Below are 144,179 nucleotides of genomic sequence, written 5' to 3' on the forward strand. Positions count from 1 at the left end.
ACTGGGAACCTAAAGTGGCCTTGGAAATAACACTAAAAGTGGCCCCATTTTGTGGGAAGGTCCAAACTGACAGAAGGTGGGGCAGCATTAGTAGTCAAGGACAACAGAAGTAGGCAGGGCCTCAAATACTATAGTGCTGCAAAAAATACTGTCCCAGCAGAACCAATAGCGCAATGCATCACAAAATACATCTTCAGCAGAAGGAAATACCACAGTGCTGGTTCAGGAGGGCACCTGCTGGCCAGGTCCATAAATGCTTGATGCTCCTAGCATTAATTAATTCTTAGAGTATCAGATTGTTATGTAACCGGCTGGCAGCCGTGAAGAGCCTTCAGGTGGCCTTTTGGGCATTGGCCCACTGGAAAATTTCCCTGTAAGGTCCATGGCCAATGCACAGCTGAGCTAATCATAGGATGTCCCACTTTACAACAAATAAAAGCATTGCATACAGGGTTGTACTGGCCTACCAGAGTACTAGAGGATCCTCCAGTGTACCAGAGGATCCTCCTTTATAGATGATGCAGAGCTTGGGCCCTTAGAATAATTTCCTCTGGCAGGCCAAAGCAAACCTAGTCCGATACTGATTGCAAATTACTCATTGAAATGAATGGACTATCTACAGTATGTAATGCAGATGCTCCAGGATGAAAGATCCTCTGTATATATATGATTGCCTAGATGACTGCCTAGGGTATTTGAAATTTCGATTTCTTATCAAGATATTTGATTACCAAAAAAAAAGATTATTGTTGGTGATCAATGCTGGGAAAAAGAAGACCAGTGGTCAACACTTGGGAAAAACAACATGAATCATATATATTGACTAACATAATTGTATGTCTATAGCCATCTAGTGCATTATTAAAAATGTTTTCATGTGCAAGAAACGTCAGCATGTCTTTCTTGTGTTCAATGTTCCTCCTCCCTGCTCAGTCACTAACAGTCTCTCTGTCTCCTCTTTGTCTTTTCTTATCTCTTATCTCTCTCTCTATGTCCTAACTCCAAAGCACTTTCTCCCTTTGTGCCCCCTCCTCCAAGCATCCTCACATCTCCTGCCTGTTTTTTCTCCTAAGCTAACTTTCAAATTGTAATTTCTGGTAATTCACATCAATCATTTCTAGCAAAGAAGCTCTAGTTCATGTAACTATATGTGTGCGGTCACATTCCTCCTCTGTGTTCTAGGCACATGGATCTGGATGCAAGCATTATGTTGCATCAGAATAAGTGCAGCTTGTGGCTCTCAGCATCAGGTAGACCTTTTTTAATATACATACCATACTGTAAACACATGTATGTGCTTTACTGTGTGCATATCTAGGGTACATTTCAGAAGGAATTTTGATTAGCAAGGATTAGTGAATCATTGAGACATTACACTGACCTCATTCATTCATTATAATTTTTGCCCTTTATTGTATTTACTGAAATTAGAATTGTGTCTTCTTGCATACTATATACTTACTTGCATACTATATCATTTTTCTGGAACTGTGTAACAGAATGTACATAAGTTACCATTATACCATTATTGCGGAGAGACATAAATTTGTACGGTTTGTAAATCTGTAGTCATTGACCCCTGAGCCACACATGCATGGTTATAGAGAGTTTGGGACAGATAAGGTGTTCAGCCTACAACTGTCTCATGTAAATGGCTGACTGTAGAACAACTTAACGTACCGTTTATGGTTGACCATAGGCTCTGGTACAGAATTTGTATCCCCAGCTCCCAACGACCCCTGAGCTCTAGCAGCTGTTGCACAGTTTAAGAGCTATACTTTGTAATCATATGTATAGTCAGATAGCTGTGCCTCGTGTGGTAACATCATCTATAGTGTCATGTATCCAAAAACTCATCAGTCAGAGGACAAAAACTAAAGGCAACTGAAGAGCAGTGCATAGTCCATCTAGTCATTGATGTGTATGAAGGTGGACCCTCCAGACATGTTCGGGACTCTTGCTATGTTTATTTAATTATAGCAGAAGCTATTGCATTTCCTCAGCTATTCTCAGGTTTGCAGGCCACTGCTATTGCTTTAATGTATATTGACAATTTATATCTTTATTATTTTTTTTTAACTTAAGTTTTTTTTATTATTAATTCCAACTTAAACTTACAACTGTAACATCACATGAAATTGGCATTATAATATTTACGATTCACACAGGAATCCAACAATTCACATGGTTTATGTTGCAAACTCGAAGTCTTGCCAAAGACCCAACAAAAATCAGGACATTCTATTAGAGAAAGAAATAACAATAGAACTATAAAGAGAAAGGTACATATCTTTGAGCGATTTGCAGTAGCTTAAAATGGCGGGCTGCTCGTCAGGGGGATAGGGTGGAACATTTCATAAAACTATCTAACCTGGATTGGAAAATTGAATCCATAGTTTCCATTTAACTCAGACCAATTATGAGAAGGGAGGGCATAAAGTTTTTCCATTTCAAAGTTCGCCTGCACAGAGGAGACCAGTTCGCGAGTGGTCAATGGAGAGCTAGATTTCCATGTTTTAGCAATCATCGCTCTTGCTGCTAAAATGATTTGACGAAAGACTGTTCTGATATGTACCGGTAAATCTGCTAACCCCACAAAGCACAAGACTAGAGACGCTGATTTAAGAATCCGCCAACCCACAACACGTTTGAGAGAGAGAAAACAGCTTCCCAGAAAGTAGATACAATAGGGCACTCCCACCAGATGTGTTTATAGGTACCTACTTGACCACAATTCCTCCAGCAATTTGTAGGGTATGAGTGATTAATTTTATGGATGTGAGCAGATGTAGGGTACCATCTTAATCATTTTTTTAATGCGGTCTCCCAATGAGAAGCGCTCTTGGATACTTGTTTCACTATAGGAAAAGCAGAAAACCATTCCTCCGCTGCATGTGTAACCCCTAGCTCTTCTTCCCCTTTAAGTACAAATGGAGGTTTTATTGTTGTCGTAGACATTATAAAGGTGTTGTAAAATAGGGTGATTCCTTTTATGGAAGGCCTAATGGAAGAAAGGAACTCTTGTATTTGCTTGGGACATTCTAATAAATAATTTTGAGAATCAGTTAAAGCATGTCTAACCCTCAAGTATTTATAGAAATCTCCTTTTGAGTGTCATGGAACCATGAACCAGACGTACAACAAGAGATAAGTGGAATTAAGAAGGCTTTATTGAAAATCAAGCTGTAAGCAAAAGTCCAAACGGATGGCTAAACCGAAGCAGGGTCTTGCGTAGACAGAGGTCAGGAACCAGAAGGGTAGTCAGACAAAGCCTGGATCAGGAACCAGCAGGATAGTCAGACGAAGCCAGGATCAGGAACCAACGGGGTAGTCAGACGAAGCCAGGATCAGGAACCAACGGGGTAGTCAGACGAGGCCAGGATCAGGAACCAGAAGCAGCAGCAGTCTTAGAAGCATGTGAACACAGGAGGACCAAGCAAGGAACTGAAGCCACAGACCTCCTATATATATGAGCTAGGCATCCAGCTCCTCCCAGTGGGAAGGAGAAGCCGCAGGGTGGGAGGCTACAAGAAACCCAGAAACCAAGATGACCGCCAGCACATCTCAAACGAAGGAGAACAGTAAGAAGGTAAGACCATGACAGTACCTCCCCCTCAAGGGCCCCTCCTCCGTGGAGTAAGGAACGGTTTCTGAGGGAAGCGTGCGTGGAAGGCTCGGAGCAAAGCAGGAGCATGGACATCTGCGGAGGGAACCCAGGAACGCTCCTCTGGACCATAACCACGCCAATGGACCAAAAACTGCAACCGACCGCGGACCAGGCGTGAGTCCAGGATATTGCTCACCTCATATTCCTCACGATTGCCCACTTGGACCGGACGGGGCCGAGGAACCGAGGAAGTGAAACGATTACACACCAATGGCTTCAACAGGGAGACATGAAACACGTTGGAGATCCGCATGCCAGGAGGAAGCGCAAGGGCATAGGCTACCGGGTTTACCCTGCGAAGCACTCGGAAGGGACCAACAAAGCGAGGCGCCAGCTTGGGAGTGGGCACTCGAAGGTTGAGGTTGCGGGTGGACAACCATACACGGTCTCCGACCTGGTAGGAAGGAGCGGGCGCTCGTCTGCGATCAGCCTGGAGTCTCTGGCGCTGCGCAGAGACCTCAAGGGACCTCTGGATCTGTACCCAAGAAGCACGTAGGACGGAAAGGTGATCCTCCACAGCCGGAATATCCTGGGGAGAGAATACCTCCGGTAACACGGCAGGTTGGAACCCATAATTGGCCATGAAGGGAGACGTCCCAGAGGAAGAGTTCACCGCCGTGTTCCTGGCAAACTCAGCCCAAGGCAGGAGGTCAACCCAATTGTCTTGGTGATCGGAGACATAGCAACGAAGGAATTGCTCCAAGGCCTGATTGGATCGTTCTGCGGCCCCATTGGACTGAGGGTGGTAGGCCGAGGAGAAAGAGAGATGAATCCCCAACTGGGAGCAAAAGGCGCGCCAGAACCTGGACACAAACTGACTCCCCCGATCCGACACAATCTCCTTGGGCAAACCGTGCAACCGGAAGACCTCCCTGGCGAAAATCGTGGCCAACTCTTGTGCAGAGGGTAACTTCTTGAGAGGAACACAGTGGCACATTTTGGAAAACCGATCCACAATCATGAGAATGACCGTATGGCCTCGGTATGCAGGGAGGTCCACAATGAAATCCATCCCCAGGTGTGACCATGGGTGCTCCCCGGTGGCTATGGGTTGCAAAAGGCCCAACGGAAGGTGCCGAGGGGACTTACTCTGGGCACAAACGGAGCATGCCGCTACATATGCGGCGATGTCGGAACGTAGAGAAGGCCACCAGAACAGACGTGAAACAGCCCAGGACAGCTGATTCTTTCCAGGATGCCCCGCGGCCTTGGAGTTATGGTAGGTTCGCAACAACCGAGTGCGCAACTCCTCAGGCACAAAACACCTGCCGTTGGGTCTCCCAGAGGGAGCACCAGATTGAGCCGCCAAAATCTGCTCACCCAGGGGAGAGGTCAGGCTGGTGCGAATGGCGGCCAGGATCTGATTCGGAGGTATGACCGAAGTCGGAATCGACTCCTCCCCGGACAGCTCGGAGTACTGCCGTGATAAGGCATCCGCTCTGATGTTCTTGGAACCGGGTAGGTAGGAGACCATGTAATTAAAACGTGACAAGAACAGAGCCCATCTGGCCTGACGTGGTGTCAATCTCTTGGCCTCAGAAAGGTAGGTCAGATTCTTGTGGTCCGTCAGGATGAGAACCGGAACCACCGAACCCTCGAGCAAGTGCCTCCATTCTTTAAGGGCCTGCACGATGGCCAATAACTCCCTGTCACCAATCTGATAGTTGCACTCCGCGGAAGACAGTTTCCGGGAGTAAAACCCACAAGGAAGCAGAGGACCCTCTGGTGTTCTACGCTGAGACAGAAGGGCGCCTACTCCCGTCTCAGACGCGTCCACCTCGAGGACAAAGGGCAACCCAGGGTTGGGATGCGACAGAATCGGAGCCGACACAAAGGCGGACTTTAGAGCCTCAAAATCTCGGATGGCCTCGAGCGGCCAGACCTGGAAATTACTGCCCTTCCTGGTCAGATCCGTGAGAGGCTTGGCTAGCATGGAAAAGTCCCTGATGAACTTCCGATAATAATTGGCGAAGCCCAAAAAGCGCTGCAGGGCACGGAGACCACTGGGCTGGGGCCACTGTAAGACAGCCGAAACCTTCTCAGGATCCATGGAGAACCCCTCAGCGGAAATGATGTAACCTAAGAAGGTTACCTGGGATCGGTGAAATTCGCATTTCTCAAGCTTACCGAATAGCCTGTTCTCTCGTAACCGTTGCAACACTCGTCTGACATCCATAATGTGGGCCTCCATGGATTCAGAATATACCAAGATGTCATCCAAATAGACCACCACACACTGCTGCAACAGGTAACGGAAAACATCGTTGATGAATTCCTAGAAGACTGCGGGCGCATTGCACAACCCAAAGGGCATAACCAAGGATTCATAATGACCGGTCCTGGTGTTAAACGCGGTCTTCCACTCATCGCCCGCCTTGATCCTTACCAGGTTATATGCCGCCCTCAGGTCGAGTTTGGTAAAGACCGTGGCCCCTTTGAGGCGATCGAACAGCTCGGAAATCAAGGGTATCGGGTAAGCGTTCTTGATCGTGATGCGATTGAGACACCTGTAATCGATGCAAGGCCTCAACTCACCGCCCTTCTTTTTCACAAAGAAAAATCCAGCCCCTGCCGGGGACGAGGATTTGCGAATGTGTCCGCGTGAAAGCGCCTCCCTCACGTACTCCTCCATGGCCTCATTCTCCGCTACCGACAGTGGATAGACTTTGCCACGAGGAGGAACGGCGCCAGATTGTAACTCTATGGCACAATCGTATGGGCGGTGCGGAGGTAGGGCAACCGCGCGCACCTTATCGAATACATCCCGGTACTCTTCGTATTCAGGAGGCAACAGAGAGTCCGAGGAAGTACACAGCAACTTGACAGGCCCATGGATGCAACTAGCCCCACACTGCGGTGACCACGAGAGGATCTCGGCCGATCTCCAATCGAAAGTCGGATTATGCTTCTGGAGCCAGGGGTACCCCAAGACCACCGAGTAGTGTGGAGACGAAATCACCTGGAGACAGACCAACTCTCTGTGAACGGCACCAATGGCTATCCCCACTGGAAGGGTCTCATGAGTCACATGTGGCGGCAGAAGGGGTCTGCCGTCTATCGCCTCAAGAGCCAGTGGGGAACCTCGAGGCTGCAGAGGAATGGAATTGGCGGCAGCGAACACACTATCAATGAACAAACCACCAGCACCAGAGTCCACCAACGCCTGGGTCGTCACCGAGCCCCCGACCCAGGAGAGGACAACAGTGATCAGTGGTTTGTCAACACGGGAAACCGGGGACGAGGAGACTCCACCCAAGATCTGCCCCCGACAGGATCTCAGGTGCGAGCGTTTCCCGGACGGTTCGGACATGCCAACCGAAAATGCCCACCGAGACCACAGTACATGCATCGGCCCTCGCGTCTCCGGAGTACCCTCTCCCCCTCGGACAGGCGAGCAAACCCCAGCTGCATGGGTTCACCCCCAGACAAGTCATCCCCAGGAGGCGTGGGAGGAGAGGGAGGCACGGGTGGGACAGCAAACGTAGGCGCCAATCTGTTAGAAGACCTCCGCAGGCTCTCCTTAAAGGAAGGTCTCTCCCTGAGTCTGGTGTCAATCAAAATCAGGAAAGAAATAAGAGACTCGAGCTCCACTGGTAGGTCCTTAGCTGCAACCTCATCCTTCAAGGCATCCGAGAGACCATGAGAGAAAGCAGCGACCAGAGCCTCATTATTCCAGCCCACCTCTGCTGCCAGGGTACGAAACTCAATGGCGTATTCAGCTACGGATCGTGAACCCTGTCTGATGGACATAAGGAGCTTCGCAGCAGAGGCAGCACGAGCCGGCACATCGAATACCTTCCGAAGAGAAGCAACAAAACCGGAAAACTCGGCAACCACCGGATTGTTGTTCTCCCATAAAGGGCTGGCCCAGGCCAAGGCCTTGTCCGAGAGCAGCGAGATCAAGAAGCCCACTTTTGATCTCTCAGTAGGAAAGGCATGTGGCAGCAACTCAAAATAAATGCCCACCTGGTTAAGGAAACCTCGGCACTGAGTTGGCTCTCCCCCAAAGCGCTGTGGAAGGGGGGCAGAACCGGTCATACCCCGAGACACCGCAGGCGCAGCAACAGGTGTCGGGGTAGACTCTGGCGCAACAACCGGAGCGGCATTCGGAGCGGGCCCAGGAGCGACAACCGACCCATCGGCAACGGAAGCTAAATGAGCCGTGCGTTCAAGCAGGGTTTGCAACGCCACAGCGAACCGACCCAACAGGTGATCCTGCTGATCAAGTCTGGCAACCAGCGTAGGTAGCGAGGATGGCCCTGTACCGTCAGAATTCATGGCTTGGTCCTAATGTCATGGAACCATGAACCAGACGTACAACAAGAGATAAGTGGAATTAAGAAGGCTTTATTGAAAATCAAGCTGTAAGCAAAAGTCCAAACGGATGGCTAAACCGAAGCAGGGTCTTGCGTAGACAGAGGTCAGGAACCAGAAGGGTAGTCAGACGAAGCCTGGATCAGGAACCAGCAGGGTAGTCAGACGAAGCCAGGATCAGGAACCAACGGGGTAGTCAGACGAGGCCAGGATCAGGAACCAGAAGCAGCAGCAGTCTTAGAAGCATGTGAACACAGGAGGACCAAGCAAGGAACTGAAGCCACAGACCTCCTATATATATGAGCTAGGCATCCAGCTCCTCCCAGTGGGAAGGAGAAGCCGCAGGGTGGGAGGCTACAAGAAACCCAGAAACCAAGATGGCCGCCAGCACATGTCAAACGAAGGAGAACAGTAAGAAGGTAAGACCATGACATTGAGATGTTATATCGAACACAACTGTGCCCTTGAAAAGATGTTGGTTTGTAGAGATGCCAACCGTCAGCCAGTTATCCAATTTAATATCAGGGATCCATACATTCAAATAATGCAACGGAAGGTTCCTTACTGACGATTTGGCCAGTGAACCCATAAGTGGCAGTGGGTTTTTCCAAGCTATACCTGATGCTTTTATACTAAGGAGGGGTTGTTGGTCTCTGGGAAGTTTTTAAGGGTGAAAATTGAATAGAGATAAGAGGTGTAGAGGACGCAGACCTTTCCAATTCCACCCATCTCTTATCACTATCTCTCTCCCACCAATCTTTTGATTGAGCGAGTATACATGCCCAGTAGTATTTCCTAAGGTCTGGAATACTTATCCCATGGTTTAGTCATTGTAGAAAATTTTATCCTGGGTTTTCTACCAGCCCAGACAAAATCAGTTAGCAAGTTTGGAAGGGACTTGAAAAAAGATACTGGTACGGGGACCAGTACCGTGCGGAAACATACAATATGACTGGCAACATCATCATCTTGACAATTGCCACTCTACTTGCCCAGGACAACAGTGGCAAGGAGAATCTACTAATTATATTAGACATCTTCGAAAGCAGCGGGGTGTAATTTGCTGAGTACAAGTCTTTGCTAGAATTGGTCAATGTGATCCCCAGGTAAATAAAGCCTTTGTCTTTGAATTGAAAGGATATCCGGAGGGGAGTTCCGACCGTAGCGAAGGGTCCACACCAACCGTAAAGGCCTAGATCTTTGTTCAGTTAAGCTTATAATATGAGACATTCTAGAACATGTTGATGATCACACCTGGGAATGATCTCTCCGGATGGGACAATGACAAAATGATGTCGTCCGCATATAATTCTAGAGTATGCAAGGTGCCCTTATTTAAAATGCCTGAAATATCGGGGTATGCCTGATCCTTTCTGCCAAGGGTTCCATGAGTAGGGCGAAAATTATGGGGGACAATGGGCATCCTTGTCTCGTTCCATTAGAGATAGTGAAACGATCTGACAAGAATCCTGAAGTGAATACTTTAGCCGAAGGGGAGGAGTACAAAGCTAGTATTGCAAATTTAATGAATCCCTGAAAGCCAAACTTATCTAGTGTGGCAGGGAGATATCCCCAGTATACTCAGTTGAACGTCTTCTCTGCATCCAGCGCCAGAAACAGAGAAGGCGTCCGAGTGCGCTCAGCCAACTGAACCAAATTGATGAACCTTCTCGTTCCGTCAGAGGCCTGTCTTCCTGCTACAAATCCCTCTTGACCTGGATGAATCAGGAGTGGAATGTATTTCAGGAGGTGAGTTGCGAGTATTTTTGCATAGATTTCAACGTCTGAATTCAATAGGGAAATGGGGCAGAAATTTGCAGGAGTAGTGGGGTCTTTGCCCGGTTTAGGAAGGGTAACTACATGGGCCATAAGCATCTCCTCCGAAAATTTACTATCTACTATTTGTTAAAAGCCTTCACTAAGTGTGGTGCTATTATGAGGGAGAAATGTTTATAATAGGCATTGGTAAACCCACCCCGTCCTGGAGCTTTAGTTAATGGTAAGGATTTGATTGCTGATTGTATTTCTTCACTTGTGATAGGAGACTACTTGAAGTAGGGATTTTTTATTCACTAGAAAAAAGTCGATCTGCGAATATGAATGATGGGGAGAAGAAAAAAAGGTAAAGTCCCTTTCACTACCATGATGACAATGCTACACTTCATAAAAACCCTCTTCTGTTACAGACTTTGCAAGTGAGGAGAGATGCCTCCCAGCAGCAGTAGTATCCAATTGATTACCCAAAATTTTGTTAAAATCCCCTCCCACCACTAAAATCCATTTTGCTCACTGACTCTGTCCTGGACAGGAGAGACCCCCAGAATCTTGATTGGTGTCTGTTGGGAAAATACACATTAAAAAGGGTATATTTAACATTATTTATATCACAGATTACCCCTATATAACGACCATGTGGATCCACTATTGTGTCATGTAGCGAAAAGGCTACAGTATTTTTAATCGTTATGGCTACCCCCTTACGCTTGGCAAGGCAGAAAGCCATGAAGATATGAGGGAACCTCCTGTTCGTGAAATTGTGTGTCTTCCTTTTATGGAAGTGAGTTTCTTGTAGGAATAATATCTCACATCAAAGATTTCTGGCTTCCTTTCAGATCATACTCTGTTCAAAGGGACTATTAATACCCTTCACATTCAAATAGGCAATAGTTATTACCATATTAGAAGCATATAGTATGCTGCCTTTGTTTCCCTCCCGCGAGCAGCCACGCCAGCCCATATCACTTCCAAAAAGAGAAATGCATAGCTAGATGTACCTAGTAACGGAAAAACAAAAAAACAGAAAATAATAACTAGTAACATAAACTATTACTGAGACCCATCTTGCATAGCTCGCCAGTCTCTGGAATAAACTAAGACCAAATCTAAGCATCTAGGAGGGGAGAATATCAGTCCCACAGAATACTTGGTGAAATGGTAATTAGAGACCTAAAGAGAAAAAAGAAAGAAAGAAAGAAAGAACACAAGTTTGTGTTCGTATCATCATAGACCCGGGCCTTGGGTCCCCTCGGATTCATTTTTTCACCCCAGCTTTTGATTGACAGGAACTGTGGACCATTTGGCCTCTATTGTGGGCGCCGGATGATGACGATAGCGTTGGGGTGATGTTCTTCCATCTTGCAGGTGCCACTTCTTCACAACTTTCATGCCGTCTGCTGCTGAAGAGATAATGTTTTTTTTTTTCCTTTCCCCGAAACCAGAAGCTTAATTGGGAATCCCCAACTATACTTGATATTATGTTCCCTGAGCAACTTAGTAACCGGGAGGAACTCTCTGCGAGCTTCCAACTTGGCCGCTGATAAATCCGGAAACAAGGAAAGGTTAGTGTAAGGCGGTGGAAATGAGCCATATTTGCGTGCCTCAAATAAAATAAGGTCCTTAACATGGTAAAAATGTACTTTCACCAATGTGTCTCGTAGAGCTTTTTAGATTTGGGGATCCTATGCGCTCTATCCAGAGTGAGATCCATAGCGGTCAGATTGGGCACTAAGGTTTGGAAAAGGCGTTTAAGATAGTCCATAAGTTCAGGAGTAGAGATTTCCTCTGGAATACCCCTAATTTTAATGCTGTTACGTCTGGACCTATCTTCTGCATCTGTAGCTTTGGTTTTGAGCCATTTGACATTTTCTTCTAAGGCGTTGTGCGCATCCACCAGCTCATTGTGTACGTTAGAAAATTCTGCCATTTTACGTTCCAGGTGGTCAATGCGTTCACCTATGGTGGAGACAATGACTTGAAGTTTCCAGATGAGGGACGAAACACATGTATTAATTCCATTTTGCAATAGAATGAGCATATCTTTGTGTCCAATGTAACTGGACTGGAGCTGAGGACACTAGAAATTGAGAGATATTATATTGAGGCAATACTGTAGAGATTATTTCCTCATCACTTTGCACATAGCTCTTTTTAGAAATCAGGCTTTTGCTGTTAAGAGACAAAGATGGCGAAGTTGCAGATCTCCTTTTCCCACTTTCTTAACCCACTCCCCTCTTGATGAGGAGATTGTCCTGTGTCAGAGAGGAGAAGGTGTCATCTCCTGGGTGGACTATGTTTGATAAAGTAGGGCTCGTGGGACTCGGTGAGGATGGTGCTCATTCATTTTGTTCTACTCCGGGAGGGTCAGCAGAATCAAAGAAGTCCGGTAGCTTACTTGGAGCAGAGGCTTTAGTCGCCTTTTTTTTAGTTGATATAGAGCCTCTATTCATTTTTCCAGCCCCCTTGTTTTCATGAAAGCCCTTAAAATAGCAGAGGGATTTGGAATGCAGCTCCACTGGCCTAATATTATGGTCCTCTGCCATATCTGAGGTGATGCATATGTCCAAGATGGTCGCTAAGACGGGGATTGATATTATATGTTTGCCCGCGATGCCTCTGTGCTTGAAAACCGCTCTTGCGGGTATTAGGGAGTGGAATTAACAGCAGCGGATCACGCTTCCTAATGCTGCTCTGACCCCCTCACCTTAACCAACGTTACTCTGTGTCTCCTCTGCATGATGAGCCACCTGGATGCGAGCACTGACATGGCAGTGCTGCCTCCAGTAAGCTAAAGTGCTCCACGTGGTCAAAATGTCTGCTGCGACAGGGGCTGTCGCTCCCAGCCTGCCCGCAGAAGTACCGTTCTGTAGTTGGTAAGGAGTGGGAGTGTCAGCGCTGGGTCCTGCTGCTTAATGCTGCGCCTTCCTCCTCACCTCGAGCAGTGCAGCACCAGAACCCCCTTGCGTGCTGAGCCTGCTGTGTGCAGGTGGCGATGTGGACGTGATGCCTCAGGTGCACGCCCGATACAGGAAGGATCTCCAAAGATGTCCCCCGACTCAGGATGAGGTAACTTCCCACTTTGAGGATCTTTACCCCGGTTTCTTGTGCTGTGAGCCGCTGTATTCTATCTGTGGCTGGAAGAGCTGAGGACTAGGCAGCCATCTTCCTCAGCAGCCCGGCTCTACCCCATATCTTTATTATTCTAGTAGCACTCCTAGATTCTCAGAATAAATAAAAGAAACCTAGTGAAGCCAATTAAAGTTAATGGGATCTGACAGGGGACATTGGTATCCTGCATTTGCCAAATCTAACACTGAGGTTTTCCTGTATCTATACCTGAACAGAGAAACTGAACAGTGCCATAGACACCAACAGTACCACAGATGTACCACAGACCGAAGCTAGATTCACATTAAGGGCAGGCTGCTCCAGCAGAAAACAGCGTGTCTGCATTGCCATATTCAATAGATCACTGCCGGATCACATTATAGCCAATAGGTATCCGGCGGCGATCTGTTTATCGGGCCACTTTCCAACATAAATGTTGGGTTTCGGCCGACCAAATACCACTGCAGACATGTTTTTGTCCGGCCTACAGGCGGCATTTATGCTGGATATGGCTGCCGGATCATCTCTAACAGACATGTGAACGCAGCCTTAGATTGCTTCTTGCCAGGCTTAGACAGCAGTGAAGAAGTACAGTCCTGAGTGCCATGATTGCTTGGGATTAAAATGGTAGATGGGTCCAGTAGAGAATTCAGAGGAGTTTGAATTTGTATTGCACCACTTACTGATGAAAATAGAGTATATGGCAAAGTGAGTCAGTGCCTGAGTGTAAAATCCAGGTTGTAAGAGAGAAATGTTGGCCAAACTAGCAAAAGACCACTGAAACTAGACCAGGCAGGCAAAAAATGGAGCAGATTTATCACAGGAGCATATGCTGTGTGATAATATCTAGCTAGACTTTTGGCTCTTTTTCTCTTCCTTCTGCTGCCTGTTGGTTACTGTAAGTCAATATTTGACACCAAAATTCCTCAATTTTGATACAATATGGTGCATTTTAAGCCCGCTCCTTAGTGACTTTCCCCTTTCTATACACTTTCAAAACTGTCTAGTAAGGCTCAAAAAGTATGACAAATATGGCAAAGGCATACACGCCAGTTTAGTGTTCAAACTGAACCAGAGTCAAGGCATATTAAGCCTAGTAAATCTTCACAAATTTATCTTAAAAGTTCTTGTTGGTCATAAAGGTCCACAGACAGGTGGAATGCCTTAATTGCATATAGAGCACTTTGCATTTGGTCCTATCCATCTTCAGGGGGTCTATTTAATAGGCACAATTGTACCTTTAATCTTTCTAAGAACATACAGATACATTATATTCAAAAGGGTTTGTGCTTTATATATTCATATTATAAAAAAAAAAGGCTTGACTGGGGCTAAACTACAGCCCGCACATTTACTGCAATCTAGCATTCACATAATATTCTGACCATAGTTATAGTGATAGTTGTGGTCCATATGTTGTTCAAAGCAGGCCTTGAAGACTGACTGTAGCCAAGTTGCCATTATAACTTTTCTGGAAACGCTTACTAAAAGTGGACCTTTCATCTGTTTAGCCCTAGTCTAATTAGGGTCTTACCTTACAGGGTGTCCCCCACTGATGTCATTGCACTTTTATTTTTTCAAAGTTTGTCCGCTGTTGTCCCCGTTGATTTTGGCGCCTTATATTCTAATTAGCCGACTTGGTTATACTAGGTCGGAGACTGGAGCGGTTCTCTTCTCCCTGGCTGTGAGCGCATCCAATCAGAGCACATCACTCATAGCCAGGGAGGAGCTTATTCTAAATGTATCCATCTACTCAGATTTACATCCCTTTCGCAAAAAGTTCCACGTTATACTTTTAATGCATCCATGACTCCAGTGAGTCATTTAGCTTCTGGAACTAATGTAGCATATAAGAAAACTGTATATGAACCTTTAACTCTAATAGTTTCTTCATGGTTCTCCAATACAGGACATACAGTCAGGTCCATAAATATTGGGACATCAACACAATTCTAATATTTTTGGCTCTATACACCACCACAATGGATTTGCAGTGAAACGAACAAGATGTGCTTTTACTGCAGACTGTCAGCTTTACTTTGAGGGTATTTACATCCTAATCAGGTGAACGGTGTAGGAATTACAACAGTTTGCATATGGGACAATTGGCTTCTCAGCTGTTACATGGCCAGGTGTGTGTTATTCCCTCATTATCCTAATTACAATGAGCGGATAAAAGGTCCAGAGTTCATTTCAAGTGTGCTATTTGCATTTGGAATTTGTTGCTGTCACGTCTCAAGATGAGATCCAAAGAGCTGTCACTATCAGTGAAACAAGCCATCATTAGGCTGAAAAAACAAAACAACCCCATCAGAGATATAGCAAAAACATTAGGAGCGGCCAAAACAACTGTTTGGAACATTCAACATTCTTAAAAAGAAGGAACGCACCGGTGAGCTCAGCAACACCAAAAGACCCGGAAGACCACGGAAAACAACTCTGGTGGATGACCGAAGAATTATTTCCCTGGTGAAGAAAACACCCTTCACAACAGTTGGCCAGATCAAGAACACTCTCCAGGAGGTAGGTGTATATGTGTGTCAAAGTTAACAATCAAGAGAAGACTTCACCAGAGTGAATACAGAGGGTTCACCACAAGATGTAAACCATTGGTGAGCCTCAAAAACAGGAAGGCCAGATTAGAGTTTGCCAAATGACATCTAAAAAAGCCTTTACAGTTCTGGAACAACATTCTATGGACATATGAGACTAAAATCAACTTGTGCCAGAGTGATGGGAAGATAAGAGTATGGACAAGGAAAGGAACTGCTCATGATCCTAAGCGTACCACCTCATCAGTGAAGCATGGTGGTGGTAGTGTCATGGCTGGGCATGTATGGCTGCCATTGGAACTGGTTTTCTTGTATTTATTAATGATGTGAGTGCTGACAAAAGCAGCAGGATGAATTCTGAAATATTATCTTCTCATATTCAGCCAAATGCTTCAGAACTCATTGGACGGCGCTTCACAGTGCAGATGGACAATGACCCAAAGTATACTGCAAATGGCCAAGTCAATCACCTGACCTGAATCCGATTGAGCATGAATTTCACTTGCTGAAGACAAAACTGAAGGGAAAATGCCCCAAGAACAAGCAGGAACTGAAGACAGTTGCAGTAGAGGCCTGGCAGAGCATCACCAGGGATGAAACGCAGCGTCTGGTGATGTCAATGCGTTCCAGACTTCGGGCTGTAATTGACTGCAAAGGATTTGCAGCCAAGTATTAAAAAGTAAAAGTTTGATTTATGATTATTATTATGTTCCATTACTTTTGGGTCCTTAACAAGTGGGAGGCACATATGCAAACTGTTGTAATTCCTACACCGTTCACCTGATTTGGATGTAAATACCCTCAAATTAAAGCTGACAGTCTGCAGGTAAAGCACATCTTGTTAGTTTCATTTCAAATCCAATTTGGGTGTGTATAGAGCCAAAAATGTTAGAATTGTGTCGATGTCTCAATATTTATGAACCTGACTGTACTAGTATGTCCTTCATCTCTAATCAATTTTATACTTTTAGCAATTTTTAAGACGATGTGTCCCTCGCTCTAGTGGACTCAGCCCAACTATGTATCATACAGTTGCCTATTTATTGTAGTTTACCCCAGATACAGTATATTAGCTAAGGGTAAACTATAATAGTATTTTAGAAACCTGACCCAATGCCCCTAAACTACACGAGATGGTATATGCTATAATTTTCATTATTTGGCCATACTGTATGCATTTATAAATAATTTGTTATAGCTGCTATGCTACTTTGTGCCATAATTGTATGGGGATACTTGTGACTGGCCAGGTGTGTTCTTGACTGTATGGGTTATTTTTCTATTGTCCTTGGACTATTATTTCTCATTTGAGATGTTTGCACAATTTCCAGTCAGCAAGGGTTATATTTGAAGAAAAGATTGTTGGATTTAGAAAAAATATTCCTGTTTGATATACTTACGGCATATTGGTAGTTAATATGATTATTGGATTATAGATGATCGAATATGTAATAATGGTATTATCCCGCCCTTTCTCTCTATAATTTAAGGATAAGGATATCTGTTGTGACACATTGTGCCATAATTGCAACAGGGTTTTTTCTGATTCTATGGGCTTATTCCATTATACCCCTTGTACTGCTATATCTCATTTATTTTATTCTGATTTTGGATGTAATGTATGACCAATAAAGTTTAGGACTTTTGTATGATTTTGTGGATTCTTTTTTCAGTCTTTTTGACCTCTGCTCCTGGTTGCCTGCCTGGCTAAAGAATATTATAGCTGCTCTGTGATTATTATTTATGGAAAATATGCATTCTACCAATGACACATTTCAGCATGTCCTCTTTTACTGTAGCACCTGAGAAAAATAATTTATAAATGGTTCTTATCGACCGGTTATAGACACGCTACAGTGTCTGGGTTCGGAGCATTTCCACCCGTTTAGGCCACTTTTTTCAGTGAGTTTTTGTCTTTTCGATCTTGGAAATTTCGTGTATAATGAGAATGCTTACCCATGCACCATTTCTGAGACAAATACAGAGGTGTAACTTAAACCTCTTAGGCTCCTGTGTAAAAGGTATAACTGTCACGGTCATATTGGTGTTTGACTGTGACGCGGTGGCCATACAGACTGGTTGCCAGGGGCAACGTGTAGTTTGTGGTTTGCACGTGCACTTCCCCTTTAAGGTGTGCCTCCCTGCTGTTTGGTGAGCAAGGGGTTAATCTTCTGGCTAACGGGGATTAAGGTGTTTCCTGGGTGTGGCCGGAAGCTTGATATAAACCTGTGGCTTGCTGGCTGGGTGCAGTTGTACTACAGCCATGCTTGGTGTTGGAGCTTTGCTCCTTGCCTGGGTGTTTCTGCCCAGTCCTTGAGGGCCACCTTATGGAACATAAATTGTCCTCCCTTTTGTACCCTCCTTGTACCTTTACCCTCACTTGTTGTATGTGTGGTGTGGGTTTATGTTCTGGGTGTGTTAAGCGTTTTGTTGGTTGTTACATGTCTGGGCTTTTGTTGGTGTTGGTCCCTGCATGTATGCTATACGTCACCCGGTAGGTTGATACCTCCGTGGGTGGGCTGGTTTCTCGCAGGGGTTAACCATTAGTCTGTATGCAGTGCTGCCTGGGGCTGCCGTGCTCCTTGCGGCATGGGGTCCAGGCAGTATCAGGAGTGCTGGATACCTGTGTGTGTGTGTTGTCTGTACGGTGTCCTATTTGGTGTGTGGGCATCTGTACTTATGCTCAGGTTCCAGTCGTGGTGCACGTGCAAACCACAAACTACATGTTGCCCCTGGCAACCAGTCTGCATGGCAACCGCGTCACGGTCAAACACCAATATGACCGTGACAATAACAGAACCACCACCTACCATGCATCATTTTTAATACTTCTTACGTAGCAGATTAACCACTTTAGCCCCCTCAGACATCAATGCTCAGGTGTGTCTGTGACCTTTGCACCACCTATAGCTACATACCTGAGCAGGACATTGAAATTATGATAAACGTTAGGGGTTTTCTATTGCAAACAACTTTTACTTTTTTTTTTTTCTAGGGCCACTTTTAGTTACCAGTCCGCCCCTGGCAGCCAAGGATCAAAGCAAAGAAAACTGTGTTCATGGTATGTTATCAACATCTATTCATTACATCGGATTTTCATGTTCATTGGACTTCAGTCAAGTTCAGTTCAGATGCTTAAGTACAACCATCAAAAAATCTAAACCTGGCAACGGGAGAATTAGGCAAAAGCTGTGGCCACAAAACAAAGTGAACCTGCTATCTGTTTATCTTGGCTCAAACCAGTAGAGCAGTTAAATCATTCTTATCTGTGCTGGGCTGTACTGGTAATTACAAGTGGTGTGAAATTGCCCAATGTCTGCAAAGTACTCTCTTTTTATGACTTTACGAGCAGGTTCAGTGCTTTACTAGCAGGCAAACTAATAGGAGATCTCCCAATTTATGAGGAGATACTGATTTAAGGTGCACATCTCATCCAATAAGCAGAACCAAAGGTCTGATTTTCCTTATACTGCACCAAAATAATTTTAAGGCTCACATTGGTGTTTTGAAATTTTGCAGTCTTTAATGTTTTTTTATTATTATTCTAAAAGTAAAAAATAACAAACCAATGGAAATACTATCTCAATTTTCCAAAATTATAGCATTCTGCATTTTTATGAATCAGCCATATTGTGCCATATTCTGTCAGGGATTTTAGGGTTCTGAATAATTTATTTTGTACTGTTTTTCCTCATATATAAACATTTTAACTACTATAGATGCATAAAAAGATATATTACCGTATCATAGAAGATAATATGGCTTAAACAATTAAATTTAATTATATGGCGCTTTCTTGAAATTCTCACTAAAGTAGAAATGCTAAGATTCCGTATTAGATAACATTTTCCATGTAAACAAATTCTATTTCATAATTAATTTAGGGAGAAAATCAGAAATATACATCCAACTAAGTTTCCCATCACAGATGGTATATCTAGCCCTTCCATCATGATTCCCTTTGGCATAGTACTAAAATGCTATCTCTTGGTCTAATAAAGTAAGAAATACTAAGATTGCAGTGGATCTGTCCTATTCTTTTCCAGTTGAGTTCAGCATGCTGGTTGGGAGAGATAGCTAGTGCCTGAACAAGTTAACCTTCATCTATCTAATTTAAATCTAATGTAATAAATCTAATGCAATGTTCATTAAATACATTTTGAAAAACAATGCCAAGTGAAACATGAAACATATCACATGGATCCAAAGTACAGTGTCTCTATATTCCATTTGTACCATTGTAATGGTGAACACTTGTGAAGTCAACATTTAAAAAATGCCCAAGTGTAGTCTTCATTATTAGAATTTGTTAAAGCCCTTATTACTTAAAAAGGGTGCAGGCAAATTACTGATGTCCGCATATTTGTCCTAAGCCTAACATTAATACAAAATAATCCTTGTTCAAGTCCAAATTCCAGAAAGTCAAGCATGGTCTATAACATCTGAAACAAGGAACATTTCAGTTTGCCAGAGTGAAACATGCCCTATACCACTCACTCTCCTGATTAAATGAAACAACACTAAACCCTAACCCTTCCTCCCTTCACCTCCTCCTTTTCATTGATCCTATTTTGTCTCATATTATAGTTAAAACTAAGAAATGTAGAAAGCAATATTTTGTCTGTGTCCCAGGATATCAACCATGTCCCTCCTCCTCATCCACACTGTCCGGCGAGAAATTGTAAGACAACTGGCTGGAGCAAGAGCCTCCCTGCTTTGTCCTGTCTGCAGTAGGACAAAAAAAGTGCTAAGCCTCACCTCCTTTGCTAAGCATCCCCTAGGTCAGTCTCCATCTAAAGATAAAAGAGATCGGCAGATTAACCCTTGTGTTCTCCACAGGAATTCTACAAAATTATTTGTGTCAGAATCATATTGAAAGCGCTGCAGACGGACCAACAGAGAGGCAACTATATTTCTTCATTTTTACCATTCCCTTTAGGTTGAAGTTGGCCATACACATTCAATGGCTGTCAGCCAACAGCTATTTCTCCAGGCTCACTCCCAACTCCACCATACACATACACTTTCTGTTAAGACGAGAATGTATTTGTTGTCAGTGGGGAGAGAGGAGAAAGCCACTGCAAGATGACAGACATTTCTGGTAGGGACTAGTTTCCAGGGAGACTAAAAAGACTGGGCAAAAAAGTTCAGTGTACCTGAGCCTTCTCTCCACCAACATCATCTGTCAGAGGAGCATAGAGAGCTCCCCATGCACATTAGACTGTTGGCTGAATCCACTGTTCGACCAACAATACACTAATGGGGAAGAAGGATTTTAGTGTATTTGTTTAAGATGAGCAATACCATATAATTCCTATATATAATTTTTTGATCTAAAATAACTTTTCTATCAATGCATGACAATATCCTGGTGGCCTTAGAAGCAGCTGATTGACATTGTATGCTGTAATTTAATCTACTATCCACAAGGACACCCAAATCTTTCTCTATAAGTGACTCTCCCAGTGCTACATCACCTAGGACATATGAAGCACAGAGATTATTACTACTAAGATGCATAACTCTACATTTATCCACATTGAACCTCATTTGCCAAGTTGATGCCCAATCACTCAGAGTGTTTAAGTCAGCTTGTAGTTTATGGACTTCTTCCATAGACTGTACAGTTCTACATAGCTTAGTGTCATCTGCAAAAATAGATATGGTGCTATTAATTCTGTCCTCATTATCATTAATAAATAAATAAAATAATAATGGGCTCAGCACTGAACCTTGGGGTACACCACTTATAACCCGGGACCATCCTGAATAGGAATGATTGACCACAACTCTCTGGACACGGTCCTTCAGCCAGTTTTCAATCGAATTACAAACTATACTTTCCAAGCCTATAGACCTTACTTTACCTATTAAATGTCTATGATGGACAGTATCAAAAGTCTTTGCAAAATCCAGAAACACTACATCCACAGCCGCCCCTCTGTCTAGGCTACTACTCACCTCCTCATAAAAACAAATCAGGTTAGTCTGACAACTTCTGTCCTTGGTAAACCCATGCTGGTTATCACTTATAATATTATTTACAGTCACATACTCCTGTATATAGTCCCTTAAGAGTCCTTCAAACATTTCCCACAACAGAAGTTAAACTAACTGGTCTATAATTACCTGTGGAGGACCTAGATTCTTTTTTTTTATATGGGCACCACGTTTGTCCTTGCGCCAATCACTTGGCACTGTACGAGTACCTAGAGAATCTTTAAAAACTGAAATAATATCTGAAGCATAAACAGCGAGCAATTTGACCAGTGGAGCAGGAGTCCATCATCCAGATGCAAATTAATTTAGTGTCATAGATCTAATGATAATCATTAAAGGGATTGTGCCAAGTTTAGAAGTTATCACCTATCTACAGGATAGAGTATACCTAACCGCTCGCAGGGGATCCAACCGCTGGCATGCGCTCTGCCACTCCATTCAGTCTCTAAGGGACCTCCAGAAATAGCCAAGCACTGTACTCAGCTACTGTATATCCAGTGGTCCCATACAGAATGAATGGAGTGGCATGTTACATGCCTGACCTGCCCACTCCATCAGATTAGGGGAAAAGTATCCTCGTTCTCGCGATCGGTGGGGTTCCCAGCAGTCGGACCCCCAGTGATCAGTTATTACATGAGGAATAATACTGGCCATTATATGACTTGTAATCTGATTTTATCAGCAGTTCTCACCTCTACAGGTTCCATTTCTAATTCTTAGTTTTCATTAGCTAGTGGATGATGACTAGCTGCTATGATGTCTCCCATACACACCACACAGAAGAAGAGATCTTCCTTGGTTATCCCTCTGTAGGACAGAATCAGCAGCAGCATGGAGGATATTATACAGCAGTACTAGGCAGAGTAGCTGTGTAGCAGTGGGGGAAACAGAAATAGAAAACTCACTAGATCCACCAGCAACATCTCTGGGTGCCTATCTCTCACTCTGCAACTGCTCCTTCCTTCTCATCCCTTTCCCCTTTCCATATATTTCTATAGCAGCAGCCTAAGGCTACTTTCACACCTGCGCTTTCCCTTTCCGCTATTGAGATCCGTCATAGGATCTTAATAGCGGGGGAAACGCATCTGTTTTGTCCCCATTCATTGTCAAGAGGGACAAAACTGAATGAAACGGAAAGCACCAGTACGCATTCTGTTCCGTTGGGTTGCGTCCCCATCACGGACAGAATAACGCTGCAAGCAGTGTTTTTCTGTCCGCGATGTGGGGCCGAGCAAGACGGATCCATCCTGACACACAATGTAAGTCAATGGGGACACATCCGTTTTCTCTGACACAATAGAAAACAGATCCATCCCTCATTGACTTTCAATGGTGTTCATGACGTATCCAATACCAGACAAAACCTATGGGCATGAGTGGTCCTGTTTCTAGAAGAAAGTCAATTTTATCTAATCTTGGACAACTTTGTATTTTTTTTACATAATAATTATTCACTGGTCCTTCTATGACTCAACTTTAAGAACTATATAAAAAGGCAATATGATGTATTATGAGCTTTAGTCTTTTTTGGTTAAAAGCATGTCCTGATTTTTATTCGTTGTAATTCTTGCAGAATAGTTTCATACATGTTCCTAGAAGAATAATCACTCCACGTGTTCAATGGATTTAAATGTGATCTTGCTTCCTCTCCTCTCCCTCTTATCTTTTCTCGCTCAATTTCTCTCTTTAAACTGGAGGTCTGACACACTCTTTGAATTGATCTGATTCATGGATAGTTAGCAGTAATAGGTCAGAAGCCCTATCAATCCCCCTTAAATATGAAAACCGAACTTGTCCTTTAAACTTAAATAGGACAATTCTTGATAAACATTTTAGTAATGTATTGAACTGAAGGAATTGCCTTTTATGATTTTGGAATATATATTACACTTCCACTTCAGTGTCCCTATTATAAAAGGAAACTGTGTAATAGAATTCAAGACTCTGACCATTTGCAGCATACAAGCACTAGGCGTCACTCATAGTGCATACCACATTAATGTATTCTGATGCATGCATGTATTCTCTTATGTCAATATTAAGGACAACTATTCATACAGGTGAAACTCAAAAAATTTAAATATCGTGCAAAAGTCCATTTATTTCAGTAATGCAAATTAAAAGATATTGCATTAATGCAGCTTAAAATTAGGATTTTGTGAAAAGGTTAAATATTCTAGGCTCAAAGTGTCACACTCTAGTCAGCTAATTAATCCATAGCCCCTGAGCAAATGGTACCTCAAAATTTTGACTTTGGGGTTTCATAAGCTGTAAGCCATAATCATCCAAATTATAACAAATAAAGGCTTGAAATATCTCGCTTTGCATGTAATGAGTCTATCTCATATGTTAGTTTCACCTTTTAAGTTGCAAACCTGAAATAAATGGACTTTTGCACGATATTCTAATTTTTTGAGTTTCACATATATATATATATATTCATTTCAAGTTGATATTCGAGTCATGCCAAATGCATATAGCTGCAAATATCTTTTTTGGACAATTTTATCAGAATAACCATGTTGGTTAGTAATGAGGCCATCTACCATTAACTTGTCCACAAGTGATGCCATTTTTAAACTTTTGACTTGCATGGGGCTCTCTTTCTCTACTAAGCTAGGCCTGCAAAACTATTGATAGAATGGAGAAGTGCATGACTCTAAACAAAAATCATACCCCTTTCTCTTGGAGATTTCCAGAACTTTGAGCTATTTTGATGGACGATAGCTCCATTCACTTCAATACACATGTACTTATATGTATGGAGTGTCTTAATATTTTATATATAAATCCCCTAAGGATCTCTTCACATAGGTCTGGTGATCTGGCTCAGTTTCCCTCTGGCATGGTGAAGAAAATGCCAAAAGGAAACTGAATCCAGAACTGACCCAATAGCTTTGTAAGGGATCATTCACATACATCTGGTTTATCACTTATGATGCCAGATCCCAAAGCGCGCTGGACCTGTGCATTAAGTGCACATAAACAGCTATCGCTTGTGTCTGGCTCCACAAAAAAAAAAAATGGCTGGACACAAGTGATGTATGCGTACCCATCCTGAAAGGAAATCTGACTTGTTGCTTGCTTTCTAGTGTGCAAGCATGCTCAAACACACCACACAGCCTCATCTTCTCCCTGGGCACTTCATGCACCTGAATATGTTTAGATAGTTATGCCACATGAAGTAAATGGGCTTGATTTACAAACATGCAAAAATAGCTAATGGCTCTGAATAGTTTAGGTCACTGATATAGTAAATTCAACTTTTTCAAAGCGGGCAGTGAAAATACGAGTAATAAAACAGCAAAATACCTTTCCAAACTAAATTACAATCTAAGACACAACATGCATTCTGCGTAGAAATCACTCTGTCTCGCTACCGAGGAATTACTGTATCTCACTAATCTTCACAAAATATGTACTTTTGCCGTGTATAGTGCGACTGCCTTAAATTAAAACAAATAACTATATGTCGTTCACGTGGATTATGTAACCAGATCTAATCGTGCTTCCAGCGGGTAGCCAGTAATGTATTAGATTCATTCATTTCTATCTTTATTGTCTGTCATTTAGTAAGAACATATTCCATGGCGCAGTACACAGAATGCTTAGTTGATTAGAGGTAATTGCTCAGCTACATTAACCTTCTCCAGATCACTTTAAATTTGGCTATATACATCAGATAAGGTTGCTCGGATAATGATTTATTTTACGCACTTTTATAGCACTGCTATATTCCGCAGCATTTTACCGACATAAGCATCAAGCTGTCCCCAATGGGACGCACAATCTAAGTTCCCTATCATTATGTCTTTGGAGTTTCAGCAGGATTGGCAGATGATCTAAGGCCCTCTTCACATATATCAGTTGTGCCAAGCCAGCTACTTCAGGCCGGGAGTCGGATGCAACTGAAATATGTATACTGCACTTTAGCGCACAGATCCGGCATCTATACACTGATAGCACCGTCTTATGGATTTGATTATTTTCCGTTATAACCATGTTATAACGGAAAGCCATAATAGAATCCAGAACGCAGATGTGAACCCACCCTAACTGAAAGGGGTTGTCTCACTTCAGAAAATGGTATTTATCATGTAGAGAGCGTTAATACAAGACACTTACTAATGCATTGTGATTGTCCATATTGCTTCCTTTGCTGAGTGGATTCATTTTTCCATCGCATTATACACTGCTCATTTCCAGCGGTTACGACCACCCTACAATCATGCAGCGGAGGTCGTGCTTGCACACTATAGGAAAAAGCACCAGCCTATGAGCACTCTCGCAGTCCCGATGCCTTTTGTCTATAATTTACAAGCATGGCCACCGCTGCTATATTACAGGGTGGTCATAACCATGGAAACAAGCAGTGTATAATGTGATGGAAAAATGAATCCAGCCATCAAAGGAAGCAATATGGACAATCACAATACATTAGAAAGTGTCTTGCAATAACTTTCCCTACATGATAAAATGTAATTTGCTGAAGTGAGACAATCCCTTTAATATCTACTTGTGGTGCAACCCCTTTAACTTAGTTTTGTACAATGCAAAACTGATGCCAAATGTGCCAGTTGGATTCATTCGGTGACAATCTATTGCCTTACAGCCTCCAAAGAACACCGCATGGCTCTGTCCACACTAATATGACTGTGTCTATTTTCATATTTTTGGGTTAAAGAAAACGTATTCATTTGACTACACATTTCTTTGTTAAACTTTGCTGACAAAGTACAAAAGTCATGAAAACAGAAACATTGCCCTGGTAGTATCCCTAGATAGATACACAGAAAGACAACTAGATAGATACATATTTAGTTGTGTTCAGTGAGCATGCTCAGCTGAACACCAGTTCGGCTCTAGCATCGCGATGCTCAGTGAAATACGTTGTGTGCTCAAGTCAATGTATTTAAATCCAATTTAGCCTCTATTTCTGAAAATTTTCTGCAGGGATTTGATCTCACAAGGCAAGGACTTTAACCACTCTGCTATAAAGCTGAATGATAAACTGTGTCAGTAGTTTGTCATGTAGTAAGTATTCCTATACAGCAGAAGTATCATTTCATGTTTTACTGTAGGTTAACATGTAGCTGTATAGCATAGAGGTCAAGCTTCTTGGCTTTAATGTAGAAGGTTGGGAGTTCAAATCCCAACTGAAACTCTCAAAAAATAGAGGCTAAATTTAATTTATATATATATACATTCTTAGCCATTATATATTTATAATATATAATAATATATGTAAATATATTATGGCTAAAAACATCAGTAGTAGTTTCCCACATATTATGCATTCATATATATCAGAAGTATGATTTCATATATCTATATCTATATATATATATTTTTTTTTTTTGTTATTACACATTTATTTTGTGCCATACATTTTTTACAATTACTAAAAAAATATATATATATAAATTTAATCTCTATGTCTGAAAAGTTTCTGCCAGATTTTGAACTCACAACGTTCAACATGAGAGCTAAGAACTTTAACCACTACGCTATACAGCTACATGTTAACCTGCATTGAAATATGAAACTATACTTCTGCTATATAGGAATACTTACTATATGAGAAACTACTATGAGGTCTTTCTGACATCGTTTATCATTCAGCTTTATATCTGAGTAGTTAAAATCCTTGCCTCTAATGTAGAAGGTTGTGAGTTCAAATCCTGACAGAAACTTTTAAGAAATAGAGACTTGATCAGATTTAAATACACTGGGTGGCCCTATGGTTATAAGGGAAAATAATAGCATTCTTAAAACAGAATGCTTATTAAAATGTTGATTGAGGGTTCAAAAAATTTACTCACCTAATCCACTTGATTGCTCAGCCAGCTTCTTCTTCTTTCAGGACCTGCAAAAGGACCTAATGTGATGTCAGCGCAGGTCCTGCTGAATGAAGATAGAAGATCCTTCATTCATATATTGTAGATAGAGTAGCCCAGATTCACTCCATTGCTCCAGTTTTAAAAACTCACTGTAGACTTTTGCTTAAGTCCAAGGAAAGGCAGCACTTATGGTGTGGTTCTACCACAGATCAACCTATTTCTCCTCTGAATGGCACTCTCTAAATGATTTGCCATATCTTTTTAAGCTTTTAATTACAACCACAACATTGTTTTTGCATGTCACATAAAGCCAAAGTTGACTTGTGTTAAACAGGGATAAGTTCTGTTATTGAGGCACAAGCTATTCCTGAAAAAGGCCTACAGATATCACTAATGAGGGTCTCGGGGTCAGGAGCTAGGCAGACAGAGAATATATCATAGGGGGAAAATAAGCCACCTCTGATCTTAAATAGACCTTTTGTGGAGTAGGTAGATGGAGAATAACTGTAGAAGAGTGGAGGTGAGGAGAGAGGTGGAGAGGAGGGAGACACCAGCACAAGGAGGAGATGATGGTAAGAGACCTGATGGCAGAGGTGGAGATGGAGAGGTAGACATCTGGGTGAGGAAGGGATGAGATCAGCCCTGATCAGAGCTTTATTCAATGTATTCTCTTCCTGCCCTGCTCCCTCCGCTTTCATAGTGTTAATGGGCATTTTATAATAATGTCCTCCACAACTTCCAAACTCTAGTCGTAAAATAATTTTTAAAAGACTGAGAGCAAATCCAAGCCGGTTGGCATCATTCACCGGTGCTGAGGATTGTGCCATTCATTTACTGTCTCTCCAATTCAGAAAGAATGAACTGATATATAGATTTTACTATGCAAATCCAACCTTTTACAGGGAGGGAGAGCGGCCAGAAAGGGCTTCCATTTCTGACCAGCATTTCAATGAATTCTATGTGTGTATATGTTAACACTTCATTCACCTGGCATGGTTGCTGTTCTTCATATGGTATGAAATAAAATAATATGAATAATATAAACACAATTTATATTTACGAGAACACCCCAAGAGTCAAATTGTTTAAAGGTGAGGACCAAAAAAAATATTTCCAGAAGGCATAATGTGATTGTGAATGTCCTTGTCTATATCTGGACAGCAGGGAAAGTCCAGCGAATTCCGGACACATACAGTTCAAGCAATATTCAGTAGTGTGCAATGGTTGGTGCAACGTAAGGAAACTGTACATAGGTGGTGTACTGTACTGCAGAGTATATGTGCACTGGTGTGTAGCATGCACAATGTCTGGGATGGAACATGTATGTATTCTAAACACATACAAAGTACCTCCAAAGTGAGATGAAACGAGAAAAAAATAAATAAAATGTATATATATATATATATATATATATATATATATATATACATATGTGTGTTAGATATATTTATTTATGTGTATGTATGTGTCACATCCATAGGCAGAAATTAGAATTATATTATATTTAGATATATAATATATTAATATACAGAAAAAATGTGGGATACTTATTAATCTTTCCTCGGATTTATCTATCTAGATAATACACACACACACATATATCTAATATTAATACATTTATATATCTGTCCTATATGTAGCTGCATATAGGACACATATATATATATATATATATATATATATATATATATATATAAAATTTATATACATACACATATGTAAAATATATATACATTTATATGTATTTATATTTACCTTTAGATTTATCTAAAGTGCATTATTACTTTACATTGGAATAATGTGTTCTGTCAAGTGAGTAAATAAATGCAAGTAAAATAAATTCTAATCTGTCTGACGAGGGAGTAAAAAGCGAACCGTTTCGGGACTGTCTGAATGACAATGTGACCCTCAGAATACCGCAGGTAATAGCGGTTCTGTGCCGACTTTCGGGCGTTATGTCCGCGAGAGAATGCCTTGATGGACTTCTCTTACATTTTGGAATTATGTGAAAAATGAAAACAGCAGCAAAAGCACAAGTAAAAACAAGTATCTACTGAAATATAGTCAAGAACTGCTGCTGTACTTGCCTCATGATATAAAAGAATATAAACTATGAAGAGTCGTTCTGTATTCATGACATAAATGCAAAATCTGAATGTGTACCCAGACATCAATGCTTCTGCAACAGGATGTGTAGGCAGTGTCCTGCGATTTACTGCACTATAACTGTTCTAAAGACCAAGCGTTGTATCTGCTGACTTGTACAGTAATATTATGACACATGTCACAGCTAGCAGAGGGTTAAAGATAATGACGTTTCGGCAGCTCGCCTTCAGACATTCCTCATTGCCTTCCAGTGCACAGCTAGGAAATGATGGCACAGTCAGCTCTGACTCAGGTCTCAGCACCTTTATCTATAGGGAGAGAAAAGGATCAGATAGAGAGATAGGTAGATAGGTAGATAGATAGATAGATAGATAGATAGATAGATAGATAGATAGATAGATATGAGATAGATATTAAATAGACAGATATGAGATAGATGGATAGATAGATAGATAGATATGAGATAGAAATTAAATAGATAGATAGATAGATAGATAGATAGATAGATAGATAGATAGATAGCAGCTGCTGCTACTCCTGTATTATAACACCAGGCAAAGAAAAACCTTCGCCTCCATTTCCTTATTCTTATATATCCATTTTCACTGGAAGATTTCATTACACACTGGCTGCACCAGATTATCTACACTACAAGTAATTTATATGAATGGGCAAACTGAGAGCAGAAATAGATAGGACCCTACTTGGGGAAAAGGGTCCAGCACCCACTCACCATTTTTGGAGTGCTGACTCGTTTTTTTTTTTTATTTTATAGATAGATGAGATAGATAGATAGATAGATTGATATGAGATAGATAGATATATAGATAGATAGATAGATAGATAGATAGATAGACAGACAGATATGAGATAGACAGACAGATATGAGATAGATAGATAGATAGATAGATAGATAGATAGATATGAGATAGATAGATAGATAGATAGATAGATAGATAGATAGATAGACAGACAGACAGACTATGCAGGTATGAGCTGTAGAATGTTTTACCCAAATGGTAGTTAAGGAACTGATAATTGAGGCAGATCAACAAGATCTATCACCCTAGTCTCCATAGCTCCTGGCCCTTGGGCTTTTTTTTTTCTTGCAGGGCTTGGAGCGGGTTAAGGGCCAAATGAAAATAAAAACCATAAGACCCAGTGATATATCTGATTTTGTGCCTCCATTTCCTGCTAAAACCCATAAAAAGCCTCTTTTTCATTTGATTTACAACACATCTAGGAACCTGCTCAGAGGAACATGTGTTCGGTCTTGTAGAAGTGAACCATAAAAAGCAAATTGCTGCAGACTGGAACCCACCAAACCTACCTTCTTTTTATTGGGACTTAATGGGAGAAGCCGGACTGGACTGGGCACTGCACCCTCATTGTGAGGAGGATCAAAGCAGTCCGCGGGGCTGTGGGGCTCTGTACAGGAAACTTGGGTGATGGACAATAAAAGTGGAGGCAGGAGCTGTGCCCAAATCCTGGAGGGATGAATGGATTCTGTATGAAACTATGATATATATATATATATATATATATATATATATATATATATCACAAATAAATATAACATCTTAGCATTATTGTATAGGGATTGTAGTCGTGTCTGCCTCTACCTACTTCGCCCTCCTTGGCACACAAGCAGTGGTGATTTACAGGCCTGCACCAGTCTTTTCAGTGTGGGGGTGAGTGTATGAGCATACAGAATACAGGCCATTCAATGCAGGCCCCCCTAATGAGCTGAATCGGTGTAATAACCTCAATCACATGTAAAGCAGAATGCACTTATTATGGAGGATTAAGGAAAAACCTAGACTTCATGAACTACATCCCCACTGCATTTCCCCCAAACATACCTAATATATTCCATAACCTATGACAAGCATCCATTTATTTCCTATTCCGACTGCTGGCTATCAACTTGGATTTCAGTTTAACCAGAAAAACAACTTTTTTTCTCTCTGGTAAACCATTTTAATTAAGTGTAGCAGAGGGCTTTTCTGCCCTGGACTAAGGGGACATGGGATCTCAGTGAATTAACTCGTTGGGAGAAGTTCCATTTAGAAGCAGAACAGAGCTATAACCTGGTATAATGTGAGCAATAACCAGGAGGGGAGGGATTGTAGGAATGTAGAATAGATTACAGCCTATGCCTCAGAGGGAGAAATGTCCTCTACCTATAGATATATATTGTGTGTATGTGCAGAGAATGTGACAGATATGAGGAGGGAGAGAGGTGTGTATGTGTGCTTAAATCACCCACCTGGGCTCTCACTTCTCCTGCTTACAATGTGAAGATCTCGTTTTTGTTTTACATTAACAGTCTAAAATCTTAATCCAGGTGTTGACTAAGTGTTTATCCACTCAGCCCCATGGGAGAAGGAGTGGAGGCCAGGAAATCCAGCTCAGAGCCTGCCCTAGAGCAGACTGCATTCACAGGCAGCGAGTTAAGAAGCCAACTGTCTAAAATTACATATATATATATATATATATATATATATAGTGCCTGCTACAGTGTGAAAGACCAATTATTGCTCATTACTCCTTTATATGGAATTGATTTCACTCATAGCTAAATGATATATCACCATAACTTCCACAAATGTGAGGATTGAGAACTGTTCATTAGCTGATAGGAGGTATTCCCATACCATTATGCCATAGTGTACCACTTTCTATAAAAGTATGCCAAACTGTGCCACTTTCTATAAAAGTATGCCAAAGTAGGCCACTTTCTATAAAAGTATGTCAAAGTATGCCAAAATATGCCACTTTATATAAAAGTATGTCAAAGTAGGCCACTTTATAAAAAAAACTATGCCAAAGTATGCCACTTTCTATAAAAGTTTGTCAAAGTATGCCAAAATATACCACTTTATATAAGAGTATGCCAAAATATGCCACTTTATATAAAAGTATGCTACTTTATATAGAACTATGCCAAAGTAAGCTAATTTAGAAAAAAAAACTATGCCAAATGATGCCACTTTATATAAAAGTATGCCATAGTAAGACACTTTATATAAAAGTATGCCATGGTAAGACACTTTATGTAAGAGTATGCCATAGTATGCCACTTTATATAAAAATATGCCAAAATATTCCACTATATAAAAGTATGCCAAAGTATGCGACTTTATATAAGAGTATGCCATATTAAGCCACGTTATAGGGGCGATTTCAGCACTTTTATCTGAGCTTTGAAGAAAATTATAAACCTGCATCTATTCACCTGAATGAATAATATATATTCCAGAGAAAAACAAAAATGAAAATAAATAAATAAACACACCCACACCCACCCACTACTGTATATGGTAATATAACGATTTCTGCATTCATACCTTTTGTCAAAAGTCAAGTAATATCAATCCATACCATAGAACTATCGTGTCATAAAGAATATGGTATATATATATATATATATATATATATATATGTATACATATGATAAATAGTAGCTGTGAACAGAGAAGCATTCGAGATGCCAGTAATGGATATAGTGCAGTAAATGAAGGAAATGCCTTCCCATTCTCCCCTCACATGATTTCATGGCTACATGTGCTCCATCATTTCTGTGTAAAGACCAATCAGTAAATCTTAAGCCTGGTGACTCCTCTCTCATACTGCAGACAATCTGGCAGCCCAAGTCAAGTTAATGTCAGAATTACAACAACTAATGTCTTGACATTCCCAATGTTGCCAACTGGAATATCAAAGCAGAATGGAGAGCGTAGGGGTTAGGGGGCAAACAAATAGGGACAAGAATAGCTGGATATTAAGATAGGGTGTCTGACCAGAGATAGGTGATGGAGGGAAAGACAGAAAATTGGAGAGCTGATTCATACCCAATTCCATGAGGATCCCGTTTATATGAACGCTACTCTGCGGAAGGACTCGAAATGACATACAAGCCAGCAACAGTCAGGCTATTGTGCTTTTTTTAGGAGGTGGATAATGGAGTTTGGACTGAATTGTATTAATGGTCGCAGCCAAATTTTTATAATAATAACGATAATAATAATAACAACATGTGTTTTTGTTACATAAAAACTGCTATGCATGACTGCTGCCACTCATGACAGCAATGCAAGATGAAATCATATATATATATATATATATATATATAAACACGTACATGGATTTTTCTATCTATTCCCTTTTCTGTCCATACCAAAAACAGCATGCATCGGATAACACATCAGTCACACTAGAGAAAACAGAGATAAGAGCTAAAGGCTAAATGTGCTTGACTGTTGTGGGCTAGGGATGCGCTGTGGCTCACCAGGGGTTAATGCAGAGTTTATCTAGGCAGAAGCAAAGGACGAATCTTTATCATAGAAAATAATTAGTCAGTGGAAGAGAAAAGGTTCAGGCAGGTTATCACTGGCTATATATAGCAGTGGCATGGTAGGTGTCAGTCTGTTCATGTGACGTCCTATTATATGCAAGGAGTGAAAATGAAAATAAATAAATAAATATATAAAATAAAATAAATAAACAAGCATAAGTACCCATCAGGCTGTCTTTCCGCCTTCTCCCTCTTCTATATTAAAGCATCCTGATATAATCTAACGTATGAAAACCCCTCTTCATTGTCACCGAGAAAAAGCTAGCTGGCATAGGGTGCAGGCTGGCAGACCACTGCACATCTCTGCAGGTGATGACGTCACCGAGCCCTGGAGCTGCACTGTCTGCCCCTCACACAGACCTTCTGTATGCTCTGCTTTCACCAACCATAAGCTACAAGATTTCTTTTTTTTTTCTACAGGCATCTGAAAGTCGTCCTAACTTTTCCTCAGGATTTCATAGCTACTAGCTCTATCCAGAAGCCAGGACCCCCAGGGTATTAGTACTGCCACTACCGTGCCACTCATCTGGATAATTTGCGCCACTTTATCAACGGTAAGAGCCAAGAAGTCGCAAAAAACTGCTGTTAGAGTTTGAGTATTGTGTGTACTGGCCTGAATGTCACCTAAGTCTTGAGACGTTACTATCTATCTATCTATCTTATCTATCTTGCAACTTGTAATATATATATATATATATATATATATATATATATATATATACACACACACACAACAGATATGTATTATACACATAGTGTAGTGTATTGTGTGCATGTATATGTGTATATAATATACATACACTTGTGAGATTTGTCTATATGTGGGTGATCATAGAATGTACATTACTGCAGTACAGAGAATGGTACATCTAGCACTGTCAGCAGCCCGCATACTGGTTGGGGAGATGCCATCTGTGCCAGTCACAGCAGAGAGGCCTGTGGGGCTTATTACTGGGGTGAGCTGTACTCCACTGCTGTCAGGGTGAGGGATGGGGGGGGGGAAGTGTTCACCTGAAACCCCCACAATAAGTAAATAGCGCACCCGCCATGTCAATCCATCATGTCCAGTGCTGCACACCAGCAAGGCTATCCTATCTTCTTATGATCGTCGATGGCCATCTAATAAATAAAAATGTCAGATGGTAATATATGGGCAGTAGTGGGAGAAAAACCTAATAAATGTATTTGCACAATTATAGTCTTGACACAGTATGTTAGAATGGCGGTGATATTGGGATGGACTACTGGGTTTACTGGCGTACATGGAAAGCGGCTTGGGATTATGAATTCAAACTATAGAGTGCTTATAGAGTATATATATAGAGTGGTAGAGTGGAAAAGAAAAAGAAGGAAAGAGAGGGAGGGAGAAAGAAAGAAAGAAAGAAAGAAAGAAAGAAAGAAAGAAAGAAAGAAAGAAAGAAAGAAAGAAAGAAAGAAAGAAAGATAAAGAGAGGGAGAAAGAAAGAAAGAAAGAAAGAAAGAAAGAAAGAAAAAAAGAGAGGGAGAAAGAAAGCAAAAGAGAGGGAGACAGAAAAAGAGAGGGAGAAAGAAAGAAAGAGAGAGAGAGAGAGAGAGAGAGAGAAAGAAAGAAAGAAAGAAAGAAAGAAAGAAAGAAAAGGAGGGATAAAGAAAGAAAGAAAGAAAGAGTGGAAGAAAGAAAGAGAAAGAAAGAAAAAGAGAGGGAGAAAGAAAAAGAGAAAGAGAAAGAAAGAAAAAGGGAGAGAGAAAGAAAGAAAGAAAAAGAAAGAAACCCCTGAAGAAGGAGAAGGGGTGATCCATGCTGAGAAGAGAAGAGCAGGAAGGAGAGGGGGAAGGAGCAGGGAGACATATCCAGATAAAACCAATCTCCTTTGCAGTATGACGGTTTGATTATTTTATTATAGCCGGACCTGCTGCTTTGTATACATTGTACCATCAAGTTAAATACTTAGAGCATTCCAGGACCGAGGACTCTATTTTTACATCTTTTGATGTCTCCAGTGGTGGTGAGGAGCCAGAGATACTTCCTAGAGTTCCAGTCAAGACATGGCGCACTTCATCCAGCCCATGTGCCTGTACTGAGGAGAGGCGGCAGCGGAGGGGTTAATCGGGCAGGGGTTAGGGAGGACTAGCTGCTCAGAGGAGAGTAACCACAGGCAGGGAAGTAAGAGAGACAGGAGGTGAGTATGAGTGAGGGCTGCAGTGAGTGTGAGTGTGGGAGCGTGTGGTTGGGCAGTGTCTCTCTCCCCTCCTCCCCATCCATACACTAGGCTGTGTGCAGCAGCAGGGCTTGTATTTCTCTGTGTATCCAGCGCACACTGCCCTCCAGAGAGGGACCCACAGACACACCGGAGAGACACTGACAGTCACACCGACACACGGCTGCCCTTCCTGTAACCCTCTCGTCACTGGCTGGAAGAAGAGCCGCTGCCGCCTCCATGCTGGCGAGAGGACGCGCTCCAGGATCTGTCTCCCCGGGAAGGATCGCCGGGGTCTGGGGATGAGATCCCGGCCACACAGCAAATCCAGCACGGGGTGAGATGAGGCGGTCGCTGCTGCCCCTCTGACCACCATTAACCCCTCGCGGTCCTCACTGTGCATGCATTCCGGTGCGAGAAGCCAGGCTGCACCATCTTTACTGCCAGAGACCAGCACATTACGGTCTGCAGGAGCCGACAAGGGCCTTCCAGCCGACAAAGGACTCCCAGGTACCGTGCTGCCCCAAATCCGCCCCCCTGTGCCAGGCTCAGTCCACAAGGCTCTGGATCACCATTGCAATGTGATATTACAATGCTTCTGACTTGTAGTATCATTAGAACTACTAGGGACTAGATTATTATTACTAGACGGGAGACGAGGGGTTACAGGCCCGACTACACTGCTCACATATAAGCCACACTGTCCCATACATGATATAATAGGAAATCCTATTTCATTTACTTCATATGCACGGGCCTATCCCCAGCATACAGGTGCTTTCCTCCAAAGGGTTAACACTAATTAGCTGTAAAAATCATTAACTATTACTAATGTGACTGACAATGCACATCCCAGCACTTCTAGGTCGAGGGACTTGAAATAATGTCATAGTCCTAATAACACTAAACAGAAACTAAGGTTTGTACCTTGTATATTAATATATATCTATATATACAATCTATCTATTCATCTTTATAATATATATTTGTGTGTGTGTGTGTGTATATATATATATATATATATATATATATATATATATATAATGTAATCATCTATCTATATATCTGTAAAAAAATATAATGTTAAAAATTAAAATAGGTTTGTTTTTCGGAGTATTCCTATCTGCAGACAGTAAAGCCTGTCTTCTGGAGCCTACTTAAGGAATGTCAGTTATCTGGTCCCTGGCTCCTTGCTAGTAATGTCAGATGGATATAGTTTGGGGGTTAATTAGATAAAGTGAAGTCAGGATAAATGTATATACAGAACATTACTACCCATAGCAACTGCAGGCGGCTAAAGAGATGGTGAGATCAGTTGCAGTAGGATGGCATTATAACTTACATTATGTATTGTATATATGTATACATCTATACTATAGCTGTATATTACATTTCTGCATGTATTGAATGTATTTGCTGTATATAAATATGTGGTTTAATATTTTAGAGAAGTAGTAGTAGGAGGAGGAGGAGTGTATGTATGTGTGGCTACCTCTGCTTTCTACTTGCAGTAAAATCATTATTGAAGGTGCACAATATAAAAGAAACATTTACCTTAAGCGGGTAATATATAGAGCAAGTTATTACACACACACACACATATATATATATATATATATATATATATATATACACACACAAACACACCAGGGCAAGGACTGATTGAATTGACAGAATATTGTCTCCCTTCGTCCTTTAAAACTATTTTGCAAAACCTAACTTCACTGTAAATATAGAGTAGAGAGATAGATAAATAGACAGATAGATGATAGAAAGATGAAAGATAGATGATAGCTAGATAGATAAAAACATGCAAAGAGGCAGTACTCTCCAATAATGAAAAAAGAAACAGAAGTTTATTCACCCATGTTGACACATGAGCGCATAAACTTCTGTTTCTTTTTTCATTATTGGAGAATGTTTTTACATTTTGGGCAATAGTGTAGTCCCCCTGGGCTTGCACCTCAATTTTTCTCTTTTGTTTGCTTTGGTACTGCTATTTCTCTACTTTTGTTTTATATACATATATACATATGAAATAGATAGATATAAGATAGATAGATGGATAGATAGACAGACAGGTAGATATGAGAAAAATAGATAGACAGATAGATAGACATATAGATAGATAGAGATAGATAGATAGACATATAGATATGAGACAGATAGATAGACATATAGATATGAGATAGATAGATAGATAGATATGAGATAGCTAGATATAAGATAAATAGATATGAGATAGATAGATATGAGAATACAAAAAAAAAAAAAAAGTAAGCACTGAATAAAGTAAGATAAGGGTGCAAAGAATCCTCCAAAGACCACCGACCCAGGGTACCTGAATAAAGGCAGTCCATTACTTTTCACTTTATTTGGAGTGCTATCTCTGTTACTTTTCTGGAGATAGATATGGGATAGATAGACAGATGGATAGCCACATAACAGATAGATAGATAGATAGATAGATAGATAGATAGAATAGACAGACAGACAGACAGACAGGGCAGTGGTGTATGTGAAGAGAGAACCTCTTAGCAATGTGTTAAGTAATACAAGCAGTAATGGGATGGGTAGTAGCCCAGGCAGGGCCTCCTCCTCCTCCCTTTAGAAGCCAGCTTTGGTGCAGCCACAGGCACTGCTATCCAGAGACATAATACGACCTGCATTTGCTTAAAGCGCAGGGTCCCAGTGTAATATGGCGGACACTGATGAGGGATATGAGATGCCTGATACTCCGGTGGAAGCAGACCCCAAGGAGCTCCAGTGTGATCCTAAGCAGGACAGCCAGCTGGGGGCCAGCAGCAAGACCCCCACCTCCCCCCCAGCCGCCTTTACCCAGCAGGTAAGCAGCCCGGAGACTTCTACAAGTCCTGAAGATAAAATGCAACCCGTACTGTCCCACACAGCCAGGGCACACTGTATGTGGGAGACAGCAGCCATGTTCAGAGAGGGGGGTGAGAGCTCCATCTATCTACTCACAGTCTGCAGTCTAAGAGGATAGCATAGCTATATCTATATATAACTTTAGTTTCTTGAAATATTTTGAAATGTATTTTTGCACTATAGTTTTTTGTAATATTTGCAACATTTAGTCACCATTTACACTCTACATGTAGAAATCCCCAGGATTCAGTTGTAGGCACAGGAGCCCACAGGAGTATGTCGTGATTAACATGTAGTGGTCTGTGCCCAGGGCATGGAAGGCATCAAGGTGTTCCTGCACGAGCGGGAGCTATGGATGAAGTTTCATGAAGTAGGCACCGAGATGATAATCACCAAGGCCGGCAGGTAAGTGCACAGACTGATGGGTTTTAGGAAGAGTGGGTAAGTTTTACTTTCCTATGATAAGTGCATGCATTTATCCTTTATTAATATATTAAGAGCCAAGACCTAAACACTATTACACTGGTGGTCAGATAAAACTAAACATTAAGTGTCTCACTACACTAAATATATATATATATATATATATATATATATATACACACACACAAAATAAAGACATAGGAACTGGGGTGTCTGTGGGTGCAAATTAGTGAAGAACTTAATACCGGAGAATGCACTGACCATAAAAATACAATGGAAAGCTGAAAAACAAAACAAAATAACAAACAAACAAAACAAAACCATGTATGATAAATGGGTCTACAAAATGTGCTAATTGGGACCAATGTAAGAAAGTGACAAGCTGGGGATAAAAATAATAAAAGGTCCAGGAGCAGAGGAGGTGGAGGACACAGCCATTATGGAGTCGCTGGAAGCAGTCCAGGATATCGGGCAGCGGCCTGGCAGATCCACAGGAGTTTCTAGTGGGATCTAATCTGGAGACATCTCATTCTGCATGTATTATGGAGACCACTGTGCAGTCCTGGACCCCCTGTATACATCGTGTATGTGTGTGCGACAAGTGGTTAATGCAAGTCCCTGTGCACACTGCTAAAATGTAGATGAATAGTCAGGACGATCCAGTTTCCTCCGAGCAGGGAAATAAATGGCCTTTACTGCACTATTGTTTAAAAAAGAGAAAATAGCATTAAAATCGGTGCCAGGAATAAGTAAGACTCATGGGCACACAGCCCCGGGCGCCAGGGAGGGTGAACTTATCTACCAGCAATATTATATGCTCCTGTACTTACAGTACGACCATTGCTATAATACAATGATTTCTAGTGTCTTATAACAGGGGCAGGGAATAATCATCTGCATCTTTGTTATGGTTTTGAATATGGTCAGATTATAATAATTTTCAAATATTAAACACCAGACACATCATAAACAACCTAGTAATAATAATAGTAGTAATAATAACAGTAATAATAATAACAACAACAACAGTATAATAATAGTAGTAGTAACAGTAGTAGTAATAATAAAAATAATATAATTATTTACGTTTTGAAAAATATTACTGTATTACAGCTTTATTACTTTGTGGCTTTTTTTTTTGTTTAGTTTTTTTGTTTTAATAGTAAAATGAACCCCGAAAGATGGTGGATCGGGAGCTTGTATGATGGAAAATAACCTGTAGTTATACAATGTGCAGCTATCAGGAAGCAATGTTCATGTACAGGACAAACACTAATATTAATATTCAAAGAGCGGGGTCCTGGCTGCGGCATCACATAGGAGAATATACATTACTGCAGAAGCTTCCCAGACAGTTCTACTTATGTGATGCAAGTGATTCCCAAAGTGAAATGTAACTTCAGTGTAGCCCCGGGTATTCTAGCAATATCACAGGCTGTGCTGCAGTGGAATTTAGTTGTCAGGTGTAAATATGGAGAACATAAGGAAAAAGGGTCAGTAATCACAGCTAGAAATAATCCCAAACCTTCCACTAAAGTGCTCAGTGCTGAATATATAGACTGCTGAGTAGGGAAGAAAGGTTGTATTCAGTGTAAAAAATAAATAAAATATACATCAATCTATCTAAGCTATCTATCTTCTATCTATCATCTATCTATCTATCTATCTATCTATCTATCTATCTATCTATCTATCTGTCTGTCTATCTATCCATCTATCTATATCTAATATATATCTTCTATCTATATATCTAATATCTATCATCTATCTATATATCTAATATCTATCATCTATCTATCTATCTATCTATCTATCTATCTATCTATCTAATATCTATTTCTCTATCTAGTTAGCTATCTAATATCTATCTAAATTTACACATCTTCTGTATATACATTTAAAATCACTGTAGCCATTTGTTTCTCACAGTTGTACAGTTGACTTGATGTTCCCTACTAATTGCTCCAGTAAAATATCATGGATTTCTACATTAATGCCACCCCTAGATTCCAGTTAGAAAAGTCCAGCAGCCTTAGTATGAAAGTCTCTACTGGGTCTAGGTGTGTTAGAATTTATGCCAGCTTTTTATGAAATACTATAAAACTTTAATAAAAAGAATTGGAACATGGAAAATCATTCCCACAAACACTGCCTTTAAATTCCACAATTATTATGAAATTACACAAATATTTGAGATGATTTTAAAATAATTACTGCACCAGGAAGTTTAATCTCCTGTATGGCCATGCCACTTAAGAATAGTTTTCTGCAGCTATCATCAATCCTGTGTCTAGGTACCTTATATCCTCCTATAATTAGTATTTACTAAGCTCTCATGACTGCATCGATGGAAGAACTCCAGCAATAGCTTCAGCACCGGTTTTATCACAGAAAAGGGAATTCTATTGAGACCAAATGATTTATTGAGGAAGAGAAATTGTTCTCTGACTGTGACTCTATTTAATTATTTTATAATGAAAAATGTATCATTTATCACAATGGATGGGCTGTATTTCCAGACATACTTCTGGCTGGTATACTTTAGCCAATGCTGTTAGATCAATGAGGAGTGGACCAAAACAGCCATAAAATGAGTCAATTATTAATTATATATTGCAATTCTGTTTGGCTGTAGATAACTAGATACATGAATGAATGCAGCAGAGTGTATTAAGGGAATAGCTGCAGAGGCCATTTACATCTTGTGATTTTTCAAAGCAGGATGGTGAAAATTCATTACAAACATTGCATTATTCTAATTATCTAACAACTTTACAAATAGTAATGATTTTCTTAAATTAGAGGTTTTTATTGTATTTCTAGTTCTGTTTGTTAGGTGTGAATAGAGGTTGTTGAACTGGAGGACAAAACTACCTGATGATATAACAGGATCTTTATGTTAGAAGTTATAATCAACCCTATGTAATCACTGAAGGAAGTCTGCCACAAAGAGTGGTTATGGGAAGATATGGGGGAGTATATGATGTAGAAACTGGAGTGAACCTCTGGAATTATTAAACCTCTAACAGTAGTGTGCCTGCCCCAAATCCAATACTAGGTAGGACACATGAGAAATGGAGATACTTTCTATTCCATTGATATAGCAGCACAGGAAGGCAATCACATATTACTGGACCTTTGCATCATCAGAAAAACTGTTTCTTTGCTGTGTAATAGAGAATGGTATGTCCAGATAAATGTGGGCAATAATTATTAAACAGGGAGGACAGAGTCACCAATTAATCTGTGCTTATGGACAGAAGGCACACCCTAAATAATAAAACTAATATTGCCTGCAGGGATCAAGTGGAAAGAATGTGTAAAATTATAACTATGTTCCAGTTTTACTTTTCCACTAAAGTTAAGAGATTGTACTAAAGTCTTTCCTCATATATTCATGCTCCATTATCCTGTTCCAGGCGTATGTTTCCAAGTTACAAGGTAAAAGTTACTGGCCTCAATCCGAAAACCAAATATATCCTTCTCATGGATATTGTGCCAGCGGATGACCACAGATACAAGTTTGCTGATAATAAATGGTAAGTTGCTTATCTTTGTCTATTTAAGCGAAGCGTGCTCATCTAGTCAGAGGATTGATGCTGATGTTTCTTTTTGGCCTATTTTGTTATAATCATCAGTTGCAAAATAAATGGTCAGTGACTACACACAGGGACTTTTTGATATGGTCTAAAAGATACTAGGATTTGTAGATACTAGGATTTGTAGATACTAGGATTTGTAGATACTAGGATTTGTGCACCAGTAGAGGTATTTGGAGTTGCTTGTACATGGAACTGAAGGGCTAGCCTGTCATACATGAGTGCTGTCCTCCCCTGCACATAGCTGGTTATCAGAATTTGCAAGAATGTTGGGAAATGGGGTACGTTTGGAATGCATATTCTGCCATTTTGTAGTCTGTTTTGGTTTTTATTTGAATTAGCAACTTATCCAATTATTAGCAGAATGTTGTTTACCTGTTACCATTGAGGAAATGTGTCTTGCTACAGACACCAGATAAAAAAATTGTATTAGCTAAATTACCTGTATGTCCTGGGCAATGGTCTACTTCTACATCACAGCTGTAACATATTTTCCATTACGTCTAACTTTCGAAAAGCCTCTTATATGTTCGGTTGTGAACATCCCAATGCTACTATACCTATTCATGTGGTGGTGGACCATAATTAAATTGCAGTTAAACTAGATTGTATTGTATTGGAAATTTCATGTATCCTTTAGGCTAGGGCTACACGGTGACATGTGCCGCGTGCCATTCATGTCGGACCAGTGTCGCGGTACATTTATGTTAATGATAGTCTATGGTGTTGCACTGCGACATATGACATGCTGCGACTGCGACACGACAGTCACAAAAAATCCATCCAGCATGTCGCAGTAAGACACCATAGACTATAATTACAATCAATGTTGTTGTGTAGCCCTAGCCTTCGGTTGGGTTCAAACGTGACGGATTAGCTGCGGATTGGCTTGCGGCAAATCCGCAATGTTGTACAGTAGTAGAAAAGTGAATGAGAATTTCAGAATTCTCATCCACTTGCTGCATAAAAAAAAAGCATATTGCGGATTTAAAATCTGCAGCATGTCAATTTATACTGCCGATTTCATTGAAGATTTCACCCTTTTGAATGCAAAAAAATGACACTGCATATAGCCTGCAGCTTTTCTGCAACAAAATCCGCAGCATGTGCACACACCATTTGGTGCCCTGTTTCTGCTGCAGAATAGAAGCAGAAATGCTGCAGATTCTCTGCTGCAGAAAATCCGCAGCTAATCAGTCACGTGTGAACCCAGCTTCACGTTCAGGTTTCCTCGTGCAGTTTTGGAAGCCAAAACCAGGAGTGAATTCAACAAACAGGAGCAGTCATATCTATTCTTTATACTTTCTGTCCTATTATGAGCCACTTCGGATTTTTTTCCAAAACTGCATGCAGAAACCTGACCACGTTGCCGCACCCTTAGGCCTATTGCACACGACCGTATGGCTTTTTCAGTGTTTTGCGCTCCGTTTTTCACGGATTCGTTGTTTCATTTTTTGTTTCCATTGTGTTTCAGTTTGTGTTCCGTTTTTCCGTATGGCATATACAGTATACAGTAATTACATAGAAAAAATTGTGCTGGGCATAACATATTCAATAGATGGTTCCGCAAAAACGGAACGGATACGGAAGACATACGGGTGCATTTCTGTATGTGTTAATTTTTTTTGGCGGACCCATTGAAATGAATGGTTCCGTATACGGAACGCAAAAAACGGCCCGTAAACAGAAAAAAAAGGTCATATGCATGAGGCCTTAGTGTTTTGAACAGTTTTAGGGCTTGTTCACCTGAACGTGACTTTTTTTGCTGTACGCAAATTGCGGATCTGCAAAAAACGGACAAGAATAGGACAGGACTCATAATTTGTGCAGGGCCATGGAACAGAGCAACGTAGCATGCAGAGTGCTGTCTTTTGCGGACCCATTGAAATGAATGGTTCCATATATGGACCGTATGCGGAATGCAGAAAACGGCCCATATACGTAATGCAAAATACATTCGTGTGAACAAGCCCTTACCCAGAAATGTGTAACTCTTACGGCTGCAACACAATAGAAGACACTGTCCACTTTATTTGAGGACCAATACTTCTAATTATGTCAGCCCACAACTAATATACACTAATATAATGTATTGAAAGCAATAATAACATGTTCCAGGGAAGCAGAACTCGTAGTAGTAAAATACATCAAGACATACATAAGGTGTGCTAAAATCTGGTGAAAAAATAGCTAAGGCTTTAATACATTTTGAAGGATTTACCATGGCAATTTTTCTTGAGTCAGAGTTGGAGTACTTTGCTCCAAATTCAAGTTTGTCCAATTTGCTGGATCTTTAAATCTAACACTTCTGTCTAGAAATGCGACTCCAGGTTTTTATGCCAGCCTCTTACTGGAGTGAGATCTTGATGTTTTTGCGACTTTTTAAATAAGTCTCAGTGATAAATCTGGAGTGAAACTCATTAACATAGCTAACCATGCCCACTTTTCTAAAGTGGAGTGAGTGGCGTAAACATTCAGAAATCCTCATATTTTATTTGTACAAATAAGCCAAAAAAATAGCACTTTTCAAAGCCAGAATTCTGGGTATGATAAATTCCTCCCATGTTGTATGCTGCAATGTTACTGCAATGATTACACTTCTATTAACACTATTCTTAGGTTTCTAACTGCTTCAGAAATGTGTCCAAGTATGATAACTGGACCATTCCCTGGGATCCTGTGGTTTACACAAAAGTATGGAAGTGTATGGATAATTTATTGTGCAATCTTAATAGAGCACAGAGAATTCTGGGATCTAATGAACCATTTGAATTAATGTTCCAGATTGGATTGGTGTTACTCCTACTCTAAAAGGAGCTGGTTGTAGTATGAAAGGGTCTTTACCAGAGTAATAAACATGGGGGAAAACATGACCTGATGGAGTTTATCAAGTTAATGAGAGTTGCTCTGGCTAGGTGTCACCTTCTGAACTGAAGGTGACCAATTCAGCTGACCGTGATAGGCAGATGCTCTAATTGTTATGTACAAGATTGTCAATGACTGTACTCTGTAAGTGAGACCTGAATATGGTGATGCCCTATGACACCCCTAAGACCTACCTATGCCATGAATGGCTGCCACTACTAGTTACAAGGCTTTCTCCATTCCCAAACGTGTCATAATATGCTCAGTGTTTTCTACTAGAAAAACTGTTCCCCGTGCGACATATGTTACATGTACTATATGTGGTGTCATGTTATGAGTAGTCGTGTTTCTTCAAATATACAACTTAGAAGATAACAGAAATGTAAATTTGACATCTACACAACATGAAACTAGACAGAGACCTTAGCAGATATCAGTTGCTTGAATAAAATTCTGCTGTTACGCTGTGTAAACATTTCAATCTGAAGATAATTTTGACACTCGGAGATGTTACTGCTACTCTCATGTTATGATTGTTAGCCATTTTGCCCACTGTCCTTGGACAGAGCTTCTTTTGAAGGCTATGTTCACATGGCAGATTTTAGCTTGCGGATTCCACGTTCAAAACCATGTGACATCTGTGCTGAAGGCAACTCCGATTGTTTTAATGGCAGTCTGTGCCGCCATTCATGCGGGAGACGTGGATTGTCAAAGTCTGCCTTGTGAACATAGCCTTAGTGATCCATAAATTTAATGTTATTGCCAGTCATGAAGTCTGAAAGACTTCCATTGGGCAATTCTTTTTTTTCTTGATCAACATAATTTTTATCCTAACTCTACATGAAAACACTGATTATGTAGTTTCGTGATGTTTCTTATATAGAACCAACATTTTCCACAACACTTTACATATTGTTGCCATTTACATCAGCCCTGGAACCTAATAGGGCTTACAATCAAATGTTTCTATCTTAGGCATAGACATACACACTCACCTATCGCCTATTTTTTAGATTGTGGGGGGAGAAACCTTAGTGGCCTTGCACTCACAGGGGAGAAGGTACAAAGTACTTTCAAATGTTGTCCTTGGCTGGATTCAAAACTAGGACCCCAGCGCTGCCAGGCCACAGTGCTGATCACTGAGCCACCATGCTCAGGTTGCTACATCAGAATACTTTCTCACTGGCCCACTTTTTTCAGATTATTACATCACGATTCCACTATCCTTTCCACACCACATTGTGACAATAAAGTCACGATTTCCATAATTTCCTTCCTTCTAACTTTTGTAATTGGGAATTTTAATTAGCATTTCTAAACTGACATTTAAAATCAGTCTTTTCCTGCTCCATACATAGAACTCGTCCTGGTCTGATGCTAGAATATCATTTCTATGAAAGCAGTTGAGGAGTCCATCACAAGTATCTCTCAAGGATCAAAGAAAAATGGAGTATTCTATTAGTCTCCACATAACCCACCGCTTGCTGAGCAGAAGATCCTCGCTTCTGCTCTGGAAAGTTTTCTCTCTCACTTCCACATTCTTGCTGGGCTGTCAGGCTGCCCTTCCACTCATTTATCAGTGGTCCTTATCTGCTTTAGGTCTTAAGGGACTGTGATACTTTGTGCTACATTGTTTGCATCCCTGCATTTGAGAGTACCAAATTCAGTTTCAAGGCACTCAATTCAAACAGCTTCTAGACTCGACTCAACCTTCCATTCATCTTGAAGATGCAGAAATAACCAATGTGGACAACTCAACACAGTACCAATAGCAGTTTTCAATGTACCAGTCAACAGTCTTCACTGATGCTTAGAAATTGTAGCTTTACATTTCCGATTAGAGAGGAGCTGTCCCCTCTCTTGACATGTCTGCTTTAGTAAATATGTGTATTCTCTATGGAGTAACAATCCAGGAACATGATTTTTTTTGAGAATTCTGTCCTGTACCATTCCAGTTATTCCAACTAGAAATGTATTAATAAATTGACCACTGGGTGTTATCATTCTTCTTATCAAAGGGCTGTCCCGACACAATCTGACACTGACAGTACTTATTGGACAATGTCAGAATGTGTAGGGACACCCCCCTCCCACAGTGGTACCACACAGTTGTAATTTTATTCATACATTTTCTAGTAGGAATAACATGAAGTTATAAAAAAGGATGATCCAGAATTGTTACATTATAATGAATTCAAGCATTTACTAAAATAGACGGAATAAAAATAATAGTACATTGCATTTTTGAAGTTCACGCTGGCCAAAATACATCTGAAACTACACCAATCTGAAACCTCTAGCGAAACATGATGACCCCATTAAAAGTGAATGGCCTATACGGATCCGCCATAGCTGGTATGGCTTTAATGGGAACTCTATTATTAACTTTAACTTAGATCTGTTAATGATGTAAATAAATTGATTAATTGATACACTATGTTTTGCTATAAGAGGAATATTGGACTTCATAGTATATAAAAAGAGGCAAAATGTGGAACCGTTACTTAAAGAAACCAATAACATTCTCGCTTTTTTTAATTTGCTCTCAAAATCTTAAAACTGGTATATGATCGCTTACAACATAATTTTCCACTATAGTCAGAAAAAACATATTTTTATAAAATTAAGAGACACCACATCAAGCTGTAATTGTCACTTGTAGGGTAGCATTAGGAGCGGTTCTTTGCCATCCTCATGTATTAGAGATATATTTGTAACTTTTACTAGTAGCTTTACATTTTAATATTGCTCTGAGTTTGGCTGAATGTAGATTACGCCTGTCTTATTGGATTACATTTTCAGTATAGAGAAAAAGTGGCATTGTAAAGTAGAAAATGCCTGCTAACAATATATAGAAGGATGCTACGTTCTGTACTAGTAATTTGTCATGGTTTCGGCTGAATAATCTGGTCATACGTTAACAGTCACATTTAGTTGACTGTAACAATGTCTTATAGGAGTTGGACACAGTTTTGCTGCTTGGAAGGCTTTCTGATACTTAAGACAGTTTTATTGTATATCACATCTTGTTCTATTTAAGAATGGGCGTTCCAAGCATAAGCCACAGTTTAAATATGTGTTCTTGGCGGAGAAGCAGAGGAACCCTCTCAGTAGAAGCTGTTGATGGAGAAATGCTTCTGTTGATAATTGTTTACCGTAACCAGTAAGTTTTATAATCAAGATCACACCAATCATTCCGCTAAAATCTATTGAGGAAAGTAGGAAATGGAAGCACAGATACAAAGTCATAGGTACACCGCTAGATAAAATAACATTTATTGTAGGTATAAACCACTACAACAAGGTGGCGAAGCATGTGACATGTCCTCTCCTGCAGGATATCTTATTGAACACGTGGGCCATCCTACCATGCATGAGATTATACACTGCTTATAAAGTACAAAATATCACAAAATGTATCAAAATAGTCTACTTAATAGTATGACAGGCACATTTCTCTTTCCTATGCCATTTTATGCCTGTTGTTCATATACACCAAGATTTTGCACCAAAAATGGTTCAAGCCTTTCATAAATTTGAAGGATTTTACAATTCCTCTTAGAAATACCTCTTTTTTCCATACTTTTCAAAAATGTTAAGGTAGTCCTAAAAAGTGTAAAAAAAAAAACGACGCAAAGCAAATTTGATGCAAGCCATTTTGTCACAATTTGTGCTATCATTCCAGCACATTTTGCAGACTAAGGGGTTGTTCACACCTCGCTTTTTAAGTAGATATAATGTATAGTTTAGACATGAAATAAACATATACAAACCTATGCAATTTTATCCTTATCCTTTCAGTTTTTTTTACATATATGTTTTACAGATGTGCATACTTTTTAATACATTTGTATTCTTTATTTTTAAGTGTCTGTTTTTTGTTGAAACCTTTCTTGTTTAAAATAATGATTTGAAGATTTGAAGGAATCATCTGCAAAAAACTGATACGTTTAACAGATGGAAACGTAATGTCTTATGTTTTCACCCATCTTTCATTGACTACAGTGTAAGAAAAAAAAAAAGTTTCTATATGTTATTTTTGCAGGACAGAATAGCGCGGTAAGTTACACTATTCTGTCCTTCAAAAAAAAAAAAAAAACACATAGAAACGTAAATAGAGACAAATGGAGTCAAAAGAACTATAGTTTATGGGTACGTCCACCAGTACATTTCAATACGATTTTACTTTGATCAAATATATATACTGTATACTCAAAGCAAAGCAAAATGAGATGTGAACAGCCTCTAAGGGGAAATTTATCATGAGGGATATATTTTAAGTCAGTTTTGCTACAGTCTGCATTGGAGTACTTTGAGCCAAATTTAAGAATCGTCGCATGTTGTTTGCTAAATTTGCTGCATCTTACCACACACAATTTCCCACCCGCTCTTGGAGTGAGTGATGTAAAGATGCAAAAAGTTGTGACATTTTTGTGCATGTGAAAAAAATTACAAATTCCTATTTTTTGACTTTTTGAACCCAGAATTCTGCAGTACAGGGCTTGCTAAATCCCCCCTAAATCTTCAGTGCTTCATCGGACATTACATATGATTGACCGTGCTCAATCAGGTCCCTACATTTTCATGCAGAAATATAAACACAGGGAAGGAATTAATAGGAAGTTTTTTTTTATCAATAGTGTCAAGAAACACACTTGCTTTCATTGCATTGTTACACACTGCAAAACATGGCCAAAATTGGCAGCAACCTGATTTGGAGAGACAACCTTTTTTTTTAGATTTGCTATGGACACACTTATGAAAATGGAGCACAGTAATAATAAAATTGGCGCCAGGGCAATGTGGTTGCACTTATTTCAGTAAAAGTATGCCAGGAGGATGCCTGGCTTGGAGTTTTTGCGATATTTTAAACACTGGCACTTCATAAATATGTTACAAAAGTGATAACCTCTGAAATTCTTAAGTATTTACTCTAAATCTGTAGGTGGTGCTGGAAGGAGCAGTGCTAAAAAGTTGCAAATGTTTTGCGCAAGTGATCCCAAAAAGTCATGAAAAAAGCCAGAATTCTGCTGTGCAGTGCTAGAAAAATTCCATCCAAAGTCCCTTGTATTAATTTAAAGGGTTTGTCTGGCTTCCCATATTGATCATTATCAGGGGGTCCACAACTACCTGTAAGCTGTTTGAAGAGACCGCAGAGCTCTTCACTGTTTACCTGCACATTGTCGACAATGCAGCAGTGAAGCAGTATGAATCCAACTGCTACGTCCAATTCAAGTGGATGGGACGGAGCAGCTGGAATTGCTCAGCAGGGCCACGCCGCTACATAACTTTGAGGCTTTCTCCAACAGGGCAGAGGGACTTTAGAACGTTGAGGAAAACGCTGGTCCTAATAAAAATACCCCAAATATACCAAGTACTGGTTGGCTGGTTGGCTTACTTTGTGACTTTTACATCAGAATTGTGGCACAATTCTGGCTAAAACGGCACATTGGACGCCACATCCCATTCCAGTAGCCACACCCCTTTTCAGGTTAGTCATAGATAATTTTTCAAAACCTAGATGAACCAAATTGTACCACATTTTGGAACCTGGACCACCTGACCCTTTATAGCAGCCACATATTGGAGCGATGGTCACATATGCATGTGTCCTTTCCAGTAATATTCATGAGTATTAAGGCTCGTTCACACAAATGTTTTGTTGCATTCTGTGAATGGGCCGTTTTTTGAGTTCCATATATGGTCCATATACGGAACCATTAATTTCAATGGTTCCACAAAAAAACCCGCAATGTATTCCCTATGCATTCCGTTTCCATATTTCCAATCCATTCAAAGATAGAACATATTCTATTATTCTTCGCAAATCACGTTCCATGGCTCCATTCAAGTCAATGGGTCTGCAAAAAAAGAAACAGAACACATTTGGAATGTACTCCGTATGTCTTCCAAATCCGTTCCGTTTTTGCTGAACTATCTATTGAAAATTTTATGCCCAGCACAATTTTTTCTATGTAATTACTGTATATGCCATATGGAAAAATGGAACGGAAAAAACGAATGGAACCGGAAAAACTACTGAAACAAAAAATGGAAAAACAAATCTGTTAAAAACGTCCATCAAAAAACTGAAAAAGCCATACAGTCTTGTGAACAAGCCCTTACAGAGATGTCCAATTCAGTGACTTCACACACAGAGCTATCTTTTGGCTGGCTAGGACCACCAAACAGTCATATGGAGATCTCTGAGAAGTAGAGGTCCCATAGGGGGTCATTGCATTCAATAACTCTATAAATAGTGATCACCAGTGGCATAACTAGAAAATGATAGATGAAGATCTAGTGCATGAAAATAAAGACTCCATGCATATAAGTGTGCTCATTTTAGCTCTTAATACAGTGTGCAAAACAGAACCATATAGAGCGCTGCATTGCGGCCCATTAGTTCTGGGTGAGGTTCAGTTTTCTGGATCAAACTTGCCTTTAGCAGCACAGAATTCACTGCTTCTAAGGCCTCTTGCACACGAACGTTGTGTGTCCGAGGCCGTATTGCGGCCCACATACGGCCGGTCCGCAATACACGGGCCCCGGCCGTGTGCACTAAGCATCACGGATGTGGACCCATTCACTTGAATGGGTCCGCAATCACAGAGATGCGTAACGGAAGCACGGATCGGAAACCCCAGGGAAGCACTAAGGAGTGCTTCCGTGGTGTTTCTGTCCGTGCCTCCGCGCCGCAAAAAAATAGAACGTGTTCTATTTTTTTTGGGGTGCGGGTGGATCACAGACCCATTCAAGTTTAATTGGTCTCGATCCATCCCAGCCACCGCACGGATGTTGCCCGTGCATTGGGGACCACAAATTGCGGTCCCCAATGCACGTAACGGATGCACAACATTCGTGTGCAAGAGGCCTAAGGCCCCTTTCACACGGGCGAGTTTTCCACGTGGGTGCAATGCGTGAGGTGAACGCATTGCACCCGCACTGAATCCTGACCCATTCATTTCAATGGGGCTGTGTACATGAGCTATGTTTTTCACGCATCACTTGTACGTTGCATGAAAATTGCAGCATGTTCTATAGAAATGAATGGGGCTGTGTGAAAATCGGATAGCATTCAAAAACAAGTGCCGATGCGATGCGATTTTCACACATAGTTGCTAGGATGACGAGGGATGAGCGACCCGGTCCCTATTTACATTATTTTCCTTTATAACATGGTTATAATGTAAAACATTTGCATTCTTTAATACAGAATGCAAAGTGAAATGTCACTTGAGGGTTAAAAAAATAATAAAAACATTAGTCACCTAATCCGCTTGATGGCGCAGCCGGGATCCTCTTCTTTGTTCTTCTTGAAGGACCTGCAAAAGGACCTTCGCTGATGTCACGTGGTGAGCGCGGTGAAGTCAGTGCAGGTCTTGCTGAATGAAGATAGAAGGTCCTTTTGACGCCAGTTAAGGTCCTTTTGCAGGTCCTTCAAGAAGAACAAAGAAGAGGATCCCGACTGCGCCATCAAGTGGATGAGGTAAGCAATGTTTTTATAATTTTTTAACCCTCAAGTGACATTTCACTTTGCATTCTGTATTAAAAAATGCTATTATTTTCCATTATAACCATGTTACAAAGGAAAATAATAAAATCTACAGAACACTGATCCCAAAGCCGAATTTCAGTGAAGAAGTCCTGGTTCGGGTCTGGGTAGCACATTCAGTTTTTTCTTACGCGAGTGAAAAACGCATTGGACTCGCATGGAAAAAACTGAACATCCGAACGCAATGGCAGACAAAATCGCGTTTCCCGCAATGCACCCTGAACGCATCCGGCCCTCACCCGCGACGCCCGCGTGAAGGGGGCCTAAGAGAACACTTTGTGCATTCTACCACAGGGCATATGATGGAGCATGCTGCATTTCGTGTTTTTACTGTGTCTTTACTGTGTATGCATGGTCCACTATGGTAATGTGCATAAAATCCTGTTGAAATGCAGTGACACTATTTTCAGGATCTGTGTGATACTGGAAGTTGCCACTTTTAACTGCTAAGGGGAAATTTACATGAGACGATGACTGGGCCAAAAAAAGGATACAAACATTAATACAGCTACTAATGCTAATTTTTGATGATTTGCCCAGGTGAATGTGCAGGCAATCAGCCAACAAACAAGCAAACGTTGGTTTATCGGATTGTTTATGCAGCACATCGTCCTGTGTAAACAATGAAACTCTATGGGGATGAATGATCATAGTAAAGTTCATCCTCATCTCTTTTTTGTCTGTGTTCCTGTAATCTGTATTCACATTCTCCTGCACTTTGTAAGCAAATAGCCAACTTATTACCTGATCTTGATGAGTATGATCCTTCAGTAATCCTGTGCCATTCAGTGGATTTCTTGGTTTGTGTTCTTGATGTAGGTCAGTTACTGGAAAAGCTGAACCTGCAATGCCTGGGCGTCTGTACGTTCATCCAGATTCTCCTGCTACTGGTGCACACTGGATGAGGCAGCTGGTGTCGTTCCAGAAACTGAAGCTCACTAACAACCACCTAGATCCTTTTGGACATGTAAGTATCCCTTTCCTTCTATTTAAAGCAAATGTATCCACCAAAAAAGAGCTTTTGTTTAGATCAAGTTTTTATGTAAAACATTTTTTTTTAAATGTTTTGGTTTTCTAGTTTTCCATAAATCTTACAATTTTCACACTGAACACTAAGCTTCATAACAGTCTAACTCTTTCTGTTCTGTAGAGATCACTTGTCAGTAGTCATCTCATTATCATCATAGGCAGGATTACAATGAAAGAGAATACCTATATAGTTAACAGAGGAGCCACCCTTCACAATAGGTGATGGCAACAGCCTCACCTCCTCCTGCTAGCTACACAATGACCTATGCACGTGTCAAAGCGAATGCTCACGATACTGTGCCATAGAAGTCAATGAATAATCTCCAGACAGCAGTTTCCTATGATTCTGTGACTGCTGTAACGCATAACTCTGAATATTGGTTACATCAGCACTGGCAAGATGGCTGCCTGCATAATAATTTACAGAAAAGAACATTTAAAAAAAAATCTACAATCAAAAAGAAAAACAGATTAGAAAAAAGAATATTCCTTCTCACTGTAGTAAGGTCTCTCTTTCTGCCATAAGCTAGTTTGATACGTTGCTGACTGACTCCAATGCACTGCCTTGTAGATTTTCGACTTTCTAACTTCTCTTTCTGGAGCACATTTATGCAGCAAATGTTGTTTAGCAGTCGAAACCTCAGAGGTGAAGATTCTCTGAGCTCAGGCCTAGGAGTAAGCACATATAGGTCCTCTCTCTTCCTCAGCAAACATGGAACAACACTCTCCCCTCAGCCGAGGGTGGACCCAGGTCCATCTCTTGGTAACCTAAGGGGGTTAAGCCAAAGTGTTAACCCTGACTTATCCATACAATACTATTTTGTATACAAATACAGCAAATCAGAACATTTCACTTAACAATATAACATTACAACAATTTACCCTTTTACAGTTATCCTTTTCAGGGGCTTGCACTATTTTTTTTTTTATACAGTATAAACTAATGTGATATAATGATTATTCATAGCAATCGACATGTGAGGACTGATGCTTAATACATTTATTTAATTACTATGTATTCTCTTATGTAAATGACTGTCGATCCAGTACATAGAGTATTTTTTTATGGCTTCCAATATGGCTACCATATCAAAGTCATCTTAAATACAGGTAGACGTAGGATTTACATACAATAATACACAGCTCATATACACGTAACTGGTGATCAATCTAATCTGCAGAAAATTATGTCCTAGCATTGAAATTTTAGTAGCTTAGAACGAGTATGTGTAAATTATGGAAACCAATTTCGCAGTCTTTTGAATATTACATATATATTATCCAAAAAAAAGGGGCTTGTGTATACATCTGTCATACATAAGGCTTGGTTCACATCACGTTTTTGCCATTTGTTTAATGCATACAAAAACTATATACGTTAACGGAGGCCTCATACTGATGTCATATAGTGGCATCCATTCACGATAGCTTTCCATTGTAAAAAAAAAGTCAACTTTTTTTAATGGACTCTGCAGGATAGAAAAGAGTGGCGTGCTACGCTTTGTATCCTTTTTTTTCTCTCAACGTATATGTTAAGAACTTTTCATGGTACACATGTGGTTCAGCACTATTGCTATGCTAAATATGTTTTTTATTTACTGAGCTTCATACTACCGCACCAGGCCGCTTGTATGAAAAGAGAAGCTATTTGTTGTTTAGTTCTTTCGGAAAGATGGTGTCCATTACCAGTTCGGTATTTAGCATGGTATTACAGCATGGTTTTTAGCATGGTATTATCACTACTATTTGCATACTTATACCTCATCATGTACAGAAAGTGGATGCTTAAGCTGGGGCTAAATAATGAGAAAAATCACTATGATTTTATTGTAATTATTATTATTTATTGTATTTATTTATTGTGGTAAAATTGTAATCACAATACAAATCTTCACGTGCAATAATTCCCTAAAATTTGCAAGTGACCTCTGTGGCTATTCTTAACCTTCTAACATGGAATTTACTGAAAGTTATGGCTGTTTTCTGCTTTAAGATTTGTGGGGAAAGTATAAGAACTTTGTAGTTAATGGAGGGACTTAGGGTTAGCATAGTAAAACCGGTGATCATAAAAAAAAATGTTATAATACAATGAAAGTGTTTCTTTAAAGCTTTATTAGTTAAAGATTCCTGTAAACCGCACCATTGTGACATGCTGTGTAGGGAGATGAAAGGGGCATAACGTGTATGAGGTACGAGGGCTGTGTATTCATTGCCTGATTATATTCTGTTAGTGAAATCATGCGGGTTTCCATAGTAACAGACTGGGAACACTGCCAAAAGGAATCTCAGATATTGCAACAAAATTCACGGCCACTCCACATTTTTTTCACTATAATAATGTAACATTATGAATGTGTAACGGAAGAATATGAGCAAGGGATATGTACAAAGGGACTCTTCCATCAGAAAAATGTATTTTTTTAAACTCAAAACATAGTTGAGAATTTTTGGCAGTTTTTCTTTTTCATTTTGTAAAATTAAATACTAAATATTGTCATTATGCAGTCAACACAAACTCTAACACTTCCTATATAGATAGGTAATCCATTGTTTAGTTTACTGCAGCTATGAGGGGATGTTATCTGAAGGCTAATGCTTATGATAATAGTAGGTGTAGAATTGGGATAAGGTTATGACGTCTCCATTGTTCTCTTCTCCTACAGAAGAGCATTATAGTGATTAGAGTAATGTTCTGAGTCACTCATCTGCCCTTTCCCCTCTGGTCATAGTGATCGTCTGGCAGAGAGTAAGGCTGGGTTCCCACCTGAGCGTATTCGATAAGCGCTGTTTACAGGCGTTTTTATCGGGTGTTTTTGAGGCGTATTTTGGGGCGTTTTGTATTTTGGAAACGCGCGTCGTACGCACGTTCTTGCTATTGACCACGGAGGCGTACAATGAAAAACAGAGGTGTTACACGCGACAATACCCCCCAAAGAAGCTCCTGCACTTCTTGGGGCTTAGGGTGTTTTACAGCAGCGTTTGTACGCGCTGTAAAACGCTCAGGTGAGAACCATGCCCATAGGGAACATTGGTTTTTGCCTGTTGAGCGTTTTACAGCACGTAGGAACGCTCTGTAAAATGCTCAGGTGTGAACCGAGTCTTAAAGGGGTTGTCTAACTTTGCAAGTTCAGGGCTGCCACTGCTCACCAGCCCTGGCCTTCCTGATGTGTACGGGGGCATTGACTAGAAGTTTGATTGATGCGGAATACGCTCGCACAGACAAGAGGCATGATGTTGTCACGCTAGCAGTTTGCCTCTGTAAGCATGTTCCCAAGCTAGTGCAGCTATGAGACATCAGTGAAATAGCTGTGTACAACAGCTCCAAGGCTACTGCGCATGCCCTGGAGCTGTTCCACACTAACTACAAGCACAGTTACAGGTGGCTGAGACCGTGGTCCCGCTATCCCGACCACCAGAGAGGCCGCATCAGTCTTCCACAGTGTGAAAGCACGGTTACCGCTGCTGCATTGAAGCGTTGACTGACAACAAACAATCTATAATGGAATGGAAAAATAAAATAAACAGTCACAAGGAGGCAATTTGGATAAATGGATTACATTAGTAAGTCACTTGTATTGATGTTTTAACCAGTATAAACATTATAAGCTGCTTCGCTGAATTTTACAAAAGAAATCGCTTTGTGACAAATTACTTTGTCATTAAGCACATTTCATTGTAAGTAGTGGGTGCAATGAGAGGGAGTGGCGATTGCGCTGCTCCCCATCATTGTAGCTCTTAGATGCCACGTTCATACATGATCCCGGCATGTGATAGCAATAATACAGTGCAAAATAAAATAAAAATCATAAAATCATACTAACCCTCATTAATTTGATCACGAAGAGCCGGCCGCTGCCATGTTGATTGAAGATCTAGCGTGAAGAATTTTGGTTGGCCCTTCATAATGTTTCTCCATGGATAGAGTAAATTAGCAATGCAAAATTTGCAAATAATATATCTGGCTGTTAGGTCTGAGGTTCATGGTGCATTTCTGCTGTTACGCTAACGGCTTGCCATTCACAATATCATCCGTCGTCCAGGTCACTGACATCCTCTCTATGTTACTGCATCCATGCTCCTGCTGGATTCCCCCTTAGAAAATACTCTCCTAAATCCTTCCCCAGCCAGTGGGTGATTATCCCTGAGTATTTAAGACATCCTCTACAGTAGGGCGATGCCTGAGTTTTAGGTTACCTGGTGACCAGCAGCGGTGTTTGATAGTCTAGTGGTGCTATTGCGATTCACATTTATCCTGCATTATGTCCTGCCTGTATTCCTGCCATATTTCAAGTATATGCTACCCTGCCTGTGTGCCCCTGCATTTTCAAGTCCAAGTTCAGTTAAGTTTGTGTTTAAACTAACCCAGTCTGTTTACCCTGTTTGTGCTCCAGTCTATTCCTCAGCCTGCCTGTCTCATGTTTGCCTCTTTAATACACTGCCCACAAGTCTTTTATATGTCTCCATTAACTATGCACTGCCTGGATCTCTAAAAAACAGCATTCTGGTCTTGGTAACTGTTCAGTCTATACCTGCTGCTTTCCTTCATTTTTAGTGCAATTTCTGTACCCTGAGATTTTGGTGTTTGCACCAGAGTCCCTGACCCCAGTGGGTCAGTTGCCAGGTACACCAGGACTACTAGGCGTCAGCAGTACACTTGTTTCCCTGCATCAAATTCCAGATCCCTGTATTGAGGGTAAAGGGTGAATTCCAGGAGAACACCATAATAACATCATTACAGTTTAGCCCAAAGCCAAACCAGTTAGTTGGCACAGTGAGTTCATACTTGCTGATCCATAACAGTAAACTCAAGCCTTGGAACCTGCTTGACCATCCCATGAGGACTTATCAGATGTCCTACAAGAGCTTGAAAACAAGTGTGCAGAACCAAATACTGTCCTATTTACATCATGTATCTACCCGTCTGGACTCTCTAACTACAACAGCAGCAGTACCGCAAAAAACAGCAACCACTGTACCGCTCCTGCAACCGTTGGAGGTTCTGGAACCAGATTGTTCCCTTTCCCCAGCTGTGGTGGTGATGCAAAATCTTGCTGTGGATTTCTGTGAAATCATTTATGGGAGAGGAATGGACCAATTACTAATAATCTGCAACTCTTCTTGACTTCTTTTCACAGAATTTTTGAAGAACTTGGCGTGCCATCTTTGCAGCATCCTCGTTACTATGCCACTGTTAAGGCTTCCTTACTGTGGGTCAATACGCAATCAAGTTTTTACCCTTGGCCTCTGAACTGGTCTCGAATAAAGAGGGGCTGGTAGCAATCTACTGGTATGGGCTATCCGGCAAAATTAAAAATTAATTGGCTGGTCAGGGCATACCTACCTCTCTGGATGCTTTAGTAACCCTGGCCACCTGAATTGACATCCGGTTCTGTGAATGAGCCAAGAAGAAAGGGAGGGAAAGGAGACCCATTTGTCTGGCACCTAAATTTCAAAAATCCCTGTCTCCTCCTCCATTGTCAGCAATTGAGCCAATGCAGGTGGAAAGCGTTAGGCTGCCTGAGGGAGAACAAGGGCATAGATGTGCTAATGGACTTTGTCTATACTGTGGTGGTGAAAGTCACTTTGCCTGCACCTGTCCCAAGAAGCCTGAAAACTTCAGAGCCTAGGGTCGGTAGTAGAGGTGACCCTGGGCAAAGATAACTCCTCTCTTTCTCTGTCTGTTCCTGTAACTCTGTTCTTGGAGTTATTAGGTTCACTGTTTCTGCCCTTCTTGACTTTGGTTAGGCAGGTAGTTTCCTGCATCAGACCATGGTAGATCGGTACTGGATTCCAGTTCGACATCTAAAGAAACCCCTAGTGGTGACATCAGTCAATGGAAGGGCTCTGTACGAGTCCGTACAATTCATCCCTGAACCGGAGTCGGAGTTCTTCACTCTGAAAAGATATCTTATATGGTGCTTCCATAATTTTCTAGTTCTCTTCTGTTAAAGCTGTCATGGCTCCGAAAACATAAGTATCTCCAATGTACACTTGACTGACCAAGAAGAAAAACCAGAACATATCAAAGACCCAGCAAGGTTTGAAACAGTGGCTCCAGTCAATGTGAGAGACATTCCTCCCAACAAAACTTAGCTGCCAGGGCCTAAGAGAAAACCATTCAAATATAGTGGACTTCCTGGGCAACATAAAACATTTAAACTAATTTGTCAGTATTATTGAGTGGCCGGCCATGTTCAAGGATGTACAACACTAGATTTCAGCTTGCTCCATATGTGCCCAAAACAAAACGCCAATATGCCCTCTTCCAGTTCCTGAGGCTCTTTGGCTATCCATTGCTATGGATTTTATTACGTACTTACCATTTTCTTCCGATTGCCCAGTTATATGAGTAGAGGTTGATTTTTAAAAAATGGCACACTTTATACCAATGTCTGGTCTTCTGTCTGCTTCTCCGTTTTTTATACTTCATATCATCCGTTTCCATGGCTTCCCATAACATATCGTGTCTGAAAGAGGTGTTCGATTTACTTTGAAATTCAACTCTACCTGTTTCTGCTTCCTCAGGAGTTTCAAAGGAGAATTGTTTTAGAATCTGGCAGGAAACCAACACGCATTGGAAAAAGGCCTTTGTTCAGATGTAGAAATTTGCTGAACAGAAGCGTAAAAATCCTCTTCAGTTTGCTCCAGGTAACAAGGTATGGCTTTCGTCAAAATATATTAAGCTTAAAGTGCCATCCTATAAACTGGCCCCTTGTTTCCTTGGACCACTGGAAATTATCAAGAAAATGAATCCTGTCTGTAATACATTAAAACTTCCTGCATCTCTGCCAGTACAAAATTCTTTTCATGTATCTCTGCTCAAGCTGGTGGTCTTCAATCAATTCTGTAAATGTTCTGCTCAAGTCAGTTCTGAAGATTCTTACGATGTCAAGAATACTCTTGGAATGGAAAAAGTCAGGGCAAAATATATTTTCTGGTGGACTAGAAAGGCTATGCTCCAGAGGAGAGGTCTTGGAAGCCAAGGGAGAATATTGATGATCCTCTTCTGTTAAAGAAATTTTGCAAAAGATTGGCCTGAAGAGGAAGAAGAAGGGGGGTTACTGTTAGGTCTGTGCTCCATGCACGCCGCCCTCCTGCTGATCCCTGTGGGTGTGGATACTGTGCCACTTACTATATCATGCGGCACCCTGGTCACTGACGTCCTCTCCATGATGCTGCCTCCCTGCTTCTGCCCTGCCAGATACTCCCTTAGGGTGCCCACGCTCACCTCCGACATCTTAGAAGGCCAGTGTGTGTTCTCCCAAATCCTTCCTGAGCCAATGGCTGAGGATCCCTGGGTATTTAAGGCACCCTCTCCAGCAGGAGGGTGCCTAAGCTTTAGGTCCTCTGGTGACCAACAACAGTGTTTGATTGTCTAGTGTTCTTGCGATATACCTGCAGTTTTCCTGTGTTTTTTTGTGCGTTTTCAGTATCCTAAGCTTCTTGTGCTTGCATCAGAGTCCTTGACCCCAGTGGGTGTGCTGCCATCTACATTGGAACTAGGCCAGGAGGTAGCAGCCCAGTTGCTAACCCGCAGCAAAGTCCAGATCCCTGTAACAGGGGTTAACAGGTGTATACTAGGGGAGCAACGGAATAACGCCCTTAGGGTTTAGCCCAAAACCAAACCAGTTAGTTGGCACAGTGGGTTTACACTCACTGATCCATAACACTGGCTGTTGTCTGGAGGTCATGAAACACTCCTCCCTTGGAAAATTTGGGGTGACAAGCAATTGACCTACTTGTCATGTGATGAAGGTTTGTTATGAAGTAGCACTTGGGTTTGTGTGTAGATTTTCTCTATGATATCTATGATAACATGCCCGCAATATATATTGAAAAGTCCACCATGTAGGCCATCCGGTTTTAATGACACTCCGCAATGTGGACCTCACCCTCAGTACTTGGATGAAATTACTCAATTACAACAATTTTTTCAGTCATCAATGGGGTAAATAATACTTAGAAATTTGTTGTTATTATATATATTGTAGATGCCTACTGCAAAAAATAGGACTATGAAGTCACTCAGATGAAGCTGCCGAATATTACTATTTCATATAAATGGCACTCAGTTTTGAGGTTAAAGATTCATGATTCCCTGTGTTACACGTATGAGCCGTGTTTGCATTTGCTTATGGTTGAGCACTCCAATGTAGTAGACTGTCAGTACATGATAGTCATGTGATAAAAGTGACTTTCATTCGTACATTTTTAAGTCAGTACGGTACAGATGTTCATGACGTGTGTGTGCGTGCTATAATTGGTAAATGGCCCGATAGTCCATATGTTTAGTGCACACAGTTAAATGCCTTTGAAAATCAGACATATGGTAGTTCCATGTAAACATGTTCAAATGTTATTATAAATGATCAGGTTTCCAATGTGTGGCAAACCAATGATTTTTCAGTGGGCACTTTAGGTACTGAGACTTCATGTTACTATTTAGCAAACTGCTAAGCGAGGTGTAGAAGGTGGGATCAGTTTAATAAATACTCAGTTTTCTGAACAAATAGTATTTTTTAGTAATTTTGCATAAAACATTAAATAAATACAAAAACTGTTTTGCTGTAGTGAAAATGTAACTTTGTGTAGTGATTATATCGATGTAATATTGAGTATAAGAATATTACAAGCTATAGCGGTTGCTGTTCTTCAAGTTACAATAATGTTATATGACAACATATTTTCGTGTTATCAAGTATTCAGTTATGATGTGTAGTTAGTGTTCTGTAGTGTCATTTTCACGAAATTAAGTCTCAAGAGTTTTCCACTCTTAGTGCTTATGCACACGACCTATGGTGTTTTTGTGGTCCGCAAACTGCAGATCCTCAAAACACGGATACCGGCAATTAGCTGAATGGAATGTACTGCCCTCTAAAGAGCAGTCCATAAAACGGACAAGAATAGGATGTGTTCTATATTTTTTTAAAGGTGCTGAGGAATGGTCATACGGATGCGGACAGCACATGGTGTGCTGTCTGCATTTTTTGCGGATGCATTGAAGTGAATAGGTCCACATCCGACCCGCAAAAAATGTGGATCGGATGCGGACAAAAACCACGGTTGTTTTCATGAACCCTCAGGCCTCTTTTACATGGGCGTCGCGTGTGAGGGCCGGATAGGATGCGGGTGCATCGCTGGAAAATGCGCCATTTTTCTGCGCGATTGCAAAGCGTTTTCATGCGTTTTGCACGCGCGTGAGAAAAATCGGCATGTTTGGTACCGACCCAAACCCGGACTTCTTCACAGAAGTTCGGTTTGGGTTAGGTGTTGTGTAGATTTTATTATTTTCCCTTATAACATGGTTATAAGGGAAAATAATAGCATTCTTAATACAGAATGCTAAGTAAATTATGGATGGAGGGGTTAAAAAAAGAAATAAAACTCACCTCATCCACTTGTTCGCCAACCCGGCTTGTCTTCTTTCTTCTTCTTTGATGACTTGGGAGGAAAAGGACCTTTGGTGACGTCACTGCACTCATCACATGGTCCATCACCGTGGTGATGGATCATGTGATGGACCATGTGATGAGCGCAGTGATGTCACCAAAGGTCCTTTTCCTCCCAGGTCATCAAAGAAGAAGAAAGAAGACAAGCCGGTTTGCACGAACAAGTGGATGAGGTGAGTTTAATATATTTTTTTTTTAACCCCTCCATCCTTAATTTACTTAGCATTCTGTATTAAAAATGCTAATATTTTCCCTTATAACCATGTTATAAGGGAATATAATAAAATCTACACAAAACCTAATCCAAAAACAAACTTCTGTGAAGAAGTCCGGGTTCGAGTCTGGGTACCAAACATGCTGATTTTTCTCACGTGAGTGCAAAACGCATTAAAACGCTTTGCACTCGCGCTGAAAAATCACGCATTTTCCCGCGATGCACCCGCATCCTATCCGGCCCCCACAAGCGATGCCCGTGTGAAAGAGGCATTAATAATTCTACAATTTGGACCTTTACTAAATCATATAGTGTATACTAATATAATCATATACTAAGAGGGCTAAAGAAGCCAAGTGTACAGTTAGTGGACTCACAGGATAAATTATCTGAAGTAAATAGTGCTCACATTAAATATGTAGATTGTAGAGTATACAAAAGAGTGTTTGATGAAAAGTAATCTATAATTCAAAAGGACTAAATGCTGAATCATCATTCAAATAACATCAATGGAAAAAATGATTGTAAAAACATGTTTTGGCTTATTTTTTTCTTTAAATAGCACAGCATGCTGCATTATTTGGGACATAAAGTCTCATTATAATCAACAGGCTCTGTAGTGGGATCTATTACTTTGTATGATTCTACATACAAAAATGGCAATTCTAGCAGGAAAGAGGATTTACAAACATATTTGTCTATAACTCAGGGTCTGATTTTCTCAGTATTTGGAATGTATGGAATAAACTTTGAGTAATAGCTAAATAGAATGCACAACAAGAGCTTTTAATATGTGCAGTCAGGAGCCAAATTAAATTATGTATTTCATAGGATTAATAGTAATGTATTTGGAGCCCTTTTTAAATTTGTAGGTAATGTCATATGGGGCCTGAAAGAAAATAATCCTTTACAGAATATGACGAAATGTATAGTTATAAGCTATAGGGACCTTCAAAATGAGTCAAAATGTAGCAAACCTTCTCTTTTCATCCTGTGAAACAGGACCTATAAGTAACTCCTCCAGAAAAATCTGGATCACTTATTTTTTTACCCATCTCTGATGTACCATTCTACTATTATTTCTTCTAGAAGTTATGCATGAATTACTGACAGTTTGCAATGAAAGTCCAGATGGGTGTTACCAGCTAGGGGTTGTCCCTGCAAAGTCTGACACTGGCAGCACTAATTGGAGAGTGTCAGACTGTGCACGGACACACCCCACAACTGGTAACACCCATCTGGACCTTCACTGCAAACTGCTAGTAATTCATTCATAACTTCTAGAAGACATAATAAAGGGATGCCACAACAAAGAGTCATAAGAATAGTTGTACAAGAATTTTTATAACATGGGAAATACAGGAAGATGATACAATTTAAAAGTCAGGAGAGGTTAGAGGTTCTCTTTAAATCAGACTACTATTTTTCTCCAGAACCAGCATCATTCTGGTCCATTGACTGTCAACTTGAGTGGAACTTAGGCCTCTCTCATATGAGCGAGTTTTCCATCCGTATGTGATGCGTGTAGCAGACACATTGCATCCGGACTGAATCCTGACCTATTCGTATAAACAGGTCTGTGTACATGAATGTGTTTCATGCGTCATCTTTGCATTCAGGAAACAATAGCACATTATATGTAGCAAATAATATATAGCAATCTATATGTATAAAGAAGTACTTATATATGTGTGTATGTATTTATGTATGTATGTTCCGCAATCACGCAAAAACGCAACCATCGATTTCAACAAAACCTGGTATACACATCCCTTGCTACCTGGAAAGAAATCTTGTGGGGGTCACAGCTCTCTAGGACGTACCGTTCCTGAGAAATCCCCAAAAATGACCTGCATTAGCCAATACAAGCCTTCAAGTCTTTCTCTTCATATCCCAACTACCATACACATGGTCACATGTCCCTTATCAGCCAATAGAAGCTCGCATGGTCCTTAGTCTCCACATACACACAGTTTTGCTCCAGGTTTCCATAACAGCCCAGCCATTTTTCTTCACTGCTGTAGGTCAGCTTTAGGCTAGGGCTACACGACGACAAAAAGTCGCACGACACATAGGGCACAACTACACTGCTACATGTGTCGGGCGACATTGATCTCGCACCAATGTCATGCGACATTTGTTATAATGATAGTCTATGGTGTTGCACTGTGACATGTGACATGCTGCGACTGCGACGTGACAGGCGCAGAAAAATCCCTCTTGGATGGATTTTTTGCAACTGCCATGTCGCAGTCGCAGCATGTCACATGTTACAGTGCGACACCGTAGCCTATCATTATAAAAAATGTTGACAAAAAATGTCGCGCGACACATGTCGTCGTGTCGCCCTAGCATTAAAGGGGCAGGGTGCTGTGGAGGTCACTCTAGTTAACTGTTTTGGGGGATACTGTCGATATCTTTTAACGACACACACAAACATGAAATAAAATAGATGAAATATACCCGTGCGAAGTTCGGTCCTTCTGCTTGTGAAATATAAATATGGAGCAATGTAAGCAAAAACTACATTAAGGGTCCATTCACACGTCCGCAAAATGGGTCCGCATCTGTTCCGCAATTTAGCGGAATGGGTGCAGACCCATTCATTTTCAATTGGGCCGCAAAAATGCGGACAGCACACAGTGTACTGTCCGCATCTGCACTTCCGTTCTGCGGACCCACAAAAAAATAGAACATGTCCTATTCTTGTCCGCATCCATGGACTAGAAAAGGCATTTCTATTATAGTGCCGGCCATGTGCGGTCCGCAAAAAGCGGAACGCACATTGCCCGTGTCCGTGTTTTGTGGATCCTCAATTTGCGTATCGCAAAACAGTTGCAGACGTGTGACTGTGGACCCTAAAGGAGGAGCTTTAGTTATTGAAACCAATTAGGCCGGGTTCACATATATCAATTGTGTCCGGCCAGATGTTTGAAGATTAGGACTATATGGGGATCTTGGTTGCACCCATGATGCTCCAATCCTGGTTTTGGTTCACAATCACTGATGGAAATCACTGACGTGTGAATGAGGCTTTAGCCTGAGATGGAAACAACTGATGGCATTTTTGTATACTTAGTGAACTGGTCCTGCATTCATAGCTAAACAGAAAAATGATGCATGCTATATTTTCTGTCTGGCACAAGCAGACAATCAGCATTGCAAGTGATGTGCTGGATGCCAGAACTGAATCCACAGAAAATCATGGGATTAGTTTTAGGCCTCTTTCACACTTGCGTTGTCCGGATCCGGCGTGTACTCCACTTGCCGGAATTACACGCCGGATCCGGGAAAACGCAAGTAAACTGAAAGCATTTGAAGACGGATCCGTCTTCAAAATGCTTTCAGTGTTACTATGGCAGCCAGGACGCTATTAAAGTCCTGGTTGCCATAGTAGTAGTGGGGAGCAGTATACTTACAGTCCGTGCGGCTCCCGGGGCGCTCCAGAATGGTGTCAGAGCGCCCCATGCGCATGGATGACGTGCCATGCAATCACGTCATCCATGCGCGTGGGGCGCCCTGACGTCACTCTGGAGCGCCCCGGGACCCGCACGGATGGTAAGTATGCTGCTCCCCCGCTCCCCGCTACACTTTACCATGGCTGCCAGGACTTTAGCGTCCTGGCAGCCATGGTAACCATTCAGAAAAAGCTAAACGTCGTATCCGGCAATGCGCCGAAACGACGTTTAGCTTAAGGCCGGATCCGGATTAATGCCTTTCAATGGGCATTCATTCCGGATCCGGCCTTGCGGCAAGTGTTCAGGATTTTTGGCCGGAGCAAAAAGCGCAGCATGCTGCGGTATTTTCTCTGGCCAAAAAACGTTCCGGTCCGGAACTGAAGACATCCTGATGCATCCTGAACGGATTTCACTCCATTCAGAATGCATTAGGATAAAACTGATCAGGATTCTTCCGGCATAGAGCCCCGACGACGGAACTCTATGCCGGAGGAAAAGAACGCAAGTGTGAAAGAGCCCTTAGCATTGTTTCTGTAAAGGAGGGAAACATATAGCCGGATACATGTGAACCCCAGGGTTACAACTGTTGCAAGTGCTGCAATATCAAATGTTGCAATAGATTGAATAGTGTGATGTGTATTAGGCTACTTTCACACTAGTGTTTTTTTGCAGATATGTAAGGGATCTGCAAAAACGCTTCCGTTACAATAATACAATCGCATGCATCTGTCATGAACGGATCCACTTGTATTATGTCTTCTATAGCCATGACGGATCCTTTTCTATTGTGGCAGAGAAAACGGATAGGTCCCCATTGACTTACATTGTGTGAGGACGGATCCGTCTTGCTCCGCCCCACATCGCGGACAGAAAAACGCTACAGGCAGTGTTTTGGTGTCCGCCTCCAGAGCGGAACGGTGACTGAATGAAGCCAAACTGATGCATTCTAAGCGGATCCTTATCCATGAGGGAAAAACTGATCCGTTTGGACCGCTTGTGAGAGCCCATGACGGATCTCAGAAACGGAAACCAAAACGCCAGTGTGAAAGTAGCCTTAGGCCTCATGCACACGACAGTATTTTTTCACTGTCCGCAAAACAGGGTTCCGTTGGTCCGTGATCCGTGACCGTTTTTTCGTCCGTGGGTCTTCCTTGTTTTTTGGAGGATCCACGGACATGAAAAATGAAGAAAAAAATCTAAGTCAAGTTTGCCATTGAAATGATAGGAAAAAACGGACACGGATCACGGACACGGATCACGGACACGGATGACAATCTTGTGTGCATCCGTGATTTTCACAGACCCATTGACTTGAATGGGTCCGTGAACCGTTGGCCGTGAAAAAAATAAGACAGGTCATATTTTTTTCACGGCCAGGAAAAACGGATCACGGATGCGGCTGCCAAACGGTGCAGTTTCCGATTTTTCCACGGACCCATTGAAAGTCAATGGGTCCGTGAAAAAAAACGGAAAACGGCACAACGGCCACGGATGCACAGAACGGTCGTGTGCATGAGGCCTTAGTTGAAAGAATGGTCTGATAAGGATCCTTACTAATATGTTGGAGCTTGAGAGGCTTTGGCAAGCAAGAGCATAGATCAATCAGAAAATGACCCCTACTATTTAACCTTTGTTTAGCCAGCTGTACTGGTGTGAGATACAAATCTGCTCGTCATTTAGCCTTCTAGTATTTACGTAAATACGCTTCAACTATTCAGAGATATCTGTCTATGAAAGGGTTACTTAGAACACACGACCAGTTGTAGTGAGGAGATGGTGATTGTCAGGAATTACTCTGCAAGCAGCGCGCTGGGTACATCCGTCCAAGGTTGGGTGCAGCCATCGGGTAAGCTTCGTGATCAGACGGTGGTTAATGCAGGTGATGCCAGTCATACATCAGAACATGAATGAGCAGGCTTTTCATATGCTCACTGCCGTACTCTGCGGCTTTTCAGGATTGATGGAATGGTTGTCTTGGAAAACAGGCAGCGAGAAGCCTACAGGGACAGAGGAACCACACGAAAGGGGAGGGCTTCTGGGATTTAACTGTATACGTGATTCTGTCCACAATGCGAGATATACGTTTTATGTGCTGCTTAAACAGAAGGAAATCAACTAAGGAAACGACAAGTAAGGGTTAAAAGGTTTCCACAGCTCGAATACCTAACAAAGATACAGAAGTGACACTAGATAAAAATAACATAAAAACTGAGCTTATTTTTTTATATTAATGCAACAATAAAGATGGTCTGGGGTCTAAAGCCAATTCCTGTGCCCAACCCAGTACTGGAGAAAGTATTAGATCTCATATACCAATTACCAGACAAGCGGAGGAGCAGCTCATATGGAACCGTGCTTAAACATCCCTGATAGGTCTAAGAAAAGACATTTCTTGGTTTATGTGTATAAATCTCCTATAGTGAAAAGGAATGCAACGTTATATGTTGAGTTTATCCTAACCGACCTCTGTTTGCTGTTAGTGAATGAAAATCCTGTTCACATTCAGGGCTAAAAACACACCCTGACCTAAACCTGCACCCGGCAGTGATGGTCAGTTCGCAGTGTTCACCAGCGGACACATGCAGGCTGCCATCTTTAGTAAGGTAGACGCACCCGTCCGGCGATGTACAGGTAAGCCCTTACCTGTGCCGGGAGCTGGTCTGAAATCAAATACGGTCACCGGGAGCAGGCAGTTCTGAGAACAGCCCGATGAAGGCCCCCAGCGGCTGTTCTAGGAACTGCCTGCTCCCGGTGACTGCATTTTATTTCAGAACGGCTCCCGACACAGGCACAGGTAAGGGCTTACCTGTGCATCGCTGGACGGGTGAGTCTACCTTACTAAAGATGGCAGCCAGCATGTGTTCGCTGGCGAACACTGCGAACTGACCATCACTGGCCCCAATACTAATGGGTTGTTAGGAGAGAATCACTTGGACATAATCATTGCTGTATCTGCAGTCTGCAAATTGTGGATCCGCAAAACACGGATACCGGCCATGTGCGTTCTGCATTTTGTGGAACAGAAATTCTGGTCCTCTATAGAACTATCCTTGTCCGTAAAACGGACAAGAATAAGACATGTATTTTTTTTTGTTTGGGGGGGGGGGGGGGGCAGAACGGACACACGGATGCGGACAGCACACAGAGTGCTGTCCGCATCTTTTGCGGCCCCATTGAAGTGAATGGAAAATGCAAAAATACGTTCAGGTGCATGAGCCCTTAGTATGAACAAAGCAATGACTTTTTGCTTTAACTATGTAACATCTATGGAGCCATATGTTTTTTTTTTCCCTGTCGGATTCAGTGGCATGTCATATTATGGAGGTATTCTCCCCTATAAGCTTTACTTGCCATATGGAGAGTCATCATACAGACTTTGCACACACATCTCTGTCATCTCCGTAAGATCAAGTATGTGTTGCATATTTCAAGGCAAGAGCAGGATCCAGTAATATCAGCGCTTCCCTGTATGGGTTGAGAAACCTATAGATTTAGGCCTCTTTCACACGGGAGAGATTTCCGTGCGGGTGCAATGCGTGAGGTGAACACGAGCGGCGATTTCCACGCATCACTTGTGCGTTGCGTGAAAATCGCAGCATGCTCCTCTTTTTGCGGTTTTGACACAACGCAGACCCCATAGAAGTGAATGGGACTGCGTAAAATTGCAAGCATCCGCAAGCTTGCTAGAAAACGATCGGGATGGGGACCTGATCATTATTATTTTCCCTTATAACATGGTTATAAGGGAAAATAATATTCTGAATACAGAATGCTTACTAAAATAGGGCTGGAGGAGTTAAAAAATATAAAATAAATGTAACTCACCGTAAACCACTTGTTTGCGCAGCCCGGCTTCTCTTTGCTGTGCAGTAGGAAAAGGACCTGTGGTGATGTCACTGCGCTCATCACATGGTCCGTCACATGATCCATCACCATGGTGATGGATCATGTGATGGGCCATGTGATGAGCGCAGTGACGTCATCAAAGGTCCTTTTACCCAGCTTCTGAAGAAAGAAGACAGAAGAGAAGCCGGGCTGCATGAACAAGTGGATTAGGGTAAGTTATTTTTATTTATTTTTAACCCCTCCAGCGCTATTTTACTATGCATTCTGTATTAAGAATGCTATTATTTTTATGTTGGGTACCAAACATGCAGATTTTTCTCACGTGCGTGCAAAACGCATTAAAATGATTTGCACTTGCGCTGAAAAATTGTGCATTTTCCCGCGACGCACCCACATCTTTATCCGGCCCTAAAACATGACGCCCATGTGAAAGAGGCCTTAGAGTCATATCATTTTGGCTGTTAAAATTGGTTATTACTGGATTAAATGAAATTACATGAGAAGTAAGGCATCCTTTTTGTCAGTTATGAGCACATAGTGCACACAGAAGTCTTGTGGTTAGAGTCTGTGAGAAATAAATTGCGGCGCTCTCCATTTAAGGCCTCATGCACATAACTGTATGTATTTTGCGGTCCGCAACAAACGGATCCACAAAAAATACAGAAGACGTCCGTGTGCATTCCGTATTTTGCAGAATGGAACAGCTGGCCCCTAATAGAACAGTACTATCCTTGTCCATAATGCGGACAATAATAGGACATGTTCTATTTTTTTGCGGAACGGAAATACGGATATACGGAAACGGAATGCACACAGAGTACCTTCAGTTTATTTTGCGGACCCATTGAAATGAATGGTTCCTTATACGGTCCGCAAAAAAACAGACGGACACGAAAGAAAATACGTTTGTGTGCATGAGCCCTAATGCTGCGTTACAGACAGAACCATGCTTTGAGGGTTAATTCAGTACCTCCCGGACGCACTATATGAGGGCACAGCGAGATCCTACAGATGACGTGAGTTGCCCCTGAATATGTTGAAATGGTGTAAGTTATTCCATCAAAGGGGCAGCCAGCCAAAGACATGTATGTCATATTCCCAGGATATTCCATGAATGTCTGGTAGAGACCTACCTCTAAAACTCCTACCATTTTGATATATACAGGTGTCACTGGACTGTTTCTGTAACCCGCATATGGAGAGTCAACTCTCTCCTGCATGTCATTAACATCAAGCTTTCATGGCAAAATGGGTTCAGGGGACTTCCCTTCCTCCTTATGTATTTATCATAAATCTTTTTGGCTGGCATACCACTTCAAATATTTGGTGTCTGTGATCTTGGAGATTGAATCTGTATGGACATAATGGGGATTTATTTACTATGCCCCTACACCTGCGGGTTTCCGACTTTTTAAATGCCATTGCACCTAAACTTGGGAACTATTGTTCTTTTTATGCCACTTTTTTTAAAAAGTAGTTGGGGTGTGGCCAGGAGGAGGCAGGCCACGGGTGGGAGCTCCATGACGTAACTCATTCACCAACATGTCAGCCAGAAATATGGTGTATATTACACTAGAAGTGTACGCCAGTTCTATTCTGGCGTATGGACAGAAGACAATGCAACAGATTTCTTACTTTGTTAAAAAAAATTGTCACATCTTCCTTCAGTGGGATATTTACTAAAACCGGTGTGTGAAATGCTGTTCTTTAGTAAATTACACCCAATATATCTTGTTAAAAGTCACATTTCAGGGCCCTTTTACATGGGCCGTGAATCTGAATATAAACATTCATATGGATGTTCATTCCCATTAACTGGCAAGCGCAAAAGTGCCGCTGATCACCAAGCAAACAATCAAACACTCGTTCGTTGGGTGATAGCATTGTGCATGCGGCACTTAACATCATTGTTTACTGGCAGAAGATTGTCCTGTGTAAACAGGGATTGGCAATAAATCTGTATGGGGACTTGCGATCATTAATCCCCACGTACTTGTGATCATTCATCCCCAGACAGAGGAGATGATTGCTGCATGTAAAAGCAGCTATCACTTCCACTCATGATCTGGCAGTTATCGGTTCGTTACTGGTAGCTGCCTGTGCCCAGAGAAAAGGCCCCGAAGTAGGAGAAAAAGTACATTTCCACCTAATGCAAAGAGATGCAGACAATAAAAGCAGCATCCAGGCTTGAGCGTATCCGCTCACATAGCCAGTAAGAGCCTTTACACCTGGCAGCACTATTCAGAATACTGTATATTTAATCATTACAACAGCTATTCCCAGAAGAATGGGTTCTACTGTATAGCGCTCCATATGAAATATTCTATTCAGTTCCATCAACCAAAAAAATGTATGTATAAAACAGAAAGATATAAAAGATATTTGCCCAATATGAGTCTTTCTCGTTTGGTAAAAAACAGTGCCTGCTAATCTAATGAATTAGGGTGGATCTGATATATCTGTATATATCATTCTTTCTATACATTTCATCTTTCATGTTGAGTGGGAGGAAAGATAAAGAAAGTGTTCACACTCACTGTTACTGCAATAAGTAAGACATAAAAAGAGGAGCGCATCGTAGTCTGAGGCACAGTTGGCAATAGACAAATATGCAGTTGCGCTCACCTATTACCGTTGTGCGTATCGGCACAGCTACCGTAAAGGCATTTAATGAAGTAATTCCTCGTGACTGCAGTTCGGATCCCCGCTGGCATCAAGACGTCAGGAACAGAAATATAATTCAAAGAGAAGAAAAATAGGATCTTGCATTGTCTTCAAGAATAATATTTGTGGAGTGTTTGAGATTGTTGATAATGTAAAAGGTTTCGGGGCCATCATTCTGTTGAATGATCTTTGAATGGGATCAGTGCAGCCCCAAAACGTGTTACATTATCAACAACAATATCTTTAATCTGAAACACTCCACAAATATTATCCTTGAAGACAGCGCCACCAAGCAAGATCCGATTTTAAGGAGGACCTTTCACCACTCCTGACATGCCTGTTTTAATAGCTTTATGCCTTCCCCATGTAATAACGATTCTGGAGCATCTACTCTTATGGCTCTCTATGTAGAGCCATTTCTTTATTATTTCTACTAGAAGTTATTATTATTTATTATTAAAGCGCCATTTATTCCATGGCGCTGTACATATAAGGGGTGCACAAACATAATACAGACGATTGAGCTAAGCGTGAACAATTCGAGTTACAAACTGGTACAGAAGGAGAGAGGACCCTGCCCGTGAGGGCTTACAATCTACAAATGAACTCCCAGCAGTCTGCAGTAAGGGTACAGAGGGGAGGTAGCCAGTTCGGGGGTGTTTACCTACACAGTCTGACTCTATCCAGTCAGTGCTGTTATTTTCAGACTGTGCAGGTACACCCCCCCAACTGGTTACCTCCCCTCTGTACCCTTACTGCAGACTGCTAGCAATTCATTCATAACTTCTAGTAGAAATAATAAAGGAATGGCACAACATAGAGAAATAAGAATTGATGCTCCGGAATTATTATTACATGGGACATGCATGGAGCTATAAAACAGGCATGTCAGGAGTGGTGAAAGGTCCTCTTTAATTCTCCTTGTACATTAAGTATCGTAGAACATATTCAGATATTCATTTTTGGCTGGAAATACATTCTAATCTCTATGTACGCAACTAGTCAGTGTGATGGCCTAGTGTCAGGAGATAGAGCAGCTTACGTCCAAAGCTGATGCATGCAATGTACTACAGACTTCCAGTAGTAGGTAAAGTTAGACATTGCTTAGGATTGACGCAAACATCTCCTGATGATGTTGGACTTCAGTATTCTTTCTCTTTTTGGGAAAATTTTACATATGTCTAAAGGGGTTGTCCAGTGAAAAATATTCTACAGATTTCAAACCAGCACCTGGATCTGAATACGTTTGTAATTGCATTTAATGAAAAATTTTGCATAGCCACTAAATTATCCGATAAAATGTATCTGTATAGCGCCAGCTGCTGCTTTCTTATTTCTTTGACCTGCTCACTGAGATGGCCGCACATGCTCAGTTTTATCCTTCAACTGCCTCCTGAGCTGTGATAGGCAGAGCATGGACACGCCCCCTTAGCTGCAGCAGAAAAGACACTCCCCTGAGCAGCCAGCTTGATATAAATCTAGCAGAGCAATGAACGGGGAGATCTCTGTATCCATGTGAGGTGCGGGGCTGGTTCTAGCTTTGTTAGAAAGAGACTGTCATGTATTATATAATGTTTGAGTTTCATTTTTTACATTATTCAAAGCATAACCCAATGAAAACAAAATGCTAGATTACCCTATCTGTGTTTTTCTGTTATGTTCCATGTATGTGTCAGAAACTCATTTTAAAATGCAAGATAGTGAGATAATAATTTGCCCAGTGGATGCAGAATTTAAACTTTGCTATGCAAGATAGGCCAACATCTACAACATCTACAGATCATAATATTATTATTGCTTAATATTGTGCAGCTCCCCCTCGTGTTGCCAAAACAGCTATGACTCTTGCATGGACTCCACAAGACCTCTGTAGGTATCCTGTGGTCATATTTTGTATTCCCCTTTAATCATGTCTCACGTTTTGAATATTTTATTTACAATCATGTTTGGGGTTGTATTTTATACTGTACATTTATTCATGTTTCATACAAAAATATTTTATAAATCCCTAGCATTAGATTGCCATATGGATATATTAACATATGTGGGACTTAGGTGCAGGCACTGCAGTCTCCCGATTTGAGGAGTGGTGTGTCTTTGCGCTCCACGCTGAAGCGCTTTGAACTTCCGGTTTTGCCGGTGGTGCGCTCCAGTGTGGAGCGCATTGCCACTTCCCTATTTGGGAGTGGGTGGTGGCTTTTTCATTGTACCATGGAGCGCACTCATATCTGTTTTTTCCGGATGTGCGCTTCGGCGTGGCGCGCGGCGCTGCTTCTTCTCCCAGACGGACATGACGTGCGCGCTGAGAGCCTCGTTTCGGCCCGGCACCCGCGATGCATTGGTGATTTTCTTTCATCAGATGACTTATGCCACCTGGTAATTAATTAATAACATCCATGTTAAGATATAAAAGAGGAGCTTTTGCATGTGACTTTGTATCCCCGGAAGAAGCCTGGTTGGCGAAATGGTGTCGGGAGAAGGGGGCTGAAGAGGCACGTTCCCACATTCGGTATGGCTTGACGGTTATGCTTTATATTACTCATGATACACGCTATTATGTTGGTATGTATTGATGTGCCATGTGTTTTTATACCGCTACTTATAATAGTTGTTCTATGGGTTTGTTTTTGTATGGCCCCTTTTTTTGGGACCCAAGTACCACTATATCGTGTATCATTATGGTAAAAGCCATTGCCTTAAGTGATTATTGAGTGTGGAGGACTGACTCTGCTGCCCCCTCCTTAGGGGTTGTTATTTGCTGCTATTCTTTTTATGGAATTTTATATTTGTATGTATTATACTCAATAAAGTTCAATTTTGTTTGTAATAACTGGAGGTTTATTGATAAATTCTTTTTGGTGGGTTATATCAGAGACAATTACCTCTCTTGTGGAAATTACATGAGTGCCTATATTTATGGTTTGGTGTACATCCTGTGGTATCTGTAAAGATATTAGCAAAACATCCTTTAAAGGAGTTGCGCCACAAAACATATTCAATATTTTTCAAACCAGCATCTGGATCTGAATACTTTTGTAACTGCTTGTAATTAAAAATTTAGTGTATAGCGCCACCTGCAGTTTGTTCTTTTCCTTATTTGCTGTCCACCTCACTGAGGTGGTCGCACACTCTCAGTTTAAATCTTCAACTGGCACAAGCTACACCTTCTGTTAAAAGCTGTGTCTGTTACAGGGAAAGAGCTGCAGTAAAAAGGACAGGCCCCTGAGCTGTGATAGGGAGAGAGCTACAGCAGAAGGAACACACCACCTGAGCTGCCAGCCTAAAGCTGGAACAATGAATGGGGAGATCTCTGGGTCCGTGTGAGGTACAGGGCTGGTTCTGGCTTTGTTAGAAAGGGATTGTCATGTCCTATATGATGTCAGATTTTGAAGTTTACATAAGTGATGGCATAACCCCTTTAAGTTCTGTAATGTGGGGCCTCCAACTTGAACAGATTGTAATTTGTGGTATTTAAAGGCCAAGATAACACCTTGAATTCTTTGGCATGTTCTTCAAACCATTCCTGATCAAATTTTGCAGACATGACATATTATCCTGCTAAATAAGGACACTGCCATTAGGTAATATTGTTAACATGAAGGGATGTACTGGTCTGCAGCCATGTTTAGGTAGGTGGTACATGTCAAAGTAACAACGAGATGAATGTTGGTTATCAGGGTTCTCAGTTGAATGCCTATGTAAGGCACCTGTCACCACCTGCCAGTGGTTTTAATGTTATGGATGATTGATGTAATTATAGGGTTGGAAGGTCTAAGCCGATTCTTGGAGAATAGCCTGAAAACAGAAAAAAGAAGACACAGCTCTTCAGCCTGTAGGATTATCTGCATTATCCTGACACAAACATTCTTGTAGTTATCCTGCAGAGAACACAGGAGTTAATCTCCAGCTCATCTGTTCCATGTTCAATTGGTGGTCAAGTGACAGGCTTAGTAGAGGTTAACTGTCCTACTGCAGACAGAGCAGAGGAGGCCGCATCAGACTAGGGTCCTTTGGCTCCAACAGACTAAATGATTCTGAAGGTCCACAATCTGTGTATACAGGACCCCAATGACCCTATTTTATTAGGGGTCAGTTATTGTCAGGGTTCGGGCCCACTAGAGGATCCTCTGGTACTCTGGTGGGCCAGTCCAACTCTGAGAGGGGAGACTGCTGCTCCAGACAGTTATTTTACAGCTAGTCACTGGATTGTGAGGAAGAAAAGGAGGGACATGGCTGAGCTCCTGGAACACACTTTGATAGCTTTAAAGGGAATCTGTTACCAAGATTCTGGACTATTATCTGCCATAATTCATGAGTAGTGCTGCATATAACGAGTCCAGATCGCCATTTTCATACTGCCCCCTGTTCCCCCATTGACAGCGCTCAAAGCTGAACTGAAATACATATTGGACAGTGTATTTCAGCACAGCTTTAAAGCGGCTAACCAACCCCTATAAGGACCCCCCCCCCCCAATGCCTGGACACCTCATATCAATTATACTTACCCCACTCCCTGGCCTCCGTATCGCTCCTGATCCCCGCACAGCTGCCGCTGCATCTCCCTGTCACGCAGATCAAAACAACCGGTGAGGTGGGGTGGGGACGGGGGCTGCAGCCAATAGCAGGCAGTGACTGGGGTGAGCTTGGTCCCCGTCATGGCCTGCTATTAGCTGCCCCCCATCGCCGGATGATTTGATCCGTGTGACGGGGAGATGCAGTGGCAGCCATGCGGGGATCAGGAGCAGGGCAAGTATACCCTATATGGGGTGCCCGGGCATTGAGGGCTAATGGTGCAGACATCGCTTTCTTGTCTGCCCTATTCAACACGGCTTGCTTCTGTGCACAGCACCATCAGAATGGTTCAAGGTGTCATGATAGACCAACTCTGCAAATGACAGCGAAGTCAAATATCATTTAATTGTCTGTAAAACTCCTGGAAAGAGTGCTCATAAGAAACCAAAATGGAGGCTATGTTTGTTTATCGCTATACTGGAGTTTTGTAGGCATATTAATGGATTTATTTCTGGGGCAAATATAATAGATTGAATTACCGTACTTTAGAAAAACATGAAAATCTGCCTTTGAAATGAATGGGAAGCATTTAAAAAACAGCTCTATGTAAGTCCATGCATTCTTTTGTGCGTTTTTTGGCACAGATGTTTTGAGGCATTTTTTTTTAGCCGATTTTGAGGCAGAAACGCTCCAAAATCAGCTCCAATAAACTCTGTGGGCACTGGCCTTTAAGGGTGCCTTCACGCTCTCTGAATTTCGTTTCTGAAATTTCCTCAACTGAAAATCAGTTCCATTCATTCGAATGGGACAGCAAGCACATGGAATTTCTACAAGCCTCATTCAGGTGAATAGAACAAAACTAAAAATTCCCCTTTGTCAAAACCCAAAACACTGCTGGTTGTGAAAGGGTTAAGAGCAATTTTAGTAGGTTATGTAAGCAATTAGAATGGACGCCACCTTTAGATATAATGATAAAGCAAATATCTAAAGAGAATTATTGCTGTCTGAAAATGGCCAGTATGAGAACTTCTTCTAGTTAGTAAATAAGTGTGGATGGACTCTTCAGAAATCAGCGGAGGACACAGAAATGATGACATCATCAGAATGTTTATTTGTAATATGTGGAACACAAAGGCAGGGATGAGGGGTTGAGAATGGTGCTGAGCGCTTATCTGGGAATACTGCAGATAAGAGAGAGTGACTTTGGATTTAACCTTGGAGTTCCTGGGCCTTTCACATGGAGATATCATTCCAAATGTACTGATCTACAAGAAGTACATTTAACTCACTGATAACTTACATTTGTCTGTGCAGCTCATTACTACCAAATAGAATGCTGCCAATGAGGCGTTGGGAATACCTTATGTTGTACAGATGCTGTTTCCATGACTTTAGCTGTGTATACCACACTGTTCTAACTAGACTAATATCAGTTCAAATGCCCTTACGGTAGGTTTCAATATGGAAAAGATAAAAGCAAAGCATAAAGTAACATGAAATATACATATTCTATTTTTTAATATGTCTTTAATTAGTAATATGTTTATCAGTCCTCTCTTCTACTACATTTTTTTGGCATTTTTTGCTGTGTTTTTTTTTTTTTTATGGCAAAAACCACCAGTTTTAGCTGTTGCATGGAAGTTTATGGGAAATATTAAATGCAGGATCACATACTGACCCATTCACTTCAAAGGGGCGGCAAAAGATGTGGACAACACACGTATGTCTGTTCGGCGACACCAGCAAAAAAATAGAACAGATCCTATTCTTCTCCGTTTTACTGACAAGGATAGGACAGTTCTATAGAGGGCTGGATGGTCCGTTCCGCATAATGTGGAACGTATACGGTCGGTATCCGTGTTTTGTGGATCCAAAATTTGCGCACCGCAAAAATGGCAGTGTTTTCCACTACAGAATCATTTTCCTATTGAATGGAATGGAGAGATTCGCATACAGGAAATCCGCACAATAATTCGCACCAAAACATTTGCAACTTTGTAAAAATCTTCACCTGTAGATTTTCTGGTGGAAACTCCTGTCACTTGTGAGGGCACCCTAATTGAAAAGGAAAACTAGGATATGCCATCACTTTATGATCAGTGCGGTGTAACCAATGGGAACCTTACCGCTCCTGAGAATGACAGGATTCATTCAGTGCCGGCCCTATTCACTGGAATGGATCTGTGTTGAAGGGATAGACTGTGAAGGTGCTGCAGCACTTAAAGGGGTTATCCCATGACTAATGAAATGAAAACCAGATGTCATATAGGACATGACAATCTCTATCTAACAAAGCTAGAACCAGCCCTGTACCTCACATGGATCCAGAGATCTCCCCATTCATTGCTCTGCTAGATTTATATCAAGCTGACAGCTCAAGGGGAGTGTCTTTTCTGCTGCAACTAAGGGGGCGTGTCCATGCTCTCCCTATCACAGCTCAGGAGGCAGTTGAAGGATGACACTGAGCATGTGCGGCCTTTTTAGTGAACAGGTCAAATAAGTAAGAAAAAACTAACAGCAGGTGGAGCTATGCAGATATATTTTATTGAATAACTCAGTGGCTATGCTAGATTTTTAATTACATGCAATTACAAAAGTTTTCAGATCCAGGTGCTGATTTGAAAACTGTAGAATATATTTAATGGGGCAACCCCTTTAATTTATGTCCAATTCATTTGGAGCATCCCAGAGGTTCCAGAGATCGGACACCCACCAGTGATAAATTGATGGCATATCCTAGCAATATACCATCACTTTATGAGTTAGGAATATCCATTTAATGGATTTCAGTTGTTTGACAAGGTAGGGACCTACATTAATTGTCAGTTGTCCAAAACAAATACATTCAACTCTTTCTCATTTGTAATATGTGTACTACTTTCCCTTTGGCATCAGCATCCATTAGCTAAATAACTGCTTGTCCCTTGGTACTCCAAATGCTCAGCCCAAATGCCAAACAATGACATATGTGGATGGCCATCTGACTTGGCCAGTCTGGAAATATTGACCAATATACTTTAGTCTGCAAAAAACCCCATAATAATACATGTCAAAACACGTAATAATTACATAATACAATCATATTCATATTGGTACGGATTTCTTTTTCAATGGGTTTCATAATTTAAAAAAGAGTAAAACAGATATAATCAGAAAGATTCTTACTATTTAGGGAAGCAAGGAAGACTAAACCATACTCAGGTAAAGCATAGACACATTAAAACTTTCTAAAAACTGGTCTACTGCTATCAAAGACTTGATGCATGACCCTCATTAGCTAAACTGACTTGGTCTTCTCAATTCGCATGAACAAAGAGACAAAAGAGACATCTCTTGCAATAAACAAAGGATCAAATCCAGCTCACATCCACTATTGGATAAGGAGTTCCAGAGACAAAGAGATCTAAGCAACGAGGAGAGCAGAGGGCAACATGAGGCCGGATGGAAGTGCAAGCAGCTCCTTCCAAGCCTCAGTCACTCTTGCAGGGGTTAAGTCACTCTTCAAAGGCTTCTACAGATAAGTCCCGCTTTGAGCCTGTATATTTATCATAAGACAACAGGCAAATTCTATCAGCATCCGTTAGAATAGCTGGAAATTCCATTTCGACATATCTTGTCTACTTTAACCCTTTAACCTGCATATGCATGTAGATTACCCCTGAAGATGGCATAACTAAGATGTTGTAAATAATTTCTATAACTCTCACAGACGCTCAACATGCTGCCAGATAGCTGGCAGTAAAATGGTTAAAGGCATTATGAGCAATCTGAAATTCCGCCACTCACGCTAGCTCTGGAATGTTAGAGTACAGTGATAGGAAATTTCAGTCCAAACAGATTTCCTCATTTCTTGATTGTAGGTAGTAGTAAACACTATGGTGATGTGTATAAGCTCTTATCCGGAAGGACTTATGGGCTACCCTAGAAATCAATGTCTGGTCCTTTAAAACAGGCCTTGGAACGTGACTTGACAATATAAAGCCAGAAATCTTTTCCATAACAAAAAAAAAAACACCCATCCGCAGACAGCTGTTTTGGGGATTTTGCCCCTCATCAGTACAGAGCAGGGAACTGGCTGGCTGTGGGTTTGGGGATGGGGTGGGGGCGACTGCCAAAGTGACTTAATGAGTCTTATAAGTAAGGCAATGCACCCTGGACAAAAGGGAATGTGAATACATCCTTTTAAAGGGCAAGATATTGACTTTAGAAGCCACCACAGAACCAGTCCATCTGGATTAGAGTGTATTTATAGTCCTCTTTACCCAGGGAGCATTGCCCGGCCTATAAGACTTCATGCACCAACTTGGCAGTCTCCACAAGGAGAAACGTTATTTTATCAGACTAGTAAACACACTCATCTCTTTAGGTGATAATCCTATTTATCTTGAAAAATCATATTACTATTAGTTACAAAATATAAATACTGCAACAATTGCGGAATCAAATTCTTGTTCTTTGTAATTTATGAGTGGGAGAGACATATCTAACACTAAAGAGCATATATCAGTAGGATCAACACTATTAAGCCACATATACTGCCTGGTAGGGTTCATCCTGCTGATAAAAGTGATACCTGTATTGTGAAAATTGGCTGAGATGTTCCTGAGAAAAAAAAGACTTGTATTCTCTATGCAAATTAGGGCTTCAGTGCACCAAAGGGTGTGGCCAACACTGGAAAGCTTTTGAGATGAGGCGCACTGATGGGCTAGGTCCCGCCTCTTGATGCACTGAAGCCCACATTTGCATAAAGAATAAAAGTCTTTTTTTTTCTTAGGAACACCACAACCAGATAGCGGTTTAGTCAGCAGACAGATGCTTTTTAAGAAATATTTAGTGAACTTAAAAATATATTTTGTTCAAAAATACATTGTTTATTTTGTCGTGTTTTTGACACCTGCTATAGATTGCGATTATGAGTAGCATCTGTGCTTGTGTATGTGGCTATATACATATCTATATGAGCCTTACTTCCCAACAAAGCTCAGCAGTTATCGAAGCTCCCATTGAGATGTCAACAGAGTTATTTATGCAACCACCTCTCCATTCATTAAGTTCTGAAAAATATGGGTCCTAACGGTGGAACCCACATGTATCAGACTTTTTGGCATATCTGGTGGAGGTGCCAAAATATCTTTGATGAGAATACCCTTTAAGTAAATGATACCATTCTGGAGACTCCCATTGTCCTCTCCTAGGCTGCAGCTGTGCTGGTCATGACAGCTTGAAATGAAGCAGCACTTTCATGCTCTTATACACATATATATATATATATGTATATATATATATATATATATATATATATATGTGTGTGTGTGTGGTGAAGGGAACAAATGTATGAAAGGATCTTTTTTTGAGTAGTATCAGAAATGTCTACCACTGCTTAGTACAAGTCCCATGGTGACTCATAGATAATGCCCTCACTAGGTTCAGTGATCTGACTGAGGCAGGAGAATCTAAGTTTACCTATGGCGTATTTGTAGGATCAGTGCCCTTGCATTGAGTGAACAGAGTGGAGGATTGACCACACATGCTCGACCACTGGAAGGAACCTCACAGATGGACGTACTAAGCAGGCAGTACTAGTAACGCCAGAGGATGCTATCCTTTGCATCGAAGACAAACATCTTTGCAACAGGGCGTTCCAAGGCCCCGCAAAAAAAATATAGCATGTCCTATTCTTGTCCGTTTTGCAGACAAGAATAAGCCTGTCTACAATGGGCCGCCCATTCCGTTCCGCAAATTGCAGAAGGCACACGGCAGCTTCCGTTTTTTTGCGGATCTGCGGTTTGCGGACCGCAACAAACGGCATGGTTGTGTGCATGAGGCCTTACTCTGCAAGATTTATAGTATTTTTAGTATTTCTAGCTGGCAGATGTGGGGTGTGTGCCTTCCCAGAAGGTGTGTCCTTTCTGCTGCAGTTCTTTCCTTATCACAGCTCAGTGGGTGTATCCTTTCTACTGCAGTTTACCCCTATCACAGCTCAGGGGGTGTATCCTCTCTACTGCAGTTTACCCCTATCACAGCTCAGGGAGTGTATCCTCTCTACTGCAGTTTACCCCTATCACAGCTCAGGGGGTGTATCCTCTCTACTGCAGTTTACCCCTATAACAGCTCAGGGGCACTTCCTTTCTGCTGCAGTTCTTTCCTTATCACAGCTCAGTGGGTGTATCCTTTCTACTGCAGTTTACCCCTATCACAGCTCAGGGGGTGTATCCTCTCTACTGCAGTTTACCCCTATCACAGCTCAGGGAGTGTATCCTCTCTACTGCAGTTTACCCCTATCACAGCTCAGGGGGTGTATCCTCTCTACTGCAGTTTACCCCTATAACAGCTCAGGGGCACTTCCTTTCTGCTGCAGTTCTTTCCTTATCACAGCTCAGTGGGTGTATCCTTTCTACTGCAGTTTACCCCTATCACAGCTCAGGGAGTGTATCCTTTCTACTGCAGTTTACCCCTATCACAGCTCAGGGGGTGTATCCTCTCTACTGCAGTTTACCCCTATCACAGCTCAGGGGCACTTCCTTCTTGCTGTAGCTTTTTCCCTGTAAGGGTACAGGTTTTGTATGCAGCTTTTGAAGGCAAAATCAGGAATGGATCACAAAAGAGAGGAAGTATTAAGGAAAATACCACTTCTCATTTTAAATATTATAATTATTTTTCAAGAACTGCATAAAATATTTGAACTTGTTTCCATATCCTGTCACAGCTTCTAACAGTAGATGCAGCTGATGGCAGTTGAAGGATGAAACTGAGCATGTACGACCAGCTTAGTAGGTGGACATGCACATTTTATACAGATTAAACACCAGGGGACACTTGGACTGCTGCAATGCACATAAAATAATGTTGTCAGTGCTGGTTTATAGGGACGGCAAAAGGCTTCTACCACTCAGGTGCTTTCACCTCATAGTGTTTTTTCCCACAGACACTCCTAGCAGTTTGAAATGTTTGTAAGTATTTCCAGCAATATAAAAGATTACATAGGTAGCAGAGGAGGTGCTTATGCTCTATTAATACTATTGCCAAAAAAGATGGGAATTTCTGCCATTTATCTCAAGGTTAGGGCTCATGCACATGAACATATACTTTTTTTGTGTCTGTTGTGTTTTTTTTTTTCTGACCGTATGCAGAACTATTCATTTCAATGGGTCCGCAAAAAAACCGGAAGTGCATTCCATTTCCTTATGTCCATATGTCCGTTCTACAAAAAATAGAACATGTCCTATTATTGTCCGCATTATGGACAAGGATAGGACTGTTCTATTAGGGCCATCTGTTCCGTTCTGCAAAGTAAGGAATACACACGGACATCATCTGGATATTTTGTGGATCTGTGTTTTGCGGACCGCCAAATACATACGGTCGTGTGCATGAGCTATTAAACAAAGGAATAAGTACCTTCAAATGCAACATGTTGTACCACCCCATACATATTAAACATCCAGCTGAGATTGCTACACAGTCATATGACACGGTCATCAGAGAAAATAGGGAACTTCAACCAATCTTGATCTGGGCCTTGATATTGTAGAGACCATGAAGACACCGAATGAAGACACTGCATGATGATACTACATAGCAAGAAACCCCAGTGTGTACCTGGGTCCCTGCTAACAACCTCCTCTACTTGACACACAGGACTTGAAGTGAATACACTTAAAGGGGTTGACTCCCTAGGATATGCCATCAATGTCAGATAGTTGCAGGTCCCACCTCTGGGATGTCCAGAATGGAGACCTCCAAAGTGAAGGAGAGCACACCGCACATGTAGGAGATAGGACCTACAACTATCTGACATTAATAGGAATACCCCTTTAATCATAGCTGTACTGAGATTGACTGCTATGTACAATGAAGACAGTTTTTCTTTTAGATGGTTTCATAAATCTTCCCATGTATATGCAGACCACCATGATTGTGAGAGGAGCTGAATGGAGCAATCACTTCCTCTGTATAGGGACAAATGATTAGTGCCTCAATTGCTCGTTCCAGTACAGAGCTATTGCTTGCTGGCAGGACATCCATGTTTACACAGGGCAATGTGCCACATGAAAGATGTGATCACCCGATCAGCGAGCATTTGCTTATTCATCAGGTGATCAGAGGCTCTTTTAGATGGGGCAATTATCGGGAATGCGCGTTCTTACAGCACCTATAATTGCCCTGATTCTCAACCCATGTAAACAACACAGCTAAAAAATATTCATCAGGGAGTCCAAGGAGTGAAGTTGATTTTCCTACACTATTAGTAAAAGGGGATTTTGCTGTTTTTTGTTACTTGCTGAACTTTTATTACAGAAAGGTGATTTCTATCTACTGCTTTTCTTATGAATGGATTTTATGACTGCTGACGTTCTACCTGACCACGCAAACCTGAGATGCTGTTAGTAACTCACAGGGAATTATCTGGATGGTAGATACACAGACAGATGCATCATCTCTAAAGGCTACAAAGAGTCAGCGTGTAACGAAGCATGTCGTTATTGCAGCAAAGTGGTGGGAAGTCAGGGGGAGAATGGGGGTTGGGCAGACACAAGGGGGTAACAGCCATGCCCCTACTGTGAGAAGAGACTGAGGGAATAGGGTAGCATGCCCCCCCCGAGAGCTATAGTGCAGCGGTAGCCTCTCAATTAGAGTCACTGTAATGAAATTAAAAGCCATTAGATCATTCACCGCTGAGGCCTGCAAGTTACCTACATGTCAAAGGAATTTGGCTAAGCCAACAGGATGAGAGGGGCCTCGTAAGCTAGGATGTCTCCCTTGTTGCAATGGCTGGCGCGACTTGGCTTCTGCTGACGCCACATGTTGTAGTGATGAAGTACATGTGGTCATCCATTTTAAATGACAAAGACTACATTTCCTTTACATCTATACAAGTAAAGATGGAAGCCATTTTATGAAGTCAGTAGACTAGTATCAACTTAGAATGTGATTTTTATTTTGTAGATCTCTAACCTACTAGTATTACCAACTCTCTAGACATCAGGGAATATATAACACCACTCACATCTCTCTACTAGGTCCACAGGAATTGATCGTGCACTTTTACAATAGCCATTTTCACATTTTTTATACATAAACAAGGTACTATTTGAGTAAAAAAAATATACTTGCATTGCACCAATTATATCACACAACCCAAAACATGGGGTTAAACCTTAAATTTAGGATAGTCGGTGAAGACATGTTTAAACCACTCTGTTTTGGCTAACTAATACAAAACACAAATGCAAACTATGATTATAGAACCATTTATGCCAACTTACATACAGCTGTTTCAGGTTTGTTAGTCCTCATCAGTGCAAGGTAGGGGAATTATGGCCCTGCTGCTCTGCGCCGCCAGAGGATGCATTTAATTCATGATTAGGCACAAGCCTCGTCATAAATCATAAATTAAATGTCAGTCCGTGTGGCAGACTAAAATTTTAGCTGGCTTAGATTTCAGACATCATTTACTCCAGTTTCTGCATAAATAATGATAAGTGTGTTACTGCCAAGGGCTCTGCCCATGTCAGACCCCTTTTTTGGAAACCAGTGAGGGTTAGGGTGTTAGGGCGTTAAAGATGGCAGTTGTGACTAAATCTTGGCACAATGGCATTTCAACCGGGTTTTGCGACTTTTTAATGCCTAAGGCAAGGCATATGGGGATGATAATTCTCCACTTATGTCTTCATAGCTTGGTGAAATGCACACATTATTTGACACAGTGAAATATGTGACTATACTCTTTATTATCCATGTATACGTGTTAAAAACTCAACAACAATGTCTATTCCATCTCTAGTACACCCAACATGTAACTGTAGAAATCCCTGGAGATATGTTATTGAAGAGTTAATATTCTTTTTAAAATCTGTGTTTTTTATGTTATATCAACATAATTGCCTTGGAAGAGAAGGCAAAAGCCTGCTCCTTCAGCCTGGCACCTAGCCCTCGAAATGGTTACGCTTCCAGATTCTGTAAATTTTATAGATTTTCCTATTCAGGAGTGGAAATCTTTAGAGTTCTGAATCGGAGCAGTGGGTGACATTAATTAACCTTTAACAGAAGATTGAATTATGTCAGAGAACACCTTAAAAGTCTGCATTAAAAGCATCCATATCCAGTGGTCAGTCACAACTAACCCAAAGTAATGATTAGACATCACTGTTTGTAGAGCAATAATATATGCTGCCCTGTAACATGTGCAAAAATGCAAGTACGGATTTACTAAGCCAGGACAGTAACAGTATACGTTCTGGGAAATTGCTCGGTTCACGCCTAAATAGAAAGTTAAATAACATAAAATAACAATAACTGTATTGATAAATATCAAAAAATCGGGCAGCGGCCCAAATAGAACTGAATCAGGCATAAAGGATATATTGCACTGGTAAAGAAGCATATGTTACCCAGTGATATTGTTCTGCTGGTGTGCCTCAAGCATTCAAGATACACACCTGTGGTGCACCAGGAGGTACTGTTATTGAGATGTTAGGGTTCCTCCTTGTTGGTGTAATACCACTACCCTCACAGATTAGCCAGGTAGTGGGTCCAGGGGAGCACTAAGGACTACTTGTACCCCTGAAGCCAATGCTTTGGAAAACTGGTGCACAGAATGACCCCCTGCTGGAGGTCAGCACCGGTCATTGTGTGTCCCAGTTGCCATCTTTAGCATCGCAGGAGGAACCTCTCTGCAATGCTTTAGCCCTGCACTGATGATGATTACCCTCTCTGCAGCCCTGTGAACCAGATTCAAGCTAAAAATAGAACAGACAGTCGGCCCAGTGTGGGTCTGACTGTAACCCCACACGCTCAACGCATTTCTGCAGTGGGTATAACCCCGCTCGTCATTAGGAGCTTAGGTAAGGAATTGGTGGACTGATGGTGTGTGGTCGGCCAGTAATCGGCACTGTGGAGGCTGTGAGCGCGCCATCCACAGCTCGGCTTTTGAAAGGGAAGCCGCCCCACCCTCTGTGGTGTGTGTCTGCAGTTCAGCCAATCGGGGAAGTAGGCGTGGACATCAGCCACACACCCCAATCTGACTTGCTCATGTCTAGGAAGGAGCTTCAAAGCGAACACTGTCACCATGGATACCAGTGAAGCTCAATTAGAATCCCATATTACTCTAAATTAATGCCGTCCTGCCAGACCAAGACCAATAATGCAGGTACGACAAACTAATAAGGCCACATTCACACTTCCGAAATTCCGGAGTCCATATTCTGGACAAGTTGGACAACCATAGCTTTAATGACCCAAGATAACTGCATTATAGGAATCTATGATGCAATAAGTTTGGGTCATTAAGCCGGTCCAGGATGCGCGTGCAGAATACAGACATGTGTTGCCAGCCTTAGAGTGCATGTATCTTTTCACATGCTGTGCTTTAATTGCATTTTAGTTTTTTCTCTGAAAAATCGTGTAAAAAACTAATATGACCTGAGCATGTGACTTTAGCGTAATAGTGTGGAAACTGAACTATTGCTTTGTTTTTATTCTTTCTCTGTTTCTAATCCCAAATGCTTCTTATTCATTTTCACTAGGGTGCTTTAGTTTCTTTTGTTGCTTTAGGTGGCTCTGTCCCAGATTTTGCTTCTTACTACAGTATGGAGCTCTTTCATCATTTGTCAGTAGTATGTCCATTTACATTGAAAGCATTTTGGTGCATTTTTGGAGTAAAACTAAGCCAACAAATGGGTGCACGATTTATCATCCTGCATACGTCATTATCAGCGCATTGGCGGGGGTCCAAGTCCCAGCCTCTCGGCGATTAGCTGTTTCAGGGAGCCGCTGGGCTCCTGGCATCCCTCCCAAGCACAGTGCCGTATATTGTATTGCGGCTGTGCTTGGCATTGCAGCTCAACCCCATTCTCTTCACTGGGGATGTGCTGCGCCTAGGCCATGTAACAGATGTACAGTGACATCACATGGCCTAGGAAGAAGCCGCTGCACTTACAGAGAGACGGCCTCTTCTAACAGCAGATAGCCCCTTTAAGAGTTTAAAGGCATTCCTAAGTTTAAACCGTCTAAGTATTCGAAAGGATTAGTAAATCTGCCCCAGTTCATTAGTTAACCCTGGAGGTTTCTTACAAGGGTTTGTTTGTAGTATGTAACCATAGCGTTACATAGGTCTGCACTGTTTAATGGATCATTCATAGAAAGCTGTAAAGATGCATTTCCATGTGCCGACTGCGCAGGCAATTATAGGGAAGAAACCCTTTCCTCCCAATAATCGCCTTGTTATCAGTGTAGGTGATGAGCTGCATTTACAATTGCTTGTCCTCATATATATTCATCATTTCTGGGCAGAAGAATTCTGTTTTGGCACACGATCTGCCCAGAAATGATGAATGAGGTGTCTGCATATACAATGATTTTACCCAATGAATGAGCATTTTGCTTGCTCATCAGGTGACGTGCAGCACCTTGACACAGGCAGGTTATCAGGAACGAGCGTCCATACTAATGTTCCTTCCTGATAGTAGGCCCAACTATTGTCCCCAGTATATCCACTTTTAAGGGGTTAGCCAACCCCTATAATGACCCGGGCATTGGGGGGAAGGATTGGATAACCCCTTTAGCTTTCACCTAAGTAACCATACACACAGACAACAGTTCAATCACCTGTACATTTATATTAGTACCCCGACAAAACAAGTGCACTCTTGCAGTTCATCCAATATTCCATTTTATAATATTGCACTTCACTCACATGTGAATATAAGCATGGAACCACACATCTGTGTTTCCAAAGGCTTCTCCTTTCTTCTCTACTCTTCTGGATCATCAGTGTTGGGTTTGTTCTCCCCCTATTCCTTTCCTTGCGTTTTTAGAACATAAAGATAAAAACGTCTATTGCTAACATAGCCATAAGCCTAGACATTCTGCATTATTAATATCCGTTGATCGACATGTTAATGCTGTGTTTTCTCTTTTAGATCATTCTGAATTCTATGCACAAATACCAGCCACGGCTTCACATAGTTAAAGCAGACGAAAACAATGGATTTGGGTCCAAGAACACCGCTTTCTGTACCCATGTTTTCTCAGAGACTGCATTTATAGCTGTAACATCTTACCAAAACCACAAGGTAAAAACTTCTTGCCACTGGCTTGTTTCGCTCACCACAAGTAATATTAACCTGACACTTCGGTGGCAAATTAAATTGGAAACAAATGAAACAGCACTACTGCTGCGAATGCTTCCCTCTGTTGGGAGAAAGCGAGTACTTTGAAACCATGGAACTTAAAATCTTCAATTTCTACTTACAATTAAAACAGTAAAGATTAGTGTCTGGGTAAGCAGTGAAAGGGTTAATGAAAAAAAAGCTCAACCAATGGTCCTTTTCTGAGCTGCCAAGCCTCTCTCAGGCTTATAGACACATTTTACGGGTTTCTGGAAAGAGGCACAGCCAGCCAATGCTTTTTTCTTCTGTAACATCTGTATATAAAGTGAACTATTTTGCCCATGTGGAGAAATGTTAAAAAGAAGAAAGAAATAAAAATATATACAGACCCTTGGAAAGAATTTCATCTTCGCATTTGAAATTAAGGAAGGAGGGGAGAATTATAAAATATCTCACTGTAAACTGCATGGCCTGACAACTGGCCAAAAGAATGCCGCAGATTTTTAGCTTGGAAATGTGTTGTATGTACCGTATTCTCCAGCAAGCTGCAACTTGATTCACACATGTTATCAATTGCGTTTTTGCGAAATTTCGTGAGATTTTTTTAAGCAGTAATATATCGATAAGAAACAATTAAAATATTGATAAAACAATAACAGAGGCTATAAAAGTGGATGTGGAGCCGCTCTATCATTTGACTAGATCTGGCTGCTAAGGGTATTACCTAAGTAGCCCCCTGGTCTTTACACCTTAAGGCCTAGTTCACACAAACGTTTTTTTTGCGAGTGTACGGGCCGTTTTTTTTGTGTTCCGTATACGGTCCGTATACGGAACCATTCATTTAAAAAAAAAACGGAAAGTGTTCCGTATGCATTCCGTTTCCGTATTTCCGTTTTTCTGTTGAAAGATAGAACATGTCCTATATTTGGCCGCAAATCATGTTCCGTGGCTCCTTTAAAGTCAATGGGTCCGCAAAAAAATGGAACACATACGGAAATGCATCCGTATGTCGTCCGTATCTGTTCCGTTTTTGCTGAACCATCTATTGAAAATGTTATGCCCAGCCCAATTTTTTCTATGTAATTACTGTATACTATATATGCCATACGGAAAAACGGAAGGGAAAAATGGAACAGAAACGGAAACACAACGGAACTCAAAAATGGAACAACGGATCCGTGAAAAACGGACCGCAAAAAACTATAAAAGCCATACGTTCGTGTGAACTAGGCCTAACCCCTGTAAAATGATCTAGACTCCACTGCCTGGGAACCACAAGGCTGATGCCTCGTTGAGTAGTCTCTGTTCAAGTGACTACTGACCCATTGGGCGTCAAGAGACACCAGTGCGGAGGCACCGAGGGATCAGGCAAAAGAATGGTCAGGGCAGGCAGAGTATGTGCAATCCAATAAACAGAATGAGGTGCCCAATATATATGTGTTCTCACTTTTCATCTATTTAGAGTCCTTAGTCTGTGAATATAATACTCTGTTCTAGCATTTTTACGCTAAAGCAGGGGTTCTGACTTCAAAATCTTAAGTTCCTGATTTCTGCATTACTTTAATACTTCAATAAGAGTAACACTATCAGTAATCACCACATGAAGATGAATGTCCCACATCTAGGACCCCATCTATCAGGAGAGCAAGGGGTCCCATGAGCTCCATTCCACTAGATGAGGAGGACAATGCATCCAGGCAAAGATTGCATGGAGGTGGCTATGCCTGGATAAGCCATAAGTAGGTCCCCCATGTATGATGTATTCTGTGGATATGCCATAAATATCTATGGTGGGAAAGCTCCTTTAACTTGAACCTATCATATTAAGCATGATGTCTGATCTACAGGCATCCTATAGAGCAGAAGGAGCTGGGAAGAAGAAAATATACTTTTGTGGAAAGATTCAGTAAAACTTGCAATCTATTCATTTAAATTCCTGCTCTTTCTATACTTAGAGGTCCAATTGATTGCCAGTATACCCTATATATGCATATAGAAATACCTGTTACTCACAAAGTAGGACCAACCATTGAACTCCTAAGGATAAAGAAAGCAGGGATATAAATGAATAACATGCAAGTACGACTAAGCGTTTTCTCACAAAACTGTATATCAACCTGCTCATCTCTCTGTAACATGCTGCATAGAATTCCCAAGACAACAGCTTCCATTTAAATACTATACTGCCTAAACTTCCACAATGCAACATTCTGATTACAGTTATATCTTACAACAGATAACCCAGTTAAAGATTGAAAACAACCCATTTGCCAAGGGATTTCGAGGAAGTGATGATATGGAGCTGCATCGTATGTCCAGGATGCAAAGGTATGCATTCATTATATCTTCTTTAGTTTAAAGAATGACAAAAAGTCAGGAGTGGATTCAGGATCTAAATCTAGGTTTTGAGGAGTAAAAAGCAGCATATTTTGCTTTGTTTGGTCATGCACCTTTTCACTCCCATGAAAACCACACCATCAACACAAGAAGAAAAATACAATTGGAACACAGAAACACCATCCTCACAGGCAGGTATAGAAGTATATTGCTGTTTTGGTTTGCTAGACATGTATGCTACCATGATATAAAACTACTGCCATAAACGGGCTAAATACCATGTCTCTACCAGAAGGTCTATAAAATATTATCACCATATACACTGTATAAGAGAATGTAGTATTGATTAGATAGTGTCACAGACAAAATACATAAGTGTCAAACCAGGTGACTCACAGGTGATATATTCTCCAATTGAGGTCTTTGGCTTTCCTTTTTATCTCCATCCAACCCAGACCACCATGTTAATGTTTCTCCTTCTCCATGACTGCAAAGACACCTCACTTCTACAGCTCATCCTGACTCTGTGTAGCAACACAAAACATGTAGAACCCAGACTAGATGCCTAAATAAATTCAGACTTCTATATTAATTCAGATCCCAGCTTCTGTTTGTTTACTTTATGTACCACACAATATGAAAAACAAAAATATTTGATTTAAAAAATCCCAATTTTACCTAATATACCTTGCACGAAAAGTTAAAGGAAATGCAAAGTTAAAAAGAACCTTAAACTAAAAATTAAAAAAACGAAACCACTTCATCAACAAACCTATATGGCCAGGACCATTCTGCATTAACTGGATGCAAGGTTTTTCATTGAAGTCAATAGGGAAAATCTGATTGGTTGTTTGTGGCTCCACCCACTTTTTTAGAGTCCCCAAAATGTGACAGAAATTTTCAGGTTGACCCCATGACTATGTGACCGGGGGTAGTCATTGGTGTCATACGCACATGTAATAATGTATCCATATAACGATTATGTTATTCCACATCCAAATAATTTTGTCAGTGATTTTTGTCTACCCAGCCCCACCCATATCTGCTCTTACTTACACATTAAAAATTTCTGTATGCAGGTTTAAAACTTTAGCTCCATATAAATGTCCAAAATAAGAGTTAAGAGCAAATAAAATTTGTGTTTTCTAGCATTTGAACAAAAAGTATACATATTTAGTATACTGTAGATGGGTATACATTTCTGTGCATAAACTAAAAATATATAAGTACAAAAACATAAAATTTGGAAGGAACCCTGTAAAACTAAAAGATACTGGTTATTTTCTGGTACCACATTAAAGCAGCATTTGTGCCATAAGAAAAATATAAAAATAAAGTGTGACATTTGAATTCAATGTTTTATGTAATTCCAAAAGGTAAAATTCTCCTGTGGGCATTTACATGTTGAATGAGTCATTAGTCCTTAAATGGTTATAGGGTTGTGTAACAGCGGCTGTTGTGTGCCACTGTGCTCCTGCTTACCGCCACGGTCACAGGCGCCGTGTTCAGCAGTGATCTGTCTGTGTGGGTGCTGTTGTTCTGGGATCCACTCCACAGTTTGCTCTCAGCCCTGGCCACAGCATGCTTGCTGCTTGTTCCTGCAGCACTTCCTTAAGGGCTGGCGCGCATCACTTCCTGGGCTTTATGGATTTGGTCATGTGACCTCGCTGACTTATCATAGCCCTCCTGTGCATATATAAGTGGCTCAACCCCCTTCCCAGATGCCTCAGTGTCAAGGTCCCTGTGTCCTGCTAAGGTTCCTGTTTTCAGCTTGTGTTCTTGTGTTCCTGACTCGTATCTGTATTCCTCGACTCTGCTACCCGTTATATCCCTACCTGCTTGCCTTGACTCTCCTGTCGCCAACCCAGATTGCCTGACCTGTACCTGTGCCGCCTGCCCTGACCTTTTGCCTCTCTGACTACGCCTCTGCCTCATCCTTTGGTCCTGCACCTCTGGTACCTTTCTCAGGTACCTCCTGGTCCGCCTGAACCAGCTGCCTCGTGTGTCTATCTTCCTCAAGAGGTAGCGACCCGGTGTTCCCCTCGGGAAAGTCTATCCCCACCATCAGGGGTACTGTGAAGATCCAGGGGTTTACTTAGACAACACACTCAGAGGAGGTAGGACACGTGGCACAGTGGGTTCACACCCGCTGGTTCGTGACAGTTTGTCTCAAAATAAAACACTTTTCTAAATGAAAGCTGGACCAGTGATTAGCATCTAGCTCCAAGTGATCTGCTGTTATCAGAAGGGGAAGTAATATCCAGCTATTCCTTTCCAGTGGATGGCTCATAAATGTAGGTCCTTATAGAACAAGTCCTTTGAGTATAGTGAATTTACAGTCATGTCCTAAAGTTTTGAGACCAACACAAATTATGGTTGTAACAAAGTTTGCTGCTTCAGTTTTTATAGTGGCAATTTGCATTAACTCTAGATGTTATAAACAGTGATCAGAAGAATTGCAATTAACTGGAATGTCATTCCTTGTCATAAAAATTAATTTAAATCACAAAAAAACATTTCCACTGCATTTCAGCCCTGACAAAAAAGACCTGCTAACACCATTGATCATTCAGTGATATTTTCGTTAGCTCAGGAGAAAGTGGTGACAAAGACAAGCCAACTGATATCAGTTTGTCATGCTGATTGAATTAGGGGAACAGAGTGGTTGCTGCTTGTAAGATTGCACCTAAATCAACACTTTATTGGATCATCAAAAACTACAAGGAGAGATGTTTAATTCATGGCGCTCAAGAAAGTCTAGCAAGTGCCCGGACTATGTCCTACAGTGATATGCTATGGGATCGGGTGATCACCAGTGTAGAGCTTGCTCAGGAATGGCAGCAGGAGGCAGGTGTGACTGCAGGGAGGTTAGGGCTTTTGGAGGATGGCCTGGTGTCAACATGGGAAACAAAAAAAACACTTCTCTCCAAGAAAAAACATCAAGAACAGGCTGACATTCAGGAAGTACAGGGATTAGACTGCAGGGGACTGGTGTAAAGTTATTTTCTCTGATGAAGCCCCGTTCAGACTGGTTGGAGAAATCTGGAAAACAATTGAAGAAGAAAAGGTGAGTGCTACCATGAGTCCCGTGTCATACCAACACTAAAGCATCCTGAAACCATATGTGAAGTTGCTTCTCATCCAAGGGAGTGGGCTCACCCACAAGTTTGCCTAAGAACACTGCCATGAATATGGAATGGTATCAAAACATCCTCCAAGAGAAGTTCCTCTGATCCAGGAGCAAAATCACATGACAAAAATGATAACCAAGTGGCTCAGTGAACAAAACATTGCAATGTTGGTTCCCTGGCTGGAAAACTCCCCAAATCACAAACAAAAATACAGAAATTGTGATAAATGCCAAGCACTGATTAGTCAAGAATGGGTTGCCATCAATCAAAATTTGGCCCAGAAGCTGAGATCTAGAATGGCAGGGCGAATTGCTGAAGTCTTTAAAAAGAAGGGTCAACACTGTAAAATATTAAGGGGGAGATTTTTGTTAGATGTTTTAATGGTAAACTGAAGTACATTTATAAGCATTTCTTAGTTTTTTTTTCACTTTATTGGCAAATAGATCAAGTATAAGCAACCAATCATAGTCCACATTTCTTTTTCCAAAGGAACTGTGAAAAATCAGTCAGTTCTACTTTACACCAGCTTGATAAATCCCCCTGAGTCTTTGCATATACTTGATCTATTTGCCAATAAAGTGAAAAAAATTGACAGGTCAGAACTGGAGCACTTTGTGCCAATTTTCAAACTGTATTTCATACTAACACTTGACATGTAGCATAGGGTAAAAGGCTTTTCAATAAATATGTTTCAAAATATAATTCAAATGCATAATTCTACAATATTTTCCTAAATAAATCTGCCCTACAGTGAGGGCCTTATTTACAGCTCACACTGCCCTAGGCACTAAGACTGAATACAGTTGGAAATAAAAGCCTATTTATACTGCCCAATTATTGTCGTGGCATTGTCAATAATAGTTGCCCAGTGTTAATCAGAGAGATCAATAATAAATAATGAAATGATTGTGCTTCCATTAAAAATTATCATTAAAGAAAGCATAATAAATAAATGTAAACATTATCACCATATAGTAACTAAATAATACTACAATAAAACAACTAAATGCCACCATAACATGACCATATAACACCACAATACTGTGACTGAATCACCACCTACAATAACCCAATAATATTCTGTGACAAAAATAAAAAATATATGAAATATATGAAAAAACTAAAACAAGAATAGTGTTCATGGAAGAACACCACGAAAGAAGCTGCTGCTGTAAAAAAAAAAATAGTTTTCCCAAGGCCACCTGAATGTTTCACAATGCTGTGAAAATGTCCTATGGGCAGATGAGATAAAAATGAAACTTTCTAGCCCAAATGCACAACACTGTGTTTGCAGGAAGAAGATTACTGCACACAAACTCCAAAATCTCATCATCTCATCAACTGTGAAGCATGTTGAAGGAATCATCATGGTTCAGGGTGGGTTTGCTTCCAAGGGGCCCGAGAACCTTGCAGTCATTGAGGGAGCATTAAGGAACAATGAAAGGACAATAAATAAGGTGGATCCAAATAATTTACAAGAAAATGTAAAGTCAGCAGTCCATGACCTCAAGCTGAAGAGACATTGGGAGATGCAACAACACAATGACCCAAAGCACACAAGTAAATCAACTAAAGAGTGATTGAAAAAGAAGATTTATGTTTTGGAAGAGTCCTGATCTTAACCCTATCTAGATGCTATGGATGGCATGGCATGCCCTGCAGAGAGCTGTGCATGCAGGGCATCCCTGAAGTATTGGCAAGCCGAAACACATTGCATGGGGGAATTAACCAAAATTCCTTCTCAACATTGTGCAAATCTGATTTGCAGCTACAAGAAATGTTTGGTGGAAGTGATTTGCTGATGAAGAGGAAACTACAGGTTAACTTACCTTTCCTCTCGGCAATGTGGATGTTTACTACAATAAAAGACTACTACAATAAAATACAACATTTTATTACTAATCAATGTGAAAATCCCAGTGGTTCTAAAGGGTTTATTTACTTTTTCATTCGATTTTAGATGACAGCACCATCTTATTTTATGTGACTGGCTGTTTCAGTATTAGTTGGATAAATTCTATAGGATTACTTTTACTTTTTTTAGCTCCCTTGGTCTGTTATGCTATGGATTGTGGTGTTTTACCATTGTAGTCTATGGTAACATTATAATGTTCCTATTAAGCCCTGCCTGGGGCATCTGAGGAGTTAAATGACCAAGATGGTAGATATCTCAGATACCAGTTGCTGTGACTGTCGGCCTACGCTGTATATAGAGTGGCCTCAGCTCGCTTCACATGTACGTCATGTGAAGCGAGTGTGTTATAGGGTTAAAAGACCAAATGAGCAGTCTGCTTTCTACAAAGTTCTGTATTAATTATACAAGTAACAGAATGGACAATTGATCCTTCAGGGAGAACATGTGAACAAAAATAAAAGCAAGGCTTTCCACCATACAGCAATGTTTGGTGACTGACGGTTGACAGATACATTTCAGTAACTTACATATGCTTAGCTTTTTCAACCACAAAAAAACATGTTCTAGAACCAATTAAAAAATGTTGGAATAAACCTTTTGATCTGCAATTTAGACTAAATTAAGGCTTGCTGTGCAAATTCTCCTTGAATTATATGTTATTTTATTATTTTATGTTTTTTCTGCAGCAAGGAGTATCCTGTTGTTCCAAGGAGCACTGTGCGACAAAAGGTTTCATCTAACCACAGCCCATTCCCCTCTGAATCACGCAATATAACTAGTTCCTCAAACCTCAGTTCCCAGTTTCAGTGTGAGAATGGTGTAAGCAGCACCTCTCAGGACTTAATGCCTCCTTCTAACTCATATTCTTCCTTGCCGCATGAGCCTGGACCTATATACCACTGTACAAAAAGAAAAGGTAAGTGGACATGATTAGTGATTAAAAGAAGAGAGCCACATTAAAGATGTATGCTGTTATTTTTCTAACTTGAGTGAAGGAGTAGTAAAAAAAAGTTCATTTTAAACCTGTTACGATGTGTGTTAACTATAAATTATAAGTGAATAAAAGTGTTACAGGCACTGGATGTGGACCCTCTGTAACAACTAACCAGTTTGACTTTGGGCCAACTCTAAGGGCACTATCTTTGCAATCCCCTGGTTTTCACCCTTTAAACCTATACAGGGATCTGACCTTCTCCACAGGGGACACATCAGGTCACTACTTTCAGATCATCCTGGTGTCGTTGGCAGCTGACCCACAGCTGTCAGAGACAAGGGTGCGATGCACTGAGCTTTCAGGCAATATATGCAGTCCAGTATTAGACTGAGGTTGTGGCAAGCAGCATACAATAAATCTCAAAAACAAGTCTGATGTCAGGACAGGTGGCAATGGGGCAATACAAGAAACAAGCAAAGGTCAGTTGACAGGCCGGAGTTCAGTACACAGGTAGTAAAACAGAGAATAATACCTTTGCTGGTAACTAGAGATTAGGTAACCTAAAGCTCACCGACTGGGGAGGGCACCTTAAACACACATGGTCAAACAGCCATTGACTGGGAAAGGCATTGGATGCTCACATGCTGGCCTTTTAAGAGGCTATGAGTGAGCTTGTGTGTACTCTATGGAATAGGCTTGAGTGCCTTAGGACCAGACATGCAGGCTGCGGCCTGCAGAACACTCTGGCAACGGAACCACTGGAGATGGAGGAAGAGGGCTGGACAGTGGAGGGTGGCTCACAGGAAGGAATGCAGCGGCAGGCACTGGGCACCAGTGCAACAGTAGGAAACTTTGTAATATATCTTATTAGCAAAAAATGCATCTTCTTCTCCCCATGACTCCTGCACTGATCATTTACTCTCAATTCGCTACTAAAATCCATCTTGAGAGATATGACAAATTATCAGCTCACTGACTTATCAGGTTACATGCTGCCCTTAAAAAGTTTATGGAGAGTTGAAGGGGAGGAGTAAGCAGCTGCAGAGTGAGAGACAGACATTGAGACATAATCAGGGGCTGCTACTAGCTCTAGTAAGTTTTCTGTCCCACCCCAGTGTTGGATTCACAGCTAAACTGCTCAGGGCTGGTGTATAATGTCACGCATGCTGCTGCAGCTTATGAGGGGGTGCTATAGAAAGAATCTGTGCACTGTGTATGGGAGACATCACAGCAGCTAGTCACCATCCTGATGGAGCTGAGCTAATGGAAAATTGACAATTAGAGATGGAGCCTACAGCGGGTAACCAAGTGACATAGAGTAAAACTTCATTGATCACTAAGTGATTTTTTTCCCTTTTTTGGTGGGATTGGGGATAGGGTTTAAAATTAATTTTTCATTGTGATATATTGTTAAAATGTTTAATAGATTATTTAAAAATTGAGAATACCACAGGGCAGAGAGTAAAACTTCATTGAATCAATTCAAGTGGTTTTCCATACTTTGTTATGTGATTGGCTGGTTCTGATGACCTGCACCCTCACTTATCAACTGTTCTGCACTAGTTCCAATGCTAACTTCCAAACTACACTGCTCTGTCCATTTCTGTAGTGGATGGAGCTGGATCGGGGTAAAGGGGAGTAGCACTGCAGTAACCAGCTCAGTCCACTATACATAAAATACAAAGTTGTAGATCCGATGCTGACTTCTGGCATTGGAGCTACTGCAGAACACCTGATCAGCGTGTTGGAACCCCGCCGATCAAATATTGATGGCCTTTCCTTAGGACAGGCCATCAATATTAAACTGCCAGAAAATCCCTTTAAGAATATGTGAGGAACAAATCAGCACCACGCCTTCCCCTTCTATAAATCTCATGGCTGTATTGTATCTTGCATATGATATGCAGTATTCCGACTCAGGTAAGATCATCTCTTAATGTAGTCTCATAAGCATTAAACGGAAAATGTTTTATGTTTAGCATATCTGCTAATATGTTTAATGACAATTAATCATCATCATAGATTTTGTGTATTATGCGTGATAAATATATGCTCTCTTTAAGAAACCTTTATTTTCTCCTCTGCAGCGAGTGAAGAGTCAGCTGAACATACTTATAAGAAGCCCTATATGGATACATCTCCTAGTGAGGAAGACCCATATTACAGGTCTGGGTACTCGCAGCCATCCTCCTCCTCTTCATCTTCAACATCCTTTCGCACAGATTCTGCCCAACGCCAGGCCTGTATGTACGCTAATTCAACACCTGCCACAGAACAAGTTACAGGCATAGAAGACATTTCTTGTAATAGTTGGTCGAGTGTACCATCCTATGGCAGCTGTACTGTGGGAGGAGGGATGCAATCCATGGAACGACTGCCCTATCAGCACTTCTCTGCTCACTTCACCTCCAGCTCACTCATGCCCAGACTGGGTAACCATGCTGGTACACAATCTGCCGAAACCCACACTATGTTTCAACATCAACCTTCTCACCAGGCCATTGTGAGGCAAGTTGCTCCACAGTCTGGATTACAACAGGCCTCGTCACTTCAGTCCTCTGACTTCCTTTACCCACATGGTGTTCCACGGACCCTATCCCCACATCAGTACCACTCTGTCCATGGGGTGGGCATGGTGCCAGACTGGAATGAGAACAGCTAACAAAGCAGGCATGAGACAAATGTGTTGGGTAAAGTCTAAGCAAAGTGTCTCTAGGACTGCACAAAGTGGACATATGTCGAAAGGACAAGAATTGTACTATGAGCTGTTATTCCTTGAACACCTCAAAACAAACAAACATTCACCTTGGTCTTTCACTTTCTCCCTATTTCTTATGACACCAGAATCACAAATAGGACAGAAAGGAATGTTGGATGGCCGATATGTTGGTGGAAAAAATAAGTCTGTTGGAAAGAGCCTATGGAAAGGCTTTGCACTTCACATAGCAGGCTGCACCATGATGGTGCCCACATATGTAAGAAAGAAAGTAAAAAAAACTCATGCACTTCATGAATTCACCTGCATGCCTCTGCCATAAATAATTGGTGTTTGCAGTGTCTTACACTGTGTGATATTGGAGGCTGGAACTATGGGTTTAGAAACGTCAGCAAAAAAGTGGACACAGCAAGGTTGTGTTAGAGAGCGGCAATGATTCCATCATGCATCTATGCCTTGCAGGATATTCTAGTGTTGTAATTTTATTTTTTATTTTTTTAAAGGGGGGGTACGGGCTAATACATTTACAAATCCACACATAAATGTACACACAGCCTAAAGTGTATGTGTACAAGATGTGATATTTAACACAACACAAAACCATTTTTTTCAAACCATAACACATCCAAATAGCCCAAGTCTATTCAGCTTCAGGTTTTAATTTTTTTTTTATTTGTGGTCATCCTTGGTACAACATTTATACATTTCACCCAGATCCTACCCCTTTTGTTTTCAAGTACAACGTTACAAAAGCATCTCCCTTGACCAATACATTTTGTTATTGAAACACTCTTAAAAGAATGGGTCTACTAAAGCATGTTTATCACTGAGTGATTTTTAAGGTTGCAGTGATAAATTTGAGCTACTTCCCAGCAATCTTGTTGCCATTCTAACCTCCTGTCATGCCTGGGCTTTGGGTCCGTGCCCTCTCCAGAAACACGCTGTGTTCCGTTTGTTAACTGTTGTGTTTTGATATTGTTATATAATAAAAGATAATATATTTTTTCTGCTTCATCTTTTTGGGAAAATTTCTTACACACATTTCTATTATGCAAAAACTATTTATTAGGCCTCTTTCACATTTGCGTTGTCCGGATCCGGGGTGTACTCCACTTGCCTGAGGTACACGCCGGATCCGGAAAAACGCAAGTGTACTGAAAGCATTTGAAGACGGATCCGTCTTCAAAATGCTTTCAGTGTTACTATGGCAGCCAGGACGCAATTAAAGTCCTGGTTGCCATAGTAGGAGCGGGGAGCGGGGGAGCGGCATACTTACAGTCCGCGCGGCTCCCGGGGCGTTCCAGAATGACGTCAGAGTGCCCCATGCGCATGGATGACGTGCCATGCGATCACGTGATCCATGCGCCTGGGGCGCCCTGACGTCACTCTGGAGCGCCTCGGGAGCCGCACGGACGGTAAGTATGCTGCTCCCCCGCTCCCCACTACACTTTACCGTGGCTGCCAGGACTTTAGTGTCCCGGCAGCCATGGTAACCATTGAGAAAAAGCTAAACGTTGTATCCGGCAATGCGCCGAAACAACGTTTAGCTTAAGGCCGGATCCGGATCAATGCCTTTCAATAGGCATTCATTCCGGATCCGGCCTTGCGGCAAGTGTTCAGGATTTTTGGCTGGAGCAAAAAGCGCAGCATGCTGCGGTATTTTCTCCAGCCAAAAAACGTTCCGTTCCGGAACTGAAGACATCCTGATGCATCCTGAACGGATTTCACTCCATTCAGAATGCATTAGGATACTTCCGGCATAGAGCCCCGACGACGGAACTCTATGCCGGAAGACAAGAACTCAGCACAGAACGTGTCATAAATGCCCGATTGGTGCAGGTCTCATCAATATGACCTTCATCAGGATGGGGGATTCTATGACATCAATCAGTGCAGAGGTGGCTATGCTTGTGTGTGCAGCTCTCCATTTTTGTCTATGGGAGTTATTGAAAGAGCTAAGCATTGACTGGAATCCTAAGGTTGAGATGCCAGAGGTAGGACCCTCACCTATTAAGATTTTATGACATATCTTGACGAGAAAGTAGGCAATATTCTAAAAAGCATGTTTGACTACAGGTTTGTTTTAAATTGTAAAAAAACACACTCAATTAGATTTGCCCTTTATTAAGTAGCCGAGCAAGTTACAGACAAGAGTTAGTACTGAAATGTGGATATGGGATCTTTATCTTAGAGGGCGCAAAAAGTATTTTTTAAGAGGAGACATAAGAAATTTTTGTTGTTACAAATGCATTTTTCATAGAAAACCACATTCCACTAACATAGCTGACAGCAACTATTTCTAGACCAAGGAGTTAAGTAATCATCACTCCTGATTGCCTCAAGATTTTTGTGACTGAGCATGCATGGATAGGCAACGAAAGAAACAAGAAACCACAGCTATCTCTCAGGGGGGTACTTAGGAAGAAAGGCGGCAATGGATCTGCCAACATGAGCCAAGAATCAGGAAACCTGGAATTTGTTCCAGACCTTATTTATGTGGTTATCACAAGGTAAAGACCCCAGTTATATGGAGGTCCCCCAACCCCTCCCTAGTTTGGTGCAACCACAGGATTTAATCGAAAAGAGTTGTGAGAGAAAATTAGATGCTATGAAGTGTGCGTAAAAATATATTGCATAAAATTGCACACAGTGGCACGGGATGCATGTCTACAAAGAGATTAGCCAGTAGCAAATGCATCTGGAAGGTTAAAGGCTTAATCAGGATGCAGCACCTTAGACTTAGGCTCTATTCAGACGCCCGTAGTGCATTGCGGATTCGCAAATTGTGGATCCGCAATACACCCGGCCGGCACCCCCATAGAAATGCTTATTCTTGTCCGCAATTGCGGACAAGAATAGGACATGCTCTATTTTCTTGCGGAGCTGCGGACCGCAAGATCGGGGTCGCGTTACAGAAATGTGAATGCGGAGAGCACATAGTGTGCTCTCCGCATCTCTTCTGGCCCCAGAAAGAATGAATGGGTCCGCACCCATTCCGGATAATTGCAGAACGGATGCAGACCCATTCTACGGACGTCTAAATGGAGCCTAAAAGGGGATATCCAAGTTATTTCTTTGTTCTTTGAATGTTTCTAACTAAGCAAATGTAAGGGGTTTTCAATTCACTTACTCAATCTACAGTGGCTGCATTCTCCTAGTTAGCTGATCATCACATGATCTGTGAGGTCAGCTTCTTTCTCTGCTCTGATGACGTTCCTTGCACAAGCCTGAGGGAGCAGATCTGCCTCTGTGGATAGAATGTCACTGTGAAGGCTGTGGATTGACAAGCCACGCCCCCTGCACTGCTGATCTTCTGGCTTAGCTGTCTGCCCTGAATAGCCCCTCCCACTGGATTCTTCAGCACAGTTTCACCCCTTCTACCATCAGCAGCATAGACTCAGGTTTGGAGGCTTTGTCTCAGGTACTGAGCAGCTGCCAGGTTTCCTCTTCTCCAGGCACTGAATAGATAAATGCTGTGCACAGAATCTTCCCTGCCTCCTCACCCCTACAAACACAAAACTGACACACACTGGAGGAGTTCTCTCCTCTGTACTCTTTTGCTGACTGTGAATAAGTTTATGTAGAGCACTGCACAATAACAGGTAGGAGGAAGATCTTGTGTATATCAGCAGTGTCATTGTACAGCTGGGTCTTGTAGTCCCACCCACCCACCCACAAATATTAATGAGGAAAACCTCAGATATTGATGTTACATGCCCCAACAGCTCTGCAACTGCATGTAAACAAAGGGCCAGAACAGAACTAGGGAAATTAGTAAATATATATTTTTTTTCCCTAAAACTTGCTTATCTTATGTATATATTGCTGACCATCAGATTTACAGTGCTTTATTTATTTATTTTTACATAACTCGGACAACCTCTTTAGAATAGTGAAAATAAAAAGTATAAAAGGCATGAAAGGAAGCTAAACCCATGATGGTAGGCAGAGGGTCCTCCACAGTGTTTATTTTACTGGCTTCATTACGCATTATGTCAGATTGCAGTTATTGACATGTAATGCACTGTCCCCCAAGTGCCTGCCAAGACTATGTTTCATATGAGAACACAAGGTTTTTCATGGGATAGTTCCTGTTCTCATTTCCACTATTGTGCCACTGCCAGAGTTTTAAAGGGAATGTATCAGCTATTGTTTTTTTTTTACTAATTAAAACCAAATACTGATATATATTCTTGTTTTCTAATCTGTTTTTTCTTTTCTTTTTTTCTGGCAGTTAAAACCAGACAGTGTCACACATTTGTTTAGTTTTTTTCCCCAAATCTATTATTCATTTATTTTCTGAGCGTAGTTTTTTTATTCTATTTCCTGAACATGTTTATGGGACCTGCCATCTAGCATGAAGTGCTGTGAACAGCATTTTGATATATGCTTTACAGCAGCCACCATGGGCCATAGACATCAGTAGTCTGAAGGGGGCTCCTGTGTCCTTTTCACATTTTGTTAGATTGCAGCCTTGTGCTAAAATAAAAACTGTTTTTTAATTCCAGTTTTTACCCATCATTTTGCACACGATATCCCATAATGACAAAGTGAAAACAGAATATTAGAAATCTAATCTTTGCTAATGCATTGAAAAGGAAAAAACGAAAAGACACAAGTATTAAGAGTACTTCGTTGAAGCACCTTTGGCAACTTTTTACAGCCTTCAGTCTTCTTGGGTATGACACCACAAGATTTGCACACCTGGATTTAGGTATTATCTGCCAATCATTTTCAGGACTCTCCAGAGATGTATAATTGGGTTCAAGTTAGGGTTCTGGCTGGGCCACTCAAGGACATTTACAGAGCTGTCCCTAAGTCACTCCTGTGTTTTCTTGGCTGTGTGCTTAGGGTCATTGTCTTGTTGTCATGGTCTTGACCTTCGGCCCAGAGTGCTCAGGATCAGGTTTTCATTAAGAATATCTCTGTACTTTGTTCCATTCAGCTTACTTAATCCCTGAGTCAGACTCTGAAAAACACCGCCACAGCATGATGATGCTGCCACCACCATGCTTCACTGTAGGCAAGGTATTTGGCAGGTGATGAGCAGTGCATGGTTTCCTCCAGACATGCCGCTTAGTGTTGAGACATTTAATCTTGGTTTAATCAGACCAGAGAATCTTGTTTCTCGAAGTCTGAGAGTCCTTTAGGTGCTTTTTTGCAAACTTCAATTGGGCTTTCATGTGCCTTTTACTGAGGAGAGACTTCATTCAGTCCACTCTGATATAAGGCCCAGATTGGTGGAATGCTGCAGTGATGGTGGACCTTATGGGAGTTTCTCCTGTCCACGCAGTATCTTTGGAGATCTGCCAGAGTGACCTTTGGGTTCTTGGTCACCTCTCTCACCTAGGCCCTTATCTCCTGATTACTTCGTTTGGTGGGGTGACCAGCTCCAGGAAGAGTCCTGGTTGTTTCAAACTTCTTCCATTTAAGAATCATGGAGACCTCTGTGCTCTTGGGAACTTTCAGTGCAGCACAAATTTTATTGTGTCCTTTTCCAGATCTGTGGCTTCATACAATGATGTCTCTGAGTACTACATGCACATTCTTTAGCTCTGATATGCATTGTCAGCTGTGAGACCTTATATAGCCAAGAGTGTGTCTTTCCAAATCTTGTCCAATCAACTGATTTTGCCACAGATGCACTCCAATCAAGGTTTAAAAACATCCCAAAAATGATCAAGAGAAATGAGAGACCCCCAGAGTTAAATTTCAAGTGTAATAGCAAAGGGTCTGAATACTTATGCCCATGCACATTTTTTTTTTAATAAATTAGCAAAAATTCTGTCTTCACTTTCTCATTATGGGGTATTGAGTGCAGATTGATGGGAAAATATTTGGAAATTTTTATGACTTTAGCACAAGGCCACAACATAGCAAAATGTGAGAAAACTAAAAAGGTCTGAAGACTTTCTGAATGCATTGTATATCAGTGTTGCCTGTGATGATAATGAGATGACTGCTGAAAAGCGATCTTTACAGACAGTCTATTATTAGTCTTAGTTGGCACATTGAACATTGAAGATAGACAGTGACATGAAAAAAAAAATGCTTAAAATATGTGTAGCATTATAACTTGATTTAAACAATAAGTTATGTTCTGATGACACATTCACTTTAAACAGTTTCAGTTAGAGGCAAATAAAATGGTCTTATTTCAAATTAATTATACATGTTTAATAGGGTTTTTAATAAATAGTGCATAATCATAAAGTGCATACCATGTACAAACTTTACAGTTTTTTGCTGTTCCATGCCTGCTTTTTTTAAATGGCATCATGTATGTTATCTATAACAACATCATGTCATGAAGCCACCATGAAAAAGTTTGCTACTTTATGCTCATAAACATTATGTCGCAGTGTGGTCCACTGTGACACGGGTTGCCGTGTTGCTCGCTTTAGTAGCTCTCAGGCGTACTGGCTGCAGTGGATTCCGTATAGGCTGGTCACTACGACCTACGTGTAGTTGCGGAAGCCTGTACTCCCCTCCCTGTAGTCTCTGTTCTGGTAAGTGTCACAGTGTGGTCACTGTGATACGGGATGTTTGTGCTCTGGCGTACTGGCTGCGGTGGACTCCGTGTATGCTGGTTGCCAGGGGCAACATCCAGTACTGCAGCGTTCACTTCTCTGTTTATGCAGGCTCCCCTCCCTGTTTGTTTCTGATTGGGCTAATGGTCTTGATCTGGGTGTGGTCACTAGATTCTCGTATACCTGTGTTAGACCAACCTATAAGACAAAAACTCAAATTGGGTGTATAGATACACTGGGGTCTAGTATAATATACTGAGCTAACCAACGAAAAAAGACCAATAACCCCATAAGGAATAAGAGAGCCCACATATAAAATACTTATAAAAGACACAATTCAATAACAATAAATATAACACAAAGGCACAAGGTAAAGGGGGGTGGTGGGGCGCCCCGTGTACGGGACCAAGACCAGCTACCCTCACATATACCCGACTAACAGGGAAGGAGGGTCACAGACACTGGGTATAAAACCGCATACTAATGGGAGAGCTGTAAGTTAGCCCAAAGTAACCTATGAACATGTGTGTGCTGCATGCAAACAATGAGAGAGTCAATGTGGTCACACATGGCAAACTTGCCCACCTACGGTAACATAGATGGCCATCAGAGAATGCAGATGACCAAATAATATCACAGACAGGGGCGAAGCAAGGATGCTATGTGTAAGCAATATATAACACTAAAATCACAAACTAACCATGCATGAAACAGAAACACAAATTACCCATGGTATGCCGGATCCCAAGGTCTGTGACCAGAGCTGCACCTCGACGCACGTTTCGCCGAGAAAGGCTTCGTCAGGAGGTAAAGATAACAAACAGTGTCCATCTTTAAATAGTGTGGTCCACAGCTGGCAGTTGATCAGCGCATACGCCTAGTGATGCAGAGAGTGACATCATAGAGGCGCTCCACCCACCCCCAGAACCAGACAAGGCCCGCCCATCGCGCCACATGACCAGGCAGGGAGGAGGGAGCCGCACTAGCAGCCTGCAGCTACGCCCCCCTCCTGTCCGATCACATGACATAAGGACGCGCGTCAGCCGGCTCACAAGGGACAGGTATAGGAGCGCCACCACGATGCCTCTCCGCAGCGCACCGGTGCGATGCGCATTTGCCAGGTGGAGATAGGGAATTAAAAATACAGCAAATCACAGTGTATGTCAAGATATATAAATCAAGGATCCGGCATACCAGGGTAGCGATGGAGGGACAATATAATACTAAGAAAATGACAGAGCACATCTCAGATACAGGGCTTGCCAATATTTCATGCACATGGAAAATTTAGATCCGGACATTATTGTGTTTGTGATTCAACTTTTGGACTTTATTTTGAGACACAATTAATTTACATTCAAGGACCGCCTCTTCCTACAGCTCCGGGGAACAGCGATGGGGGCGACCTGTGCGCCCTCGTATGCTAATTTGCTCCTCAGACTGTGGGAGAGAGAGATAGTCCAGAATCTTCCGGACTACAGCTCTGTGGTCTCGTGGTCGCGGTATATCAACAATGTACTTTTCATCTGGCAGGGCACCGAGGGCAGGCTTCTGACCTTCCTCCAGCGGCTCAATAACAACAACCTCAACATCAGACTGACATGGCACTATAGCCAGGACAGGATGGAGTTCCTGGACATTCTTATCAGTAGGGAGAGAGACGGTCGGGTCTCCACGGATCTATATAGGAAGCCTACTTCCACCAATACCCTGCTACATGCCAAGTCTGCACATTACCCACAGACGGTTAGGGCCATTCCGGTAGGGCAATTTTTGCGTCTCCGACATGTTTGCTCTAGTGATAAGCAATTTGAGGTGCAGTCTGGTGAACTTTCCAGGAGGTTTGATAATAGGGCGTACAATCAAATTGACATCAAGAGGGGGTATGCACGTGCCAAATCTACAAACAGGGACACCCTCTTGACTAGTAATCGACAAAAGACCGACAATACAGCTGTCGATTTATTACGCCTTTTAACATGCAGTGGCGTAAAATACGGGAAATACTTACCAAGCACTGGCCTATATTGCTTTCAGACAATGACTTGCTGCGAAACTTCGAGAATATCCCCAGGTTACGTGGCGACGTTCCAAAAACCTGGGTGATATGCTCACTAGCAGTCATTATGTATCTCCATCGCCATCTTACATCTTTGGGAGTAAGGGGCCCAAATGGGGTTCCTACCCATGTAACAACTGTCAGGCATGTAGATACATGGTTCGGTCCTCCACATTCAAGGATTCCGAGGGTCGACGTGATTATAATATCGTGCATCACATCACATGCAGAACTGCATCTGTGATATACCTGATCACTTGCCCTTGCAATCTCCTGTATGTCGGGATGACCACTAGGGAGCTGCGCGTTAGGGTATTTGAACATGCAAGCAAGATCCGCCGGGCAGCTACTTCTGCACATGATGAGTTGACCTAATTTCAACCCATAGCCTTGCACTTTAGGGACAAACACAATGGCGATCCCTGAGGGTTACAGTGTATGGGTATTGACAAAGCTTCCATGGGCTGCTGTGGAGGTGATATTAAGAAACGCCTCCTGCAATTGGAGACTAAAGGGATTGTTCTACTGAAGAGTGAGATCCCTAAAGGTCTCAATGAGATGGTTAGCTTCAAGTCTTTTCTATAAATCATGCTTTTTAACCTTTATTGTTAGTTGTCCTTTTATATTCTTATTGTTGTTATTTGTATTTCATAGTACATCTGATTGCTGCGACTGTGTGTGGTCCTACCGGAGATATGTGACTTTCGGGCCTAGTGAAGAACTTCTCTCTATGGAGCAATGGACATCGATCAAAACCCCAACACCTTCATTATGGTGTGGGAGGGGACTTTGGCTGCCGCTCCTTATCCCTCATAACTCTTAGCTGTTAGGATTTTGGCTACCATATTAGGTGGTTAGGGTATTGGCACGTACTATGCGTTTAGCATTCACTAGCTCTGCGGTTATTATCCCAGGGCTTTTTTGCACTATGCACTTTTTTTTTTATCATCTACCGTATTTTGCGGCGTATAAGACGACTTTCTAACACCAGAAATGATTTTCAAAAGTTGGGGGTCGTCTTATACACCGGGTATTAGGCAGCACAGGGGAGAAGGAAGCAGTCCCTCCCTCCCCCCTGTGCTGCCCGCTGCCACCTATGATGAGAGAGGGGCGGAGGAGGGGCCTGTGGTTTGTTTATTTATTGCAAAAAAAAACGATTTTATAGACATACAAATTACCAGTACCGGTACCTTTGTGCCCAAGGGGCTGTCGCCGTTTTGTGCCCAGCCGCGCCCCGAATACTGGATCCCAGCACCACCCCTCTCTTAATTTATTCACTGCACTTCCGTTTTTTCTCTTCTGAAGCCGCTCGTAATCTCGCGCATGCGCAGTTAGTTGGAGCACTCGCTCATTCTTGCTGTGAGGGCGGAGGGAATAGAGGAGACAGCGCCAACTAACTGCGCATGCGCTAGATTACGATTAGAAGATAAAAAAAACGAAGTGCAGTGAATAAATTAAGAGAGTGGCAGCGCTGGGATCCAAGATTAAGGGCGCGGCTGGGCACAAAACGGCGGAGGGACAGCCCCTTGGGCACAAAGGTACTGGAAATTTGCATATCTAAAAAATCGCTTTTTTGCAATAAATACGGTAAACCACAGGTGGGGTTAACAATAGTACAGTATGTTTTTTATTACAACAATGAGATTCTGGGTAACTCATTTAACCCAGTGTAATTGCTGGGCTCCGATCGGTTACCATGGCATCCAGGACGCTACTGAAGCCCTGGCTGCCATGGTCAGTTCCCTAGACTGTAGAAGATTGTTTTTGAGACAGGGAGGGCTGGGCATTTCAATTAAAATTACCATATTGAAATCAAATCGGATGTTTTAAATTTTTTATTTAGTGTGAGTTGGAAGAGGGGTAGTCTTTTATATACGGCGAGTATAGCCCAAACCCTATATTTTAAATGGAAAAGTTGGGGGTCGTCTTATGCGCCCAGTCGTCCTATACGCCGGAAAATACGGTACTTTTGTCACTTCATCATTTTCACGTGTACTCATCATCACTTCTATAATTATCATGTGTTTTTCACTTTTTCAATATGTATTCTATGTATTCAATATGTATTCTGTTTACTGCGATTTTTAATACACTTATTATGAATTATTGATCACATGAATTTCTTTATTTATATATATGTTATCGGAATGGGGTGATGGGAGGCCGTCATCTATGTGCCTTTAACGGCCTCTCATCTTCACATTTCTATGATTACTTAGTCACATTTTCTATTTACTATTAAGTACGTATAAATATACCATTATCATGTTATACTGTATCATATCACTGTATCTCGCATAGGTTTATGGTGTCAGCTTTCCATTTATGATATAGGTCACCCCTATCTCCTCACTATGGTACGACAGAGTGGGGGATTTACATGTTTGCTATAATATTTTTACTATTTCAAGTTCATCTATATTTTATTTATTATTGCTTTCAGCTTTAGAGGTATGCAAACATGGGGTTTACATAGGGACTTTGATCTTATATGTATTAGTATGGAAGATATACTGTATCTGAGATGTGCTATGTCATTTTCTTAGTATTATATTGTCCCTCCATCGCTACCCTGGTAAGCTGGATCCTTGGGATCTGGCATACCATGGGTAATTTGTGTTTCTGTTTCTTGTTATTTTAGTGTTATACATTGCTTACACATAGCATCCTTGCTTCGCCCCTGTCTGTGATATTATTTGGTCATCTGCATTCTCTGATGGCCATCTATGTTACCGTAGGTGGGCAAGTTTGCTATGTGTGACCACATTGACTCTCTCATTGTTTGCATGCAGCACACACATGTTCATAGGTTACTTTGGGGAAACTTACAGCTCTTCCATTAGTATGCGGTTTTATACCCAGTGTCTGTGACCCTCTTTCCCTGTTAGTCGGGTATATGAGAGGGTGGCTGGTCATGATCCCGTACACGGGGCGCCCCCCCCCCCCCTTTACCTTGTGCCTTTGTGTTATATTTATTGTTATTGAATTGTGTCTTTAATAAACTACATGTATTTATATGTGGGCTGTCTTATTCCTTATGGGGTTATTGGTCTCTTTTCGTTGGTTGTCTCATATACCTGTGTGCCTGGGTTTAGGTGCAGTCTGTCTCCAGCCTTGCTGGGGCAGGAGCTATGCATCTGATCTGGTGATTCCATCTACCCAGTTTGCGTGGCCACCTACTACTGTATGTCATCAAGGTCACCTGGTCTTGTCCTGACTTGCTGGTTATCTGAGTCTGTTCAGTGTCTGTGTGTGAGGTCTTCTTACATGGTCCTATGTTTTGTGTGCAGCTCTGCCTGTTGGCCCATGGACTAACTCCGCATGGGGAACAGGCAACTGCTAGTCTGGTTCCATGTCTTGTCCGTTTGGTTCCGTGTCTGGTCTGTGACTGCCATGTGTCATCCTGCATGGAGTCCAGTCATTTCCCTGTGTGTGTTCAGCTCTGTCTGTTCGCCCATGGACTAACTCTGCAAGGGGAACAGGCATTTGCTATCCATGTCTAGCCGGGCAGTGCTTAACTGCTTCTGTTCCTGTCTGTATGTCCGTGCCTTGTGTGCAGCTCTGTCTGTTCGCCCATGGACTAACTCCGCATGGGTAACAGGCATCTGCTTGTCCTGTCTATGCTTTTGGTGAGAGGGATCCTGGAAGGAGGACATCGAATCTGTGTGCAGCTCTGCATGTGAATGCCATGTGTCGTTCTACATGGGGTCCAGGCAGCTGCTTGTGTACTGGTTCCTGTTTATCCTGTCTTTCTGGTGCTGTGCAGTCTCGGTTCCAGTAGCTTGCTCGGGTACCAGTCCTGTTTTTGTTGACTGCTGTTGCTTCTCCAGCAGTCTCTACAGGTAAGTGGCCAAGTGCATCGGGACCATCCTGGAGGTGCAACCAGTGAGCCTCGGCTAAGTTCATCCCTACCATCTGGGACTCTGTGAAGAATGGGGCTTGCTGTGTCTCTGCCATCTGGGTTTGGCCCTAAGTAAAACCGGTGCACTTGGTCCAGTGGTATTTCTTGCCACTGATCCCTTACCTGCTTATCCAGTTTCCTGCTTACTGTCATGTCTTGTCTCTGCTTGCCCTGTGTGCGTGTGTGTTTGTCCCTGATATGTTCTAGCGGTGGTGGGTCCTAGTTAGAACATAACACATTATTAAAAAGAATAAGAAAACCTTTATAATTAGAGATTAGTCCTTATCTATTCCCTCATTCAGAAACTGCTGCTAGATAAATTATTACATATTATTTTTTGCAACCAGTGAATAGCTACTCAACATCAGCCTTCTGCTTTGGCTCATAAAAAGGTGGTCCTGAGTAAGGGACCCATCTTTGTGATGTGTATAGAAATGGGTTGTCAGGATTAAACATCTTCTCTAAGTTTTGTAGACAGAAAGATATACTGGTTTAATGGCAAGATGGGCACCACACTAAAACCTAAGAAGAGAGATGGATATCAATATGCAACAAGCTTCAAAATATCAATGTGAATAAAGCCTGCTGGAGGGGAAGAGAAGTGATAGCTATTTTGGATTTTATCGAAAACTGTCTTTTGTGAAACCAAGTGTGCTAAATCTTCTCTCTATGTGTTTAGGCGTTGTACGGTACTTCATAGTTGACAGTGTCATTGTGCTTATTTCTCTTACTACATAAGGGGTATACTGGACAACCTGTTTAAAATCAATCAAGCTGGTTTGAGCAAAATGTAAACTATGTATATATATATATATATATATATATATATAGCTACTGCCTTCAGTATACAAATGCCATATAAAATATATGGGCATCTGTCATTGAAAAGTCAAGTAAAATATTATATGAAACTGTATTTCAAATATCTAGTCTAATTCTACTCATTACTTGAAATAATGACAGTCTCCTTGTAGGCAGGGCCGGCGCTACCCATAAGCAGAGTAGGCCACCGCGTAGAGCGCACTCTGCCTGGGGGCGCCGGCGCTCTGGAGTCCGAATCCCGACTAGCCGCCACCACGCCCCCTACTTGTGATCCATCTAAGTAACATCTTCCTCTGATTCCCGACTAGCCACCGCCCGCGCCACGCCCCCTACTTGTGATCCAAATCTGACATCATTCATCTGCGGCTTCTTGACTCCTCCTGTACTTGCCGGCCGGATCAAGGATGTCCTGGGATGTGCGCCTGCGCGGGCATGAGTTTTTTTTCAGTCACTTCGGCGCAAAATCACGCGAGACCGGAGGTCACGGGTCTCGTGCCGATACTCATGATCGTATCTTATCCAACGTCATATCCGGGGGACAACAGGAAGTGACGTGACGACTCAGGGTATTGAAATATTACGGGGTAGGGAAATATCACTACAGGATCATCAGCGTCAGCGAGCGACACAAGTACGTACGGGGGGTTGTTTGGCGGCAATTTCAAATTACATAATGGGCATTGTGCACTGTGGGGGCAGTATTACTTAGTGTAGGCACTGGGGGGAAAATTACATAATGGGCATTGTGCACTGTGGGGGCAGTATTACTAAGTGTGGGCACTGGGGGGTAAATTACATAATGGGCATTGTGCACTGTGGGGGCAGTATTACTTAGTGGGGGCAAATTACATAATGGGCATTGTGCACTGTGGGGGCAGTATTACTTAGTGGGGGCACTGGGGGGGCAAATACATAATGGAGGGCAGTGTGGGGGTCTGACTGGGCGGAGTCAAGGGGCGGGGTCAAGGGGGCGGCAAAATTTGCTTTCGCCTAGGGTGGCAAAAATCCTTGCACCAGCCCTGCTTGTAGGTGTAGTGGTGAGAAATGTGAATTTGAATTTAACATTAAATAGGCACTATATTTTCAATAAACTTTGTATAAATCAATTTTACAAGTGAATATAAGAAACTTTGTAGTATAACTTATCAAAGTAAAATGGCTTTCAGCACTTATCAGCGGCTTCATCTCTCCCCCCTCCTTCTACACTGATCATTTACTCTCAGTTCATTGGTTAATATTAGTTTTGGGTGACAAGAGGAATTTTTCAGCTAAATAAGTATATGTTGAGGGAGGGGGAGAAAGAGGAGTGAGCGAGTTGCTGGAGATAGACAGAGGCAGAGACACATGCTGCTGCTGGTTCTAGTAACTGTTTTACCTCTTTCTGGTGCTGAATTCACAGCTACACTGCTCAGTACTGCTGTGTTATGTCCTCCATGCTGCTGCAGCTTCTGTGTTAAAGAAAGATAGAGCGGCAGAATCTCCTTGTCTCTGTGTGTCCATTGTATGGGTAATAGCATAGCTGCTAGTCTCCAGTCTCAAGCTTAGGAAAACTGACAGAGATAGAACCCCCGGAGGGGTAACCTGGCGAAAAATTTAAGTTTTGTAATGGCCAGAAATAGTGTTAATTCTCATGTACATACAGTAAATGACAGATTATTGTGAACAGTAGCCTTAAAGAGAACCTGTCATCACAAAATGCAATGTAATCTGAAAGCACCATGTTATAGAGCAGGAGAAGCTGAGCAGATATAGGATATATAGTTTTGTAAGAAAAGATTCATTAAATTAGCAATTTATACATTTATATATCTGCTTTTTCCTGTGAATACCCACTGGTAGAGGAGGGAGGTCTTATCAAAGATTGACAGCCATCTCTGTCAATCTTTGATAATACTTCCCTCTTTCAATCTTTTTATACACACAATGCTATCAATCACTGATAACCCCTCCCACCTGTACCAATGGGTATTCACAGGAAATGGATAAAGTAAAGATATGAATGTATAAATTGCAGGTTTTACTGAATCTTTTCCCACAAAAATGTATATCAATTTGCTCAACTTATCTTGCTCTATAACATGCTTTCAGATTGGACTGCATTTTGTGGTGACAGGTCCTCTTTAACCCCTTAACACCCAGCGCCGTACATGTATGGTGCGCTGGTCGGGAGGGTGCAGGAGCTGCGCCCTCCTGATCCGCGGCAGGGGTCCGGCAGTCACTGATAGCCGGACCCCTGCTGTATGTGCCGGCATCAGTGAAAACACTGATGCAGGCGCATTAACCCTTGATGTGCAGCGGTCAGCGCTGACCGCAGCACGTGCGATGTCCGTGCAGGGAGGGAGAAGCCATCGGGTCCCTGCTCTGCTGTGACGGGGACCCGATGGCAGGGAAGGCAGCCCAATGCCTTTCTTAGGCATCGTGGTTGCCTTCCGTGACAGCCTGTGATATCCAGCCCCCTGGATCTCACAGGCAAGCAGGCTGAAGTGTATTACATTCAGTAATACACTTACAGCCAATACTTTACAATACAGAAGAATTGTAAAGGGGATCAGACCCCTAAAAGAGGAAGTCCCAGAGTGGGACAAAAAATACAGTGAAAAAAGAAGTAAAAAAAAATAAAGTGTTACAAAAAAATGTAAAGTTTCAAGTAAAAAAAAAAAAAAGCGTCCTTTTCCCAAAATACAGTTAAATAAAATTTGTAAACAATAGGGGAAAAAGTAAAGTAGACATTTTATGTATTGCCGCGTCCGTATCGACTGGCTCTATAAAAATATCACATGACCTAACCACTCTGGTGAACACCATAAAATAAATAAAATAAAAACTGTGCTAAGAAAAACATTTTTTTTGTCACCTTACATCACTAAAAGTGCAACACCAAGCAATTTAAAAGGCGTATTCCCCCCAAAATAGTACCAATCTAACCGTAACCTCATCCCGTAAAAAATGAGCCCCTACATAAGACAATCGCCCCCCCCAAAAATAATAATATGGCTCTCAGAATATGGAGACACTAAAACAAGATATTTTTTTTGTTTAAAAAATGCTGTTATTGTGTAAAACTTAACTAAATAAAAAAAGTATACATATTAGGTATCGCCGCGTCCGTATGAAGAACCTGCTGTATAAAAATATCACATGAACTAACCCCTCAGGTGAACACTGTAAAAATAAATAAATCGGTGTACATCACAAAAAGTGTAATACCAAGCGATCGAAAAGTCATATGCACCCCAAAATCATACCAATCAAACCGTCATCTCATCCTGCAAAAAATTAGATCCTAAGACAATCGCCCAAATAACTATGGCTCTAGGAATATGGAGACACTAAAACATGAATTTTTTTTGTTTGAAAAATGATATCATTGTGTAAAACTTGCATACTTAAAAAAAAGTATACAGTCGTGTCCAAAAGTTTTGAGAATTACATAAATATTGGAAATTGGAAAAGTTGCTGCTTAAGTTTTTATAATAGCAATTTGCATATACTCCAGAATGTTATGAAGAGTGATCAGATGAATTGCATAGTCCTTCTTTGCCATGAAAATTAACTTAATCCCCCAAAAAACTTTCCACTGCATTTCATTGCTGTCATTAAAGGACCTGCTGAGATCATTTCAGTAATCGTCTTGTTAACTCAGGTGAGAATGTTGACGAGCACAAGGCTGGAGATCCTTGATTCAGGCTGATTGGGTTAAAATGGCAGACTTGACCTGTTAAAAGGAGGGTGATGCTTGAAATCATTGTTCTTCCATTGTTAACCATGGTGACCTGCAAAGAAACGCGTGCAGCCATCATTGCGTTGCATAAAAATGGCTTCACAGGCAAGGATATTGTGGCCACTAAGATTGCACCTCAATCAACAATTTATAGGATCATCAAGAACTTCAAGGAAAGAGGTTCAATTCTTGTTAAGAAGGCTTCAGGGCGTCCAAGAAAGTCCAGCAAGCGCCAGGATCGTCTCCTAAAGAGGATTCAGCTGCGCGATCGGAGTGCCACCAGTGCAGTGCTTGCTCAGGAATGGCAGCAGGCAGGTGTGAGCGCATCTGCACGCACAGTGAGGTGAAGACTTTTGGAAGATCGCCTGGTGTCAAGAAGGGCAGCAAAGAAGCCACTTCTCTAAAAAAAAAAACATCAGGGACAGATTGATCTTCTGCAGAAAATATAGTGAATGGACTGCTGAGGACTGGGGCAAAGTCATATTCTCCGATGAAGCCTCTTTCCGATTGTTTGGGGCATCAGGAAAAAGGCTTGTCCGGAGAAGAAAAGGTGAGCGCTACCATCAGTCCTGTGTCATGCCAACAGTAAAGCATCCTGAGACCATTCATGTGTGGGGTTGCTTCTCATCCAAGGGAGTGGGCTCACTCACAATTTTGCCCAAAAACACAGCCATGAATAAAGAATGGTACCAAAACACCCTCCAACAGCAACTTCTTCCAACAATCCAACAACAATTTGGTGAAGAACAATGTATTTTCCAGCATGATGGAGCACCGTGCCATAAGGCAAAAGTGATAACTAAGTGGCTCGGGGACCAAAACGTTGACATGTTGGGTCCATGGCCTGGAAACTCCCCAGATCTTAATCCCATTGAGAACTTGTGGTCAATCCTCAAGAGGCGGGTGGACAAACAAAAACCTACTAATTCTGACAAACTCCAAAAAGTGATTATGAAACAATGGGTTGCTATCAGTCAGGAATTGGCCCAGAAGTTGATTGAGAGCATGCCCAGTCGAATTCCAGAGGTCCTGAAAAAGAAAGGCCAACACTGCAAATACTGACTCTTTGCATAAATGTCATGTAATGGTCGATAAAAGCCTTTGAAACGTATGAAGTGCGTGTAATTAAATTTCACTACATCACAGAAACAACTGAAACAAAGATCTAAAAGCAGTTTAGCAGCAAACTTTGTGAAAACTAATATTTGTGTCATTCTCAAAACTTTTGGCCACGACTGTACATATTAGGTATCACCGCGTCCATAAGAACCTGCTGTATAAAAATATCACATGACCTAACCCCTCATGTGAAAATCGTAAAAAAAATAAAGTGTGTCAAAAAGGCATTTTTTGTCACCTTACATCACAAAAAAGTGTAATACCAAGCAATCACAAAGTCATATGCACCCTAAAATAGTACCAATCAAACCGTCATCTCATACAGAAAAAAATTAGACCCTACTTAAGACAATCGCCCAAAAAATATAAATAAATATGGCTCTCAGAATATGCAAACACTAAAACATGATTTTTCCCCGAAAATGCTTTATTATGTAAAACTAAAAACAAAAAAACAAAAAAAGTATACATATTTGGTATTGTCGCATCCATAACAACCTTCTCTATAGAAATACCACATGATCTTACCTGATGAACATAGTAAATAACAAAAAATAGAAACAGGGCCAAAACAGCTATTTTTTGTTACCTTGCCTCACAAAATGTGTAATATAGAGCAAAAAATAAATCATATGCACCTTAAAATAGTACCAACAAAACTGCCACCTTATCCCGTATTTCCAAAATGGGGTAACTTTTTTGGGGGGCTTCAAATGGGACATGCTGTAAAAAAAAACGTCCAGCAAAATCTGCCTTCCAAGAACACAGGTATGTTTATGATATGCAATGGGGCTTGACTCTGACCTGGGGACCTTGATTTCTGTGGTACGTTCTATGAGAGTATGCACCTAGACACACCTATATTGCCACCTCAGTGCCTCTATGAGTTATGGAGGAGTCTTCTGTCTACCAGCAGGAACTGGGTGTTCAGAGTGCCTAAAACTCCACCTCCACAGCAAATATGCAACCAACAGAAAAGACTCAGAACTCTTATGGGTTAACAATGGCTCAACATAATAACAACAACAAGTCTTAAGCAATCTTAACCAGGGCTGGGACAAGGTCCACCACCAACAGAGGCGGAGCTGCCCAAGTGCGCCCCCCCCATCTACCCCACCAGACATTTAGATGTTATTTATTCCTGCAGCTCTAATGCACTGATCAGTAGATGACTCAAGTCAAGCCCCCCCTGCCATTTAGATATGTATGTTTGTTATTAATCATCATCCACCCCAACCCACCCAACAAAGGGGGGCGTTCCTTGTAATTTTACCCCATCCAGAACCCCATCAGACCTCAGATCAGACGGAAAAGAATATTATCTTTATTTAAAAACTATCTTACTTCACTTCAGTGCAGACTCTCACGCTCTATCCCTGCTGGGGCCTGGGCTGGGTCGTGACACAGTGCTGTGCTGCTGCCTGCTGCTGGTCTCCAGAGGGCGCACATGTGACCTGACTGCGTACAGCGCGTACGCAGCCAGTCAGGCAAGCGACTGAGCAGAGACCAGAGCAGTGGAGAGGCGGAGCCAGGAGGCGGGGTGGGGAGGGAGCACGTAAGTCGGTGCCAAGTGCTCACTACTCCCTCTGTCCTCCAGCGCGGCTGGCAGCCCGGCAGGCGCGGCAGCAGCAGCGATGTGGTCAGTGGCCTGCCTGCCGCCCAGATGCTGGGGAGCTGGCCTGCGCCCTGAGTCTGGAGCCTCCCCAGCCTCTGTGTCGGCCCGGCCCTGATCTTAACACAGTAGTTGTTTAACAGTCACTAACTGCAGCAGCCTAAAGGTCCAATTATATCAATAGTTAACTGATTCAATCAAGTGAAAAATAAGTAATTATTTGATTAAAGGGCATCTGTCAGCGGATTTGTACCTATTGCATGTGCACGTTGCAGCTGAAGGCATCTGTTTTGTTCCCATATTCATATGTGTTGTATTGCTGAGAAAAGTTAAGTTGTAATATATGCAAATGAGCTTCTAGGAGCAACGGGGGAGTTGCCTTTACTCCTAGAGGCTCAGCTCTCTCCACAACTGCCACGCCCTCTGCACATTAATTGACAGGGCCATGGGCCAGGCATTGAAAACATGATCACGCCTGGCCCTGATTTCTTCTAAAGTCAACTGATGTCCAGAGGATGCAGCAGCTTCAGAGAGAGCTGATCCTCTAGGTGTAACGGTAACACATCTGTTGCTCCTAGTGTCTCATTTGCATATATTAAAACATCATGTTTCTCAGCAATGCAGGCACATATGAACATGGGACCAACACAGATGCCTTCAGCTGCCAAGCGCACATGTAACAGGGCAGCCAGTTTCATAGGTACAAATCTTCTGACAGATATGTACCAATGTACCTTTACACGTAACCTGTCTTATATGAGGTCATGTAAGAAATCTTTTGGTAAAATGATTCCACAGGCACTATCTACTTTCATCTACTTTAGGCTAGCTTCACACTAGCGTTCGAGAGATCCAGCAGGCTGTTCTGGCAAGAAACAGCCTAAATGGTCTCTCTGGATCCGGCTTTGCCAGAGGCTATATGAATGCTACCTGGCCTCATTAACTATAATGGGGACCAGTGGAGATCTGGCCAAAACCCGGCAAAAATGCTGAGAAGCGACCGGACAAATACCGCTACGCAGACAAATACCATGTCAGGTCGATTCTTGGCATATTTGCTGGGTTTCGGACGGATCTCCCCAGGTTCATATAATTTCCGGCATACGTCCCACGGCGCGAATTACCGTCAACCAGTCACCAGGATCAAGAAGGAATCTTTTATTGCAGTGATACAACGCGTTTCGGGGAATCACTCCCCTTCATCAGGTGCAAAGAAGCTGCACAACAGTTGTGCAGCTTCTTTGTACCTGATGAAGGGGAGTGATTCCCTGAAACGCATTGTATCGCTGCAATAAAAGATTCCTTCTTGATCCTGGTGACTGGTTGACGGTAATTCGCGCCGTGGGACGTATCTTGTTTTCTTGCATTCATCATCTTCTTGGGGGCTCCAGGCTTCTCCATTTGAAGATCCCTCGTGATCCCGTGACTGCAGACCGCCATATCCTGACGTCCAGGCTTGTTAGACAAACCCACATTAGTGTTGTGCCTACATTCGCACAACCACACAAGGTGAGCCTTGCTAGTTCTCTCTGCCTATAATTGTATACCCACAGAATTACCCTATGGTGCGCCCATCAGTTTTTTTACAGTTTTAACCAGCCTGTCATATCGGATCCAGAGACCTGGCAGCCTGCCGGATTTACTGAACACTTGTGTGAAACTAGCCTTATAGACAATGCCTGTTTACAACTTCTGGAATTCACAGCGATGAATGATAATTTAGGTGTATAGACCAATGATCTCAGCAACAAATGATCAATTATCAATTGTAATTTGACTGTTGGGGGTATAAAATGATGAATCAGATGGCCCTGCCGGCCTGTCCCCTTCCATGCCTATCCCACACCCACAATTTAAGACCTGGTGTAAGCGCGGAGAAGTTGCACAGTTGCACCGCCATCTACACCTGAAGTACGCCTAATTTAGGCATATTTCAGTATAAAAAATTAGCCCCTAAGTGCGATGTAGGCACTGCTGTTTTTCCCTGGTGAGCGCTCATGGAGTCTCTCGTTTCCAGGTACCTGGGACCCAATTACCATGTGGTATCAGCCACGCAAACAGTTCTTCGTGCTTACAGTCTCTACATGTAGTCTGTGGCACTACAGTGGAATGTCGTGGCAGCATGTACCATGGGAGAAGTACTTTCAGTCAGTGTAGGGTGCGATACAACCCAGCTTAAAGGCATATACACCAAAAAAATGTGTCACTGGGTGAAATGCACCCCCTTAACCCTTTGAGACCGACCAAGGGACGTATTTGTCCCATGTTTTTAATTGCCTGTATCATCTGATTAAGAACTTAAAAAACTTTTTTTTTGTTTCAGTCAAAATATCAGTTCTTATCAACAAATGGATCTAGCTTTATTTATTGTTCAAATACATTCTTAACCTCTTCCCGTCATACTAACACCGATCGGCGTCAGTGCGGCGGCTCCCTCAGGTCACACTAACGCCGATCGGCATCATCTCGTGAGACCCAAGATTTCGCGTGAAGTGGCGCGCTGTTCAGAAGTTATACTACAGACTGCCAGCAATGATCATTCGCTGGCAGGCTGTAGATGTTAAAATAATCGCATCAGAAAGGTATATCAGACGCTGTTTTGTTAACAGCATCTGATATACCTGCTACCTGGTCCTCTGGTGGTCCCTTTTGCTTGGATCGACCACCAGAGGACACGGGCAGCTCTGTAAGTAGCACCAATCACCACACTACACACACCCCCCCTGTCACTTATTAACCCCTGATCACCCTATATAGACTCCCTGATCACCCCCTTGTCATTGATCACCCCCCTGTAAGGCTCCATTCAGACGTCCGTATGTGTTTTGCGGATCCACGGATCTGCAGATCCGCAAAACACGGACCCCGGCAATGTGCTTTCCGCATTTTGCGGATCCGCACATTGCCAGAACTATATAGAAAATGCCTTTTCTTGTCCGCAATTGCGGTACGGAAGTGCGGACCCGGAAGTGCAGATCCACAATTCCAGATCCGAGAGGGACAAAGTCTGTCCCCATAGAAATGATTGGGTCCGCAATTCCGTTCCACAAAAACACTGTAAAATCGCTGCGGCGCTATAAAGATCACTTTTGAGGGGCATGGCGAGTTCATAGAAGAATTGTTTTTTTTTGTTGTTGTTTTTTTTCTTACAAAGTCTCATATTCCACTAACTATATATATATATATATATATATATAAAATAAAATCTTACATGAACTCACCTTACCCCTCACGGAATCCAAATGCGTAAAAATGCCCTGTGAAATCCTAAAGGTACTCATTGGAATTTGGGCCCCTTTGCGCACCCAGCTGCAAAAAAGTGTCACACATGTGGTATCGCCGTACTCAGAAGAAGTATGGCAATGTGTTTTGGGGTGTATTTTTACATATACCCATTCTGTGTGTGAGAAATATCTCTGTAAATGACAACTTTTTCAAATTTTTTATACAAAGTTGTCAATTTACAGAGATATTTCTCTCACCCAGCATGGGTATATGTAAAAATACACCCTAAAACACATTGCCCTACTTCTTCTGAGTACGGCGATACCACATGTGTGACACTTTTTTGCAGCCTAGGTGCCCAAAGGGGCCCAAATTCCTTTTAGGAGGGCATTTTTAGACATTTGGATTCCAGACTTCTTCTTACGCTTTAGGGCCCCTTAAAATGCCAGGGCAGTATAAATACTCCACAAGTGACCCCATTTTGGAAAGAAGACACCCCAAGGTATTCCGTGAGGGGCATGGCGAGTTCATGTAAAATTGTATTTTTTGTCACAAGTTAGTGGAATATGAGACTTTGTAAGAAAAAAAAAAAAAAAAAAAAAATAATCATTTTCCGCTAACTTGTGCCCAAAAAACTTCTATGAACTTGCCATGCCCCTCACGGAATACCTTGGGGTGTCTTATTTCCAAAATGGGGTCATTTGTGGGGGTATTTATACTGCCCTGGCATTTTAGGGGCCCTAAAGCGTGAGAAGTAGTTTGGAATCCAAATGCGTAAAAATGCCCTGTGAAATCCTAAAGGTACTCATTGGAATTTGGGCCCCTTTGCGCACCCAGCTGCAAAAAAGTGTCACACATGTGGTATCGCCGTACTCAGAAGAAGTAGGGCAATGTGTTTTGGGGTGTTTTTGTTACATATACCCATACTGTGTGTGAGAAATATTTCTGTAAATGACAACTTTTTTTTTTTATACAAAGTGGTCAATTTACAGAGATATTTCTCTCACCCATCATGGCCCATGGGTATATGTAAAAATACACCCCAAAACACATTGCCCTACTTCTTCTGAGTTCTGAGTACGGCGATACCACATGTGTGACACTTTTGTGCAGCCTAGGTGCGTAAAGGGGCCGCGAGTCCAACGAGTACCTTTAGGCTTTACAGGGTTGCTCACAATTTAGCCCCCCACCCTACAAAGGTATTCACTGAGGGGCATAGTGAGTCCGTGGGAGATTTTTTATTTTTTTGCCAGAAGTTAGCAGAAATAGAAACTTTTTTTTCTTTCCTCAGAAAATATCATTTTCCGCTAACTTGTGAAAAAAAATTAAATCATACATGAACTCACCATGCCCCTCAGCGAATACTTTGGGGTGTCTTCTTTCTAAAATGGGGTCATTTGGGGGGTATTTATACTATCCTGGCATTCTAGCACCTCAAGAAACATGACAGGTGCTCAGAAAGTTAGAGCTGCTTCAAAATGCGGAAATTCAAATTTTTGTACCATAGTTTGTAAACGCTATAACTTTTGCGCAAACTTATTGGATTTTTTTTATCAAAGACATGTAGCACAATAAATTCTGACACAAACTTGTACAGAAATGTAATTATATTTGAACAATTTAACCAGAGAAAGTTAAAAATACACTTTTTTTAGAAAAGTGCGGCCTATTTTGATTAATATCGGAAAAACGAAAAATGTCAGCAGCAATCAAATACCACCAAAAGAAAGCTGTATTTGTGAGAAGAAAAGGAGGTAAAATTCATTTGGGTGACAAGTTGCATGACCAAGCAATAAACCGTTAAATTTGTGAAGTGCCGATTTGTAAAAAAGGGCCTGGTCACTAGGGGGGTATAAGGCCTCTTTCACACGACCGTATGGCTTTTTCAGTGTTTTGCGGTCCGTTTTAAACGGATCCGTTGTTCCGTTTTTTGTTTCCGTTGTGTCTCCGTTTCCGTTCCGTTTTTCCGTATGGCATATACAGTATACAGTAATTTCATGGAAAAAATTGGGCTGTGCATAACATTCTCAATAGATGGCTCTGCAAAAAACGGAACGTATACGGAAGACATACGGATGCATTTCCGTATGTGTTCCGTTTTTTTTGCGGACCCATTGACTTGAATGGAGCCACGGAACGTGATTTGCGGGCAATAATAGGACATGTTCTATCTTTAAACGGAATGGAAAAACGGAAATACGGAAGCGGAATGCATACGGAGTACATTCCGTTTTTTTTGCAGAACCATTGAAATGAATGGTTCCGTATACGGGCTGTATACGGAACGCAAAAAACGGCCCGCAAAACGGAAAAAAAAAACGGTCGTGTGAAAGAGGCCTTAACCTGTGGTCCTTAAGTGTTTAAAGGGAAAAAAATATAATTATTTTAAATTGTTGACGGTAATCTTATGGTCCTCAAAGGGTTAAAGGTCCACAATGGTAGTTTAGAAAAGTTCTGTGGAATATATACAATGACAGTGAAGTGACTATTCTGGTCAATGCTAAAGAAAACTGTTCAGTAGTGTAATAAATCAAAATACACTATTGACACCTCATTACTATATTGATTTTGAGGCCATGCTGACTTTCACCAAGCACCAATCTGGTGCTGGTTTAAACAGAAACATCTTTTTCATTTTTTATAGCCAACCCCTTTTTGCTTTTCATGGAAAGATAGATCCATTCATAGTTCTATAAAAAAGGATTTCTGTATACAATATATATGACGTTTATTGGTAAATGTGTTTTGGAGTGCTTCCAAAGTTTTACTATTACTCTGTGCAAAGTATACTATGCAGGAAGAGAATATGCAACAATAATTTCATGAGATGCAGACAGACATGGGGTTAAGCTTCTCCCATAATAAAGTAATACTAAAGCATGATTGAAGCTAAACTCCTCCTTAACGAGGACCTGTCACCACTCCTGACATGCCTGTTTTAATAGCTCCGTGCATTCCCCATGTAATAACAATTCTGGAGCATCAATTCTTATGTCTGTATGTTGTACCGTTCCTCTGTTATTTCTACTAGAAGTTATGAATAAATTCCTAGCAGTCTACAGTAAGGGTACAGAGGGGAGGTAACCAGTTGGGGGAGGTGTACCTACACAGTCTGACTCTATCCAGTCAGTGCTGCCATTTTGGAGCATTCCTTTCTGTTCAGTTACGTTTTGTCCCCAATGACAATGGATAGGGGCAAAACGGAAGCGTTTTTTCCTGTATTGAGACCCTATGACGGATCTCAATACCGGAAAATATTAACGCTAGTGTGAAAGTAGCCTAACCCGTATACAGGAATGTGGACTACGCTGCGGGACAGCGACCAGACCAATACCTACTGGCTTGGTGTCGGTATACTGACCCTCGGACTCAGGAACTCTGGTGCTAGCACCTGGAGGCACTGGATACAGAAAATGCACCAAAACTACCGGCACAGTCTGAACAGGAATCAAGACTAGAATGCAGGTCTCTAGGATCCAGAATGCAAACAAAAGCAGAGAGACTGGAACTAGAGCTAAAATACCAGATTGGATGCAAAACAAGAACAGAACCAAACTGAAACCAAACTCAGGCAGGATCAGGTCAGGCACGACCACGGACACAGATCAGACAAACAGAACAACAGAAGCAGATATAGAAAATGTTGGGGAGATTTATCAAACTGGTGTAAAGTAGACCTGGCTTAGTTGCCCATAGCAACCAATCAAACTCCACCTTTCATTTTTCATAGCTCCTTTGGAAAATAAACGGTGGAATCAGATTGGTTGCTATGGGCAACTAAGCCAGTTCTACTTTACACCAGTTTGATAAATCTCCTCCTGTTTCTTTTGCTCCGCCAAGGGGCAAGACAGACAGAATATATAGCTGAGTTAATTAGTCAAAAACGCACGCAGGTGCACGCGAACAGAGAAAGGTCTTAACCTCTACAGGGCACATAGCAAGCAACAGGCAATTAACCCCTGCTGCACCGAACAATGCGGAGATACAAACACAAAGATCATGTTCACACCCATAAGTATCTGCGGTCAGTGTGCATCAGACAGGAGCGGATGTGCAGTGCTGCACCGACACATGGCCATAGATGCACATCCACAAGTATCCGGCAACCAGCCCACACGGCATACAATGGAAAACCATCGTAACAGTTAGTTATAGGATAGTTAATGCATCAAAGATTAAATATTTACTTTTGAAGGATGACAAATTAAAAATCACAACCATTAGTGCATACCTGAGGGACAAATCAAGGACATTCTGGAAAAAAATTAAAGGCATAATGCAGTCACTGTAGGAGTTAACAAAGGCCTTTTAGGCCAAGCTGAAGGCACAGCCGAATACCTTGTTTTACAGTGACAGATAATAAAGCTTTGGTACACTCAGTATACCAGAGCATTATAAATGATCACATTGTGAAGTCCCCTAGTGGGACTCGAATAAATGATTAAATAAATATTAATAAATAATAATTAAAGATTTTATAGCGAAAAACACACTAAAACATTAATACACTATATATACAGTACAGACCAAAAGTTTGGACACACCTTCTCAATCAAAGAGTTTTCTTTATTTTCATGACTATGAAAATTGTAGATTCACACTGAAGGCATCAAAACTATGAATTAACACATGTGGAATTATATACATAACAAAAAAGTGTGAAACAACTGAAAATATGTCATATTCTAGGTTCTTCAAAGTAGCCACCTTTTGCTTTGATTACTGCTTTGCACACTCTTGGCATTCTCTTGATGAGCTTTAAGAGGTAGTCACCTGAAATGGATTTCACTTCACAGGTGTGCCCTGTCAGGTTTAATAAGTGGGATTTCTTGCCTTATAAATGGGGTTGGGACCATCAGTGGCGTTGAGGAGAAGTCAGGTGGATACACAGCTGATAGTCCTACTGAATAGACTGTTAGAATTTGTATTATGGCAAGAAAAAAGCAGCTAAGTAAAAAAAAAACGAATGGCCGTCATTACTTTAAGAAATGAAGGTCAGTCAGTCCGAAAAATTGGGAAAACTTTGAAAGTGTCCCCAAGCAGGGGCGTCGCTAGGTTAAAACATTTGGGGCTTGGGCCCCGGATGTTTTGTCCCATGCCCCGAATGTCCTGCCTGCCTGCCTGCTAGATACAACTGTATTGCCGTACACAGAACGGCAATACAATTGAATCTTACACTGGGAAGAGGCGAAGGACCTGTGGTGACATCACAGGTCATGTGATCAGCAAAACAGGCTGTGATAGGATGACCTGATAGGATGACCTGGATGATGTCACCATCATGTGACCAGTGCAGGATTGGACCGGAATGAAGAGGAGAAGGAGCCTAATGGTGATATCTGTACATGAGGAGAGGTAAGTGAAGGGAGAGGCAGATGCTGGGAGTTGTAGTTATTTAACTGGGATGTATGTTAGGGCTGAAGGGAGGGATGTTATTGACATGGAACTGTGTGCTTGAGGTGGCTGGGGAGGGAGTGATGTTATTTACATGGGACTGTATGTTGAAAGTGGATGGTGGGGGAGAATGATGTCTATGTACATGGGAATTATTGTTTAGGCTACGTGCACACTTGCGTTTGGGGATCCGCTTGTGAGATCCGTTTCAGGTCTCTCACAAGCAGCCCCAAATGCATCAGTTTAACCCCAATGCATTCTGAATGGATGCGGATCCATTCAGAATGCATCCGTTCAGGACCGATTAGTTTGTATTAGATTTGAATTTCTAAGTCTCAATACGGATCCGTCCTGACTTACATTGAAAGTTAATGGGGGACGGAACCGTTTACAATTGCACCATTTTGTGTCAATGCAAAGGGATCCGTCCCCATTGACTTACATTGTAAGTCAGGACGGATCCGTTTGGCTCCGCAAGGCCATGCGGACACAAAAACGCTGCGTGCAGCATTTTAGGGTCCGCCTCCAAAACGGCTGCACGCAGCGTTTTTGTGTCCGTATGGCCTTGCAGGGCCAAACGTATCCGTCCTGACTTTCAATGTAAGTCAATGGGGACGGATCCCTTTGCATTGACACAAAATGGTGCAATTGTAAACGGATCCGTCCCCCATTGACTTTCAATGTAAGTCAGGACGGATCCGTATTGAGACTTAGAAATTCAAATCTAATACAAACGAATTGGTCCTGAACGGATGCATTCGTTTGTATTATCGGTGCGGATCCGTCCTGTACAAGTACAAGACAGATCCGCACGAACGCAAGTGTGAAAGTAGCTTTAGGGGGTGATGTTTACATTGGATTGTGCATTGGAGGCGGCTGGGGAGGAGGTGATGTTATTTACATGGGACTGTATGGTGGAGAGTGGAGTATAACTGCAGGGGGCACTGCAGATCCAGGGGACATTATAGGCGGTCTTATTATTACTAGGGGCTCTATAGGAGGGTCTTATAGATCCGCCTTATTTCTACTAACTGCACTATGGTGGCCTTATTACTACTGAGGGGTCTGCAGGGAGCTTTATTACCACTGGGGGAACAATAGGGGGCCTTATTTCTACTGGGGACTCTGTGAGGGTATTATTAATATGGCAGGGCTCTTCTAATAATGGGGGCATTGTTGAGGAGCATTATCATGGTTGGGGCAGTGTTACTAATTAAGGCATTCTAGAAGGGAATTACTATTGGTGGGACTATGAGGAGCACTATTACTATGGGGGGCAGTAATGTTTCTTCAGGATAGTATTTGGGGGTATTGGGGGGGGGGCAGGGGCGTAACTAAAGGCACATGGGCCCCGGTGCAAGAGTTCAGCTTGGGCTCCCCTTCCCTCAGTGCTTTGTGTGTCTTCTTATGCGGCACAAGTGTCTTTGGGCCCCTTCAGGCTCCTGGGCCCGGTAGCGACTGCTAGCTCTGCACCCCCTATAGCTACACCCCTGGGGGGGGGGGGGCACAGCAAGCAGCAGAATAAGACTGTGGGGACTCCAGTTGGGGGATAATGATAGAATGTGAGGAAGCTAAGATGTCTGTGTGTCACACTCTGCAGAGACGAGGCGGCTGAGACTCCGGACCAAGTGGAGAATATCTACATAGAAGATGATGACAGAGAGGAGACGTCACCTGGAGGCCCTGGATGTGACAGATAAGTGCTGCTGTATAGTAAGTACAGCAAAGTGCGGGGGGGGGGGGGCAACATATTTATTGGGGCTTGTGCCCCGGATCTTTTGAGACCCTAGCAACGCCCCTGTCCCCAAGTGCAGTCACAAAAACCATCAAGCGCTACAAAGAAACTGGCTCACATGCGGACCAGAAAAGGAAGACCAAGAGTCACCTCTGCTGCGGAGGATAAGTTCATCCGAGTCACCAGCCTCAGAAATCGCAGGTTAACAGCAGCTCAGATTAGAGACCAGGTCAATGCCACACAGAGTTCTAGCAGCAGACACATCTCTAGAACAACTGTTAAGAGAAGACTGTGTGAATCAGGCCTTCATAGTAGAATATCTGCTAGGAAACCACTGCTAAGGACAGGCAACAAGCAGAAGAGACTTGTTTGGGCTAAAGAACACAAGGAATGGACATTAGACCAGTGGAAATCTGTGCTTTGGTCTGATGAGTCCAAATTTGAGATCTTTGGTTCCAACCACCGTGTCTTTGTGCAACACAGAAAAGGTGAACGGATGGACTCTACATGCCTGCTTCCCACCGTGAAGCATGGAGGAGGTGTGATGGTGTGGGGGTGCTTTGCTGGTGACACTGTTGGGGATTTATTCAAAATTGAAGGCATACTGAACCAGCATGGCTACCACAGCATCTTGCAGCGGCATGCTATTCCATCCGGTTTGCGTTTAGTTGGACCATCATTTATTTTTCAACAGGACAATGATCCAAAACACACCTCCAGGCTGTGTAAGGGCTATTTGACCATGAAGGTGAGTGATGGGGTGCTGCGCCAGATGACCTGGCCTCCACAGTCACCGGACCTGAACCCAACCAAGATGGTTTGGGGTGAGCTGGACTGCAGAGTGAAGGCAAAAGGGCCAACAAGTGCTAAACATCTCTGGGAACTCCTTCAAGACTGTTGGAAGACCATTTCAGGTGACTACCTCTTAAAGCTCATCAAGAGAATGCCAAGAGTGTGCAAAGCAGTAATCAAAGCAAAAGGTGGCTACTTTGAAGAACAAAGAATATGACATATTTTCAGTTGTTTCACACTTTTTTGTTATGTATATAATTCCACATCTGTTAATTCATAGTTTTGATGCCTTCAGTGTGAATCTACAATTTTCATAGTCATGAAAATAAAGAAAACTCTTTGAATGAGGTGTGTCCAAACTTTTGGTCTGTACTGTATATATATATATATATATCTATATATACATACACACACACACAGCTTACGGTAATTGTACCACTTCTGCGAATAAACGTATTAAGTTAGTTATACTAACTCCACACATGTAGGTATTTTTAGGCTAATATCAGAAGAGGATCATAAAAGGAAAGAAACTATTAAGGACTAGAGATGAGCCAATTTCCCAAACTTTATTTTGGGTTCGATTAATTTGAATTGGCTGTCAGATTTGATTTGGTCTCATTAAATTCATTTCAAATGCCCCAATCGCCCTGAAAAATTGTGGATGATACTCTGAGGTCTCCAAGGACTATATTCAACCCTTTTCAATAACTTCAATAACAAGACAGCATTAGAAATGACAAAGTGACAGAATTCTAAAGCTATGAGTAAACAGAGGGTTAGCTGGTGGCGACAACCTGTATAAGGCTAGTTTCACACTAGCGGCAGGACGGATCCGACAGGCTGTTCACCATGTCGGATCCGTCCTGCGGCTATTTCGCCGTGCCCGCGGACCGCCGCTCCGTCCCCATTGACTACAATGGGGACGGGGGCGGAGCTCCGGCGCAGCACGGCGCTGCACGGAGAAAGGCCGCCGGACTAAAATTACTGCATGTCAGGCTTTTTAGTCCGGCGGCTTTCTCCGTGCAGCGCCGTGCTGCGCCGGAGCTCCGCCCCCGTCCCCATTGTAGTCAATGGGGACGGAGCGGCGGTCCGCGGGCACGGCGAAATAGCCGCAGGACGGATCCGACATGGTGAACAGCCTGTCGGATCCGTCCTGCCGCAAGTGTGAAAGTAGCCTAAAAACACACTGCACTGTTTAATTATTATTTTATTTATTTTTTTAAAACAGTCCAAAAATGATCCATTTTTGGTGGCAGATGCCTTCTTCTCTGTCTTCTGTAAAATAGTGCCTGCCATTTTTAGTGATTCCTACGGGATGAATCAGAAAAGTCTTGGATTGGCAAACTTAAAATCTTTTTGGAAACTTTTGACATATTTGATTCAGGTAGAATCAATACGTTCATCTCTATTGAGGACAGCTGCTACTTTCTCCTGGTTTGGCATAAAAAAAGTGCATAAAAAAGCCTACCCATGTGGCCTTACCCTTAGGCCTAGTTCACACGATCGTTTTTTTTGCGAGTGTACGGGCCGTTTTTTTGTGTTCCGTAAACGTTCCATATACAGAACCATTCATTTCAATGGTTCCGCATTAAAAACGGAATGTGTTCCTTCCATTTCCGTTCCGTTGAAAGATAGAACATGTCCTATTATTGCCCGCAAATCACGTTCCGTGGCTCCATTCAAGTCAATGGGTCCGAAAAAAAATAATGAACACATACGGAAATGTATCCGTATGTCTTCCGTATCCGTTCAGTTTTTGCGGAACATCTATTGAAAATGTTATGCCCAGCCCAATTTTTTCTATGTAATTACTGTATACTGTATATGCCATACTGAAAAACGGAATGGAAAAACAGAACGGAAATGGAAACACAACGGAACTTAAAAACGGAACAACGTATCCATGAAAAACGGACTGCAAAAAACTATAAAAGCCATACGTTTGTGTGAACTAGGCCTTAATATGAATAAATGTTAATAATTTTGTATGGTCAAAAAAGCTTTGAAGGGCTGCATTTGACCCAAACACAGTATTATTGGTGGAAAACTGTTCTGCCATGATCATCTAGTAATGTATAAATCAGGCATGTCCAAACTGCGGCCCTCCAGCTGTTGCAAAACTACAACTCCCAGGCGATCTGCCTCCGTCTTAAGACACCAGAAGGAGACAGATTGCCTCTGATGGCATTATACATGCCTGCTATTTAGTTTTAATTGTGCTTTAAAAGTTTTTTAGGTCATCAGTATGTAATCGGTGGGGATCCGACACCTGGGACTCCCACCGATCAGCTGTTCAAGAAGGTAGCGGCAACTCCTATGAGTGCCGTGGCCTTCTCGCAGCTTAACAAGCACAACACCATACATTGTATAGCGGCTGTGTATGGTATTGTGCTCAACCCCATTCACTTGAATAGGACTGAGCTGTACCTAAGCCATGTGACCAATGAATGTGTTGTCACTAGCCTAGGGAAAGCAGAAAGAAGGCCACTGCCTTCTGAACCACCTGATTGGAGGTTGTCCTGAGTGTCGGACCCCTACCAATCAGATACTGATGAACTATTCAGAGGATAGGCCATCATTATTAAAATCTTGGAAAACCCCTTTAATGTAATAAAACTGTCATTTTATCTATGGTACCTGAAGAAGGTGGCAGATCGCCTGTGAAACACGTCATACCTGCCTGCATTTTTGTTTTAATGTAATTAAACAGTATCTATGGCGAACAGTGGCCTCGTAACCTCGTAATTTTTCTCCATCAACGTCTATACATTATCTATGGAGCCTGAAGTGGTGATCCGGTGGGAGGTGCAGCATTCTGCATGTGTTTTATCTAACAGACGCTCTGCACCGAATTGTGCCGGTCTCATGCACAGCTCTATTTAGTGAGTGGATCTCACTTTTCCTTATTCTATATTATCACAGTTTTACATTACGGAACGCCACTTTGTGTTCCTCCTCCTTCTAGCTATGGTCATTTAGTAAAACTGTGGTTATCCACGTTGCATTAGCTTTTCTTATGAAACGGTTCTGGAAATGGCTTTTGTTCGGGTGAATACACAGCTGTGGATAAAAGAAAAAAACTGCTGAAAGAGTTAAACTGTATGAGGATTTACTACCAAAATAAAAGCCTTCCAGCATTTACAGTGTACAAATATCTAACCCAGAAAAGTGTGCTTTGTTAAGGAGACTTTTCAATGTCTTATGCTCCACCTTCCTTGGTTCAGATAAGGCTAAGATGTGAACACGTACACAAGAATGAATAAGTGTATAATGTACAGTAGTGCAACCATGTACAAAGCAGTGCTCTATTTGATGTTGAGCAGATCCCTTCTGTGGAAAGGCCAGCAGCTCCCTCCTTGGAGCCTTTAGTTACCTATTAGTCCCCTCCCCTTATCCTAGCAGAACTAGTTCCATATGGACGTGTGGCTGCAGTGTGGAATCCTGATAAATTGCTGTGCACATTGCGGGCAGCACCAACATTAGGAGGGAGCCAGCAGCAAGTCAAATCTTAACCAAAGCACTAGAAGAAGGAGAAAGGAGGGTGAAAGATAGAGGATAAAGGGTGGGGGATGTCAATTTTTCTTAGTGGCAGGAAGAATTTTTATAAACATCTGCATTACCTAAACGGATAGACAGGGAGTGTGTGGGTTTCTCTACTCAACCAAATGTGAAGAGGATACAAACACTCCCCAAGTAATGATAGAATCAGAAATATGTAATTTTGTCAATTGGATACGGACACTAAATATAGCATTTAGATAAAAGTTTCAAAAATATGCGTTTGACCTCAATTTTTTGCAACAGGGTCCCATACAGCAGGTGTAATAACACTCACTGATGTGATTCAGATCTAAACTCTTAAAGGGGTCTGTCTGGTAATAGATTCCTCTTAACTACAATTTAGCATGAAAAATATCAGGTCTTTTCATGTGGCCACCATGGTCAGGAATCTCACTGGCGCTAGAGATGTTTGCAGAACATCTTCCTGACTTGCAAGTGCTGTCTAGAAGGACTTCAAAAACGCCAAGAGTATTATGTGAAGGAGGTTTTAACTTCTAAACATCAACTGCCAGATTTATACAGATGTCATTAGAATTTAAGGCAGATGCAGAGCTTGAGCTTAAAGGGGAAATCCAACAAAATTCATCTTCGGATATGTCATAACTGACATGTGAGAAGATCACAGTGGTGAAGTTTGTTACTGAAAATCTGACCCATAGTTCTAGCCAAACATGGATTTCTATAGATCTCTTCTTGGCTTGTTGGGACAGATATTCAATAGCAGTGTTTGCAGTGTCAACAGGGTTTCCTATACAGGCTGGCCCACGAAAAGTCGATTTTTTTATTTTATTACTCACAAGTCACAAAAGATGCTGAAAGTCGTACCCGTTCACGTTTATGCATCTTTGGGCAGGTCGGATTATGTTGGCTGATACTGCTTGTGATGCTGCAGACAGTGTTTGTGATATTTTCCTTGAATTTATCCAGAGTATGTGGATTGTTAGCGGACACTTCCTGTTTTAAGTTTCCCCACAGATAAAAATCGCATGTGGACAAGTCTGGAGAACATGGTGGCCATAACCCCTTGCTCACAATTCGCTCCTCCGTAAACAGCTTATGAACCCGTGCCAGTGAGTTCTGTGAGGTGTGGCATGTTGGCCCATCTTGTTGGAAAAAGCAGGACATTTTTTCTTCATGTGTTAGTTGGTTGTAAAACTGTTCAAAGATGTCCAGGTAAATTGTGGTATTCACAGTTGATTTGAAGAAAATTAGACTATATGTGTTCCTAACACTGCGCACCAAACATGGACCTGTTGGGTACAAAGGGATTATGCCAAGTTTAAAAGTTATTGTCCATCCACAAGATAGGTGTTGGCAAATTGGTGGGAGTAAGACTGCTGGGAACAGTCTCTATTTGAATGGACAGTCAGGTCAAGCTTGCGCACTGCTGCTCCATCCATTTTCTGGGACTGCCAGAGATAGCTGAGCACTGAATTTGGCAATCCATGATTCCCCTAGAGCAGTGATGGTGAACCTTTTAGAGACCGAGTGCCCAAACTGCAACCCAAAACCCACTTATTTATCCCAAAACTGCAATTTACCCTGAATACTACAGTACAATAGTATATCTTCCATGTACTTTATCATTTAGTTATAATAGCCTGCCTACATTCAGTGCGCTGCCTGTGCCGTTACTAGTGCGCCCTGCACTGATGGATGGCAGGAAAAGTCTAAGGCATATTGGTGCACCATAGACTTTTTCCAGGGTGTGGGTGCTCACAGAGAGGGCTCCGAGTGCCGCCTCTGGCACCCGTGCCATAGGTTCGCCACCACTGCCCTAGAGAATGAATAGAGAAGCAGCGCACATGCTCAACCTCTTACATTCATATGGAAGATATGGGACCCCCATCCATCTAATGGATAACTTTTCAACTTGGCATAACCCCTTTAAGGACTGAAGCTGAAAAAACACTTCTCAAGAGACATAAATCTTCTCTGCAGGCAGTGTAAGAGCGATATGGGCAGTAAAGACAATAAGATGATATGTCTATAATGACTACTGTTGGGGTTGATTAACCCCTTGGCGACATATGATGTACTAGTACATCACAGCTGGAAGTGACTTCCCGCAAATTAAAGTACTAGTCAGTGATGAGCGGCAGGGGCAATATTCGAATTCGTGATATTTCGCAAATATTTGGGCGAATATTCATCATATATACACGAATTTGAGAATTCGTAATCTCCTCATTATTTAATTTGCGATACGAAAATTTGCGATTAACACTACTCCTAAAGTCAAAGATATTGCAGTCTACTCATTGGCCCACAAGCAAGAAGCAGTGAGGGATCATGGGTACTGATCAAACAAAATCTAGAATATTCGCGATTATGAAGATATAGCGCTATATTCTATATATTCGCAAATTCTCGAAGTGCCAATATTCGCAATAAAAATTTGCGATTAGAATATGCGCGATCAACACTACAACGTATTGATGATCAGGTGGGCACCGGAGCTGTGAGCAACTGATCAATGCCGGGGCCTGACTATAACTGCAATACTGAACGATCAAAAATTCTTAAATACCCCAAAATGGTACCAATAAAAACATCAACTTTTCCTGCAAAAAAAAATCTGCAGAAAAAAAAAAATAATTATAGCTTTCAGAAAATGGAGAACATGCTTTATTATGTAAAACTGAAACAAAAAAATAGACATATTTGGTATTGTCAAGTCAATAACAACCTGTTCTTTAAAAATAATGCATGATCTATCCTGTCAGATGAACACCGAAAAAAATAATAAAAAAAAAAAACAGCCATTTTTTTGTTACCTTGCCTTCTAAAAAAGTATAATATCAAAAAATCATAAATCATATGTACCCCAAAATAGTACCAATAAAACTGTCACCTTATCCTTTAGTTTCCAAAATGGGGTCACTTTTTGGGAGTTTCTTATGTGGGGCTGTATCAGGGGGTCTTCAAATGCGACATTGCAACTTAAAATTATCCCTGGGAAATCTGCCCTCTAAAATACATATGGCGCTCCTTTCCTTCTATGCCCTGAGGTGTGTCCATATAGCAGTTTATGTTTTGCACGAATTTGAGAATTCGTAATCTCCTCATTATTTAATTTGCAATACGAAAATTTGCGATTAACACTACTCCTAAAGTCAAAGATATTGCAGTCTACTCATTGGCCCACAAGCAAGAAGCAGTGAGGGATCATGGGTACTGATCAAACAAAATCTAGAATATTCGCGATTATGAAGATATAGCGCTATATTCTATATATTCGCAAATTCTCGAAGTGCCAATATTCGCAATAAAAATTTGCGATTAGAATATGCGCGATCAACACTACAATGTATTGATGATCAGGTGGGCACCGGAGCTGTGAGCAACTGATCAATGCCGGGGCCTGACTATAACTGCAATACTGAACGATCAAAAATTCTTAAATACCCCAAAATGGTACCAATAAAAACATCAACTTTTCCTGCAAAAAAAAATCTGCAGAAAAAAAAAAATAATTATAGCTTTCAGAAAATGGAGAACATGCTTTATTATGTAAAACTGAAACAAAAAAAATAGACATATTTGGTATTGTCAAGTCAATAACAACCTGTTCTTTAAAAATAATGCATGATCTATCCTGTCAGATGAACACCGAAAAAAAAAAAAAAAAAAAAAACCAGCCATTTTTTTGTTACCTTGCCTTCTAAAAAAGTATAATATCAAAAAATCATAAATCATATGTACCCCAAAATAGTACCAATAAAACTGTCACCTTATCCTTTAGTTTCCAAAATGGGGTCACTTTTTGGGAGTTTCTTATGTGGGGCTGTATCAGGGGGTCTTCAAATGCGACATTGCAACTTAAAATTATCCCTGGGAAATCTGCCCTCTAAAATACATATGGCGCTCCTTTCCTTCTATGCCCTGAGGTGTGTCCATATAGCAGTTTATGTTTTGCTGTTAACTCTTGTTGCATTACAGGGAAAAAATTGAATAGATTGGAATAGAAAAGAAAAATTGTAAAAAGAAGTGACATTTTGAAATTTCTCCTCTATTTTCCTTTAATTCTTGTGGAACACCTAAAGAGTTAACAAAGTTAGCAAAAATCATATTTGAATAACTTGAGGGGTGTAGTTTCTAAAATGGGGTCATTTATGGGTGTTTTTATCATGTAAGCGCCACAAAGTGACTTCATATCTGAATTGGTCCCTTAAAAAGAAGGATTTGGAAATTTTCTTTAAAATTTAAAAAATTGCATCTAAAATTGAACTCCATCTAACATCCCCAAAAATAATATGACATTTACAAGATTATGCCAACATAAAGTAGACATATGGGAAATGCAAAGTAATAACTATTTCATGAGGTATCACTATATGTTTTATAAGCAGAGACATTTTGAAAATATATTGACAACAATTTACCACTGTTATGAAGTACAGCCCTGATCAAAAGTTTAAGCAATTTAAGTTAAGAAAAATGGCAAAAAACATATTTAGCATCACTGGATCTTAACAAGGTTCCAAGTAAAGCTTCAACATGCAACAAGAAGAAATGGGAGTGAGACAAAACATTTTTTGAGCATTCAAGTTAATGAAAACAACAAATAAACTGAAACAGGCTGTTTCCATGAGGTGAGTGGGAACATTTCTCCAAGTGGTGAAGATGGCTGCACGAAGGCCATCTACTGTCTGGAACTGTTGCCCATTTTTGTAAACTTCCCTTGCCATCCATCCCCAAAGGTTCTCAATTGAATTTAGATCAGGGGAACAGGCAGGATGGGCCAAAAGAGTGATGTTATTCTCCTGGAAGAAGTCCCTTGTGTACTGTAGCGTTGGCATTGTACTGTAGCGTTGTCCTGTTGAAAAACCCAGTCGTTACCACACAGACGAGGGCCCTCAGTCATGAGGAATGCACTCTGCAACATCTGGACATAGCCAGCGGCCGTTTGACGCCCCTGCACTTCCTGAAGCTCCATTGTTTCACTGAAGGAAAAAGCACCCCAGACCATTATGGCGCCCCCTCCACTGTGGCGTGTAGAAAACATATCAAGTGTGATCTGCTTGTCATGCCAGTAACGTTGGAAACCATCAGGACCATCAAGGTTACATTTTTTCTCATCAGAGAATAAAACTTTCTTCCACATTTGAATGTCCCATGTTTGGGGCTCTCTTGCAAAGTCCAAACGAGGTCTTTGAAGACGTTTTTTGTTTTTGAAGCCCTTCAGTCTCAGATGCCGTCTGATGGTTATGGGGCTGCAGTCAGCACCAGTAAGGGCCTTAATTTGGATCGAAGATCGTCCAGTGTCTTGACAGACAGCCAATTGGATCCTCCGGCTCAGTGCTGATGAAATTCTTTTGAGTCTTCCACTTGACTTTTTTGTTCCATAACCCTCAGGATTATTTAGGAAATTTCAAATGACTGTCTTACTGCGTCCCACCTCAGCAGCGATGGCGCGCTGTGAGAGACCCTGCTTATGCAGTTCAACAACCCGACCACGTTCAAAAAGGGAGAGTTTTTTTGCCTTTGCCATCACAACGTGTGACTACCTGACAGAAAATGACAATGAATCCACATCTTTGCACAGATTTGGCCTTTTAAAGGCATGTGGTCCTAAAATTTTGATCAGCTGAAAAACAGCCTGTTTCAGTTTATTTGTTGTTTTCATTAAATTGAATGCTCAAAAAATGTTTTGTCTCACTCTCATTTCTTCTTGTTGCATGTTGAAGCTCTACTTGGAACCTTGTTAAGATCCAGCCATGCTAAATATGATTTTTTGCCATTGATCAGGACTGTACAAAGTGTCACGAGAAAACTATCTCAGAATGGCTTGGATAAGTAAAGCATTCCAAATCATTACCAGTGACACATGTCAGATTTGCAAAAAATGGCTCAGTCCTTAAGATGAAAACTGGCCTGAGGTAAAAGGGGTTAAGAAGGGGTAGTTGCTATTGTTGATTTATGCTTAGGATAGGTGATCAATATCAGATTGGTGTAGATCTGACAAATGAGCAATGGCGGTCATATCATGGACCCCTTACTGCAGAAACAAACACAACAACATTCAAAGACATGTGGCAGTATTTGTTACTGCAGCTCAGTCCTTTCTGCTAAGGAAAGGCCATCCATCAGAATAAAATCTCAGTAAACTCCTCTAATTTCATCCCACAGGGATTTTCAATTTTTTAGTTTTCATTTTTTACTTCCTGCCTTCCGGGAGCCATAGCTTTTTTATTTTTCCATTCACATAGCTATATGAGGGCTTGTTTTTTGTGGGGAAAGTTGTAATTTCTAATCTCACCATTAAATATCGCATATGAGGTAATGGAAAAAGGGTGGAACTGGGGAAAAAAAACATAATTCCAGGTTTCGTTTTTACAGTGTTTCCTATATGGTAAAAGTGACGTCATCTTCATTCTGTGGGTCAGTATGATTACAGCGATCCAACATTTATATAGTTTTTCTTGCATTTTAATATAGAAAAAAAACTTGATAAAATTATTTTTTTCTTCACATCACCATATTCTGACGCCCCATTACTTTTTTATATTCCCTATGTAGGGGGTTATGGTTTGCGGGGTGATCTGTAGTTTTTATTGGTACCATTGATTGCTATTAATTTGGAGAGCCATTTTGATTCTATTTTCATTATGGCGTTCACCATACAGGATAAATAGGCTTATATTTCAATAGCACAGGCATTTTGGGACATGGTATTTTTATTGTTTATTTTAGTTCATCAACCAACCAGAATAGTTCATCTATATAACTTAAATTCATCCTGATCCCTAGCCTTAAAATGCATTACCAGGTTCGTGGATGCGCGCCACAATCATTAACGAACTTGGATCGTAATGTAATACCTTAACTCGTGTGCTGATAAAGTAACGGCTCATATACCAGACTACTGAAGTCTTGCATTAACCACCACCATCTTGGAAGAGATACATTTTAGTCATGTACAGAGCTAGGGATCGGAAAAGAATATGAGTTATGTAGAATGACAAACCAAGTTCATCCATAGCAGGACGAACTGGATCACTCATCCCTAGTTTATTTTTAATATGGGAAAAGGATGGGGGGGGGGGTAACTTATATTTTAACCTGTTACGGACACAGGGCGTACAGGTACGCCCTGATGTCCTGGTACTTAAGGACACAGGGCGTACCTGTACACCCTGTGTATTTCCAATCACCGCCGCGCG

General features: G+C 41.6%; 1 protein-coding gene across 10 annotated transcripts; it reads left to right on the plus strand.

The window, feature by feature from the left end:
- Positions 1–1,178: 1,178 nt before the first annotated feature.
- Positions 1,179–103,542, plus strand: TBX5 (T-box transcription factor 5). Of its 10 annotated transcripts, XM_044275311.1 has the most exons (11): positions 1,179–1,250; positions 18,413–18,478; positions 34,141–34,274; positions 38,577–38,742; positions 39,094–39,188; positions 42,626–42,745; positions 54,045–54,192; positions 91,318–91,470; positions 93,743–93,834; positions 99,576–99,805; positions 101,911–103,542. In XM_044275311.1, exons 4-11 carry the CDS (start codon positions 38,596–38,598, stop codon positions 102,483–102,485), a joined length of 1,560 nt encoding a protein of 519 aa, XP_044131246.1. In that variant the 5' UTR covers positions 1,179–1,250; positions 18,413–18,478; positions 34,141–34,274; positions 38,577–38,595; the 3' UTR covers positions 102,486–103,542. The 10 variants fall into 10 exon arrangements, with proteins under 10 accessions (XP_044131246.1, XP_044131245.1, XP_044131249.1 ...); XM_044275310.1 differs by lacking the exons at positions 1,179–1,250; positions 18,413–18,478 and adding an exon at positions 33,910–34,029; XM_044275314.1 differs by lacking the exons at positions 1,179–1,250; positions 18,413–18,478 and adding an exon at positions 33,910–34,029 and having other exon boundaries at positions 38,582–38,742.
- Positions 103,543–144,179: the final 40,637 nt, after the last annotated feature.

This window comes from Bufo gargarizans, chromosome 1 (genome assembly GCF_014858855.1).
Source record: "Bufo gargarizans isolate SCDJY-AF-19 chromosome 1, ASM1485885v1, whole genome shotgun sequence".
In the NCBI taxonomy this organism is placed as follows: Eukaryota; Metazoa; Chordata; class Amphibia; order Anura; family Bufonidae; genus Bufo; species Bufo gargarizans.

Excerpts from the sequence above, each read along its gene's own strand:
- TBX5 (XM_044275309.1), top strand. The coding sequence starts at position 36,299 with ATGCATTCCGGTGCGAGAAGCCAGGCTGCACCATCTTTACTGCCAGAG. Across the intron at positions 54,193-91,317 it reads ACCTAGATCCTTTTGGACAT|ATCATTCTGAATTCTATGCA; the intron begins GTAAGTATCCCT and ends TTTCTCTTTTAG. Across the intron at positions 99,806-101,910 it reads CCACTGTACAAAAAGAAAAG|CGAGTGAAGAGTCAGCTGAA; the intron begins GTAAGTGGACAT and ends TCTCCTCTGCAG.